A 138,571-nucleotide genomic window follows, 5' to 3' on the forward strand; every position below is an offset into this window, starting at 1 on the left:
GCCATTGGGTCGTGAACCTGCCAGCAGCGGCAAAGTCGCGTTCATATCCCAAATTGACCACAGAGGTTGTTGTTGCTGCTGCTTCTGATGCTGCTTGTGTCGTTGGCTGTTGATTTTTATGTATTGGCGCTTGGCACACTTGGCCCGCATCGATGACGCCGTCACCACGATTATACCCAACGCTTTTGGCCGGGAAACCCCGTAACCATTTAACGCGTCAGCGCCTCGCAGGCTGCCCAAAAGGCAGCTTCCAAGTCGCCGCATTTGCCCAAGTCTATGTCTCGGGCACGTCGGCCCCCAGGCTCTGTCAGCTTTAAATTAATAGCCCCGCACACACAGTCACATAGGCCGCGTTGTGTGTGCTGTGTGTATGGGTGCTTTGCAGCTTCAGCCTCCTCATCCTATGCTCTACTTGTAATGGCATCATTGACTTCTGCTTTGATAGTGCTCGGGCCGAGCCCCCTGTGCTTCGGCGCTAGTGTTTATGCATAGGTAATTACTGATGGTTAGAAAAGTCCTTTGTTAATATGTTGTTCTTGGTGTTTGTTAAATCTTTACATTTTATTTGATATTCAAATGATTTTCAATCAACAAGTCCATCTTATACTATATATAGTTATTGTTGCTGTCGCATTAAATCAATCAATCAATTAACTTTATTGACTGACTTGTTAAAAAGTTGCGCTCAATATCTAACGCACTTTGGTGCTATACAAATTTTATATATAATTGATAATATTGTTGTTCTTGCTGTTTGCCATGGCTTAAAAAATGTATACAAACAAATTTTTTATTTTTAACACATAGAATATGATTTCATTTCGTGCCTATGCCAGTTGGAGTGCAGATTAATAATTATTTTTGGTTAGTTACAAGTCTTAAACGCTTTCTAAATTGGAAGTGACTGCTAATGTTTGTTAGTTACATCTGGATAAAGCATCAAAAATGATTCAAAAAAGAAATTAACTGCGGCTAGACAGCGGCTGATTTGTTCACTGGGGGCCAAAAGTTTACTAAATTATGCGTAATTTTGCCTAAATGCTATATGAAAATTTATTATAAGGAATACTATTTGCGTGGCTGCTGTCGCATTTTTGGCCGCTTTAACATTATGGCTATAAAAAATGATGCAGTTGGAGATTCCGTTTGCATTTACAAATGCACTTTAAGAGATTCCATGCGCGTCACAATACGACGACGTAATTCTGCGTATCTGAAAAAAAAGATCGAATGAAATTGTAGAATAAATTTACCAATATATACAACAAACAATAATCTGATTGACTATTACACCTAGAACTGGGTCTACGCAATTTTTCTTTTCGGGAACTCAATTATACGATATTTGTTTTCGTGAAGGTCAAAGTAGGGCATATCAGCAAACTCAATTGGGAGCAGTATTAATGGCTAAGCTCAGACAATCTTCTACATTCTTTGAAATTAATTATACCTCTCTTTCACTTTGACGACCTCACGCGCCAATTCCTGATCATAGCGATCCAAGATAGCGCGACATTCCGGCAGCGATAGATTTAAAAATTGAGCAACTTCATTACTGAAAATAGAGAAGAAAATTGATAAAATGATAGTAGGCTTAATTATGGGTCGCTTACCTGATTTCATCAGTTTTACGTGCATCCACAAGAAATAGGCGCGCCACATCTTCGTGCGGGCCCAGCGTAATACGAGTTATTAATGGATATTCATTGTCCTTCAAGCGCTTCTGCTCGCCATTGTCACGCACGATGAAAAGGGAAAAATTCTCCGCGGCACTATCCACTTTATACTTCTCCAACACCAGATTGATGACCTCCTGAGTGGTGACCAGTGAAGAGACCCAAACTGACATTTGGGAGCCATATGGTGGAGTGAAAAACGATGTTTCCCGATTGTAAAAATGTCCATTGATTGAACAACGACGTTTCAGCTTCGTGCGCGAACTGCAAACATTCAACATAATATAAGAATAGGTGACATAAGCATAAAATTGGATTTACTAACCGTCGATTGCCACTGCGTCGTTTAATGGCAGCAGCGCCAGTGCGCGGAGCCCTTCTTAAAACAACGCCATCCTCATTTACATGCAAGCCCGCCTCATTCGTTGCAGTGTTATCTGCGCCGGCTTCTCTGCCCTCAGTGGCCGTGTACAGCTCGTCCGTTTGGGTCAGCTCGTCACCAGCCACAGCACCGCTTAACACCTAAACAAATGAGATAAGCATTATTAAAATAAATAACGATATGGCGATAATAAAAAATCTCATGTTCTACTTAAATATAAGCCTAAGTGGAACATCTCTATTAGCTGTACCCTCAGTTTTCCTTTTATTATATAATATGTAGACACATATTGCTGACTGATATAAGAGCGTTTGCAAAAGGCGTACAGCAAGATAAGCAGTTGCAAGACGCTTCTATAGCTGTAATGCAATTATTTTGCTACTCAATTGCTCAAATAAGTTGCGCCTTGAAGAATCTATACAATAAAAATTTTAATATTGAAATAAGGTTGACATGGTGGAGGTGGTTGGAGAAACACACTGTTTTCTTAGAGCTTATCTGCTCATTCCAAATTTCATAATTTTCACTTTCCCGGATCTCACATTCTGCCTTAACGTTGTTTAGTCCATTAAATAAAGTATAATATTACCGATGATGCATCGGCGCGGCTCGACTCATGTTCAATTGCACCGTCTTTGGGATAGCAATTCATTTGGATTTGTATATAACGTTGAGGCACATCGCTGCGTCGCACTGTCGCCAAACGATGTGGGCGCAGCGTTGTGTCGTCGTCGTCATCACTGTCGGAATATACAAAGCAGCTGGGACCAGACTTTGAACGATTGATGCCCTTTTCAAAGAGCTGACGACCCTGCTCATAGGGTTTATGGTGTTCCCTGCTAGGCGCTATAGAGGCAAAGGCAGAACCACTCTTCTGCAAGGCATACTGACGCTGCGATGAGCGCGGAGAATCAACGCTACTACGCAAATGCATTGTGTCATTTATAAAAGTGGGATCAATGGAGCGCAACGCGTGCTCGCAATTAAAACTCTTGCTCATAACCGAATTCTCGCCGTAGAGCTTCAACGAGTCGTGTATCCGAGAAGGGTCGATAGGCTGATTACGTTTCAGTGTGCCATCTTTGGGCTCCTGAAACGAGTTGGCACCATTCACATAGTCCTGATGAACGCTTCGCTTGAAGTCCTCGTAATCCATGGGCTTCAGCGTTGCATCATCAGATGTCTTGTAGTCCTCCAGTGTGGTGTTGCTGGTGCTTACAGTGGTTGTGTTTTGTGTATTGGTATTTGTAGTCAAAGAGCCTGTAGCAGTCATAAAGTTATCTGAGCTGCTGCTTGTCGTGGTGTTTGTGGTTGTTGTGGGCGATGAGGCAGTATTAATTTGATTGTTTTGCGTAGTTGTCGAAGATGTGCTAGAGGAGCATGTTTTACTGGGCGAACTCTCGCTGGACGATTGCGACGACGAAGACGGCAACTTGACGGGCATCGTTTCATAGACCTTGTCCTTTTCACTTTGACGTCGCTCCACTTGCAGCAAATCATCAATATCATCCCAGTCCAGTTTCTCTAGATGGTCTAACTTAGAGGGCAACGTGCTCGATACGCAGCTGGTACTGGCCGTAATAGCGTCCGTGGCGCTGCCAATTAGTGTGCTCGAGGAATCCGTGTTTGTTACGTCTCCGTCATCATTGCTGGAACTCGACTGCCCATTTACGACCTGACCACTGCCTGCTGTTGTATTGGCGGAGGCATCTTCCGGCGTTGTCGGCAGCTCCGATATTTCATTCAGACTGCATGAATCGAAGGTCATGCTTTCCGACAATGAAATATCCGTAGAAAGTGGATCAACCTCACTAGCAGTCGTCGTGGGAGGCGCCACCGAATCGCTGCCTTCGTTTTCCTTGTCGGAGCAGCTTTCCTGTTTACAAATAATTATCAATAAATAAAAATGAAGAGCATGTAATGTGTAGGAACTTACATCCTGCGCCTTGGACGTACGGCAGGAGTTGCGTTTACGCACTATAAACGTACGTTGATCATCGTCCTCCTTCAGATGAATAACGCCTTGCACGCCCCAAAACACACGCAGAGGCCCCTCCAAGACCAAACGATTGTTTACTTCCCGGCTGCGTATCTCAAGGCTTTTATTATCAAAAAATTGATTGTAAACCTGAAAGTTTTCAACATTTTAGTACAAACTTGTTTAATTAATTTTAGAAGTGGTGCATCATACCTTAAGTTTGGACTCCAAATGGTCGCGGGGCAGCGCGGGTCCATTAGCCTGAACTGCAACTGGTTTCTGCGCGCCTTTTACACCATAGCTTTTGTGTGACTCAACGCGCGTGCCATGACCAAAAAGCTGCGGTCCGAACAGCGCACCATAGCAGGGCACATGACAATAAGGCACTCCTTTATGCTATTACAATAAATGCATGCGATTAATTGCGTATAGCAGCAAATGCTTTTATGATTAAATACCTCTGCATGCTGGCCGGGATTAAGGCGCTTGCCGCACTCTTCGCAACGCAAACATTCCGGATGCCAATCATAGCCCAGCGATTGTTTACGTTCCGCTGTGTTGGATCGAAATATGTAATTTGAATGCTTATTATTTAAACAAATGGCATGCACATCACGACTGTTATAATCTGTTTATGTATGCGCGTGCGGGAGTGAGTGTTTGTGTGTGTGCGTGTGTGCATATATAAACACATGCATATGTGGGTGTTTAAATTACCAAAGTAAACGGGTTTGCCGCACTTGTGGCACTTCCACATTCCGCTGTGCTGTGCCAATTGGTCACTTGGTCGGTCGGTCGGTCGTCGGTTGGTCCAGGTCAACGTTTCCTGGTGGGGGGCGTGTTTAGCGCGTTGTGACGTCAAGAAGATTTATGCAGGTTGATATGAACAAGGAACGCAAACACGTAGAACAAGAACACAAGACAAAGGGTAAACAAACGTGAAAAGCACACAACGACGACTACAGCGACTAACGACAACGACGACGAATTTTAACAACCATTCAGCGCTTCACTTTCATAGTTTCATTCAAAAAATTAGCACCTGACTTTTAAATAATTCGCAAGTCGCTTGTGCATTGATAATAACAAAGTTTTTATAGAAAAATTATATTACACTAAAACAGCACCAGGCGAAAGAAGCAGAAGAACTAAAGGCAGTATCAGTGCTGCACAGCGTGCAATATCCAATCTACGGTTGTACAACACTGTAGATGCTTTTCGGCCAAATTTAGCACGTTATTAAGCGCAAGTAGAAAGTGAGACAACGACGTCGACGACGACGTTTTGTTGTGTGCGTCGCTTAGTGGCAAATTTTTGTTAATTACCCTATAATAGCTGCAACATTCAATTAATTACTAGCTCAGTTTATATGTGTGACAGCTGCTTGAAAAAAATGTGCGCGTGTCATTGCTACTCAGCCACCCACATTTAAGCATTGCTTTGCTCAAATCAAGGGGATCAATTTCAGCAGCAGCAGAAGCAACAGCTGAAAGAAGCCAAAAATTTCGCTGTGCGATTTGTGTAAATAGCCAACGGTGCAAATACTGCAGCAACGTGCGCGTGTGTGAGTGCCTGTGTGTGTTTAGCAATGCGCGCCACAATTGAGTTTGAGGAATGCCTGAAGGATTCGCCGAGATTCAGGTACATAATGAGCCGCCGTCCCAGCTCGGTCACATAACAAAGCCACATTTCCCCCACCCCCTAACACATAGTGCGCATTATGCGCATTCTATTTCCGCATTTGGCATTTGCTATTTGCATTTGGGCACCCTGAGAGGGGTTTGACTATATATTTTTGTAGCGTGACTGGTTCCGCTTGGATATCGTGCCATCAGCAGCTTTCGTTCGAATCGATCCCCCCACTCCCCTCCACAAACAACGGCTCTAATATAGCTGACGCTTAATCATCATTGAGAAAACTTTGCACTTCACTCCAACATCGTCAGAGTTTTGGAATTTATCATTCGTGCACAATATGATGGAACATATGAGTTCATTTATTTGTTGCTAATTATTGTGTCAATCGATTGAACGGCTTTCGGCGCTCATTGATAAGATTTCTCCCAATTGCCAGCCTATCTCAGTTAGCATTAATCTCGCCCAGAGACAAAGCTTTCGCTCGGCTGCCACAGACATTTTTTTAATTGCCAGCCCAAGCTGAGCCATTTCGATAGCTTTCACATGAACCAAAACGACTCAACAGGTTACAAACAAACAAACAAAAAGAAATTATAAATATTGCAGACTAAGGAGATTCAAAGATATGGAGAGACTTTCAAACTCTGCTCGCCATATTTCAGCAACGTGTGCAACTCTGGCTAATGGCATTAAAATCGCGTCTTTAATTAAACGCACAAACAGCACTTCAATAAAGTGGCATAAATTAACAGAGTCAACATAAACAAACAGCCAGCAGCAACTACGCCGCAGCTGTCACTGCCTGCAGGCCCGTAAACATCTCCTACCTCCTGCCTCCTAGCCCCCGCCCTGCGCCGCCCCGTTTAAGCACACAGTGGACGAAGCTAATCGTTTGCGACAGCAACTCGGTGCTTCCTCAACTCCGCTGTTTGCATCCATTAAACAATAACAAGATTTTTACAAACGTCTTCAATTTGTTCTTGGCACAGACAATTCATTTCCAAGGAGGAGGCGGACATTGAGCACTTGGAGCAGAAGCTCGAGAAGATTATCAAGCTATGCAATGTGGCAGTCGACTCGGGCAAGGAGTATGTCAAGAATCAGAGGTAAGTTGCGCACAGTTTACTCTCTATTGAAATTGCTATCAAATTATTTGTTCTCTTTTTGTTTTATTACCTCTAGCGCCTTTGCCATGTCCTTGTGGGATCTGCAACAGCATTTTCTCGACAATAAAAATGCGCACAATGCGCTGGGCAAGCTGATTCATTGCTATCAGGTGCGTCGTCTCTCGCAGCTAATTACTTGGCAAAATTTTATATTTATCTGGTGTCTTTTGTGTTTGTGTCTTTCGACAGGAAATGAATAAGTTTCACACGATATTACTAGATCAGGCCAGTCGAACGGTATTGAAAAATCTCAACGTATTTGTCAAAGATGACATCAACCAGGTCAAGGACTACAAAGGACACTTCTTGAAAGTCTCGGAAGGCTATGACAATGCGCTCATTAAGAACGCACAGGTGCGTACCGTGCAGTGTCATCGATATCATGGCTCACGCATTGAAGTATGTCCTTTTGCCCACCCATCCACAGGCGAGCAAAAATCGACCACAGGAAGTTCAGGAGGCTGCCAACATACTGTCCGCCTCCAAGTCTTGCTTTCAGCACACCGCTCTAGACTATGTGAACTACATAACGCTGGTGCAGGCGCGCAAGGTGCCTTCCATACTTTCGACGGTAAGAGCCTTATGCATCGGGGAATTTTAACTGAATTTGAAGGCTAAGTGTTTAACAGCTGATCATATATTGTATTTGCGAAGTAAAACACCTCCAAGACTTTTACCATTCCATATCGCAACAAAATAACTTGATAAGACTATTAAATTAATTAACTTCATTTCTATATAAGGCTTCAATATTGAACTCAAAATTTCATATATTTGAATCATATTCAAACTAATGGCATACATAATTGATCTGTTTTTGTTTAGTCTGAAGAAAGTTCGTCGATAACAGAAAAAATATTGAGTAGGCTGCTATTGACCTTATTTTTCTCAGAAAACAAAAACCGATTAGAATCGAAAATATGTATGTGTTTTTGACCAGGCTGACGAATCAGACATATCGATTTCATAAGCTGCAATATTATTAACCGTTCACAGATTAAAAAAGCTTAAATAGAAAATTATTCAAATTAGAGAAGTAAGGCATCGACGAGTAAGTAAAGTAGTGGAAACGCAGACTAAAGCCTTAGATTACAGAGCTTAATATATGATACTATCTACAGTTCTTATCGACATTTCGGTCAGGCGATATGGTTACTGTGAATGAAATCGCATTGTCTTTAGCGTAAATAACAAAAAATCAACAACAATTGTTGTACTTATGACGTCATATTCGCGATATGCTCTTAATGGATATGTATGTAGTTTGTTATTTGTGTTTTTTGTTTTGTTTTTGTTTTTAATATCGCTGGCTCATTGATCGGCGTTGAGTCAGTTGGCACCCGGCAGCAGTTTTAGTCGGTCGTGAAGTGCCCCCGTTGCAGGTTCGTTGAACGTCTCCAATATGGGGCCAATGTGTATTCATTTTATTCATAAATAAAAGCAATTGTTGAACGTGTTCTTTGCTGATCGCTGTATATTCTCTTTGACAGTTGCTGGACTATTATCAGGCGTGCGTGACCTACTACCATCAGGGCTTTGATTTGTGCAACGACTTTGACGAGTTCTTCAAGAATATCAGCGAGGATTTGAATGCGCTGCGCGGCGACTATCAACAGCTGGAGAAGGTCATGCAGAATCGACATATGAGCGTGAATCGGTATTGCGATTCGAACACAAACAGCGCCTCGCACAATGTCGAGGGGTATCTGTTTAAGAAGAAATCGAAGGGCTTCAAGACCTGGTGTAGACGTTGGTTCTACCTCAGCGATAACCAGCTGGTCTATAGGTGCGTGCTATATCTATATGCTTCAACCTTGCTCATTTCTTTTGATTTTTCCCATTCGTTTTGCTTGCCGGTTAAATCGTCTTCATTTGTTTGCCATTTTGTACTCGTATTCTCATTTCTCTTGTTGTGTTGTTGTTGTGATTGTGATTTGTTGTGCTGTACGCTGAAGTGATTTGGATTCGCATTCCAGAAAACGCAGCAACGAAGACTCGTTTTCGGTCATGGAGGAGGATCTGCGCATCTGCACCGTGCGGCCGGTCAACGAAGGTGACCGCCGTTTCTGCTTCGAGGTCATCTCGCCAACCAAGTGAGTATTTCCACCCAGTGTTAATTATATAAGACAATTATTCACTGTCTGCACTTCTGTACTATACGTAGGTCACACACACTCCAAGCGGACTCTGCAGACATGCTCTCGTTGTGGATCTCGGCGCTGCAGCACAGCATTGGCGCGGCTATTCAGCATGCATCAACGCATCACTCACGCCCGCAATCGACGAATGCACCCAATGCGCTGCCCGCGAAGCGACGAATGTAAGTGTAAAGTAATCTGTATATTGCAAACAGCTTTCTAATGAGTCATGCTTAGCCACTGGGAGGAGTTTCTCAAAATACCGGGCAATGCGCATTGCTGTGACTGTCGCGGCTCAAATCCCCGTTGGGCTTCGATCAACTTGGGCATAACACTATGCATCGAGTGCTCCGGTGTGCATCGCAGCCTGGGCGTGCATTATAGCAAGGTGCGCTCCCTGACACTAGACGCCTGGGAAACGGAGAATGTCAAGGTGATGATGGAATTGGGCAACGAGGTCGTCAATCGGATTTATGAGGCGCGCGTCCCCGAAGACTGTGAGTTACGGAAGCCCACGGAACAATGCGAGATTGGAGTGCGCGAAGCCTGGATCAAGGCTAAATATGTAGAGCGGCGTTTTGTGTGCGGCATGCCCAAGCCACAGGATTTAATGTCTAGCGAAACTGCCGAGGTGCTAAGCATAGAAAGCGGCGAAATAGCAGATGATGGCGTTGTAGATGGTGGAAGAAGCGTTGGTGGAGGACTTCTTGGTAAGCGGGCTACACTCTCGCTGGGCGGCACACGCAAGTGGACGGTGAAAAAGTTGCGGCGACGACGTCAGCAGAGGCCGTTGCCCAAGACACTTAGCGATGATCCGAGCATATACAACACTGCAAAAACTGGTGACGAACTGGAGGACGATGATGATGAGTCAATAAATATTCCATCAATGTCGCTGAGTATATCGCGAGATGATTTGTTAGTGATTGGCGATGACTTGGCACTGGATAGATATGAAACACCTGGCATTTTGGGCAGTGACCAGGAGAGCACTGAAGGCGAATCCGACACTGAACTGCCCGAGGAAGTACCCTTCACTCAATTGGATGCTAATCTATTGCTTTACAAAGCGGCCGTTGTGCACAATTTACCTGTGATGTGTATGGCCTTCGCTTTGGGTGCCGATAAGCACTGGAAGAATGTAGACGATCGTCAGCGTTCCTTTTTGCACCAGGCTGTGCTGTCTGGCTCTGTGATGGCATGCGAGTATCTGCTGCTGAACGGCGCTGCCATTGATGCAGTCGATGAGCTGGGCTACAGTGCACTACATATATCCACGGCCAAAGGACACATTGCTCAGGTGTATTTACTGTTGAAACACAAGGCAGCATACGATCTGGCCTCCAGTGATGGCAAGAAGGCACTGGATATTGCCGTGGAACAGAAGAATGCGGATATCGTGACGCTGTAAGCTGAAAGTCTATTAACAGCATCTAAATATCTTAATTAATTAAACTATTTTGTCTTTAGTCTGCGCCTGACTCGACTAAACGACGAGATCGGTCTGAACGACGAGTATAACGGCGAGGATGAGACGTATAAGGATGTGATGAAGGACTTTTCTAACTTTGCTGCCAGTCAGCCGCGTATGTTGCGCCAGCGCAACGATTCAAATACTCTAGAATCGCAGCGCAGCTCTCTAACCAACTCCGACTAACAGTGACAGCAGGCCAGCTTGGCCAAATTGACAAATTAGTTGTCTCAGTAGATATTCCAATGCTTAGCTGTTGTCAGCTCCTGCTATGCTAAGTTGTAAACCTGTTCATTTATGTGCTGGCATTTTCACAGACATCGCCTACTCGAAACGGATTTAATAAGCAATCTCATTTAAAGGCGCTCTCGACTATGATTCATTGCATTGCACGTGAGTTGCGTATTGGTTTGATGCTTTGTTGACGTTTAATTTATTAGCTTAGGTCTAAAGTTAGGTGCACGTGGCGTGTAATCCATATTTATATAAATGTTTATTGTTTACAAATGTTTAAATATATATGTATGCATATGCATATATATATATATATATACACATAAATATATAATATATATATATATATATATATATATATATATATATATACATATACATATATTTATTTATACAAATATAAATATACATGTATGTACATGCATTTGCGTATTGTACACTATGTTATGTGTTATATTAAACGATATTATTATTGTATTATACTAAATCGATGTAGCTAGCTATCTTATACAATATAATTATAACGTAACATAATGAAACTGTTGCAAGTGTTTCCAATTTGTATTTGTTAATAAGAATTTGCGTGTTATGTGCTAAACAATTATTTTTTGCATACCTTTCTTCCACTGTTCCAAACCAATAAAGAAAATGTGCTTGTTTAGTGCCAAAATTAAAATTGAGCACTTAAAGAATTTCGAATAAAATTACAAATTGTTTAAAATCTACAATTAAAAATACTTTAAATTATGCTACTTGAATTGACGAGATAAAAACTGAAGTAGTCAAGAGAGTGTACAAATACGATTGGATGCTTATTCAAACTCCGCTTCATTTCCATTGCCATCCGTTGCGCAATCTCCGCCGGTGTCCTTGACCTTGTGGACATTCTGGACGTGTCGCTGCACTGCGCTGCGATCGTTAAACTGACGGCCACACTCCTTGCAGGCAAACGTGACACCTGCGTGGGCGACAAGGTGACGACTCAGGCCCGACACATGACTGAAGCTGCGCTTGCACAGATGGCACTTGTGCTGGCGTTCACCTTCCAGGTGCATGCGGTTAATGTGCTGCTGCAAATTGGTCTTCTGAGCGAAGCAAGTGTCACAGTGGGGGCATTGATGACGCTTCGCGCCCGTGTGCGTGTCCATGTGACGCTTGAGTACCTCGCGTTGCGAAAACGACAAGTCGCACTCTTCGCATTTGTATGGCTTAAGACCTGTATGAATGATCATATGGCGCTTCAGCGAACTGGCGCAGGACAACTGCAGTTGGCAAACGGGGCACTTGAGCGCGCCGCCTGTTCCATTCTTCAGCGTCTTAATGTGCGTGCTCAGATGGCGCGACAGTGTCTTCTCCGTGGCAAACGAAATGGGACACAGCTGACACTGAAACGTTTTCAGAGTATCGCTGACCCGTCCAACAGTCGGCTTAGAGCTGCGTGGAGCTCGTTTTACAACAAAATCACTTTTTCTGCTTTTAGCTGATGTCAGGCCTTCACTGTTTCCCTTCTCGTTCGACTACAAGCGAAGTGATTTCGGTTAATTTCAATGATTGTTATTCCTTATGCTGGCTACTTACCAATATTATGACATTTTCGTTAAACTCATACACCTGATGATCGTCGCCTCCATCATCATCGAGATTAAATACCATTACGTCCGCCATTTCCTCAGACTTGGCGTCCGTAAACTGAATCTCTCCATTGTCCTTAACTGCAAGTGAAAACAAAAGCGAGTTACTAAAAGAGTTAATTTTACTATCAGCCCAGTGCTTACTGTTGTATGATGTGATGTTCTTGTCCTGCTGAAATTCTGTCGAGGAGCTGGGCGTCGAATTTGCCGATGAGGCGGCATTTATAATATAGATTTCGCCATTCTGACTGGTGACCACATCACCAGCGCCGACCATCTTAATATCGCGGAAACTCTCATTAGCATCTAGCGCGGTAGCCTCCATGTCCGCATCGTCCGTCGAGAGTACCTCCACTTTGGAATCGGTTTCAAGCACATATTCAGCGCTTTCAGTAACCGATACTTTGGGTTGACGCTTTTGTTGAGCTGCGGGCGATGAGATACGACCACGTTTTCGGGTTACACGCTGCTCATTGGTTGTCTGCAATGCTGGCACGGATATAGGGGTTGGCGCTGGTGCTGGGGCTGGTGCTGATTGTTCAAGGGATTCGTTCTTTGGCTTTGCCTGAACTGGCAGCTCCCCCAGTGTTTCCCAAAGACCGGCTTTCTTTTCGGTCAAGAACACCTCGAGTTCACCCAAAAGCTTGGCGAGCTGCTCCTTGCGGCTTTCCTCTTGTACCTCGTCACGCAGTTGCTGACGCACATCAATTCGCACCTCTTCGGCCAGTTGATTGCGCATTGCACTGCAGAACTCCTCACGTGCGGCATTGAGACGACTTTCAAAATCCTTTTCTATTTCCTGCTTGTACTTTTCCCGCCATTTTTGTGAGTTTTTTTCGAGCATTTCCAGCTTTTCTATGAATGCCATTGATTCTTCGAACTCAAGCTCGTCCTCGTCGGACTCGTTGTCCAATGCCTTGGCAAAGACGCGGCTCTTTTTCCCCATACTGACCAGTCGGATGTGCTTGCGCAGTTTTTTATCAGCCGCCTGACTGCGCTGGCGAAATAGAAACGACTTCTCCAACTGGTAACGACAATCGCCGCAGATCTTTTTAGGCAAGCCGTCAGTTGACTTTGCCTCCAGGGAGAGGCACGCCATCAAGCGCATCGGTATGGATAGCTGTGTGTCGTCCTCAGCAAAGATTGTGTGCGCATCCTTGAGCTCCCTTAAGCAAAGGCGACACCACTTCTCTATATCTGGATAAAATTCCTCTGCAGTCGACATTACAAATCTTCTAATTAATATTGTGCATTGCACGCAACAACAGACGCTATAGTTATAGAGCGAACAAAATGAATTGCCCAACACTGTTAGCTACATAGACAGCTGTGGCCACCCAAAAACTTAACATGTTGGAAAATGTTATCGCAGACGCGTTGGTATTTATTTTTCAAATAGTACAGTATGTTATAAGAAATAGAATAATCTTATCTAATTTAAGCTATTATTTATTGTAATGATATTTAACCCTATAGTATATTATTATATATTTTTCAATATTATTTTCTGAAGCTTCGAATAAGATTTTCATTGCATATTTCAGGCTGGTTACAAATAAATTTAGAATTTCTGACTTGAATGTCTCTCATTATTTTTAACGGATGATCCAGTGCTGTAAACGACAAATATAAGTGTTGAAAGATGTTTTTATATTTTAAACCATTACTACATTTATTTTGATTCGATTAAAAAGGTTTTTTTATAAAAATAAAATATTAAATTCTATTAAGCATGTTTCTTTGCATCAATAGATCCTCTAAGGCGGCATCGATAACAGTTTTGAACTTTTGAACCCTCAATGCCATGTATTTGGCAAATGCTATTCCTCAGTTTCTTGGGAGAGGGCTCCATATTTTGGTGGCTCTTTGGGGGGGTACTATCTATGGGCAATCTTCGTGGGGACTTAGATAAGGAAGACACACATTTGAAAGACAGAAAATTGGCAGTGCTAACATCGTCGCGCAAGTGACTGTATTGTGAATTTTCCATATTGATTTCAACCATTGGAAGAGCTATTGATGGTGTCGGAATGGGTTCCATAAAGGAAGCCGTGCTGACGGAAGACTTTTGTGGTATTTGATTTGGAACAGTGTCTGAAATAGCATTTTAATGTTATTGGAATCGATTTGAATAAAACATATAATTTTCTTTCTTACCAAGCACCTCCACAAGGCTCTCTTCACTACCGTTCAAATTAATGGAGCCTACGGTGGTCATAAGCTCGGAGTCCCTGCCAACTTGATCCGTTAGGTTGGATGCTCTTTCCAGATCAGCGGCTACTATGTCTGACATAATACCGTCCGAGCCACCTGCCTGGGCACGTGCTGTATTGTTGCGTTTGTGCACAAACCAAGTTTCAATCTCATAAAACAGTTCGTCCAACACTTTTAACTGACATTTCTTTTTGATGTCCGTGAGGATGAGGCTCTCCACTTCGTTGCGTACTTGTTGTTCAATCTCCTCTCTCACTTGCTGTTTGCACAGCGCAAGCAAATCGCTTTTATAGGTGTCTATTTCACAGCGAATTACCTGAGCTGCCTCTCTGCGCCAATGCGAGTTGCTTTCTGAGCAAGCTGTGCGCGAGCATTTAGCTACATCTTTTAACAAAAGCACGTCCTCCTTGTCGCCATCGATTAGGTCAGTCTCATAGTCAAAATTCCGGTCAAGGCGTGTCAATTGACGTAGACGGCGGTCGGCAGCATGACAACGTCTACGAAAATAATGAAACTCTTCCAAATGCAGCCGACAGACGTTGCAAATGAGTTGTGGCAGCTTGTCATTGGGATCAACTTCGAGCCCTGTGCAAGATAGAATTTTCACGGCTGCTTGGCCATTGGAGATAACGAAATTGGCATCCTTTGCAAGACACAATCGACAAACAGTCAACATTCTACTTAAGATTATTGTTATATAGATCTAGCAAAAAAAAAAACCAAGCAATATGAAAAAAAAAAAGTTGCAAAAGGAAGCCGTTTACAGTGTGACCACACATCAGCGCTGTTAAAATATGCCACTGCAAAAACCGCTTCGGTATTTGCAAAATATACCAAAAGCTGAAAGCAGTCAGCTTGCAATTAAAATACTGGAAATACAGAAGTGTTTTTATATATTCACTTTTAAATTACATGTTATATTTATTTATGTATGTAAGCAAATAATTTATGTTTAAAAAAATTGCAAGTCTTTAAATTGAAATGAAACCATTAATAATTTTGGTTGAAAATGCAAGTTTCTTTTTAAGAATTCTTATTATTAAAGAAATATATTTATATTTTATTTTAAATATTGTATAAAATTAGTAATTTAAAGTTAAATATATAAATCTAGATTGGAAATGGAAGGGAGATAAAGTTCAACAGAGTAAACTTGTTTAAATAAGCAAAGTGCAGCTTAATTAAAGTACATCTTTTCTATATGCAATTCATGAGAATCACATAGAAGGGTTCGAAACTGAATGGCCTACTTTCGGCATGTAATACTGACATACTTCGTACACGCACACATTAATATATATTTAATATATATATATATATATATATTCTATTGCCTTTCCCGGATAGTATGAATCAGAATCATAGGTAATTTTAATATGTCAGTACATGGGTCTTCAGTTTTGGTGGAGGATATTGAAATTTGCTGAAGATATACTTTGAGAATAACGGAAATATTAGAAATCCCATTCATCCCTGAACGAGTATTGCGAAATCGGTCCCACTCAAATAAAAACGCATTGACAGTTATGAAACAATTTTGTTATAATTCATTAAATATTAAGTATAAATATGCAGTTAACTATCAAGTATTATATACACAATTACAATAAGATATTCAGTCACTATAATGCTTCTATATACACAAAACGATATATATATATATATATACATAAATATATATATATATGTATATAAATATGTTTTTATATTTTCATTTCCCAAATATTTTAACTCGCTTCCGCATCTTCAATAAATATATGCATTATTATTTTTAAAAATATACAACAGTCGTGATGATCGTCGCTTTAAGAATTGGTTTGGGGCTTTCGGATCTCTGCCAAGGGATTGCCTACTTATAGCTAAATGTTCGTTTACAAAAGGTCAAAGATATTTTAAATAAATAGTATTGATCAGCATTAATCATAATTAACATTGAAATACAATCATTTTTAGGCATATAGTACATACATAACTACAAAATATATTACAATAAGTTTGACGTCTACGCCAGCATGTGGAACTGCAAATATGTTTTAAGTATATGTCTCTCTCTGTGTGTGTGTGTGGGTGTGCGTCGCCTAGTCATGACGCCAGCTCTTGGGAAGCACATAGTCCTTCACCTTGTACAAGGCATTGGCATACCAGTGCAATCCATTCTGTTGCTGCGCTGTGGCATCCTTTGGCGTTGACTTGTCCTGCGCTGTGCGCAGCTGACCCTTGGCTGGCATCCAGGACTGCAGCGTGGACAACAGTCGCATGGGCGCCAAGCCCCAGTGCGCCAGCGATTGGCTGCTGATGACGGCATAGCAGGAGGCTGCCACAGAGTTGACCACAATGGTGCCCTCGCGTGTGAGTGGCGCCACAACGCCACGGCTTTGCACGCTGCCCAGCCGGAGCACGCGCTGCGGCTGCAGTGCGCCCGTGGCATCGCGCACCAGCACATAGTCCAGCTCCTCGACACGATCCGCAAAGATAAAGTTGAGCGTTTGCCGTTCCGGCTGCCAGACGGATATCAAATGCGCTGGCGTCACGGTTAGCACGGCGCCGCCATCCGTGTGCAGCTGCACAAAGTTCTCCACCTGCTCCAGATTGCGATCCATGAAGAGTATCACCTCACTGTAGACCGGCTGGCCCTTGACATCCATGCTCAGCACACGATCACCAATGGCGAGCTCGCCCAGCGCCTTCTCTGCGCCGCTCTCCAGCAACGCTGTGCTCTCGGGCGTGAAGCAGCCATGCATATGGGAAATGGAAGGCGAGGAATCTGCAATGGCAAGCAAAGAGGCAGCGAGAATTAGTTAGATGTTGACAGGAGTGAGAAAGAGGAGGTAAAACGCGGCCAGGTAATGGCATTAGTGAGCCTAATCTAATTTGGCGTTAATAATACTTGCCCTGCCAACCGTCCAATTGCCAAAAACCCTGCAAGTCAAAAAGGTTTTCACAGTTAGGACAGGACGCTCGGGTAAGCCGTAATCGTAACCCGGGCCCAAAACAATGGCAACTGCCTTTTGCGGCTTTCAAACAAAAGCCGCCGCCAACTGCACGAAGAACGCACAAAATGCGATCTGCCAACTGATAGCCAAGCATATCAATAACATGCACAACAACAGCAGCAGCAGCAACAACTGAGGCAACAGCAGCGGCAGGCGAGGATGTTTTTGTTTCGAGTTTAACAAAATTGTGATCTTGTTTTTTTTTGCCAAAGATTAGCCCTGGGATCAGCTCAGCGAGACTGAGCTCGAGCTCGAGCCAAAGCTGCTTAGCCACAGCCACAGCCACAGCCACAGCGAACCAATTGCCAAAGGATGTTGTGCCGTGCAGGTAGAGCTGCCAGGATCTAGCTGCAACCTGTGCACAAATTCAATTACAAAACATGTTGCAACCCAACGACGATCAGCAGCAGCCGCATTAATCATCATTAATAGCTATTGGATTACGTGGCAGGAGCAATTGGGCCACCCAGCTGCTAACTGAAAATGTCGGCCATTTTGAGCAGCAGCAACAGCAGCAGCAGCAGTTAGAACTTTCTTTTCCGCATTTCGTGAGCATATTTCACACTCGAAGCGCCGCTGGCTCTCCGCTAGTTGCTTGTAAAATTCAAATTAAAAACGAAAAAAAAAATTCCAGACCCACAAAGTGACCACTAACCGTGCGCTTTATTATAATGAGTGGCCATAAAAGTGGCATTGTTGCCGCGGTTGCCGCTCAACGAAATTCCAATGAAAATGCACCTAACATTTCCATTGATATTGATGCGTTTGGTAAACAGACACACAGCAGACACACGCACACACGCACACACGCACACGCAACACTCACTTGGCAGAGACAAGAGTGTAAAAACAATAAAAAGCGGATTAAATACAAGACAGCGGTCTGTAAAGCGCTCCATAATCGATGCTCAGACGGGAGCAGCCGCCACCAACGGTAACCCTAGACAATAACAAACCAAGGGAAGTAACTGAGTAACAAGCTTAAGCAGCTAGAAAATTTGGTGTGAAACCTACAAAAAAAACAGAGAATAAATGTATGTGTGTGTGCGAGTGTGCGTGTGCGTGTGCGTGTGTGTAGGTATCCACAGCACGAGAGCCGCAGAGAACTGGCGAGAAAAATCTCAGGCAGACGACGACGGCAGCGGCGAGTGGAAAGTGAAGAACTTGAAGGGTCATAAATTAATAAACCATTAAAGTGGTTAAAATTATCGTTATTTTATCTTTGTTGTGAAGACTAAACTGATAAATTATTACAAAACAGAGGACAGCCGCACACAGTGACACACACACACGCACGCAGCGAGAGAGAGAGAGAGAGGCGAGCTGGGTTATATGGCTAGTTGTGGTGACTGATCGCTTGGACAGCATTAACATGAACATGCACACACTGAGCACAGAGCACGGAGCACAACAGGCGAACACGACAACAACACGCTTTGGGGCTTTAATGCGCGCGCGCGATCGCTCGCGACACACAACAACAACACGTCAGAAGAACAACAACAAAAAAAGAGTGAAAAAAAATTAGTGTCGACAAAAAGGTTTACAGCCATTACTCTTCGTTGCTGCCGCTGCTGCTGCTGCTGCTGTTTGGGCCACATACAAAAGACTTAGGCAACGAACTGGAACTGACAGTGGACACTGACAACGCTGTGCCAAAACTGTCATAAGCGTGTGGTTTATGTGCGTCCGCCTATCAGCAATCAATCGCTCGGTTATTTATTAATAGCTGCTAGGCCATTGCATACCAAAGTTGTCAGCGTGGTGGCGCAACACATGGCGTTGTTGTTGCCGCCATTTGACACTGCAACAGGACCACACACAAGCACACGCACACAGACACATTCACACGCTGCAGTTGCATCCTTGCACTGGCCACTTGTTTAGCATTTGTCGTTGCTGTCGGCTTATTGTTTGACCTTTTGATTCTCCTTTTCGAGGTCCACTATTGATAGCCAATGACACCGCAAGGACCTTTTTTTAAGGATGTTCGTGCGGCGGTCTCTTTCATGAGCAATTAGAATCAATGAGTCGAGCAGCGCAAGGACACTCGCCACGGCCCTTTGATCTTCTGTGGGCCGCACCAAAGTCAAAATATTGTGATGCCTGCTAACCTCGTGTGTGGCACTTTAGCCCTGCCCTGCCCTCAGCTCTTGCGTGTTCTTGTGTTTGTGTGGGAAATTCTGTAGTCATCGTGTAACTTTAGAGGCTAGTTGAGAAAATCGGAATCACATTGCAAAAATAAAGCAAAGAACTTGGCTGCTGGCCTACCCATGCCAACAGCTTCCTCTCTGCTTGCCTTTCTCCCTCACTCTTTTTTTGCGTTTGTCTCTCTCCCTCTCTCACACTCTTGCTCAGTAAGAAAACTTAATTGTTTTGGCCTTTTTGGTTGGCTAACTTCGCCTGTGCGCTGGAGCATTTTCTCTTGCCTCAGCTCTTCTGGCAGTTTCGTTATGTTTCGGGGAAAACTGGTTGCTTGCCATAATGGCAGCAAGTTATACACTCGCGCACACACACCTCTCTCCCTCACACACACACACAGTGTTGCCAACTTGTTGGCCGTTTCAGTTTTTCAATTAGGCCCGCGCGCAGGTTTTAGCTCGGCATTTAATTCATCTTGGCCTGGCCTGAGAAACGCTTTGGGTGTCGTATCATCAATTCGTTTAATTTGACAGGCGCAAACCTAAACATGTCAAAACAACAACAGCAACAACAACGAGCCAACAAGCCAACCAGCCAACAAGCCAACAACATGCGGTTAGTCGCCGTTTGTGGACCCGACTCTCAGGCTCTGACTCCTCTGGCTGCGTCTTGGACGCTTGGACGCTGGCTACGGTTTCGTGGCCGGTTTCGACAATGTAGCCGCTGCTTCCCATTTTTTTCTCATTTTTTCTCTTTTTTTTTTGGGTTTCTTTTTGTTATTGTCTGTCTTTCTTTTTGTTGTTTTCTGTTACCACACGCTCGCACTCGCAATGAACGAGGCACGGCTCTGTGGCGACTGCAGACTGACAACTGGGAAGTGGAGGAGCTGAGCAACGGGGACTGGAAACTGGGAACTGGGTAACTGCAGTTTGGCTAATTTGACTGGGCTGCAAAAATTTGCCAACGCCTGTCAGCTTAGCGATGGTTGTAAGTTGGGAAACATGTGAAATTACGCTTGTTAGTGTCACTTCTGGCTAACCGGCCAGCCCATTGCCATTGGCATTTGACATGCAACCATGTTGCGATCGGCGTATATACGGACTATGTAGATATGTGTATGCTTACCTGATTTGACAGAGCAGTAGATGTGCCTTCGACTGACATAAGACACCCAATCGAAGCCGGCCTCGACGGCCAGGCGTGCCAGCATGCCGTATTTGGATTGATCGTGATCCGAGGTGGCAATGGTGACTGCACGGCCCTCGTAGTGCAGCGACTCCTGGCCATGCTGACGATCCTCGTCCCAGCTTTCGGTGACCCGCAGGCGAACGCCAGGCCATTCGTTCATCACAGAGTAGGCCAGCATATTCAGCTTCTCTCTGCAGCGCTGGGGAGCAAACGAAATTGAAAGAAAATCAATTAAAAAATGTATAATTTTGGTCATGAGGCGGCCCTCTGCTACGGCTGCTCTAAATTAAACTCAAACAAGAAACTAAAAGACGTAAAAACAATACGCCATATTTAACACACACGCACAATGAGCCCAAAGCCCAAAGAGAGCGCATGACTGAGTGAGAGAGCGAGCGAGCGAGCGAGATAGCGAGCGCATGCGACTGGCAGAGCAACAGATGTGCGTGCGTGTGTGTGTGTGCGCTCGCGTTGGAGAGGCGTGGTATTTAGGCATTCATTTCAGGGGCTGCCCAAAAGGGCCAGCGTTCATTTTCAGTTTTCAATTTTTCTTCGATTTTTTATTTTTTTTTCTGGTGGGAGGCCAAACGAATAACTTAGGCAACGAACTTGGCTTTGGGCGCATCCTTTGAACCTGTCGAAACTCAACCTCAACAAATACATGAGTCTGACTATTTTCAGTTTTAGCTCTTGTTTGCATTTTCCTTTTCTTCCCTCTGTGTGTGTGTGTGTGTGTGTGTGTGTTTGCCTCGTTGGCAAAGGCAAAGGCAAAGGCTTAGTTCGATTATTTGCCCATGCACAGTTCAAATAATGACCCAGAGCCCTGACCCTCGTACGTATAAGTAAATATTAAAGATTAGACATTGTCTGACCTTTTCCTATTCTTTGCCTCTTTCTTTCGGTTACACTTGTCTTGTTTGCCAATGCGGTGGATACGCACGGCATCTAGCTATACACTAGACTACATCTATACATATGTGTATATATATGTAAAATATATTTTTGTATTTTAGTGTCGGTGCTTTTTGTGTGTTTCTCTCTGTTTTTCCTGCTTTTAACGCTTGCACACAAAAACGAAAAAAAAAGAAAAAAAAAAGGATTCAGCGGCAATGCAAATATTTAAATTTCATAAGACAACAACCGAATTGAGTGGCCGAAAAAAGAGAAATAAATAAATAAAAATTTAAATAAAAACAAGTAAAATGTTGTCATTGCTGTGCGCAATCGCCAGCCGCAAAATCAATTATCAACGGGCTCGGTCTTGGCCAGGCAAACGGCCAACGGCCAACGGCCTGGCCGGCTGACAGTTAGGCAGGCAGCAGCCGCAACGCAGGATGTGTATTTGGCTCTTTGTGTGCAAACATTTGGCACGCAGTTCTAGCTGGCGTAAAATCAATTTTCAAGATCCTTTTTAACAAGCCACAACATCAGCTCGCCCCAGACCGTATATTTTGGGACTTTGTTTTGATTTTGGGTGCGCCGCATTGTTTGCTGCCTATTGAGACTGCTGTTATTGTTGGTCGGTCGGTTGTTTGGTTGTTTGGCTGTTTGGCAATGCCAAGCAAATCGGTTTTTAATTTGTCACACCACAGTTTCTGACTGCTGTGGCTGTGGCGAATTGGACAGCAGCAGGACAAACCAGAAACGCATTCCAAGAAGAGTTCAATGCTATTTGCATATAAGCATTTGTGTATATATGAGAGAGAGAGAGAGACAGAGAGAGAAGGAGATTTGTATAGAGATATAGCTTTGCTTTATTAAAAGGCTTAACCAGTCGAGTGCTTAACTGCTGCTGTTGCTGCTAATGAGCACAAAAGCGTAACGCCAAACAGCAAATAAAAGCACAGCAACGGCAACAGCAGCAACTGCATAGTCTTTGTCTTAAGCATGCCAACGATGTTTACCCAACATGCTAATGCATCGGGCTCTTGTTGCTTGATTGAACCGATCCGAACCGGGCCCGATCGCTGCACAAACACGGCCCCAGTCGAAGTGCCAAGAAGAAAATGCCGACGGGTACGTTAAGTAAACATTCAAAAGTAGCGTCGTCGACGGCGGTGGCGGCATCGGCATCGGCATCGGCCCAAAAAGATGGCTAAATAATGTGTTTGTATTGTAAGTGGCATGGCTGTTAGACAACAAACTTCAGCCCAGCCTGGCAGCGCAAGTGTAAATACGCGAGTGTCAGTTGCCGTGCCATGCATCTACTTGTTAGTAGGTGTCTCTGCCTGTGTGCCCTGGCCAAAAAAAAGGCCGAAAGAAAAGCTGCTGCATTAATTAGACATTAAACAAGGTGTGAACTTTGCCAGCTACGGCCACGCCCCAAGCCTGAGCTGATTTGTTTACACTTGGCTTGCATTCGGAATACGTTTTTTTTTATTTTGGATTTTTGGGAGTTTTCAATTTTCGGTGCGTGTTTGCTTTTTCATCTCTTCTACTGGTTGCCAGCTTTCAACGCCGAAGAGCCACGTTGCGCTGATGCGTTTTTAATTGCCGCCTGGCTGCAGGTTTTATTGATTTAAATCGTCTGCCAGCTGCCAATTTGACGCGCTTAATGGCACGCATTTAGGCGGCGCGAGAAGCGCCAAGCCAAATTGCCGGCAAGCATGGCTCCACTATTAGGCTGCTCATCATCATTAGGCCAAGTGATGTGGAGCCATGTAAATGGCAATTAACTTCAAATCGAGCTTTGTTTGTTTTTGCAACAATGACTGCTGCCGTTGCAGTTGCAATTGCCGTTGCCGTTGCCGTTGCAGTTGCAGTTGCACTCGCAGTTGTTTCGGTCTCCGATTACATTGGCTAATGATTAGGAAACGACACAATTTAACGACATAATTCAAGAGCGCATCAAGTTACGAGCCACAGCCAAATCACAGCCACAGCCACAGCCGCAAAGACAGCCCCACCGCGTAGTCACCCTCGTTTTATTTCTCTTCTTCACTTATACTTTTTTTTTTGGGTATGTAAGGGGATATGGCATATCCTTTCTTGATTCGTCGATTGGCATCGAGGAAGCGAAAACTTACAACTGAGGAAGCGCAGGCGAAGGCAACCCGTACAGGATATGAGCAGGGACAACGACACCCACTCGTGCAGATACATATATGTGTCAGCAAAGGCAGCAACAGCCACTTGAGCGTGCGCCTTAGCGTAGCTCGTGTGCCAGCGCTGGCTGTGCCACTTAGGGGCAACTTAAGTTGCTTTTGTCAAATCAATCAGCGCCCAACACGGTGAGCTCGGCATGCGTGTGGCCCACTCGAGGGCAGATTTCCTCACTTAATTGGCAAAAAGAGCGCCACGGCTTCTGATTTATTCAAGTGCCAACAATGGCTGCTGGGCTGCCTGGCTGCTTGGCTGCTTGGCTGCTGAACCGCTGTCAGGATCAATGCCATGGCCAGACGTATTGACGACTATAAAAGTGTTAGTCGCGTTAAAAGCCTTTTTGTTTATTTGTGTTGCAAATCTATTCACAGCTCCGCTTTTTGTATATTTCCCTTCATTTTTTTTCATTAGAAAATTGAAATTTTTGTTTATCAGCCAGGCGGAGGCAATCGTCGCCGCCTTTGATTGTTTATGCTGTGTGCAGCGCAATTATTACAGCGCAATTTTCATTCACCCATTCTCTCACACTCTCTCCCTCGCACAGGCGCGCCATCTCGCTCAGTTTTGTTTTTTAATTAAGCGCATGACAAACTCAATCAGTATTCAAACAGCCAAATGAGACTTGGGCTACGTCTCTTGCCTGAGTCATTTATTTATTTGATTGCTCCTCTCTCTCTCTCGCTCGCTGTCTCGCTTGCTGTCCCTCTCTTGTATATACAATCTACTGCAGTGTTTGAGTTTATCAATTCGCTGAGAATTCTCACTTGGCCAGTCGCCCTGTGATTGCTCAAAGTGTCGCCTGTTTGTTATTGTTATTGTTTCAATATAAATTGATACTCATTAAAAATATGCAGCCAGTTCGACTGACAGACAGACTGACTGCCTTTGTGGCATCGGCTTATTGAGTTAATGCCAGCGCTTCTGTTGCCATACTTGTCGGAGCTCCTTCAGGCTGCTTTAGATAGCATCTTGTTTGGCTGCGTCGTGCCAGCAAAAGTTCTATACTCTTGCTAAGGGCAATATAACTTGGTCATGTGATGTGTAAGAAGACATCATCACGGCCACAATCAAATAAGATGATAAGCCTAAGCTAAAGATAATAAGATAAAAATCTAACTTAATAAAAAATATTTTTAGTTTACATTTCTATCGCTTATATAGATAGTTAATTATATTATATAAAATCTATGGCCAGGGTATTTGCTCTTCGGCAGACAAAAGCTTAAGCTGCAAACGTTTCCTTTTATTTGGCAAAAGCTTATGACTTTTATTATAAATGATGCTTAATTTAGTCTCGCGGCGCAGCAAGGGTTCGCTTAGAGGTATTTGCGGACTTCGCAGTGAGCTTCTCTAACGCAATAAATAATTATATTTACACCTATCTGTCAACGTCAATTGCTACACTAAATAGTCAACTACTAAGTTTGAGTCCGTTAGCCAGTAAGTCAGCTGGCAGAGCTGCTCGTCGCGCTGCCTAACGCTCATAAATCTGATGTCAAATAAATGTCCATAAAAAGGCGTCATTTTATTGTTATTAATTAAACGCTATTAATTTGCAGAAATCGTAAATTAAATCTGTGCCTCGCCCCACGTCTCGCTGCCACATTAAATGCCCCCACACACACGCACACACACACACACTGACACACCGAAAGTCATTTGCACAGGTAAGTCAGAGGCAGGCTGCCCGAGCCCGGCGCAACTTATATGATAAGCGCCATAATCCCTGATGTGTGATTAACTTTGATGATGAGTTATGAGCCGCACATTGGCACTGATGTGATGCCGTGTTACCCTTGGCCCCCGACTTCAAATCGAACCAAAGCTGTCCTACCCCAAGACGTAGCCAGATGACTTGCAGGAATCTGGTCCGAGGAGAACCCGCAGCATGTGAAATGTGAGTCAGTCGCGTCGCCGTAATGTGATAGCCGCGACGCGGCGCGATGGGATGCTAACCCAATCCCAATACCAATTCGAATCGCGATCGCCAGTCCATAAAACTTTTTATGCAAATAAAGCAAAAACGCGCTGCGAAGGCATTTCGGGGCAACAAATCCTTGGGGTTTGCGCTTGAGTGCGCTCGTAAAAGTATCAAATTGATTAATAATAATATAAAAGCTCGAAAAGCCAAACAAATAAACTATAAAAACAAACTTCGGCTGGCAAATGGGTATGTTTATGAGTGTGTGTGTGTGTGAGTGTGAGTGTGTGCGAGTGTGTGTGGGTTTTTCGGCAACGATTTGTCCACTTTGCTTGACTGATGTTTGTTTGATATGTTTGATTACTTTGTTGCCACGAAATATTCCCACGAATTTATGCGAAATATTTTGCTTATCGCAGCATTTGACGTGATTTGATTTGAGCCGAACGAAAATGGGGAAGCAAAATATGTTGAAAAACTAAAACTGAAACTGAAACCGAAACTCTGACATCATCTAACTGCCGGCGACCCTGTCTAGATGCGTTTGTCTCTCTAGCCTCGGCCATAATAGGATCAATTTTTGAGTCATAATGAATGTCAGTGTTCTATTAATAATGCCTTCAGCTGTGGGTTATCTTTGATTTGATGCTTAATGCTTGATGCTTCGGGCTCTGACTGGTCTGGTTGCTGTTGCTGCTGCTGCTGCTGCTGCCGCATGCATGTCAATAATCATATCAGATTACCATTGGCTTTGCCCCATTGTTGCTACAATTTATGAAATTTTAGAAGTTATGCTGCGGCTTTTTGACGCATTCTTTGTCTGGCTGCGACTGCTGCGGTTTCTGGCTGCCCCACAGGCGCTGCCTCTTACGGTTCAGGGCGCAACTTTGTCTAATCTGAAGGCAGGCCCCAAGTCGCTAGGCTCTAGTCGAGAGAGCACTGGGTGCATGTATTCCACTGAATTGTCTGCCAAGCGGGCGCAGGTGAGTAATAACAGCAACAACAACAGCGAGAACAACAGCAACAACAACAACAACAATGTCAGTCATAAGCTATTCAATTTTATGATGCGTCAGTCTCTGTTTCTGCTGCAATTACAGTTGCTTCTGCAGTTGCAGTTGCAGTCGATGTTGTTGCTGTTGCTGCTGCTGCTGCTGCTGCTGTTTTTGTATCTGCTTTATTTTTAGCACTTTACGCCAATATTCAGTAATTTGTTTATGTACACTGCCGCGACGCCCACACGATGAGCGCAGAGGGAAAACACAAAATTTTAGCTGCCTTTTTGGCGCTTTAATAGCCAAAACGAATCGCTTCACGCACAGCAGCAAGTCAACATTTTCAATTGGCAATCCCGATTCTCGGTTGCCAGTTGCCAGTTGCCAGTTGCACATAAAATGCAATTTAGTTGCGCTGCTTGGCTCAGGGGCACTGTGTCACCGTGCCACCGATGGGCAGCGACTGCAAGTGAGTCAATGTCACAACGGTAGCAAGAGGCACAACAGTTTTTGTGACAATAACTGCGAGAGTTTTTATGTTCGGCATGTCCTTGGCACATTGGTCCTTGCTGCTGCGCACGCAGGCAACCAGGCATTAGCCTTGAAGCTTCACTGTCCTTGACATGGCAATTGCTGCTGCTGTGCAAGTGTGTGAGTGTGTTAACTGTTTGTCTGTTCGTGCAACACTTCAAATTGCATTACAAATTCAAGGCTGCAGCAAATCGCTTTCCGTAGCTGCCTTGCGGCGCGTGTCACCCTGAATTGCCGTCATAAAGCTAAGCTAAATCCCCGCCAACTGGCAACTGTTCTGCAGACTGTTTTGCTTTCGTTATTATGCTTAAGATCGATATCATATTTTACACCTGCCATTAATTGATAATAATTATGATCCCTGCGTACAGCTAAAAATACCCAATGCTTCCCAGAATTAGGCAGCCCGTAAACATTTCTCTAGCGCATATATAATCAATTTTTAGTGTTAATTTATTACACTGGGTCCAACTGACTAATAGTTCTACCCAAAATAATTGCAAGTCAGCCGCCGTCTTATCGCCCCTGTGCTGGGCGTGCTACTAGTAATCACTGAGACTTACACAATTTTTTTTCGTTCACCATTTCAATTTATCTACATTTTGATTTCACTTATTTGTTTTGGGTTTTACCTGTTTTTTGATGCAGTCACTAACTAATCTTTATTGTTTTTAATGGAACTGGCTAAATTAAATCACATTTTGTGTTAGATTAAAAAATTATTTCGATATATATTTTATATTTATGTATTTTGACTACTCTTCATTTAATTTATTTTAACTGATTTTAAACCTATAGATATACATTTAGATCAAAATATATAATACGAAAAATATAAAAAAAAAGTTTGAAATTCTTTTTCATATGGAAAATTTTCTTGCTTAGATTTTAATTTTTTTTTGCAATTAATTTTTTATTGCTCAACTGCGTTGTTTTTAGAAGTTTAATCACTTTTTAGTTGCAGGAAAAAATTGATAAATGAGAATTTTTTGCAAAAAAAACGAAACGATTTGAGACAAAGAAATATATTTTTTTAAGCCATTATTTTTTAAATATTTAAACAATTATATTATAAATGAATTTCTATTTTATTATGTAAAACTTTTGAATATCTAATTATACATAAAATTTTGTATATATTTCTAGCAAATATTTATTACTCATAAATTGCCTATGAAAGCAAATTAAATGAATAAAGTTATTTAAATAGATTAAATGATGCCTTGACTAATGTAAATATATAGAGTTTATAGATTAACGAACTGAGTCATAGACACACATGCATAGTAGATATCTGAGGCAATTTCGATGCTTTGCAGCCCTGACTATATTACTGCCAATATTTAAATATTTACAAAATTAAACAACTGAAATTGAGAGAGCTTAAAACACAATTAGAAAAGTGAGCCGCATAAGCTTAACTGTCGCTGCGAAGTTATTTAAGAGACTTAAGTCATATTTTAGTTAATCACAATGCTAAATTGACTTTGCCGTAGCTGTTCACACAGCGTAGCTGCTGTCGCATTAGTTAAACACTTGTTTCGCTGTGTCACACATGGAGACACCCGCTACATTCCCCACACCTATTAGTTGTGTGTGCATGTTTTTTTACCACTTTCGCTGCGCGTCGAGATAAGATAAATTGGTTGCTGCTGTTGCTCTAACTGCTACAAGTATTGGCAATGGCTTAACACGCATTTGTGTCAAAGATATACGCCACTTTGCAAATATGTGCATACATATGTCAGCACTGGGTGCGTAAGTGTGAGCTGCACTCGGACTGGCCTTATCAGCATTGCGATAAGGGCGAATGCTCGCGTGCCGCTAACGCGGCTGGTGGACGGATTCGTCTTGGGGCTGGGGCAAGGTTTCGGTATAAACATATTGCGATTGCTCACTTGATTCCACTTCGTGTTTACGGCAAAATCGAAAGCGTTATGTAAACTTATAGGCAACAAACGCACGCACACACACACACACGCATTCACATTAGATCGAAAGGTTGTTGAACGCAATTGCTTAGGCGCGGAGCTTAGCATTTATCTTGAAAAGTCACCTCATTTCGCCGTTTATTCAGTGCACGGTATAACGAGGAGTACATATGTGAGGCTTCCTGTTTTTGCAAAAATATTGCAGTCGCTGATAAGCCGCATAATTAATACACCATAATAGCCAATGTTTCAGGCCTGCTTTTTATGGCACATACTTGGCCGCAGGCACCGGACCATAAAGAGTTAACAATGTGTAAGCACTTCGCACACAAACGTTATCAATGGCACACGATTTTGATAATTGCGATTGAGATAGCCGGCATTCACACACAACAATTAGCACGCATAAATCGCCAATTCAATTGAGAACGTTTATTTATAGCCAGAACAGGGCGTTGATAATCGGAGCTAGTTTATTTGGTTACTTACCTTGGACATTACACGATCGGCGCCGGTGCCCTCCTCGTCTCTGAATTCTATATCCCTATTGTAGTTTAGTACTAGATTCTTAAATTTCGGCGAATCGCGCTGAATGGCGCCCTCGAGCGGGCCGGAGGCGCTGTTATGATATTCAGATAAATTTGGCACAGTTTGCTTCAACACCAACGGAAAAAGATTACGTTCTCGTCGTCGTCCAAGGCCCCGGCCTGGACCGCAGCTATGCGCGTGCCTGAAGTTCAGCGCCAGCAGCAATAGCAATAACAATGCCATAAAACAGCTACCACGCGGCGTATGCGCAATGTGCCGGAGCTTTCGTGAATGTGCATCGACTGTCGTTGTTGATTTGTTGTGGTTGTTGTTATTGTTGTTGACATCAGGCGACGCCTGGCCGTCCGGGTTGGGCTCTATGCTGTGGCGTTTGGCATCCAGGGACAGGCAGGTGGCACTGGCACAGGACCAGAGCGCCGAGACTGCTTGATTATCCATACTGTGTGTTTAACTTAAGTAAATTTTTCGATAAAAAGCGTCGTTTTTATTATTTTTTCTTTACTTATTTCTTTTTTTTTGGTTATTTAGCACTGCACTTTTACACTGATTTACATGGAAAAAGAAGTTGAGTGTAGCGGCACAATTACAGTCGATCGTGCGACTGGAGCTGACAGGCAACAGCTTATTGACTTAACGGCTTAGTAAGTTAGTTAAACAGTTTTTTGGCCACTGACAAATAAACAAATCATTTTATAGCACGAATTTTGTGAATTATTTGCTTGATTGTGTGCATATATATTCAAGAATATATGTAAACAATTTGCCGATACAATTTCAAATTATATTTAAAAATTTCCAATTTTCAAGTTCAACTTCGGCGCTTGTCAAATTGAGCAATGTTTCTCTTGCAACAACGGACAACGACAACCGCTGCGCTCGCACTGTGATTGACAAATGACATATCCGAGCGCACGAAGCTGGCTGCCGAGCGAGTACCGAGTACGCCAAGTACCGAGGGTGCTTTTGCAGAACCCTAGGCAGCGCAGTCGCTGTCGCTAATGCAGTCGGCGTCTACGGCGCTGGCAATACCAAAGCATGCTCCTAAACTCACACACACTCGCACACAAAAGTGTACATGCTAGGCAGCGCAGTCTCTGTCGCCAATGCAGTCGGCGTCTACGGCGCTGGCAATACCAAAGCATGCTCCTAAACTCACACACACACTCGCACACAAAAGTGTACATGCTAGGCAGCGCGGTCGCTGTCGATGGTGCAGTCGGCGTCTACGACGCTGGCAATACCGAAGCATGCTCGAAAACTCACACTCACACTCGCACACAAAAGTATACATGCTATACGCACGCATACATACATGCCTGACGTTCACTCGTCGCTTCGTTGTGTGCGTGTGCCGCTCATTGGACCTGAGCCCAACGATCATTTGGCGTTCATTTTTATGCTGGCTCTCTGTATAGGCTGTGCGAGCGAGACAACTAGCGTGTCGCATGTGCCTCTCTCACACACACATGCGCTCAGGCCTGGTCTTATGTACTTATGCTTTGGGCAACAGATGTTGGATGACGGTTCATTATAGCCATGGCTCCTACTGACTATGTATGTGTTGCCAATTGGATGCGCCTGTGTGTATATGTGTGTGTGTTTGTACTGCTGCTGCAATTTCTCTTAACACTTGCACTATTGACTCGAAATCGACTCTTGCGGCTTGTTAACTGCCGTATGCCGCCTGCTGCCTGCCTTTTCTCATGCCTTCTGCTTCTGTGGCCGTTTTTGCTTTGCTTTGCTTTGCTTTTTTTGCGCATTGTTCACCTTTTGCCTTTCTTCATTTTTGGCTTCGCTTTATTGCTTGTAAATTAATAATGTTCCGGTTTTTTGTGTATTGTGCGCTTCAGTTTCGCTCGTCTTTGCCGTTGCCTTCCACTGCTGCTTCTTCTTGTATACAACACTTTACACACACACATATTCATATACATGTATACGTACACAACTACACTTAGTTTCATTTGCCGCTGCCGCCAACGCTGCTCACTTTGTCATTACACCATTTTGCTTCTTCTACCCTTGCCTCTGACTCAGTAGCCTCTTTCCCTCTGCAGCAGCGAGCAGGAACTTCCGTTGGCGCTGAGAAAAATGTGGAATAATCTAGTTAAAGACCTGAGACCTGTTCTTAATATAACTCCAATTCCCATCAACTTATTTTGCTCCCTCATAGCTCATCGCGGGCAAGGGAAGGGCTAATCTTATCTTAAGTCGTGCCATTCAATATTTAATATTTAAAGCCATACGAGCAGTCACATCATCGAACCGAATCGGATGTGTTTATTGACTGCGCCATGAGGAAGTGGCTTAATTGATGTACTTTTGCGTAATTTATAGATTAGATATACACATAAAGTAGCCACAGGATGTGCGGCATATTAGGGCTTATCGATATGAAGTAAATATACAAACAAATATATTTCCTGATCGCAAATTATTTGCTAAAGTGTTAAGTTCCGTTGGCGACGCACTGATATCAATTATAAACACAGTTATAAATGTTAGATAAAAGTAACGCACGATAACGCCCCGAGCTAAAAAACAATTCGCAATTTTGCAATAGAATAAAAAGTATTTTGTATTCAATTCTTCAATGCTTCAATAAAAAATTGAGACTCAAAAGCCAAGCAGATGCAAATCGGCTAACAAAGACCACAAATATATAGTCATAGCTTTAGTCGTTTTATAGAGAAACTGTGCAACTGTTTGTATCTTTAGCTGTTGCTGTCTGCTCGGCTGGCTTTGTGCCAGAATTTCTGCGCTCTGCAGAAGTTTCGAGTTGTTTTTGTTTTATTTTAGAAAAGCGTCAGCCGTCGAACACCTTGCGCTCAACTTTGCCCTTCAGTCTGTCCAATGCTTGTATGCGTCTGTGTTAATGTCTCACCCCCGCCTTGTCAACAATGTTGACAGTGGCACTTATAAAGCGCGAACACGCTTGCGCTGTTTGCCTTTCGAATTGACACTTGGTATGCGATCAGAGTGCGATTTTAACAGAGATATTACCGATGCAGAGGTTTCCTACTATATATAGTCTAGTGGAGGTTAGCTAACGTCTTTTGGACTTGGTCTCAAGCCTAGCATAGATTGCACTTGTGGCAGCAGTATGTAATATAACTGTTAAAAGTAGCCAAGACAGCTGTAATACTACACATCTATAAGAGAGTCTGGGTGTGTGTGGCAAGCGCGCATAATGCAAATGCAAAGCGTAGCATAATTTCAATAAGAAGTGAAATAAAAAGAATTCAATAGTTGGCGGCTGCGCGGCAAAGATATAAGCAAAGGCAAAACGCCATCAACAAGATACACGGAACCAAATTAAAGATGAAGAAGCTGAGCCAGCGACACAGTCAGAGGCGACGGAGGCGGAGGTAGCAACAGTGCCACTCTCCAGCCCAAAGAAGCTGAGCCAGCAGCAGCCAACAGAGGCCAGTGGAGCGTTTGTATATACATACATACACACATACACAGCTCCTCTCACTCTCTCTCTCTCTCTCTTGCTAGTGCTCTTATAGTTTGTGTGCGTGTGTGTGTAGCCCATGTGCCTGCCACATAAATTTCTGGCATGTCTGTATGCGTCGGCTCATTATGTGCGCTGGTGTGAGTCCCTCGTTGAGTCTATATATATATATATATATATATATAAATGTGTGTGTGCGTGTGTGTACTGTGGGGCGGAGCTGCTTTAGGCGCTCATTTGTGAATGAACACGCCGTGAACCAGCGTCGCAGAGGGCCAGACGAGGCAACGATCGCAGCGATCGCTGGATGCCAAAAACTTAATGAGCATGAATAAATGGCAGCAACTGAGTCTTCCGAGACGGTGTCTGAGCCAAGTAACCGAGATGAACACCGAGATGAAAACTAAGCGCAGTTAATAATGTTGATCAGTGTGGAGATCGCGTTTTTGCGATCGTTAATACATATTTACCAAAACATGTGAGAGAGACAGAGAGACAGCCAGAGAGAGGGAGAGATAAAGAGCTAGAGATTAGTTTGTAATTAGATTTTGGGTATAGATGTTATGTTAATATTAATGGATAGCTTTTAATGTAAGTTATAAATCGAAACTGACTTTTAATGTTGCTTTGTTGCAATGCTGTTTGGCGGCAAACATCCAAGCTGGTGCAGCCGAAGATGCTGCGTCTAAATTCCAATAGAAAACCGGAAATGCTTAGGCCATTCGTCGTCGTCGCTGTGCATTGTTGCGATTGGAAAGAGGCTGAGACAGCGCCAGAGCCACAGTCAGAGCATGAGCCAGAGCAAGAGGCAAAGACGCCAGCAGCCACCAGCCAGCAGCCGAGGCATGGAACGCCATTTTCTGCCGCTGCTGCTGCTGCTGTTGCTGCGTTAGCATCCAACGGCGTTGTCTGCTTTTAATTTCTTTTAATGGAAGTTGTTAACATGGCTGCTGGCTGCCTCTCCACCTCGCGTCGCTCGGCTCTCTGGCTGCACAGCTTCCCATGCCCTTAGCCATACCCATAACCGTATCCATACCAATACCCGTACCCATTCCCACCAACGCCACGGCATTGGCATACTCAGTGCGCGGCCTGGCCGCAGCTATGGCTTTTGATTTGCTCTTTTTTGTTTTCGGTGTTTCGATCATAAAACTTTGATATGAAACTTGTATTTTTGAAGCCCATTGAAAGTGCAGGGCAACATGATTATGGGAAAAAACTTGCCAGACTCCAGCAAAGGTGCCTCGGTTAATACTATACGAACATCAGCTCAGATGTTAATTTGTTAATAAACCGCTTTGTTCTCGTTTTATATATTATTATATTTAATTAACAATATATTATAAAACATATTGGAAAAAAAGATTTTCCCTCTGCGGTAGTTGACATTAAGCCATTATAAAAGAGGTATTTGCCTAACCTTTAAAACTTGTTATGCTTAATATTAATAAAAGGCAATAATGAATGCTTTTTCCTACAGCTCAGAGCTAGTTATAAAGTCACTTGTTATTATTATGCTCTATAGCTAAGAGCATTTGGCCTCATTCATAAATCTGCCTCAAATCTTAGCTCAGATCTTTTAACTCGCATTTAAATTAAAAATAATTTATTTACATAACTTATATATATATACTATATATTTTACATAACAATATTTAACGCTACTGCGTAACGATAATTTGAAATATTAAATTTATGAATTCTGTTTAATATTAATAAAATGAATAATTTTTTTTATTATGACAAATATTTATATATTTTTACAACTTTTTTTACTATTGCAATAAACAAGAATTAACATAAAAATAAAGTTTTCGCAGTATAAAAATATGTAATTTTATTACAATTATTTTTTATATTGTAAAATTTTTTAAAAAAATGTTTGAAGTACAAAAATCAATGTATAAATTATTTATATATTTATATATATATATATATATATATATATATATATATTATAATTATATATATATTTTTTTTGCTTTATTTATTTTTTAAGCAAAAAAATTCTTTAATAATAAATTTGTACCGTTTATATTTATTCTTTGCTGAAACTTAAACTGAAACTGAGTTAAGCAATGACACAAACAGATCTTTGAAACATTTTCTAATTACCCAAATGCTCACCTAAATTACAAAGAGAGCATATTGTGTTCGTTGTGTCTAAGCAAAAATTTATGGCGCTGTTTTGGATTGGCTTTTTCGCCGTTTGGGGCATATTTTTTTATATGTTTTTTGGGTGCATGCGTTATTTATTTATAACGTTTATCGGCACATAATTAATAGTTAATAGCCCGCAAACCGGTATTGCCGTGACGTCGATACTGTGCTCATAATCGAATATCTAATTCATACTAAATAATATTTATAGTGTTAATGATCAATAAAGTCAATGTGGGCGCACGTGCGTTTAAGTAGCTAAGTGAAAAAAACCCGAAAGATTTGATGCTGTGGCGACATATTGGAATTGTCCACAGGTTTACTGAAGGTAACAATAACAACAACAACAATAACAACAACAACAGCAGCAGCAGCATCGGCAACAATAACAAATACCGAATTCGTACCAGTTCCGAGAAGCGGCCACTCAATCATGCTGCGACTGCTGTTGTGACTGTTGCCGCTGTCTGTGATCGGTGACTGGTGACTGGCAACTGGTAACTGGCCGCAGCGGCAACGGCAGCGGCGTCATAGCGTGCGACAAATGCCACTAACGGTTTAAGGTCTCTAATGGATGTTGACATTTACTGCTACCAGGGAGGAGCGGACTTGTAGGCTGTTTAATTCACATAAATCTGAGTAAAATGCCATTGGGGAATTGTCTCACAGAGTTAGAAATTAGGCAAATGGCAGCGACCGCAGCTTTCCAAGGAATTTGCTACCAGTAGGTGATAACAAAGCGACCACTGAATGCCTCACTGTGGCCCCTGGTCCAAGGGCCAAGGAGTCGCTGCCAAGGGGCTGGCGATCAGACGGCAGGGGCCGTGGGCATGTAACTTACCAAAACATAAACATTTACAACAAGGGTCGCAGACACAGTCCCAGATCTCGGACATTCTCAACGTGCTGCTGTGTGTGCTGCGTGTGTGTACAAACATTTGTCAACTGCGCGCCGTTTGATCCTGGCCGGCACAGGAGAGCGAGAGAAAACAGGAACAACGAACAGAGAGAGAGGTAGAGAGAGTCAAAAAGTCGTAAGCGGCATAGTTATCATTATGCTCTGAGCCCTATTGTGCTATCAGCTGGCAGCAATCGATGCGGTTAAACAGCAGCATCGCTGAGTAAGAGCCATGGCGAGAGATCAACTGGAGCGCAGTGCAGACAGAGCATCGGCCACATGTGGCGCGTATTTGGCAAAACAGTTTGCCATGACTGACCACAAAAATGCTTCGACATTTGCTGTCTGCCGCGAAACGCCCACACAGCGCCACACAGTGCGCGCGCAAAGGTAGCTAAGCGACCATTTCCCAAATCAAAACATTTATGACAACAACAAAAAGTTGCAATATTTTTGTTCATTTTATTAGGTGTATGATTTCATTTTGATCATAGAAATTATTTTTAAAGCTTTATTATTTTTTAATATATAATATAGATATATAATATATAGACAGTTTGCTTCATTTTATACAAAGTAATTTATTTTGAAACCATTTGTGTCTTTCTGAATTATAACTCTAAAGGGACAGCATCAAGTAGAGCACATAAATAATATCAGTTTACCATATTTAACTCATTCTGCTTGGCATATATTTAGTATATTTAGTTCTAGGGCAGTTTCAAAAATGTCTGATCAAAGTGCATTTTTCTAGAAAGAAATTAAAAGTTTTACAAATTGAGAGTAATATTAAGTTAAGCTACATCATATAATTGAGCTATAGCCTATAGCTTTGGGTAACTACCAATACTATTTGCTTATATTAATTAAGCTTCTATACAAATTTACAAAGTTTGCATTGCAATGTTAACCAAGTTTTACACGATCTTTAAGTGCAAGTTCTAAAAAGCATTTTCGATGTTTCAAGATTTATTGCCCGAGGTATATTAGCACCTGCAGAACTAGCAAGTCATCAACTCACTTAGTCACTTTATTCGTTATTTATTTACACTAACTAAAATCAACATTATGCCATTTCACAACTGGCCTTAGAGTAAATAAATTAGACCTGACTCAACTAAATGAAATTAAGCAGAAATTGCACATCTCATTTGGACGTCTTCTGGGTCATATATTATTGGATATACTATTATATATATATATATATATATATATATATATATATATATATATTTATATATATATATATATGTATGTATAGAAATATCAATGATAAGATTTATGTATCTAATAGTTTGGGAATTTTTCTATTAAAGCATTTGGCGCGGCGCTGGGATTTCGCACAGCTTTAACGACTGCGACACGAGCTCTCAATTATATATTTTTGGTATAACCAGACGAAAAGTCTAGTCAAGTTTTTATTAGCTAATATTAAAGCTGTTGTAACTACGCAAATATGGTTAGATATGATAATTAAAGTTGCGTAAAGAATAAAAATAGATTTCGTCTATCTGAGTTTTCCCCAATCAATTTTGCATAAGTATAATATTATTCATAATATTATAGAATTTTGCAAATTCTCGACTGTTTTTGAAAATATTTCTTTGTCTTAAACAGCAGACGAAGGAGAGGCAGAAGAAGGAGCAGCAGACGAACAGCCAGTGCAGCCAAGTGGCAGCACTTACTTAAAATATTAAACAACGATGAGCCTCTGTTGCCCTTTCAAGCATCTCTCTCCAATTCCATATTCATCTTCAGATTCATCCACAGCTCCTCCTCCACTGCGCTCTCAAGTGGTGACGGCGACCGATGGCAAACATGCGAGTATTTAAATGTGTATCATGGCGTACAGAGCGGCGGCGGCGGTGGCCAAATGAAGCGCATGCGTTGATGGACTTGAATTATATGTGACTTAAGCTTCGCGCTGCTGCATCCAACATCGACATCGGCATCGGCATCGGCATCGACACTGGCAGCGGCAGCAGCAGCGGCATCCTCGGCAGCCAGTGCCATAAAAATTAAAAGTCATTATGGCCTGGAAAAGCATTTAAGCCGCGGTGGCATGGAGACCGTGGCACATTCCCACAGTCGCAGGCAGGTCGACATCGATGTCGACTCGAGTGTCGCTGGGCTGTCAGAAAGTGCCATGAGACGGCAGCCACATGCGTCCACTTGGAGTGGGTTAATATTTGTTTGCATTATCATTTTGAATTGACAGCAAAGTGGCGCTTCTTGCTGTTGTTGTTGTTATTATTATTGTTGTTGCTGCTTTTGTTGTTATTGCTGTTGTTGTCGACCCAACGGGCGGGCGGGCGTTCGTTCGTTCTGTCGGTCGGTCAGTCAGGTCAGGCTGACAGAGCTCAAGTTGTTTGTTGTCTGCGCACCGATTATGGAAAGTTGATGACCGACAACGCAGCAACCATCATAGCTGCCTCTGTTAGCCAGCTAGCCAGCTAGCCAGCTAGACAGCCAGCCAGCCATCTAGCACCTACACGTCCCACACCCAGACAGGAGAGTTAGAAAATTGCCATTTTTCTGAAGTTTTCAATTTCGAAATGCCATTGCGCTGTCGCTTTTGTTGTTTTAGTTATGTGCCGCTCGTGGCGCGTTAGCCACAAAAACCGCAAACGGAATGCTGGCTGGATCCAGGCAACGGAGGCGGAGGCGGGGCAGGGCGGCCACACTTCGTTAAGTTGAAGCCAAAGCCAAAGTCAACGTCAACGTCAACGCCTGTGCCAGTTAAATAGATATTTTTTAAAGTTTTGTGTTTTTTTTTGTTTTTTTTTTTCGGGTTTGTTTCGCTCTTGTCTTTCGCTTTGATCTGCGATGCTTCTGGCAGGGCCCCGAGGCGGCTGCTGCAACGTGGAGCAAATTGAAAATTGATTTCGCCTTGCCCGGGCAGAATCCAGCACCCAGCAGGCAGCAGGCAACAGGCGAAGACCAAGTAAAGACAAAGTTAGCACGCCAAGTTCGTTGCCTAAGTCTTTCGTTTCGATGACTCAAAGTGCGCGCCATGAAATTCCCACATAAATTGCGCGCATTGTCAAATTAAAAATGCCTAATGAGCTGTTGTCCACCGGCCCGGCGACCCGGCAGCCCAGCAGCCCAGCAGACAGCAATGCAAAAGAGCAGAAAAATGCATTAGAAGCAGGCAGCCCAGAGCTCAGTTCTCGGCTTATGGTCGTTTTTGTTTTTGTTGTTGTTGTTTCTTAGGTATCCCCATGACCAGTACACAAGCAGCATCCAAGCCAAGAGCGGCGGCAAAACGTATCGTGTTACAAATCACGGCGGGATGTGCGGGCGGGCGGGCGTTCGTGCGGTCTGTCGTTCGTCGGACGAGCGAAACGGCGGCGGTGACGGCCGACACAACAACAACAAAAACAAAACAAGTTTCGAGTGGAAATGCGTGTAGCGTGCAGCGTGCGAAACACGGCTGAACATGAACATGGAAGCCTGATGCTGTTGCCGAAGCTAAAGCTGATGCTGATGCTCTTGTCGCAAATGTTGGGTCTAAAAATAGTTAGCGGCGCGGATTGAGGAGCGACTGCGGCTGCGGCTGCAGCCGTTTAGCCCAACATGAAAAATGGCAACACTTTTGCGCTCATAAAAACTATTTATACGCCGAGCCGAGAAGTACGCAAACGATCATGGCCAAAATGGATCAGGCAACTAATATGCCCGAATGACTGCATGGCAAGGCGCATGCGCGTGAGATCTCTACGCAAGATCATCAGTCGACAGGCAGCAGGACCCAAACGACGTCCGCACACAGGCAGAGACAGAGGCCCAGTCCAGTTTGAGTCCGGGACCACACAAATACAGGCACGCGTTCGCTGACAGAATAAAAATTGTTGCGCTTGTGTTTAACGCGCGAACGCGGCGATATCGCAGCAACAGCAGCGGCAGCGGCAGTTGAAGCCTACCTTGTTTCCAAACTGGCTCCCTGGACCACGTCTCTGGCGCAGATAGAGAGCGAGAGAGAGAGGGCTCAGGTTAAAGTGGCAGCCAGGCACCGTTGTCAGTTGGCAGCGAATGCGTTGGCGGGGGTAACGGTGCGGCGATGCGGGGCATTGTCGGCTTGCTTAGCTATCACTGAACGATTATCGTGCATTTTAAAATTCTTACGAGTTTCTGCCGTTGTTGTTCAGCCTTTGCCTTTTTATATTGCCCTTTTCACTTGGCCTGTATGTGTGTGTGTGTTGCTATTGGTGTTGCTGTTGTTGGGCAGATTGAAATCACGCATGGGAACCACAAGCGCCTTGGCTTTTGTCTGCTCGTCGTCGTTTGCTGTGTTTCAAGTCTGCTAACAGCAGACTCCCCGCTCTTTGCACAATAAAACGCGCACAGACATCCTTTAAACACACTTTTATTAATCAGTATATCTATATATATATATACACATATGCATGTTTGCTTTGTATGTCTATATACTTATAGTGTATTTATCAATTTGTTAATTGCATAGTATACATAAATAGTACTCATATACCAACAGAAGAGCGGAGTCTTATTTGCCTGACTGTTGGCTTAAAACAATTTGTTATTTGTTACATATTTGCAAATAGTTAACTAAATTGCTACACGAACTTGTTGTTGATAATGGATATATTGTGAATACACGTACAATTCTTTGCATATTTAATCAGTTAGTTAGTTATTTAGTTCGCTTATTATACAATTGATTTGGTTTGCCTCGAAATGCAGTCGAGTCTATTGTTTGCCGTCGAAATACCTTTACATATCAACATTGATTTGTTCTCCTCAACTCTCTCTTTCTCTCTTTATATATATATGTATGTGTATATGTATTTAAGAATATTCTTTTGTTAATAACTCTGCTTAACTACAACATGTGCCTGAGTGGGCAACAGAAGAATGTAATTGCGATCGGAAATGGGTTTTAGTGTGCTCAGATAACGCCAATAAAAGAAAGAATTTATTAACTTTAACTTGAGCGATTCATGTTTATTTTCTGTAGAAACGGAAATGCCTTTTATAAAAAAAAAGAAGTTAATTAAGCATACAAATATATATGATTCGCCATACTTCACTTAGCCCGGACACGAACCATAACAATTGCCCTCAAATACTCGTTGCGCGCATGAAAAGAGTATTTTGGTTTTAGTTTCATATTGCTGAATTGTTATCAATCTTAAGTTGGGCGTGTGTTAATTTCAGTTAGTTTGTACGAGAGAGTTATGCAACTGCAACAAAAATATTTGTATAGATATTCTATAAATTTCTTATATAAATTATATAGCCTATGTAAAAAGGTTCACTTATGTAGAGCTGTCTAAATTGTATCAATAGTTCAGCATACTCGTATTGTGTAAAAATTGCTAGTAAATGGTTTGCTTCTTCAGAGTTTTATTTGTTTACAGATTTCATATATAAATAAGAAAATCATTTGCTTGTTTCCATTTGTTGCTTTGTATTGTGGGCTGTTTTACAATTATTATTGCTATTTATAAATGTTATAAATATATATATAGTTGATTTGATTTGAACATAATATGACAGTACTTTTCAGTTGCATGGTTAACTGTTAATTCCTTATCGGTGTTCAATGTTTTGTTGCTTTGTTATATTCAAATTCTCTTGGCCTCCTCTCCCACCTTCTCTTTAAATAATTTGTTAAGTGTATTAACTATGAAACAACTAGTAGCAAACATTTCAGTATTAGACTAATTCTACATAATTGCATTTTAGAATCATGACTTTTTCACTTTGTCTGTTTAAAATTAGTTTTATTTTTTCTTTTATAGAACACTAAAGCTAACTAGAAGTACATTTGATATTTTAGACACTTATTTGCTTGTTCTTTAAATTTAATTTCATAAATATTTAAACTTTTCATTTTGCTTTTGTCTGCCTGGCGAACGCTCAATGTAAACGTGTGTGTGTGTGTGTGTAAGTGTCTGTGTGTGTGTGGGTATGTTTCAATAACTGTTCTTGTTTCTAAATGGAGCTGGAGCTTTATTTATTTTGTTGTACATCAAGTTAAGTTTAGTTGGTAACAATTCATTAGCTGCTGTTGCTGGCGAGAGCTTTCATTAATGTATATTCATATATTTTTGTTCATTCATAAGTTTTTTTTTGTTTTGGTTTTGTTTTTTATATATTTCTGGATCACATATTCAAGTAGTTTCAAAATCACATAAAGATCACTCTTACAGTAGCGTATACAAAATATACATACATTTCCCATACATTGCGTATATATGTCTCAGTTAATTAGTTATTTGATTTGTATTGTTGAGTTGTCATGAAGAGGTTGAGATGTGTGAGTTGTTAATTGCTTGGATAGTAAGTACTACGATGTTTGTGCTTCTTGATAAGATTTGTGTTTATTGCTATAAATACGTTGTGCCCAAATTCAGAGTTAGAGGGTATATTTCGAATAAGCTTCAAGTTTAAGCAATCATTCGAATTTAGCACTCAACAGCTCCATTATAAAACCAATTTGTATTCATGTTTTTGTTTGTTCTTGCATATTCGATAATCTTCTTTCAATTAATTGTCTTTTCTTTTTATTTTCATATTTTCAATATTTCATATTTACGCTTTGCTTGTGTAGAGCAGTAATAAGATTCAAGCATTTAATTGCAACACACACAATAACATGCACATTTAATTATTGTTTAGTTAATTATTTTAATTTTTGGCTACTACGTACACACAAAAGCCTTTGCGCTGCTCAGCTACAAAATATATATTTTCATATGTATATATATATAACTGTATTCATCTTGATTATCTTTTGAGTGTTTATGTTTGTATTACTAACTTCAATAAATGCCTAAGTTTCTGCATGTGAAATTCATACTTAGATAGTTTTTGTTTCATGCCCTAAGTGATCAACTTGTTTTCCATTAGTTTTATACCTAATAATACGTTAGAGTTCATTATATTAAATATATATGCTCAACTTTGTCATAAGCTACAGTACATTATTTTTTGTTTTCTTTTCTTTCTTTTTTTTTCGCGAAAAATATTGTGAAGACGGGTTTAGATTAGATTCGGTTAACATTTATCATAGACTGAATTCGCTGTCTGGAGTTACATTTATTGTTAAATCTTTAGCATCACACACTTCATTTGTTGTAAATATTTTGTATTTAATATTCTTGTACAGTAAATATTGGCCATCAATATACATTTTAGACTTTGACATATTGTTCATCATTCATTTGATTTTTGACCTGCTTTTCATTGGAAGCTTTGTATTAAATTTAAAATTGAAAAAAAAAAAAAAAATTAAATAAAAATTACAAAATTAACGTACTTAAAGCACTAACAAAATCACATAGTAACCTAGTCGAGTATAAAAGTGAAATACACCGAATACAAATTATTTAAAAAATTTTAAATGTGTTTTTGTTAATTATTAACTAGAGATTAATAGGTGCAGCTTTTACTTGTTGCTGGCTAAATACCAGAAATAAAGGAGTTATTTTTCTTTCTTTCTTCTTTAGATAAGTAAATTACTAGTATAATGTTGTCTGACAAATGGTCCAGCTGATCAATGTCAGAGATAGATTTAATACTATCGTAGATGTTGCTACAATTATCATTATTTTGTGCGCCCTTGCCAAACGTGCTTTGAATTGTGTGAATTCAAAGATCTTTGATAAAAGACGCTAAAATTCGAACCTTGCCTAGAGATCTCTTAATTACGACATCTTTAATTTGTTTATATTTCTTTTGAACATATCTAAAAAAAAATTACAAATATAAGTTGTTAGACAATTGGTTTATAAAAATCACTGGTGGTTCTTCATTTGTTGTTAGTTAATCATTTGTTTCCTTTAAATTTAAGCGGCGTCAAAAAATTGTTACGTCATATATTATATGAGCGTTTACATGTATATCATATAGAAGTAAATGGTTTTATTTCCTTAATTAACTAGTCAATAGTGACTGCAAATTTAGCAATTTTCGAATACAGATATAAAAGTGGACAACATTATTCCAAATGGTTTCCGTACAAAATAAAATGTCATGGACTAAATGAAACTGTGAAATAAGTTTATATACACGTTGTATATATAATCAAGACGACCTAACAGTAAACACAGAACTAAAAGTGGTGTACAAACAAACCAAATATTACAAAAAAATATATATAAAAAATAATAATTTTAAGAAGTTTCCAGTAGCGTTATTTAGACGATTTGTAAACTTCAAATGCATAGCAACTTGCTAAACGAATTACATATTTTGTGCCTAGTAATTGCTAATATCCAAGATAATTAATTTGCATATAGATAAATATAAATTATATATAAGCATATGTGTAAGCTCTGCCTTTCCTAGTCAACTAACACTGCTTACGATTAAAGTATTTTGTTTCCATCGTCCATTGTCACTGAGACCAGACTTTATACCTACTGGACACGGAATCTATTCATTTGTAGTCCTGGAACGGTTGAAACAAATTCTATGTATGCGATGTGAGTACCGGCACCTGGCAATAGGGGCACTCGGTAACAGAGCCAGCGCATGTATTGCAAATGGACAGATGATTGCATGGCTCCAACGTAACGGTGCGATTGTTTTCCTCACATTTCATGCACTTCTTGGCATTCTCCAAGTATAATACTTTGTCTACCTCCTCCAAATCGGTGCGCAGTTTTGACTAAAATTTGTTCGTTATTGTTGTCAGAAAGCGTCGAAGTATTTGTATGTTAAGGCATATAATTTACCTGCAATTGCTTAAGCTTTTGTATGGATAGGTCGCGAAGTTCGCCAGGCAAATTAAGTTGTATCTGCACTAGATCGTGGCGATCCTTCCACTCCTGTGCATCCTGTTTGGCCTTGTCGCGATGCAGTTCGGCTATCTTAAGCTTGCACATAAGCTCATCAAGCCGTCCAGATAACTTTTGAATTTGCGCATTCTTTGTGAGTAACTCGTTGGTCATACGACCCAAATCGGTATTATTTTGAGACTGAAGTGATTGCAAACTGAACGCATTCTTTGCGGTATTCAGTGTGTTCTCAAACAGATTGTTGCCCACCGAGCTGCTGTTGATGTCATCACGTATGGTGTTCAATTCCGATATTCTAACTGATGGGCTTATAGATAAGCCATCGCCAAAGCCAGGCGATATTATGCGCGATGGAAAAAAGATGCTATTGTTATCGTTCTGCGTGGCGGCCGAAAGCGAATTGCTCAGCTTATTGGATGCGCCATACACATTAAAAAGATTGGCATGATTTGTTGGGCTATAGGTGAGCGAGCTGCTGGGAATGTTGACGGCAAAGCCACCTGAATTGAAGTCTATATTAAAAAGAGTGGATAAAGGAAATTAGCATGGAGCGGACTTGTTAACTTTGGACAATGACTCACCGTTAATAGAGTTACTTAGTGTTGTATTAGGAATGTTAATTGGCGCCGAGGAACGTGTTAATAAACTATTGTTAACCAGACTTGCCGAAAGCGAGTTCTCGCGTGGATCGTCCAATGAGCAAGCTGCTAGGAAAAATGTTTAGAAAAATATGCGTTAGTTTTGTTTCAGTTAGTTTCAATTGTATTTTAATTTTCTTTCTTTCTTTGGTTTTTTCTTATTGCGCTGTCAATTTGTCCACAACCATTGTTGAAAACAATGAAAAAATCAATGTAAAGTATATATTACTCACGATGGCTGTCCAGTGGTAGTGATATATTTAAGATTTTGCTGGAATTAGTTGTATTTTCCAAAGCATCTACCAACATTTTGTTGGTTGTATTATTACCATCAATATTTAATAACTACGAAATAGAGAATCAAACAGAGAGAAACGAAGAAACAAAATGAGAGCGGGACATATTTCTCAATGACTTGCGATTTGATGCTGTTAGCTGGGATTAGCTCATGATCGAGTGGGGTTAGATGGTATTAGCAAAATGCTGGACGCACACACATATACACAACAAAATAAACATATAGAACACACTGATTGCTGTTGCAACTTGGTAATACGTACATTATTGCTCAGCTGGAGCAGTCCTGTTGACAGCTTGCCATTAGCGACCTCATCCTGCACTTTTAAACCCGACAAGCCATTGGAAATGAGTTCGCTCAAAGCAATTTCTTGATCACGCATCTTCTGCTCGTTGACCAGATAAGCTTGAGTTGGGGAAAAATGGATTCAAGCAGCAAAGCGCATTTGATTGATGCATTGATTGCATATCATTTTAAGGATTTTACACAAATGTGATCAATGTGTGAAAGTGAGTAAAAAACAAGTAAACAATTAAAAAATATAAACCAAAATACGTATGTAGCATATGAACCTATTCTTCTAGGCTAGACTAATCTACGCGAACCGCCCGCTATGGTTGTGGAAAACAGCGTTTTAACTCTACAGAACTGTATCTATATAATATTTCAGCGAATGTCGCCACTACTTACGTTCCACATGCGCAAAAGCACAAAATACGCTGCGAGGACAGTAGCCAGCCTGTTGTACATCGTTGCATTTTGTCGACTTGTAGATTTCCGGATGAAATTGTTGTTCAGTGCGAGTGTGACAGTACTGGCAATTGTCACCGGCCTCACAGTTGCCCGGCTCGCCCCACTCCTCGCCGTGCTTGACATTGGGGCATGGAGTCGATCTGTAAAGGCAACGTATAAGTGTAATAACATGTATAGCCACACAAGCTAGCCAAACAAACCTGTATTTGTACTTCCTGGGCGAGCGACGTTTATCCTTGCTGTTGTGGTATTGGGGACAGGCATAGCCCTGGCGACATAGTCGCGGCGGACGCTTGCACGGCTCGGTTTTGTAGTTGGCTAGCACATAGTTGGTGTCTTGCCATTTGGGATCCTCGTTCATAAGATTCCGTTCCTTATCGAGTGCGTTTTGTGCATTGGTGCCGTCCAAAGTTATATCCGAATTTTGCAGTGTCTCCAGCTCTTTAATATCATATACAGGAGGCCGCTGATCCTGCATGCCGTGCGCAAAAGCGCAGTGCACACCATTTTTTACACAGTATCCACGGCTGTCTGTGTCATGGACGCACATGCATGTCTTGTAGTAGCGTAAATGATAGCGACGCTCTGTGTCACCGGCTGTGCGGTGCAGGAAGGGGCATCTGTGCAAAAAAAAAGTGGTGTGAGCAAAGTCAAGTGACGCAGAAAAGGACTCAATCGAATGCTAAAAATAGCAACGCAGCCTTTCATCCCCAACCTATAGTTAAGCAGCAATAAAACCTGGAGTGAATCAGCACCCACCAACGTACACATTCACACACAAACACAATTCAAGTCTGGGTCAGGATTGTTGTTTGTTATTGCAGAATATGGAATTGCGTATTATTTTACTATTACTGTCTCTCTCTTTGTGCACAATGTTCGTTGCTCAAAGCTTTGCGGGAAAGCTCTGCACAATAACTGTACATTTTCAAGCTGAGAGTGCTGCTTTTACAACTATGACGCTGCCGCCGGGGGAAAACCAAAATAAACTGAAGGAAAAACGCGCAAAAGCAAAACGCAATAAAAACAATGACGCACACACTTGTAGCAGCTCTAACTGTCGCTGCGCACTTGAGAGTGTGTGCGAGAGCAACAACCCTCAGTCGAGGCACTTGCCGATTAGAATTTCCGAGCTCGAGCAACTTTATCGCCTAAATCACTTTCACTTTTTCATTCTGTGGGCGGCTGTTAGCAGTGACCTCGTGTTAGGGTGTTATTAGATTACACACACTCATACGCACACACACACACATGCATAGACATATGTACAAATAGAGGTAATTTAATTTCACTTTTAACTAGTCGATGATACGTTTCTCCTCCACACTCCCGCGAAAAGTTTTTGTTTGTAAACACGAAGCCAAGAGATACACACACATTGCAAAGAAAATTGAGCACAAAGAGGAAATGAAAAAATACTACGTCGTTGATTGTTCGCGTTGGCGTCTTCACACTTTACACAGCCAGACGTCACACTTTGACCAGCATGAATACTCACTCATCGCCCTCAGGACAGATTCCAGTTGTCTCATCATATTTGGTGCAATAATTATCAGCGCTGTAGTTAAATGTGCCATCGCGTTTACGCACGGGCCGCCGACGACGCTGATTTTGAAAATGCCAATTAAAGCAAACGAAAGGGCGATGCTGATTGCATTTGTGCTGCAGGAACGATTGGCACTGCTCCACGCGGAATTCCTTCAAGTAGCTAAGGAAGCAAAGGGTTTTGGTTAGCCAAAAATATACAAATTTCACCTTGAAATATGTTTATTTACGTATAATGACTGGTTTTTTCTTGGTTTGAAGATAATAGTAGCTTGCTCGCATCGTTCGCCATCTTGAACTGAAGCACCAAATCAGTGAGACCGCATGCCAATAACCGCGTAAATGCCCATTTTACTTATCGTTGCTATCGATAAATAGCCGACGATGACTCTGCACGTGTAGTCGGAATGTATAAGACTCGTTTAATTTATTTATTAGTTTGCTACAACCACTGTGTTAGTCAGGCGGGTCCTGTTTAACGATGGCTGCGGCAAAACCCATGGACGAGACAAAGTCTAAAAAACATGACTGTCTTTCCTATCTGCAGGTAGGCATTGCCGCTTTAATTGTATTAGTTTTGTGTATTGACTGCGTTTTGTCCCCACCCACAGTCCCTAGGCGATGCACTGCCCAAGGAGGTGGCCGACGGGCTCGCCGCCCAAATCATTGAGGAGGCCAACAAATCAGAATCGTGCAGCATTAATCAGGCAGCACTTAACGTCACTTTTCGCGTCTATTATCACATCGTCCACAAATATGAGTTAACGGATGAGCATTTTGCTAAACTGTCCGAGCTTCTTTCGTATGATCAGCCTCAGGCATTTCTTATGCTGCAGGCTGTTCTGCTGACTGACCATTGGTCGCGATTGGATGCACAGCTCATTGAGGTCAAATGCACGGAGGCCATAATTTCTGCACTGCAGTATAATAACAGCAGTCTGGTGCATATATTGAAGGCTACCAATTTGCTAGTAAAGAAGTTTCCCAAGCTAGAGCTGCTGACGTTGCACTTGGAGCATTTCTACCACTGCCTGCAGCGTCAGAGCCAGATTGGCTCGCGGGAGGAAACGTTGACGCTGTTCAATCACTGCTGCAAGCAGCAGCAACGCGCCTTTGCCTATTTCCGCCTCATCGTGGAGTTCTGGCCATGGACGAATCGCAACAAATACTATTTGCTGAGCGGCATACTCAACTCCCATGGACTGCCACAGCTGCTAGCTGCAAGCGGGCACAACGAGTCAGAGTTTTTTGCAGGTTTGCGCTTGAGCCTGAGCTACAAGGGTCTGCGTGCGGCTAGTCAGTATCCAGTGAAGAGTCTAAGCAGCCAGCGTTCAGCGGCTCTGCTCGATTTAGCTGTAGAGCTGCTGGTCAATGGCAACATAGCGGAGATTCAAAACTTTCACTCGCAATGGTTTCTGCGCATACAGCAACGGGATGCGCTCTTTCAGCTGCTGCAAGGAAAGCCAGAGATTGTGGAATTCCTGGACAGCTCGGAGGCGGTACGGACATCCAGCGAGCAGCAGCGTCTAATACTCATATTCAGCATGTTTGCCAAGGAGATCTATGCGACATCCAAGCTGCATTTCTTCAAGATCAGCACAGAATTGTTGACCAATTGCAGCGTCTTCGAAATCGATGCGCAGTTGTTGATCTTTAAGTTTCTGGTTGAGAATTTGGCAAATTTTGCTGTTGAGGATTGCCTGGAGTTCTTTTACAGTTTCATGAAGCGACACCGAGGCGTGGAGAGCTCCGAGTTCCGCAACACAATGCTGGGCAAGATGCCAAATATTATTAACCACACGGCCAAGCATTTCAATAAGGTTTTAAGAGCGGATGGAGGCGCCGGCAGCGATGCACTGGCCAACGACATTAAGCGCTTCTTCCGCCAGCAACAGGAGCTGCTGGAACAAGACGTCCTCTGCGAAGTTTATCAGCCCAAAATATTCGCACTGAAAATGCTCGAAATCCTGCACAAATCACTGTACAGCACGCGTGTCACCAAGAATGCCAAAATGTGCAGCACGCAGCAGAACCAGCAACTGGGCGCCTTCCTACTGGATCATGGCATCTTTCAGCCACACTCCGTGGCACAGTTGTTGTTCAAGTCACTCAATGATCCGCAAGGCTTCGACGATGCGCTCGAGCTGACGGTTTCCCTGCTGCTCCAACTGGGCCACGTCGACAGCGCGCAGTGCCGCGAGCGTTGCCTAACGCTCAGCGTTAGCTCCGATGTGGATGAGTGTTCACTGGTCTCGCTCTACGCGCAGCTGGCAGTTCGTAGCGGCCCTGATGCACAGCTTACCAACAGCCTCTACGAGCAATGCCTACAGCAACTGACGAGTAAATTGGATGCATTTCAGCGAGATCCGCTGCAGACCACAAAAAGTGGTGGCGGGCATCTCTTTGGTCACATTTGTGTGCTGGACGAGTTGGTCGGCGGCAGAAGGGTTAGCCTGGCAGCAGATGTTGCACAGCTTTTGCCGCTACTGGAACGGATACTGAATATTGTTCTGAAGTTTCTGAATTTAGCCAATGCTAGGCGTGAGGAGACGGAAGCCTCAGCCGCTAGCTTTCAGGACATGGATGAGAGTTTGCAGCTGCTGGTCAGCGAGAGTGCCCACGTGGCCGATGAGGATGCCGAGGCATGTCGCAAATATTTGCTTATGAGCTTTTGGCTGACGTTAAAGGTGCGTGTTTCTAAAATCGTGTCATGCTTCCTAACTAATGTTATCTTTCGTTTAGGCAAGCTGCGACTTGGCCACCAGCCTGGCGTGTGCGCTGCTTCGTTCGGCTTCGGCTAGCATGCCTGACTGTGGTGCACTGCAGCGCTGCTTGGACATTAATGTAGCCGTGTTGACACGATGCCGGCACAAGGGCGCCATAGAGGCAGCGGGACTGAGCATTGGCAAGCTGACGCGCGCTATCACTAGCACTGTTGCTAGCGAGGGTCAGGCATTTCAGCTGTTGCACGATTGTCTTGAGCGCGAGCTGCTCTCCGAGTGCCGGCAGGTGAGCACAACGCGACGCGGTGCCGGTTTCTCCATTATGTTTCTGCACGTGCTCAAAAATGATGAGCCGCGCCAGCGCTCACTGCTGCATCGTGCTGTGCAGCGCATACTGGAGCGACTTAATGGCAGCCCCAGTAGCGAAGCAGCCGGCAGCAGCAACCACGATCGCTGGGAGGCATTGGCGCTGCATTATCTGTGCGTGTTGGTGCGGGACACCGAGCTGCGGCCAGCCATGTGCAAGTACTACAATGAGATTATGCTGGTGGCCATTGCGCACATCGACAACACCGAGTGGACCATTTCGAATGCTGCGCTGCAACTGTTTGGTGCGACACTTGGGAAGCTGGTGGGCCAGCGGCAGGCGACAGAGTTTGAGACCAAGTTAGCCTGGGAGCCCAGCGAAATGAACTATGAGGAGCTAGCTTGTCTGCTGCCCAAAGCCTGCGAGCACATGTTGAGCTGCTGCACTGGCGACAAGGCCACATCCTCTATTATACTATTCCTCGGCTTTCTGTCCAAGGTGGAGCATCTGTGCACCACTGGCCAGCCACAGCAGTCAACGCAGCTGCTGCAGCGCTTCCGGCGACTCAGCTGGCGTTTGTTGCGCCACAAGTGCGAGCAGGTGCGCTTACTGGCTGCCACCTGCTTTGTGCGTGCTCACGAGTTCCGTCGCGACCTTCCGGCAGTGCTTTTGGCCAGCGCCAAAAAGGCAGCACAGCTGAATGAGGACAACTTTTACGAGGCTCTGCTGTATACCGTGCATGCGGGCGTGCTCAAACTGCAGCACGAGGCGCGGCATGTCTGGACAGCGGACAGGCTGAAACACTACCAGCAGCAGCTGCTAGCAGCGCTTGGGATCGACGCACAAGTGGCTCGCTTTAAAGCGTACACATTGAATGTGCTGCTCCAGTTGCTGACACTTCTGAATGCCACAGAGCAGATTGAGATGGTACGACAGCTGCTGGACGCACGCGGCAGGCACGCTCTAAGCTAAGTATATATGCAATTCGCTTATCTCAGTATAGCATTTATCTAATCTTTAAGCTTAAGCCAAAAAGTCAATGTTAGCCTCTAATTATCGCTCGCTTTTATAACTAAATGACGCATTTACTAATTGAAAGCATTTACCAAAAACAGAAAAACCGAAAAAACGAAAGTTTTCAACTGAATCCCTCGCCAGTTTCCTGTTCCATGGCCTGCTGCTGTTTCTCCTGCGTCTCCTGCGCCATCTGCTGCAGCGTTCGGCTGAGAATGTTGCGCAGAATGTGCGGCTTGCAGTGCTCCTCCAGCCAGGGGATGACGCCACTTGTCAACTGCTTGAAATTGTCCATCGGTATGCTCTGGAATGTCTCAAACATTTCGTCCAGTATTGCCTGAAACTGTGAAAGACGAGTCAATGAGAAGTTGTCAAGGGATTCTCGAGTGCGACTATTTGGCTCGCATTTTGCTGACCACTTGAAATTTGGCCTCGTCTGTGAGGCGCGCCTCTTCGGGTCCCGGATTGGCTTGCTGATGTTGCAGCATGGTCTCGTAGCCGTTCTGTATGATACGCAGTGCCGTCACCTCCTTCTGCAAAGCAGCGCTCTCATCCTCCTGCCTGATTTTCTGCTGATTCAGATAGCCAATGTACTCGATAGACTTTTGCAGTATCAGCGCTTTGCTCAGCTTATAGCCAGACGAGTCGTTCGGCTGGCAACGCGGCACCAGCTCCTGTAGACTGTCGTAGCCCTTTTTGATCGCATCTCGACGCTTCTGCTCCGCCTGTGTATGAGCCGAGCGTCTGCGCTCTTTGTAACTCAGCGACGAATTCGAATTCGAGTTTGTGGCTCCCGTGTGTCGGGCATCGCCGCTGTCGTCGTCATCATCTGTGTGCGCGGGGAAAGAGAGATAGAGAGGTCAGGCAAATGTAATAAAACGCTGCGCACTGATAGTGGATACCAGAAATAACAACAGCAACAGAAACTCAATGCCATCCTCATTATTATCAGCTGTTCGTCACGCTCGCAACGAAAACAAACAAACAATCAATGAAGTCGACAACGATGACTATTTACCAGAATTGTGCGCTGAAGAGTTGGGTGTATGTGTGCTGCCCGCGCTGCTACAGCGGGAATAGTGTTTGCCTCCCAAATCTTGGTCTTGATCCATATTGTAGGCCTCCTCTTTGTTGATCAGGTTGTCGCTCATTATCAACTGCGTCGTCCACAAAAACAAGAGCATTCGATCTACTGTGTGGTTCAGCAGTAAGAGCTTGTTCACATTGTGGCGGACTGTCGATAGACGAAACTTTAGTATATATTTTTCGAGAACGAAAATATACTGCAAATTAATTTTGCTGCGAAATAAAAAAAATTGAAAATATTTAAACTTTGATTAAGAACAGTCTAGAAATTCATTATTTTATTCTACCAATGGATATATTGCGATATGACTCATAACTCTGATGGTCAAGTTGTATGATTATCAGCATACATGGCCTATATCTAATACGCGGCTTAGGTATTGTTTGCTTTGCAGCCCTGCTTTAACTGCACCGGTGCGATGACTTTTGCGTTTTCGTCTTGAACTTTGCCGTCGTGTCGATTTTAGTTTTTTTCTTGGCCCGTGCTGCCATTTACTATAAATTACTTCATTTAATTAGTTAAAAAGGCTAGTCGCTACACATACATACGTAATCATGGGACTGTTGCGGTCGATTCGTGTGAGAATCATGAATTTCATGATTTTCTTTCTAATTATTATTTTGTTGCCGGGTCTGCCCCCACGCACAACTTTCCCCTACAAGGATTTCAGGTAAGTGATTACCAATTAATTGAAATATATATACATACAATACATATTTTTTCTTAGCGTTGCCCCACCCAAAGAGCTAAAGGGCGCCCTAGAGTCCAACTTTCACTTGGAGGGCGCTGAGCGTCTGCTGGAGGGCCGAATCTATGGTCCAGAGTGCCTGCTCGTGCGAAACAATGAGATTTACACTGGCTTGCATGGTGGTGAGATCATCAAGCTGACATCCAACCACGTAACGCACGTAGCAAAGTTCGGGCAGCCATGTGGTAAGTACTGTGATCATGTATTAAGGATACCTGCTAAGATCTAAAATCCCTTCTAGTTGACGTGTTCGAGGAGGCCACATGTGGTCGCCCGCTGGGCATGACATTTGATACACAAGGCAATAACTTAATCGTCGCCGATGCCTACTATGGCCTGTGGCTAGTTGATCTAACCACGAACAAGAAGAAACTTTTGGTGTCGCCGGCTCAGGAGCTGCCTGGCAAGAGCATCAATCGTCGTGCAAAGACCTTCAATTCGGTTGCCGTTAGCAAGGAGGGTGAAATCTACTGGACCGATTCTTCTTCAGACTTTACCATTCAAGATCTCGTATTTGCCTCATTCGCTAATCCGTCTGGACGGTGAGTTCATTTCACTATTTTAACGAACGGCTGCCGCTCAAACCGGTTTCTGTTTGACCTAGCGGTCGCATCACCCTTCCCCTTTCTCTAACGATTTCTCTTTATAGTCTTTTCAAATACAATCGAGCTAAGAATGTGAGCGAAGTGCTGCTTGACGAGCTCTTCTTTGCCAACGGTCTGGCTTTGAGCCCGAATGAAGATTTCATTGTGGTCGCCGAGACGGGAGCTATGCGTCTGACAAAGTATTACCTGAAGGGCGCCAAGACTGGCCAGAGTGAAGTCTTTGTTGAGGGTCTGCCTGGCTTGCCTGATAATTTGACGCCCGATGCGGACGGCATTTGGGTGCCTATTGTGTCCAGTGCTGACAACGAGCATCCGCCTAGCTTCTCAATCTTCTCGCGCTTCCCCACCATACGCTTGTTCCTGGCCCGTATGCTTGCGCTCTTCGAGCTGCCCTTCCGTTACATTAACAGCGTGTACCCGAATAAGTTCTCGCAGCGTTTTGTACACTTTGTCGGGCACGGCGAGATGGCTATGCTCCTGGCACCCAAGCGCACCACTGTAGTTCGCGTGGACTGGAATGGCAATATTGTTGGCTCACTGCATGGCTTTGATAAGTCTGTTGTGGGTGTTTCACATGTACTCGAGTTCCAGGATCATTTGTATCTGGGCTCACCCTTCAATCACTATTTGGCCCGTGTCAAGTCCCCCAAGGCGGCCAAACAGCCCACCGTCAAAGTGCGCAATGTGCGCGTCGAGGGAGGTCTAGAGGCGTCTGTTGGCGCACCACCAACAACTGCCAAGCCCAAGGCACAGGCAGCACCAAAGACTACCACTAGCACAACTACCACAACGCCAAAGCCACAAACTACGACAACCAGAAAATCCACCACGACGACGACGACGACGACAACAGCCAAGCCAAAAACCACCACAGCCAAACCAGCCACAACAACAACAACAACTACGACAACAGCAACGCCCAAGACTGCAGCAAAAAAAGAGACTAGTTCAACAACAAAACCAAAAGCTAGCAGCACACCCAAACCGGAAACAACAAAGCGCACGGTGCCAAAGAAGCCAGCGCCTGTTGAGGAGCAGATTCCCGTAGACACCAAGCCGCCGCAGAAGGAGAAACTCAAGGTGATCAACAAGGAGGGCTCCCATGTGGAGCTCTAAAGGGCAATCTTTCCCTTTTATTTTCCAGCCTAAAAAAGGAAAAACAAAAAACAAAGATTATGTCGTGCGTCAGATCTTGGCCAGTTAATTATTTAGTATGAAACTAGTTAGTTCATTTATAACTAGCTGCAAGCAATAACTGAAAACAAAATGATAGCAGCTATTTATATGTCTCACAACCTGCATATAATTGAGTTTTTGCTATTGGCAATTTCAAACCCTATTTCCAGCAACGAAACATTCCCCTATTTTATAATTTGCATTCCAGTTAAAATTAACAACTTGATAGCAAAAAGAGAAGTAAAGAAAAAATTATGCTCACAAAAAATTATAAACAATGCTCGAAATTGTTAAGCAATGGAAAAAGACATTTAATCGAAAATGTATATATATATATTTATATATATATATATATATATATATATAGATATATAGATAAAATATAAAAATACTTTTCATTTTGTACTGATATTGTCATTTGTGTGTATTTTTTGCACTTATAAAGTAAAATGTTTTTTAAAAACAATACGACTTAAATGTTAAATTAAATATAAATATATGTATAAATAATGAGAGTGTGCGAGCTGGCGGATCAACTGTATGCCCTTGGCTTAGCTCGTCGGACGGCTTGGTGGCTCCTTGGGATCCGTCCAGCTCCATTCTGTATAGTGCACACAGCGTCCCAGTTCCTCGGAGTACAGCTGCGATTTGGGGCAGCGTAGAAAGCGAGCAGGCTTGCCCTGCTTATCGCACATCCAGTAGGCGGTGGGATCCCAGAAATTGCGGAACATGCGATTCACCTCGTCCAGCCCCTGGCAGCCCGGCTCGCCGTTGTGCTCATAGTATTTGTACTTCTGTATGGGTAGGTGAGCAGTAGCCATATTTAGCTATATGATGAGTCTGAAAACCAACGTGGAAAAACGGAAGTGTTACAATTTTTGCACTTGTCATGCTGAATATAATATGTTAAGTGTCTGTGATTTAAATATTTAGATGCCTGGGCGCATTAAATTTAGATACTCTTTGTGCTTACCTCTGTTGAGTGGGATTCGTATGGTTTGGTCGCTGCGCCTCCGTTGGCAACAAACAGATGTTTTCTATATAGTTTGCTGATTTCTCTCCCGCCTTGCGAGACGTTTACCGCTTCACAATTATTGCGATTCTGATTTGTCATACCGAATAATTTCTCATTTAAATACTTTTCATGTGAGCGGCAAGCGTCGAGCGGCGCGGGGCCGGTGTGTGTTAGTAATTTCTGGCTGGCAGGGGCCGAGCGTCTTGCCGAACCGACCGAGCGTTTATCTATAAAGCTAACAAGAAATAACACAAACAAAAAAAAAAAACAATTTGCTCGCATTCGCTCTTCGCACCCGCCTAAAGCATGCACGATCGGCGGATGGATTGGTCATACGTTCACTTGGACTGTGTCACGTGTTGGCTCCGTGCTCGGGGAATACGCCAAAGCAAGAGTTTTTGTAGACTGACATAATATGCATTGGAATTGGTGAAAACCAAAACTCTGATTGAGCATGCTCGACGCAGTAATACCCTGTATGCAGCAAATAGCCAAAGCTAAGTTGAAATGTATCTCAGCTGCCCAGACAAACAGAATAAGCCCAGAGGTGTGAACTAATATGCCATGATTTTACTATCTTTACTTATCTGTAAAGATTAACTGTTATAACTGCTTTACTACTTTCCTAACTTAAGTCTGAAAAAGTGATATAAAATGATTATGCAAAGTGCAAAACCGAAATGAAGTTTTTACTTTAAAATATTTTCATAGATTATTTATAAATGTAAAATTTTTGATATACTTGTTTAAAAGCTAAACTGCATTGAGTTTTTATCGTATAAAGGGTATTACGAATTTTAGCGCTTGACAACGAGCTGTGCTTCCGGCAGCGTCAGCGAGTGTCCAACCAAAGGTTACTGAAATTCAGTTCGATTTTTAGTCTTACGTAATAGGACGAACGCATGTCGGCGATTTAAGCTGAGCACGTCATCTTTATGACAAGTCAACAGCTTAATCGGACTAAGATCACGCCGTCGAGCCCCCCTTTTTTATTTTCGCCAGTAACTTTCCCCCCGACCAGCGCTGACGCATGTCAACTTAGGCTCATCAGCTGAATTATCAGTTTACGTTCATAAATGAAGTGAAATGCTCGTCTGGGCGGGCTACACGTGATCGACAAGTGGGGGTCGCAGCGCTTATGAATTAAGTCTGCCGATTGCACACACATACATATACATATATATATATATATATATAAGGTAATTATGTATGGGCCGTGCACGTGGGCAGCAGCTGCGCGCCACTAGGCGTATGTGTAATAATTGTTGACTCTTAAAAGTTTGGCATGTAAGTTCGCTGATTAGCGTATTCAGGCGCAGCCAGCGCGTGCTGTTTATTGTTTGCGTTCAACAATGTGAGAAATTTGTAGACTTAAAAAATAACTAAAGAAATTTGGAAAACAAACGGAATAAATTTTTAATTGGCTGTGCGAAGCTTGTTTACGTTTCGCGTTGTCTGGTCTTCAGCTTTATTTATATTGATAACTTTTCTAGCAACTAAAAATAAAGTTCTTGCACTTGAAATATGTTTTGAGCTTGCCTCGAAAGCAATGTCTACTATTTAACAGTTTCGTAGGCTGCTCTACCTGTCTGTTGCTATGCCAAGAGGTCTATATATAAAAATATGTTGTCGTCATGTGAAGTGATGCGGATCAAACTAGTTGGGAACACTCTGGAGTGGCTGCGAATAGATTAGCATATTCTATGCCTTCTTTAGCAACATGAACTGCAAATAGAGCAAGTTAAGTCTACAAGGGCATCTAATCTTCGGTGCGTCAAGAGTAGTTATTGCTTGACAGGCATTACGCAGACTTAGCTGCGGGATGAATGTGCCAATAATAAGAATTTATAATACTAATGAATAACATATATATATATATATACTTAATGAATGAGTTCACAAGAAATCGACACAAAAGCTGTCGCTGTCGCTGACGTTGCTAACGTGGCTAACAATATGTTGTTCACTAATGCTTTAGGGCTGCAACAAAAGCGCGACACCTGCTAGTATCCATTTGGCTGGACGGTCGCGTGTTTTCAGGTTGAGCGTCCAGACGTAGGTGTTGCCACGCGACCTGCAAGAGATTGCCTTGAGCTGTGGGCGCAATGAACGTGGCTACTCTACCTGGTCTTGTACAGCGGACACTCGTAGACGCGCTGCAGCTCCTGTTTCTCCTGCACAATGGACTTGATGTAGATGACTGGCATGGCGCAGAGCAGCTCTTTGGGATGCAGTGCCACAATCGAGTTTAGCTGGCAGTCCCAGCTGGCGCCATCCAAGTAGAGCTCGTGCACAAAGGCGCCTTCACTAGGTGGCAAGCTGAAAGCAGAAAAATGTCCATATATATCCATCCGACTGTGGTCTAGCCAGCTCGTTACGTGACGTCATCCTTTTGCTTTTTGGTCACGTCGCAGCTGATCAGCATGCGATCCAAGGGTAGATCATGCTTCCGAGCGCTCTCCTGCATGATGGCCGTGAGAAAGCTTTGCGGATTGAAGAGGCCGCCCAGCCAGATGACGCAGGGCAGCTTGAAGTCATTCAGCCAGCCGGCCAGCTCCTTGATGCGATGCAGCAGATCACCAAACCAGCCCTGCAGCCCCAGCATGCTGGGGTAGGCCAGCTGAGCCCAGGCCGTCGGCACGTGATCGTAGAAGATGGCATAGTCCAGACGTTCCATTTCCTGTGTGATGGTCAGCTCGCCCTTCAGGCCCAGCATCAGCTCGCGCAGCGATCGCTTGATTTCGTGAATGAGCGCATTCATACGCTCGCACTCCTGCAGAGCGACCACAACGAAGGGCGTCTTGCGCTCTACTCGATTGAGCAGTGCCTGCAGATTGAACTCGTCCTGTAGCTTGTCGAGAAAGTCGTCGATCATGATCTTGACCAGCTCCTCGCGCGGAGCACCACAGTGCGAACTTAGCTCCGATTCGCGCGGCTGCAGCTCGAAGATGGTGCGCAGCAGCTGCTCCGAGGCGCTGGTAAGAAACCCGATTTCAGCATTCGGATGCAGGCCATAGAGCATTGGCGACTCATCGGGCAGCATTTCGGTGATGTAGTCGTGATAGCCCTCAAATTCGAGATTCGGCGGCGCTGGAAAGCCGGGACACAGCTCAAAGTCGCCATCAATGAGATCCTGCTGCAGCAGCTCCTCCAGAAATGTCTGGCATAGCCGTCTGTCCCAATCGTCGGTTATGTGGCCGCCGTACATGATTTCGCCAAAAAGGTAGCGCAGATCCTCCCACGGTATGCGACTGCTACCCTCCAGGTAGTTGTGCAGCACGCTGGCCGAGATGGTCAGGTCGCCAATGTTGAAGGGATACACCTTGTTCCAGCCCTGCGGGCCGAACTTACGACGCTCGCCGGCCACCGCATGGAAGTAGCAGAGGGCAAACAGTATGGACTTGAACTCGGCCTCCTGGGTGCACGTTTCCAGCGTCTCTTGCGTGAAGTTATCCCACGCCTTGTGCAGGTTGGCGGCCATGCCCGCTGGCGGCTCATTCACCACCTTGAGTGAGGATTCCAAAATGCCCTGGGGTATGACATGGTATTGTGGATCCGGAGCAGGCTCGGCGCTGATAAAGAGACGGAACTGTGAATCACCCTGAGATTCTGACTGCAGCACAATACGCTCGATGAGCTTCTCTAGTGTGGGCAGCCAGTTCACCACCAGATGAATGTTCTGTAGTATAACCCATTGCTGCCCGGACGCCAGAGCCTGCTCGATAGCTTGCTCGGCCAGCAGCTCCTGTCCCTGGCCCAGCGAAATATTTACCAGAGTGCCGGCATCCGCATGGAAGCCTTGCTGTAGTCCATGGCGCTCCACGTCGCGTATGGGATCCACACCAGGTGAGAGTATAAAGAAGGCAGGTGTGGCTGCGTTTAGCTCCTTGAAGATGGCCCCAAACGTCGGCGTCTGCACCTCGGCATAGGCGCGTCCCATCGACTGCTCCACAAACTGAGCCATGGCGTAGGTCATGCGATCGGGGCGCAGAGCTCGTACAATGCACAGCTTCTGCAGTGGCGTGCGATGCTTCCATTCGCCGGGAAACTGTTCGCGCTCGGGCGTATCGCTGGCCACGAATTTGCGCCAACGCTTCGTGTAGTTCTCCATGTCCTTGTCGATGCCATAGAAGTGCTCGACGAGCGCCAGCGACTTGATGCCGCCCCAAGCGCTGCGTCCCACAAAGTCTAAAGGCGAGAGCGTGTTGGGATCGTGTGGATAGCGCAGCAGGAAGTCGGTCTCATCCTTAGCCACCTGCTCGGCGGCGATCATGATGCGCAGCGTCAGATGCGAGGTGAACGTCAGCTTGTCCGCCTCAAAGAGGCCGCGCAGCGTATAGCGATACGTCTGCAGCGTTATCGAGTCGACCAAATGGAGCACGCGCTTCTCATAGCTCTTGGATGCGGGGGCTATGGCTATGGCCTGGCGAAAGACGTTCATGAAGGACTTCAAGGAGAACTTGTATATGGGATTGATGCGATTGAGATCCGTCAGCACAAAGTACAAAATGGCTGCGCGCTTGGCTGCGGCACGATAAATGTTTCTGGTTTCATCGATTTGCAGCGTGGTCAGATGAGCCTCGCGCACCTTGGACTCGATCTCGTCCACTGTGCGCTTGGTGTTCTCCAAATTGAGAACCAGCGCGTGATCCTCGAGCACATTCTCGCCGGCGGAGGCCAGCCTGGCCAGCAGCTCGTCTTCGAGCGCCTTCAGCGAGATTTTAAACATATTTTGCTGAATCGTCACTTCGGTTTTCATTTGCTCCAGATCCGGTCGCTCGATTTTGACCACTTCCGCCAGCAGCTGCTCCTCGAGGCCGTCCGGTGTCACCGTAAAGTTAATAAGCGTCGTTTGCGCCTGCATTTCCGGCTTGTAGTGCGGATTGGCCAGCTTGGTGTGCAATATCAGGCGGAAATTCGAATTGAACTCCATTTCCCGTTCGCCAATGCGCAGATATCGACCCTTTTTTATCAGCGCGCGACTGAGCAGCGGCTCGAGCACAGTGTCCATGGACTCTTCAATTTGCTCAATGAGCACTGTGTCACCACGAGAGATAGACTTCTCCAATGCCTCCAGAAAGCCACGCTGACTCAGACGCAGCACCACCAGAGCGGCGCCAAAGCGGCTCTTTATCCACTTGATGCCTTGGCTGCGAGGCAAGCAAAGGTAACTCTTAATAATCTTGATTATCTCATAGCCCAATTGCCAAGGATACTCACAGCTGGGGATCAATCATCAGCGGCCAGCGCGTTGAGTGCTGCAGTATTGTTGCATTCTCCGTGGACATGCCGTCCATGGGCAATCCCTCATTATTCCAGGTGGCAATTTGTGCATCGTCCGACAGCAGCGCCAGTGGGTCGACGCCCTGCGTGTGCGGTATCTGCGGCTGCTCACAGACCGTACAAAATAAGCGCATTTAAGTAACTGAGCCCTTGTTGCCAACATTCAGTACTCACGTCCATTTTACAAAAGCTGGGCAGCCACAGCTTGTGCTGCAGCTCCTCGCGGTAGCGACGCGTAAAGCAGCCCACGTACGACAGGAACGAGGAAATTAACAGTATATCTCCAGGTAGAGTGCCAATCTTTGCCTGCAAGCTTTTCAATAGAAACGTTAAGAATAGATAAGGGCATGAGAGCAAGGCAGGTCGACAATTTGATACCCTGCATGAAGATAAACTTTATTCTTATAGTAGAAGCTACATGATGTAGGTGAGTCTCTTAGGATGTAGCTAAGACTGATGCTTATATATATATAGATATGTATAGATGCAGCTATATGGCACAGCGCTCGACGAAACTAAGTTCGGTTCAACTCTGTTGAAAGTTATAATCCTTTGGCTTGGAGGCAGTGATGGCTACTTATGCCCTCTCACATTTTGTGACGAAATGAAAATACCCTCGACAAGTGTATAATAAAATAGAAAAGCATCGAAGACAGAAAACGTGAGAGCTGGCGTTGGCGCTGGCTGGCTGACCTGGTAAATGGTGAACATTAATCTGTCCCTTAGCGACTTTAAAGTGTGCTTCAAGTATAAATAACAAGTGCAGCAGGAAACTGAAGGCTGCTCCGCGAGCGCTCCTTGCATTTGAATAAACGGGAAATTGCAAAAACTAATAATGCTGCAGAGCTCTTTTTCGAGGGCAGATCCATAAGTAATGCTAAAACAATGCTTGTCTGTTTCAATATAATTTCAATTTAAAGTTGAGTTAAACATATGAAATTCGCTCTAGTTTTCTTTGACGAATGGAATCTCTGTCGAAGTTGGCAAAGGTTTGAGCTGTCGGAGCTATTATTACTAAGTTGATTATGCCAAGTTTATTACTGGCCCCCGTAAACACTCGCTGCGACTTGGATGCAACTTTATCGACTTAAGAATAACAAGAGGAACAAGCACGAGCATCAGCAGCATTAGCAGCATCATCGGCATAGTCTGCATGCTGCATGTTGTTGATGTCGCTGTCTTTGTAATTGATTCGGGTAGATGTAAAAATTCTTATTAGACATTGCTGCATGGCAACCATTATTGAAATATTTAAGCTGGATCATAAATGCTGGGAGCAGGGCGGCATCATGGGGCGACATAATTGAGCTGCTCTCTGGCATTTAATACGGGCAAGTGTTACACTCAGCAGAAGATGATGGCTTTAAGGCTTAAATGATTTATGCTTTAGTTCCTGCACAAATATAAATGTTGATATGTGGGTGCTTGGTAATTGAATAACATGGCGACTATGCAATTGCAAGACTCAAATGTCTAACATGACCAACACATGGCCATAGCTACATGTCTGTATGTGTGTATGTGTGTGTATGCGTGTGTATTGTTAAATTAAAATAATTGTTTTGAAAGAAATATTCTGTTCAAAATTTGATAAAATACCTGTCAAGTGGCATAAGAGCATTCTCATTCAAATATAAAATATATTTCAAAAGCAGCTGCGCAGTGCCAGCGACAACAACAATAAGGCCAACGGCTAGAGCGTTTACACACGTAAAACTGTGTGTGACTCTGTGTGTATGTGTGTGTACTTGCATATGTATGCACTTACAATGAAGAATATTTAATGCCATAGTCAAATAGAAATTTATATGCAAGTCATAGCAGTCCTCACACTCACACACATACGCACACACACTCATACACACAGGTAGGTCAGAACCGCACAACATTTTGTTGTTTTTACTATGGCTCTTCCCTTGTTGTTGTCGTTGAGCGCAAATTATATTTTCATAAATATTTGAAAGTTCTCTGAGCAGTAAGGTTTTCAGTTTTGACATTCGGGCATGGAATACTCTGCCGCTGTTTCTTTGCCAGTCCATTGTACGCACACTCATAGCATTCACACACACACACACAGCTGAGCCAAAATACGAGCCGAGCAAACATTTTAATATTTCTCACACATATGTACAGATGCATTTATGAATGCGCCCTCTGGCGATTCAGATGCTGCCGTTGTCGAATGGCGCCGCCGATTGAATGCCCATCTTTCTCCCTCTGTCTGTGTGTCTGAAATTGTGCAGTTATTTAGATGCAAAAAGAGAGTGGCTGTGTGTAGTGGCTGCCTGTCTGTGGATGCTCCTTTGGCGTGCACGCGCACTCAATTGAATTTCATTGCAAATATTGAACTCGTAAACTAGTCAGTGCCCGTGGGCAGCTAAAGGTGTTGAGAGCACATTTTGTGCATTACTATTTACCTTCCTGAATGCTAGCCCAATCATAAATTTTCACACAAAATTAATATTCATGTTGCACTGACTTTAAGAACTATTTTATTTGTTAAACAATTCAGTTTCATTGTTCGAACTTCAAATAAATTTGTAATCAATTTATTTGTTTATTTATTGTTTCTACTGCTGCTCAAAGCTATCTTTAGCAAAATGCTTGCAAGGACAAACGAGTTAACGTGTCTTTATTTCTTCGTCTTTTCATTTGTTCGTCTCCTGGAATAAGTCATGAATATTAAGACTCCAAAGTTACGCTAGCTATGGTCATGACGTGTCGAATTTTCTTTGTAGCTTATGCAATTTCAAATAGTTTGTGGATGCTAAACAAAATTTTGTTACAGCAAAAAATTTGAAAAATCTAATTTTTGTTTTAAAGCTGTACAATTACAAGTTAGTAACAATGCTTTATTTAAGGACCCCTTTAAAAGTTGATAATTGCTTGTTATTCAGTTTGGCTCGACATTTTATTATTTTTAAACTGACAGTACAACAATTTGGCAAATTGTTGAAAATGTTATCAAAATAATACTTCTGTTCGTCAGACTCATCGTGTCCATTTTATGGCTTCCATAATGATGAAGCCAATGGTGAAGCAAGTCCACAAGCATTTGCAAATTATAAATACTAAATACTTTAAAATTTGGAATGTTTTTCTATTGTTAACAGCAGTAGTAGAAGTTGTGTGAGCGGGAGTGCTATGCTCAGTACAATTACTCCCCCGCTCCTCGCTCTCATATGGTCAATTTCCGAGTGCGCTAGCTGCACTTCAAATATGAAATGAATCATGGAATTGTCAAGAAGAATAAAGGACGTATTGCTCAACTGCGTGAAGGAAGCCTACAGGAGTTGCATTGTATTCTGCACACAGTTGGACTGCATCCGACTTTTTTTTAGAAGACACTTGGTCTTACGCCATGATAGGCATTTCGTCAAAATCATATTTATTCATCAATGTCATATCAGTTTTTATCTAATAAGGCTCATTTCAGCGTTATTAAAAATTTATTTTGTTACTTTAATGCAATTTGAACTTGTGTAGCTTTTAAGTAAACGTAACAAATAAAAAATGATTAGCAATTTTATAATAGATTATAAACTTTTCTCTGGTAAATGTTGACTTGAATACTTGCAGCTAATTTTTGTAAGCTATAAAAATTGAGATTTATATGATTCGAGGATAATTTAAAATTATTTTTGAGATTTTGTTTAATTTAATTGATTTTTGACAACAAAAATGTGCAGTTTTTATCAATATATATTATTGAATATGCCGGCCTTAAATATGATATTTCCGATTTCGTTTTGAAGCTACGTCTATGCCATAAATCTGGCATCTGGCAGCAAAGTTAAGCCAGGTATGCTTTTAAAAAGCCGAACCAGGTACTTTGTCTGCTATGCAGATTGACAGATTTTGGTCAGCAAGAGTGCTTGTTGCATAGCGTGGTCTGGTCTACTTCATGGCTGCAGCGCTTTCAATGCGTTTTGGGTTGTATCTTATTGCGAGGGGGTCAGTGTTGAAAGTGCAAAGTCGACTCTGACGCAGTTTATTTACTGTCGGCAGAATAAACGACGGGCAGTTCATTGGCTGCGACAGTGCGCAATTTGTTCAATTGGTAGCAGAGGGCGGCGACGAGTGATGGGAGTGGAGAATGGCACTTGCAGTGGGCCAAATGAGCGCAAGTAAATACAATTTACGGCCTTTTGTTGCTGTGGTGGGCCGCAAGTGTGCGAAATGCTGGCACAGTTCGTTCAACTGAGCCCTCGCGGGAGCCGGAGGGCCGGGCGAAAGCAATTAAAGCGATTGCGGACACACACAAAATGTAAATTAAATTTAATAATTGATGGCGCATAAACGAGAGACTGCCACCCATAGGTTACGCTCACCTTTGCACAGACTCGCGCCAGCGGACATTCTCATTGGCCAGACCATTGACCAGCCTATGGGCCAGATCGATGGTAAAGGACGTCTTGTCCGCCTCCCGTTGGCACTTTTGCTTTTCGGCGACGGCGTGCTCGAACTCGGCCTGGATGTCGGCCAGCTTGTCCTCCAAATTGTTAATTTTGGACTTGAGATACTGCAGTCGTTCGCGTGCCTCGAGCAGCTCCTGCTGCGCATCCTGCAGGGCCTGCTGCTTGGGCCCCACAATGAGGAAGACCTGATGATAGCGATGCAGATTGATGACCCATGCGCACAGGCCAGCAGCTGCCACGGACTTTTGCACAACTTTGTCGGGATTGAATTCGGGATCCTAAAAATACAAAATGTTGGGTATCTTTGAGCTCCACCTCCGCTGGGACATAACTCAGTTACCTTGAGGTATTCCTGCAGCGTTTCAATAATATTCGGATGTATATTGTCCTTGTTGTAGTTGAGCAAGTCGTTGAGAAACTGATCCACACGCACCATCATCAATTTGGCTGCCTTCCAGCTGCGGTCGCGCGGTATCTTGCCATGCGTGGCCAGGAGCACCATGACAGCAGCGCACACATTGATCACGCCCTTGGGCGGCGAACCAAATGACTTGAGCTCGGTCAGATTGTTTTTGTTCAGGGTATTGAGCGCGGCCTGTGCGGCGACTAGAGCTGGCTCAGCCTGTCGCAGATCCTGCTCGCAGAGCTTGGTCTTGATGGAGACATCCTCCTCGATAATGCGCACACGTTTTTCCTCCTCCGAGGCTATGAAGCGTTCTCGTTTCACTTTTTCGTTCTCGGCACTGACAATGACGATCAGCTTGTCGGCAGCCGCATTTTTGGCTGCCAGTTGGACTTCTTGTATGGCCAGTTGATGCTGAAAGAAAAGTTCTTTCTAACTCAAACGAAAAACTCAGAGAAACTGCGAGAGAACTTTTAACTTCGGTGGCCATCGAAATTAATTAAAGCTCTGGCACGCTGCCCCAATATTGACACGGTGCAACTTTATCGCACAAATTGTGGGAGGCACTTCTATAAACACATGTGCACTCCTATATAGGTAAGTTTTTTGCCGTACCGACTGGCGGTGGGACGCGCAATTGGTAACTGAAACTGACGTCTGTTCATCAATACAATCGAATTTCGTTTAATTCAATTAGTTTAAATAACATTATGCGTTCGTTTTTTGTTCGTCTGGATGAAAAGTTTTTGTGTGGCTATTGTGCGCCTATGCTACGAAATAAATACGATTGACGCGGCGCCAGTGGCAGCATTGCGTATACGCTGCGTAACCGGAAACGGCTCCTGCAATGAGCAGCGCCATCGACACTTGTCGTCACACATTGGTCTCGGCTAGCGCCACGGCTCCACCTAGGCACCACTTTACCGCGGGCAATGCACAGCAGATTTGCTGTAACAACAATTCAATTAAGCGCACTAATTGAATGACAGGCACAACGCGACGGCTCGAATATCGCAGCGACAATGAAAAAAATCTCAACTGCACGGACGTAGGTATGCATGTGTGTGTCCATGTCCACGACACGGGTAATGCCTTGACAAAAAACCGGGTCGAACGGCTTTGTCAACGAGTTTGTTTAATTATTATTCGGAAATGCTTTTAAAAAGTATTAAATTTAATAACTTAACAATTTTTTCTTAATTCAATTTTATTTATGAAAGTTTCTCCTTAAATGTGGTAAATTTCCTACTGCAGTTGTGTTAAAGTAATAAAATAATAAAGGCCAAGTGAATGTAGTATTTGGACATGATATAGCTTGGCTTACGCTAGACTGCAACAGTTCTAATTAGAAGTAATTATACTGGGTTGTCACCGGTCGATCTTGATTCAACATTATGATTTAATTGTTAGTGGCTTGAAATCGTATTAAATTTGTTAAGTTTTTAATCGCTTACCTTTAGGGTGTCCACTTGACGCGCGCATTCGGCCAGCTTGGCCATGCCGCTCTGCAGCCGGGCGATGCGCTGGGCGAACTCCCCGTTTTTGTCCACCAGCAGTTTGCGGTAGAGGAAAATATATTCAAGAAATGTTTTCGGCGTGGTGTAGTTGTAGCGCTTTTCATTCTGCAGATAAATTTTCGATATCTGATTCACGGTCCCGTGTACGTAGGCCATAAAGTAGCCGATGGGCGGTATGAGCGCCAACTGCAAATGAATGGGGGTCAGTTTGTCTTTCGGTCTATCAAGCGCTGGGTGTGCGCGTGTAAGCGTTGTGTGTAAGTGTTGTGGCACCTTTTGTTGTCATTTTGACAGTTGAAAGTTGCAAGCTGTAAATTGTAAACTGTGCAGGACAGCCACGTGCAATAATAAAGTCAGCGCATCGTACACACCTCTAGTATGTCACTGATTTCGGTGAGAAACTTTTGGGATACCGATTCCAGTGCGCTTTTGGGCCACTCGTGAAACCAGTTAATGGCAGTGCGGCTAATTATGGCCGGGAACTTTCTGGCACGTATGCGCAGTGTTTGCCCCACTGGGGAGAAACAGAGCACAATCTTGAGCAGGCGTCGCACCTTTTCCACAAAATAACGCCAGCAATTCTCTTTGGTGTCCATGGTGCCGCTTTGCTTCACCTCATTCCGTATGCCATTGACAATGGTATCCAGTTGATCATCATTAAAGAGCTCAGGTATCTCGCCGGATGCGAGCAAGTCATTGATCAGCATCAGTATTGACTCATCGGGCAGCTGAGCATCGGATATGAGGAAAACTGACGCCACATTCTTCAGCCCCACTTTCATGTACAAAGCGGCGATCTCGTCCCTCATATCGAGCAGTCCAAAGCCGCGTTTGATTTGAATTTGTGATACACTCAGCGAGGAGATGAATGCGGCCAGCCGTGCCAGAGTCTGCTTTCCAGAGCCGCCGACGCCAATCAGCAAAGCGTTGCCACGTGGGCTCTCCAAGATGCGATTGATGCTGGGCAAAGAAGAAGATAAGGACAGAGCATTAGCTGAGATTTAACAAGCCAGGTGATAAACTTTAAAAGGACATCCCCAACTTACCGACATATGTGTATCATGGCATCCTCGAACAGCACCAAATTCATATAGCCCACAATGTCATTATAGCTGGCTTGGGCCTCTAGCAGCAGTTGGTAGAGGGAGTCCCAGCTCTTGAGTGGCATGTACTTCTGGTCTACCAGCGACTGGGCAAAGTGGCTGTAGATCAGCGGCTCCGCGAACACAAAGTCCTCGTCGAAGTCTTCAAAGTCCTTTTTGAATATGTCCCGTATGGAGGACTTGAAGGATTTGATGTCATACTGATCGACCAGTCGATCGTGGTAGACTCGAAATGCCTCATGCACGTAGAGCCGCATCAGTTCGGCGGGCTTGCTACAGACTGTGCCGCTGTAGCTGCTGGCCGCACCACCCGCTGAGACCGGCGCACCCACACTGTGCATCACGCCCTGATAGATGTTGGTCAGGTCGCGCAGATTGAAGATATAGTGAAACTTAATGGCCGTGGGCAGGAAGGCATACTCGACGCGGCGATGCAGCGAGATGCCCACCTGCACCAGAAGATTGCCAATAGAACGGATCTCCTTGTTGAAGCCCTGGGCTGGCTGCTCCAGGTGGTTATTCAAGATGCTGCTATATATGTGGTGCAGCGTCTCCTCGCTGGGCTGGGCCACTGAGAATACACAAAAGTGGCGCTGCAGACGTGGGTCGATGGTGAAGGAGCCGGCAGTTGGATTCATGCAAGCCACGAACTGACAATGGCGTATGTCCTTCAGCTGGAGTCGCTGGCGATCGTACCTAAACGTGCGTCAAACAACTGTCTCATCTGTTGCATAATGCATCGGGCTTAGCCAACACTCACCACTGTCTGTAGTCCATGAACTGACGCATTATGGTGTGCGGCTGCACTGTGCCATAGGCATCTACCTCGGGCATGTTCAAGTCGTTCACGAAGTAGATGAGTCGCCGCTTGGGCCCGCTCGGTGCATAGCAGCGACCCGACTTCTTCTCCAACGGCCGATCCAGCATCTTCTGGAACATCTCGGACGAGGTGTAGAAATTAAAGTGTGTTGCCTGCACTGTGGTCAGCAATGGTGTCGAGGAGGACAGCTTCCGACGCACGCTGACGTTGCCAACGCCAACAGAATTGCCTGCAACTGCTACCGTCTGCTGCTGACTGTCGCTGACAGCTGTCACGGCAATTTCAAGCAGCTCCTGTGTGCTGGCATATTTGCTGAAGAGCTCACGGAAGATGGCACCCTTGCCGCAGCCGGAGCTGCCCACCAGCATGCAAGCCAGATTGCGGTCGATAAGCAGCTTGAGGAAGTAGCCCAGACGTGTGGTCTCTGCAGTTGAAATGAGCACGTTCTGTGTGTGTCAGAGTGTGTAAGTATGTGCGTGTGTGCATGCATGTATGTGAGTGTGTAGCCAAAAGCTTTGTTCGCATGATTAGTTCATTCCCAACTAGGTCAAGCACGCACCTGCAGCGGCTGCTCTGCATCGATTTGACACTCGAGCTGCTCCTGAGCGGCCAGCTCTGACCAGCGCTGGAACTTCAGTGTTTGCACATTAAGCTGATAGTCAAATATGGTGCCTTGACTGGGCAGCTTTACATCCTTGAACTCGCCCGTCCACCACTTGTGTAGCTCGCGATGCCAGTCGATAATTGTATCCTGATGCAACGCCGAGCCGAAGCTCCAAAGCGTTGCATACACAAAGATGGTTTCTAACGCCAGCTCGGTGGACTCATGCGAGAGCTCACCATGGTGTAGGCTGTGTGAATTGATGCCGAGATGCTTACTGCCACCACACGCAGTATCATCCTCAGCTCGGTCGCTGTCCAGCAAACACTCGAGCAGGTGGCACGTCATCTGTATCATGGCCATGTTCGTAATGGGCGTAATGCGTCGAAAGTCGCGTTGCCTCTGCATCAGGCTGGGGAAATACTTTTCGAAGAGCGTAGTCAGTATGCCTCTCTCGATCATGTTCACTCTCGTTTCCAGCCAGGACGAGACAAAGCTAAATTTGGAGACAAAGAAACTCTTGTCAAAGGCATTGAATAGTTGACCAAAGACTTACGGGGACCAGCCCAAATCCTGTGGATTGATATACAAGATGCCTGCTCTGGAGACTGTTGCAGGTGTGGCTGCCTTGAGGTGGCCCACCTCGAAGAGCAGGCGCATTTCACGTCTTAACGATATGCGCTCATTGCTAGCCAGCGTCAGGATCTTATTGTCGTCCATCAGCGTATTGAGACTTTCAATCCACATGGGATCAATGTCGCCATCGAGCACTATCCACTTGGGATTGCCTGGCGGCATATTGGCCTGCTCTCGCATTATGGACGAGAATAGACCATCTTTCCACTCACGCGTAGTGGGATTGACAATGCCGAATAGCTCATCGTTGGACAGAGCCTTGGGATTGAGCACATGGCAAACTGGCTTCAGTTTCTGTATGCGATAGGTTTCGCGCAAAGTTTGCCAAATCTTTGTTTTGCCGGTGCCTGCGTCGCCCACAATGAACACCGAGTGGCGTACATCCAGAAGCTCCTGCAGCTGCACCACCTTCATGAGGAAGCCCTCTTCGGGCTGCAGCTTAATTTCATTAACCGCACGTCGAATAGTTTTCTCGAATTCGAAGACACGCTTGCGAGGCACATCGAGCGCGGGAAAGAGGTCGCCTATCAGGCCCATAAATATGGACACGTCCTCGGTAACTATCTTGGGTATGTTGAAATCACGCAGGGCGCGCATTAACACCTGATCCTCTGGCCGGCTGTGGTCGTCGCGCTTTAATGTGCCGGCCACCACCAGAACCGATTTGATGGCACGCAGTCCCCAGTCGTAGTGATCCTGCTTGGACAGCAGCTCCTTGCACAGCGTGTACAGTGTGATAAATTTGCGTGCCAGCAGACGTGCATCCTGGAAGCCCTCGGCCATTAACATAATCTCACAAATCAAAGCAAAGTCCGGCACAATCATGGCGCATGGACGAAACAATGTTTTCAGGTTTTCCGGCAGCTCGGTGCGACCAGCGTAGCCCGGATTCATGGTGATAAAAATGCCAACCGACGGCTCCAGCGAGATGCGCTCGCCCATAAAGATAAATTGGGTTTTATGCATCTGTAAACAGCAGCAGCATCGGCCAGCAGTAGCACCCAGTAGCAGCATGGATAGAGGGAACAGGCAACGTTGTCCGCATCCAAGCACCAGGCGAAATGTAATCAATGTGCAGCATTGCAAAGAAGTGGAAGGTAAAATCAATTTGCGGACGCTTCACGTATCCCAGACATTGCGGTCGCACCCTTATCGCCTCCTGTATCGTCTTCACTTGAACGGCAACCACGGAGAGCACCTCCACGCAGATGCGATTGAACTCGTCAAAGCAGCCCCATGCGCCGGTCTGGGCCAGACCTTTGTAAATGTTGCCGCAAGATTTGTAGTCCATTTGCTCCGAACAGTTGAAGACATAAACCATTACGCCCAGCGCACGGCCCAGGTCCTTCGTTGTTTCCGTTTTGCCCGTGCCCGCCGGTCCAGCTGGCGCTCCACCCATCACCAGATGCAGCGACTGTGTATGTGTATGCAAAGGTATGTAAATTGCAAACGGCATTTATTTTCCACTAACGAGTTGTTTTATTTAAATACTGGCCAAATTGGCAAAAAATCAACACCAAATGGCAACAAATTAAAGCCGCAACTTCCCTGGGCCAGCCACATTCACTAATTGGCATTTTACTTACTTTCCTTTAACATTATATACTTTTAACTATGAATGTACTCCTGGCATTTGCATTCCACTCAACACAGTGAGTACTTTTCTTAAAGAAACTTAAGTTGAGTTGGGAGTCCATAAAGGCCTTTCCATAGACAACTCCTAGCTGAATGTCTGGAAACCTTTTTGTGAGTCAACGAACTGATTTGATTGCTTTCATAATATTTTTGCTATAAACTAACATTTGCTTTGCCAATAAAAATACATATAGAACTACTTTTAAATAAATATATAATTTAACTAAACTTGACTTTCTGAAATGACAGTCACAAATCAAGTTTAATTGACCCCGCCTTAGTGGGAGACGAATTAATTTGATTCTATTTTAGTTACTTACAAATTTATTCTTGTATTCGTCGAGCTATGAATACATTTGCTTTTTTCCTTGTGTATAGATATATAGTGGCTCCTGCGAAAGCTAATTAATTTCTGGGATTTAATACGCAACGCTTTTAGCATCGCAGACAAATGACTCACAGTCAGCTATTTTTGCCAACGACTTCTTCTATTCTGGCCTTTAGGTCTTTAGCCAAAATGAACACAAATATTAACTATTTTTTCTACGTAACTTAATATTATGAAATTTGTAATTAAAAGCATTTAGCTTAAAAGCTTTTAAAATGCATTAGGTTTTTATATTTTTAATGTTTTCTATGAATTATTGTTTACTATTCATTTTGTTACTCTTGTTAGTAAGCCGATTTGAACCTTGCATCCATTAGGAAAATTTTATTCTCTTAAATTTCTCCCTAATTTTATTTGAGTATTAATCAGAGCTTCAGATTACTTTGTTTATATAACTATAAAAATAATTTCTATAATGCTAAACAGTTTTTTAAAGTCCATTACAAATGGGAATTCAGAGTATAATGAATTTGTAAATATATATGTAACAGGCCAAAGTATAAAGCCTACATATTCCTGATCCGGACGACGATCTGAAGTGAGATTTGGCATTTGAAATATGTATTCCACGCAGCAAGAGCTTAGCTTTCTTTAGATAAATCATAGCATTTATTTGTATTATTGAACAAAATCGATAATTTAAAGTTGTTTTTAAACCTAGCTAGAAAGATGAAGGCATGTAATTTACTATGCTTTCTGAAATGCATATTTGAAATTTTTTAACTTTTGGAATTTTGGATGCCTCCTCCCTTTTTCCAAAGTGTTCAGGGTATCTGCTAGTTGGGCACTCTCACTTATTTAATGCTTGGACTGCTGCCCATTATGGAAACTTTTTAATCGCTCCAATTTGGGTAATATTTAGAGCATTTGATTCCTATGAACACAATATTCATATTAACCGATTTTTTTAGAAAAAACATTTGTGAAATAAAAATTCATTTGTTTTCAATCTTATTTGCTTTTATAGTTATAATTGAAATGTGTTAACAATGTCTATTGCATTTCCAGTTGCTCACACACTTGATTTATATTAATACTTAATTGAGTTAAATTTTCGTAGTAGCTGCTTTTTGATTTTATTAATTGTTATAATATTTTTAACACAAATTGTCTAATATTTCACATTAATTAATCGAATCTACAAGCTGAACTTTTTGTAATCAACTCTTGTGGTTATAGCTCCCATTGCACTAATATTATATGTATAATATATATATATACACCATATAAATATAAAATTATTGCAGCAAATAATTTAACTTCATGCCAATATTTACTCAAAGCTGTTTTTCTGAGAAAATCAAAGTTATTCTAGGAATCCTCACAATCGCCTGACTTCTCAATTACCAATTACAACAAAAGTAGCAAAAAGCTTAAAAAAACTACAAGTAAGCTTGTATTACATAATTCATAAACGTAATTAATAATTTGAAACTTTGGGCAGCCTTAAAAATTTCTTAAATTTTCATTCTTAAATTTCAAATTGCAAACAATTTGCAGACAAATATTTACATATTTCCTAGAGTTTTGACTACGAATTGAGTTTCAAAATGAAGCGCATGACTTAAATTGCATTGCCTTAAAATATACTAGTGGAAATGCACTTTGTTCAGCTAGCAACAATTTTGTGTAGCTTTAAGGTAATGAGCTTATAAAACATAAGCGACAATGATTATTCTGCTGTATGCTACTATATGCAACATATGTATATTGATAGCTTATCAAATTTATAGAGCTGCCCATGCACGAGATAGGATAGGTGGATCAAGACTGATCGCAATCCCAATACAATATATAAATCTTTTGCAATTGCAGCTGCGCTCAAAGGACTGCATATCCAATAATACAAATTCTGGAATTAATTGCCGCTTTCTAAGGAAGACTCCTCCAAGCTGCCATTCCATAAACATAATTTTCATAAAGCACAAAAAGTAATTGGGGCAACATCAACTTGTTGTTTGGTATCAGCTTCAACGCGCATTTGGAGTATTTAATATGTATGGCTTGTAATTTTTACGGTCGAACGAACACTGAATTATAATTGCAAATATAAATTGTTTTTATAACACCTTCGATCATGTTTCAGGCATGTGGAAAATCAACTTTTAGAATTGAATCCCAATTATTGCAAATAAATTTAATGAAAAGCGACAATTATTTGTTATTTATAGAGCTGCTGTTGTCTCACCTGTGTCAGTGTGATATAGCATCGATCCGTTAGTGGTGTAATTACCAGTCTCGATGTGTTTCCCAGGTACTCATAGGCATATCGGAATTCGGCATCGCAAATATTGGCAAAACAGTCCTCGTCGGCGCCGCTGGTGCTGATTGTGGTTGCTGAAGAGCTGCCCGACTGCTCGTCATCCCAGCGATGGCGCAGTTGGCTCTGCCACTGAAAAGCCAGCGAGTTGTCTACTCTGGCGGCAATGATCTTGCCAATGACATCGCGCGAGTGGACGTCAATGGTGCAGATGGTCATTATTTTCTGTCGATCGCCAGCAGAGAGCTCGCCCAACAGCAAATTGATTAAGGCATTCAGCTGTGCTATCTGCCGCTTGTGCAGCTCCTTCATGGCGCCCTCATAGCCCTCCTCCATGCTGGCAAATGAGCGATTCACGTCCGCCGTCCAGTTGATCTGGCTGCAGCAGAGCGCCACCTGTGCTGGCCAATCGTAGAGCCACTGGTCACGCGACTTCTCACAAAACGCGGCCAGCGCACGCCGAAAGAGCTCGTGAAGGGTGCTGCGCATCTGTTGGATGACAGCGTTCAGCCACAGCTCAACTCGGCCACAGCAGTCAATGTAAGCCGATTGCTCCCGCTGCTCGTGGATCACAAAGGCGACATATTCGTCGTTCTCCTTGGAGTGCATGCCCACGGCATGGGTGGTATTCGTTTCGTACTGCAGACGCAGTATGGAGTCGAACAGCTTGATGAGATGCCTATCAATGACCTGTGGATTATTGCCATTGGACAGAATGTCCAGCAGATCGGCGGATGATATGAAGTAAAAGCGAGGAAAGGCCAAGCGCTTTGTCTCTAAATAGTCATTCAGTGCCTTCTCGCAAGCAGACAGACGCTTCTGCAGCTCCAGCAGCTGTAGCAGTACATCCTCATGCTGCAGCACCACCTCCATTACAACGCGCACGCTTGTAACTCGTGCCAACAGATTGGTGAAGTCCTCATCGATGCGCTCAAAGTTTGCCGCATCCAAGGGCAGCTGGGAGCGAATATCCGTGGATCCTATGAAAATACACTCGAGATAGATCCATTTGCGCTGCACCTCAAACCAGTTCACAATGAGGTTATCAATGCCGCTCAGCACGCGCTGCCAGTGGCTCAGTTTGTCAAGCAAATATTGAATATGCTTCGAAGTCGAAATATTTTGCAATTGCATTTGATTGTCGTCGAGCGTTTCAATTAGCTCCTCTGAAACCTTGAGCAGTTGGACAGTTGGTCGTGACTGATGCGTTTCCAATTCAAATTCCAAATGCGTCCATGTGGCTTTAATATCGTCCAATACCTTGGTGACAGTCATCTCTTTGATAGCACGATCCACAGTGTTCTTAATGTCCTCCTCATGCTGTTGCAGCTGAAGGCTTAGCAGCTGTGCCAAAGTTGTTGATGCATTGCACTTGTATGAAAGCTGTAGGGATTGCATTGACAATTATCATTTTCACATGTTTCTCTGTATCTGTCTCTGTCACTGTTTCAGCTGCCATGGATACAATTAGGCTGTCTGTCAATTAACATACTGACTCTTGCTTCTATATTAGTCTCATCAATATTGTTGAGTAATTGTACTGCTGGCCCCAAAGATGTATGATATTGACTTTCAGAATAATTGGAGCTGCTGCTGCTCCGAATAATTTCTGCTTTTGTGGAGCTCGACTAGTTGATGCCCTGAACAGCTCACGTCTTAGACATTCCAGTTCTTAATCAAATTCAGTCTAACGAATTCAATAACCTGCTTTAGAATAAATAAATTTGCTTCATATGCAGACAAACTCCTAACTGAGCAGCTTGAGATTCACTCAGCTCACTGAAACCTTAAGGCGCTCAGTAGTCAAGAAGCGTTGTTAATGCATGCATAGAGCTACGCATATTGCATTAATAAGCACATATTATCCAGGATTTGTAAGTGCAACAAGTTACTTGAGCTTATTGCAATGACATAACGCAACTCTATTCCATGCGTTTATTTCACTATTTTGACAATATTAATTAAATATTCTTGGAATTTACAGAGGCTCACTTACTAATTCATCCATTTCATATAGTCCAGTTAGCTGTAATAGACATCAAGTTCGTTAAATTTGAGCTAATATAAATTTATAGTAATAAATTTAATGTGAATTATAAAATATGTCTCGCTTAATGTAGGAAGAACTGAATGCTTAGGAAAATAAATGCATTTTAAATGTTTCGCCTGTTAATTATAAATTTAGCCAAAATCAATTATTTATTGCAAAAATGGAAAAATAATAAAATTTGTAATCATATATTTATATTTATTTCTAATCATTTCATTTTTTCAGGTATTTAATGTGCCGCAGCTGCTGCTCGAAAATAATTTTTCATTGATATTCAAACGTAATTTAATTGAATTAAAATTTTTTTTTTCGCAAAAATAGTCAATTTCAAAAATATTTATTTAGTGTATTTAGTTCACAAAATAAATTGTCGAAACAAAAATGGATTCTACAAATATTTTGATAATTTTGCAGTGAATATAATTTGTTCAAGGTAAAAAAAAAATAAAAGTCGTGAAATAGTTCAATAAGTTTTTTAAATGTGTATTTTAAGTTATATAAGAAAAAAGGTCGATTTTAAAAAAAAATATAAATTTATTCAATTAGTAGAATTATAAAAGTGTTAAGCATATCCATGTCAAAGTTCCTTTCTTCATGCGAAACATTGATTTATTTTACACAAATTAAAGCTCAGCAGCCATTTGACAATCTCTCATAGACTGACTGCATCCATATGCGTGTGGCGGCTTGGTGCATTACGCCAACTGTAAGCGGCGTCCAAACATCTCCTGCAGGTAATGTGATTGCCAAATACACACACAGGAAATTTTAGCCGGATACAATTGGCCGGGCGCAATGTAAAATGTTGCTTTGTGGATCAATCAGTTGGCATTGCAATGAGAAGCTTTGACAGGATGGGCAGGATGGCGGATGCGGGTATGGAAACGGACGGCTGTTGGTGGCGCTGCTCTTATTGACTTTAAGCATTAGCAGCGCTGATTTCTCGCTCGGCTTACCTGGGACAGTTGCATCAACTCTAGCCAATGGCGTTCGGTAATTGCTGGATTTTGGAGCTCGGTCACGGCTCGCAGCGAGGCAACCAGTTCACGCAAAACGCCCACAATATAAACATAGGGGGCCCAGTCTCTGATGCACTTATCAAGTGTGCGCAAATCGCGCGTGAACTTCTTGCACTCATGCTCCATGTCGTCCGTATCGATGTGCAGCCAAGGTGTTGCATGCCAGTCAACAATGCAGGATTCGATGACGCGCACAAAGTCCCACAATTGCTGCGGGCGGCACAGAATTTGTCACACATAAAAGCGGCCAAACACGGTTGACATCCTGCTTACCTTTACACGTCTAAGCTCCGCCCTGCAGTGCTCTAATGTGTTTGTGTCGGGTTCGGCTATATCCAGCAGCCGGGCCCAGCGCGCGTAGCGCCGCTGTTGTCTGCCAAATCGATGAAGACGCACGTACACCTGGTCGCAGGCATCGTAAATTTGTGGACATGGCACACAAAAGAACTGGAGGAAGTGGGGAGTGTGAGGCAGCGCTAATGCTGGGGAAACCAAAGTTGATGCTGACTGGAGAGTTACGCTTACCGGCATGCGCTGGAACTGTTTCGCATAATGCTGCACGTGGCACGTATGCAGCCCAATGAGCGCCGTTACGCGTTGCTGTTGATAGTAGCGCGTGTCCTGGAGAGCCTCGTGCTTGGCCTGAGCTTGTTGCTTCAGTTGCTGCCACAGCAGCGGCAGCTGTTCAATGTTGCGCACCAGCTGCGCCTCGAACTCCACATTGTAGGTCCTTAAAAGCGCAACGATGTCCTTAAGCGGCTTAAAGACATTGTCCGCATACGGCTCCCGCTGTCGTATCTCTGCCATGACAGACAGCACGCGCAACAGCGCCTTAAAGTCTTGCCGACCAATGTGCAGCTGCAGGGTCTCATGGCTGAGCGCAATGAAACCGTTTAGCTCCTGTTCAAACAAATTAACTTTTTGATAGCGTATTTTTTGGGGCATTATTTCGCTGAGCTCACCTGAAGCGTTTTCTGCACATAGCGCAGTAGCCACTGCTTGTGCAGATGCGACCACTTGCAGGCCAGATTGAGCAAGCCGTGTTTGAGCGGCTTCAGATCCAGAGCCAGCCAGCCGTTCAGGCAGTGCCCATCCTCGCATTGGTCAATCGTATCGTGCAGCTCGTTGTAGCGCTCGATCTGCAGATGAGATTCAGCAAAGATGTTCGGGGCGTTGACAACTTCATTTGCCTGGACTAAACCGAAATTTATTCAAGCTAATTTAGCGCATATGTGTGTGCGTGGCCGAAAGCCCAATTCGTGTGCCATTTACTCGTATATTCAGACTACGTCCAGGCGTAGCGTTTATTAAGCGCACCAGCTGCGCCTGAAGCGACTCGCAATTGCCGCTCATAAATAAAATGCCGGTCAGTGATTTCAGCTGCCCTTAGCTTGTTAGGGTAATACGCTTCCCATGTCTACCTTATGCATACGGCCAAACGTCTCTTAACTGCATTTGTATGCAAATTTAGACTCTAGCCAAACTATCGACTGTATCTACTAAAGCTCTAATGGAGTATATTGTCTTTTATAAGTATTTAATATGTTTTAAAAATATATTTCTGCGACATTTTGAGAATTTATAATTAAAATTATTAAATGTCAATAAATATAAATAAATAAATAAATATTATTAAATATTTTTCTTATGCGAAAAGAAATTGTAATGCCTTTGCTCTCTTCTTTTTTTTTTTTAAATAAAAATAAGATATTATTTAATTATGTATTAAATATTAAATAGTTTTCTTATGCGAAAAGAAATTGTAATGCCTTTGCTCTATTCTTTTTTTTTTAAATAAAAATAAGATATTATTTAATTATATATTAAAAAATTCAATTTTTTGGTAGAAAATTCAATACGAATTTTTCGTAATTTTAGAAACACAAGTTTCATAAATAATTTGTTTATTTATATTAATTTTTTTGTTATGCAGTTATGGCAAATTTTTTATTTCTCAAATTTTTAAATTGTTTATTTTTCAATATATATATATTCATTATATATATAAGAATATTTATTTATTTATTGTTTTCAATATTTTATTATTAGTATTTTATTTTTTTTCTATATTAAAAATGTTTTTTGATTTGGTTTTTGGACTTCATAAAAATAGGAAATGCATCGAACATATTCGTGCCAAGGAGACTGAATATTTATTCCTTTAAGCAAAAATGAATAGTTAGTTTTTTGGTATATATGAAAACAAAGCATAATCGAGATTCGTTGTGAAAGGGAAATCATATATATTTTGGTAAATTTCTGGCATTTTATTGTGGCACTCAATTTACAGCCTCACGCTGTATGTACATGTGCATTTCGGCCATGATTTGTTGTTCTGCTCTGCCTTTTTTGTTAGCTGTTGGCTGCGTGTGTGTGTGCTACGGCGTCTTTATGTTATTTATTGCATACTTTCTGGGGCGTTTGATAATTGTTTAAAGAAAATATTACGCATACGCAAGCGATTTGCCTGCTCGCACAGTATTCACAGAACTGAATCGTTCTGCTATTCGGCATAAGTCACAGGCGCCATGTGGTTAAGCATGTTAGGCTCTATCCAGATTTGGGCAAGGCCAGCTAGATGGCTCGATGGCCGATTCGGCCACACATTTGACCCTAAATGGTCAACATTTATCAAGCGTTATTGGTCTCAGGGGTTACACAACGTAAATTGTGTGGTTGCCAATTGAGTGACCCGGCGAGCCACTCGGTCACTTGTGCTTCCATCTGTCTGCCAGCCCTCTAGCTGGTCGGCGGCTCAACTGTTAGGCTGTCTGTGTGCGTGGGCACATCAGTGTGGCCGGCTTGGCAAGCTGCTGCCTCGTGCTTTGGGCTTTCACATTTAGGTTTTTTCGTAGTCTTTTTTTTTCTGTCCGTCTTACCTCCTTTTTGAAAGTCTCCATGATGGCATAGCCGCTGCCGCTGATGTGGGTCGTTTGTTCGCGCGCCGTCTGCATGCAGGATGCCAGTACGTCGCCGCTCTGCTGTGTCCAAAGGAACGCATAGGCGTGGAATTTGGCAGCATAATTCAACGCCGTCTGCACCGTTTGACTCAAGGCATCGCGTATGCTGGCGCAAAGCATTTCCAAGTCATCGACTGCAGCTGCGAATGTAGTTGGTGGCATAAGCAAATGCAAAGAATGCAACACGCCTAGCATGGCGTGGCGTGGCGCGAAAGGCGCCACCCACTGCAATGCGACGGCTGGTGCATAGCAAACTTGCTGCATGAACTTACCCTCGGTCCTAGCAGCGTCATCGTCGTCGTCAGACAGCGAATTGTCAGACACAATTCTTGGCATGGAGTCGCATGTCTGTTTTATATCCAGCAACAGCTGCTCGACAATTTGTTGAAAATTATTTTCCACACTTGCATCAAAGGCAGGCGAAAAACGTATTTCCGTTTCCGTCAGCTCCAATTTCACTTCGAAAAGCGGTGCATCGTTTGTTGCTGTTGTTCCGATTGCTATTGCTGCGGCTGAGGTTGTTTCGCTTGCTGTTGTTGTTGTTGGTATTATTCTCGCTGTCGCTTGTGGCGCTGTGATTTGTTGTAGCACCAACCTAGCCATGCTTGGCAAGGCGATACTTGAAGTCGGGGGCGCTGTTGTAGTTGCCTTAGCTGCACTAGTTGTTGTCGTTGTTGCAGTTCCTGTCATTTCCTTGTGCAAATACTCTAAACTGAATTACACGGCGTATGAGTATTGCGAAAATTAAATTTAGTGCTGAGTTTGTTTTGTGCTTATTTCGTTTGCGTTTTCTGAGGACGCTGCTGCTGCTGCTACCGCTGCCGCTGAGGACTCTGCTTGCAATCACGAAGTGCCGTTAAGTGAAACATGCAATTGACGCATGAATGCGCTGCCAGCAGCAAAAATGTAGTTGCTCTTATTGTTGGTGTAATCGTTGTTATTTATATATATATATATATATATATATATATATATATATATATATATATATATATGTGTTTGCTGCGGTCGGTGCTGGTGAAGGTGTCTGCCAGTCTTGCGGTTGGCTGTGCGGGTGAGTTATAAATTCGTGTTCATTTACTTGATTAGTTTTGATGAGACATGAAAGGCGCTGGCAGCATGCCAGTATGTAATGAATATATTTGTTGCTCGCTCGGTGGGTGGTTGGCAGGCTGGCTGGCTGGCTGGCCGGCTTATATGATTGCATGACTGGGCGTGACAATAGTTAAGTGAGTTGCTTTATTTATCACGTTGCTTTTTAAAACAGGTGCTGCCTGAAAAGTCTGATGAAAGCGATAGTTTTATAATGATGAGTATTAGCTGATGTTGGCATGTAACCAATCTGTTGTCAAGGGTGTGTGAGAGTTGTGATGTATGTCTAGCTTAACTAAAGAACAGTTTACATAGCAAGCAAGAGAAGCTCTTCACACAGCATTAGATATCAGCTATGCGAAGATTTTACAATTTATTTTACTCTTTTTTTTATTTGCTGATTTATTTTTAATTAAATACAGCTAAAGCTGAGCCAAAATTAATAGTATAAAGCGGAAAAGATTTTCATTGCTTGAGTAATCAATTTATATATTTTATATATATGATTGAGGCTTCCATTAGGATGCTTACAAGTCTACTAAACCAATAATCTCTAAATTAAATACTGTGTTAACTTGGATACAATATTTTGAGTAAAAATAGAAATAATTCATATACATAGTAAACATAATACATAGTATGGGTGCTGTGAAAGAATTTCGCCTAAACAACTTTCGAGCTCCCACCTGATCCTCATGGCCTGCCTTACTTCACGGCAAATCAACTCATCAACGGTGGCTAAATATTTGTTGAACTGTCGACGTTGTTCATCCGGAAATTCGTGCACAAACTGTCAACAGCAGAGTATACAATAGTAACAATAATAATATTGTTGACACAACAGGGAGGGCTCACCTCGTGGACGCTGAGGTCTCGGGCATATAAGTGAAGCTGTTGCCTTTCGTAGTTAAACAACAAACAAAAGTTGGCAATCAGCAAGCGATTTAGCAGCATCTTCGTCTCATCACATTGAAGCAGGCGCAGACGCACTCGCTCCTGCTGATGCCGCAGATCCAGTAGATTGCGTCCGTAGAGACTACGTTGATGCAGTGGCTCGCAGCTCCAGCGGCGCATGCTGGCCAGTATGGCGTCCAGATTGCCGTGAGACTGATGCAGACGGGCATGCAGATCGCGTGATTTCTCAAAGATGCTCTCGATAAGTGGCTCGTCTACGAGAGCAGCTCTTAAAAATTTGCTTTTCGGAACATAATCCACTTACCATAGTTACGCCAAGTTAGCTGAGCACTGGCAGTGACCACTTGCTCATCGATGGTGGCTAGTTCAGCGGCAATTAGCTGCAGCTCAGCTGCGGCACATTGGCCTGCCCGGATGCCATTGTAGAACTCATCAATCTTGATGAGCCGTATACGACGCTGCCAGTAGGCGTCGCGCTGCTCGTAAAGCAAGAGCAGCGCCCCTGGCATTGGAAATAGTTTGCTTGACAGGCTGCCAGAAGCCTGAAGCGCGAGTAAGTATTTGGTTTCCTTGAGCAGCGTGAACAGGGCCCGAGCGAAGTTCAGCTGCAGCTGCTGACCTGCTGCCGACTGAAGCAGCACGTACTCATTGAGCCCCTCAGCAATTATCCTGTCTATGTCCTCTTGCCAACCATGCCAGATCTTTTGCTGCAGATTGCACAACTTTGTGGTCAGAATATTGCGACGCGAGACCAAGGCATCCCATTGGAAAGGTAGCGTCACGAGCTCCGATTTCAATATGAGTCTGGCAAAGGATATTGTTTATTATAAAATATATAAATATATATGAAATTGAGATATTCATATCTAAATGCAGTCCATGCAACAAAGCATGAAAACATTGATGGGCCTCACCATTGGCCAAGTTATGTTAGTTTAAGGAGAATGCATAACTCGAACTGCCTCGATTAGAGTAATAGCAGCATAACGCATATGAAAGTCTATCATATTTAACTCAAGGAAATTTGAAATTGTTATTAATATTTTGTTAGAGATTTACGTTTAGAGTTTCATGTTTACATTGCTCTTATACAAAATCAAGATGATTTGAATGTAAGCTAAATAATTTCTTTGAAATTAACTCAAGCTCGGAATTACTGAGTTGAAATGTAAATTCCTAAATATTTGGTTTCAAATCAAAACTTCAACTACATCTGCTTACAATGTCTGAATGAGTTCGATGAGATCTTTTGCGCCGAGCTCATCGCAGCGATGTAAGTGCTGCTCGAGCCACATGATGGCGCCAGCTATGGGAGGAAAATTGCCAGCGACGGGCACCGCTTTGAGGCCGTGAAACTGATAGTTGAAAAGCACGTCAGCCACACTCTGCTCCAGCTGCAGCAGCTCAGCGTTGTAGATGCTCAACATGTGTGGCAGCAGGTGTATCAGCTCTGATTGAACGGCTCGCCGCTGAAGCAGGCAGCCAAACATCAGTGTCAGCTTGAGCAGGTGCATCCAGCTGCTGCACTGTTCGAAGGCCTGCAGCAGTACTGTGGCTAGCTTCTGCTCCAGTTGCTGCATGCGCTGGAAGAAAAGCCGCTGCTCGCGCTTGAAGCATTTCCATTTGTGGGCAACTGGCGCTGCAAGGTCAATGTCCACATTGGTCCATTGTTCGAAGAGCAGTTTGAATTCGTTGTAGATCTGCGGAAAGAATTAAATACATACACGAAGATAGTCGTAGCTGGAAATTTACCTCTCTGATGCGGTCCGTTAGCAACTTGCCGCGCAGTCCACCAATTTCGAGCTTTTCGAGCTGCTGAAACTGCACAGCCGCCTCAAAGACGTGACGCAGCTCTGATAGTTGTAATAGGAAGCCATCAAGTGTTTGGCCAAACACTTGCTCGTTAGAGAAGCGCCATAACTGATGCTGGTCGTCCGGCGGTGGGGAAGTGGCTGCTGCTGCTGCTGCTGCCGTTGAAGAGCTGGGCAAAGCTGGCAACAGCACTTGGCTGCTGGCATAGCGCTCCTTGTATTCGAGCATGCGTTGCCTGAGCAGCCATATATGGTCAAGAGTGTTGTTGAGCTGATGTGTTTGGCACTTACTTGAAAAACTCCAGTACCTCGCCCGTTTTCATGATCCGTTGCAGGCCCTCGTCGGCGTCGCCTTGAAAGAGCAGCGGAAACTCCAAGTCCTCGGCGGCGCGATGCACCAGCAAATTGCATATACAGCTGAGCAGCACGCTCATCCTTTGGGTGCTTCGATAGAAGCGGGCATTGCTCCACAGCAGGTGCAGCACATGGACCAGTGGCGCAATCAGCTCTTGCGCATTGCTGAACTGCACCGAGTTGAAGGCGGCAGTGTGACGCAGAAAGGGCTGCAGCCAGAGTGAGACATCCTGGGCCTCCAGCCAGGCGGTCACCAGCTGGCGAAATGCCTTTGCATATGGCTCATAGTAGACAGACTCGATGCGTTCCAGAATGTGCGCCAGGGCCTTGTGCATTGGCTCACGCAGCTGCTCGTAAATGTTCTGTAAATTGAGCTTGCGGTTCGCCCAGAACGTAATCTCTTGAGCTGGTAGTGTAACTACATACAAATGCTTAGTGGGTGTGGTGGTGCAAGTGGTTAGCCCCATGGACTCGGAGCGCTCCATTACAATGTCGTGCATCTGCGTCGTCCAATTGATGAACATCTCCTCCAATGGATTACGAAATTTCGAGTCCAAGGCTGGGCCCAGATTGCTAGATTGCCATGCAACGATAATTAAAATTTGTTGCCCTTTAAAGATTCTCAAATCCAATTTCAATTCAAGTTTCGCAACAGTTGAACGCAACTTTTTCAATGAAATGGGCAAAAGAAAAATAATTATTGACCCAATTTTCAGGCATTTGCACTTGGCCATGCAACGATTTGCCAGCATGTTTACTCTCTCTCTCTCTCTCTCTCTCCCTCTCTCTCTCTTGCTCTTGCTTTTACTGTTTTGCGCATTTTCCCCATTTCATTTAGTTGCTTCAGTTTTTGCTCTGCTGTCTAAAATATTGCATATAAAATTGACCCAAATTTATTTGATTTAATGCCTGATTTCCATGATGGGATTTTCTGTTTTTCGTCAATACCCATAATAGAAAGGGTAAAACGTATATAACGTAACTGTGCTGTTGTATGTAACAGACGAACAGCGGCAGCTCTGTGGCTTTATAGACAGCTGAGCTTATTTTGGAATAAATATTTTTGCACCTGAGTTAATTTAGAAATATATTTGGCCAAAGTGTTTGTAATTTGTTTGTTTAAGGCTTTGAAAAATATTATAGTTTATTAGTTAATTTTATTATATTCTGTTACAAGAACATTCATCCGTTTGTAGCCTAAATTTTCCAATTTTTTTTATTGAAAAAGCTTTCATAGTTGAACAAATGAAAATTCTTCTCTTATACATTTTTTTTTGTTACCCCGTAAAAGTATCTAGTCTCTTCATCAGTGTCAGGCAGCTCGTTTTACATAAAATTTTTTCTATTTTGAGAGCTATTATCTGACCAAATTTAATACTCAAATTTAATTTCTATGTCTACCAAATTACAGAATATTTTTTGCTAAAACGAAGATGAATATCATTTACAACTCAGCTTGACGTTCATGATTTTCTAAAATGTATTTAAATTGAATTAACAAAGAACAAGCTTATCACCACGCTTTATATGGCATATATAGCAAATGTCTATTAAATGTAAATTTTCAATACAAATATACAAAGCTCGAATCTGTACAAGAGCATTTTTTTAGGTGTGGAAGAGGTGTGAAAGGCATTATTAAATTAATAGACATGCTTTTTTAGAAGGAAACATTTTGAAATTCCTTCTCTTCATTTAAATATTTTAAGTCTAATTCGAATTAATGCAAATTCTATAATTTTTTCTTTAAAAATTTGCTCAGCTTGGATTTGTGAACAGGGTATTTGTTCATCGAATACCCTTGGCTAAACGACTCTGACTTTATTTGTGCAGCAATTCGTGTCTCACTTTGATGGGTTGCTATTTGATGCTGATTAATTTAAATGGTTTTCCAGTTAGGAATTCTTTCTCGATATTGGCTTTGAGAGAGCTTCGGTAAATTCATTTGCAATTAGTCGTATTGGGTTTTAATTAAAGCAAAGGATGCAGCAAAAGCAATCAAAATCAAGATTCTGTTGCTTTGAGATGCTTAAATGTTGGCCAAATTGAAAATTTGTTGCCAACTTGAGACATTTAACAAGTTATTGAAAATATATAATAAATTTACGCAAAATCATGCGATAAAGTTGTTTGCCAGGCCAGTTCGATTTATATGATTACTTCGCTGGCCCTGCCCCAGTCTCAACTCAAGATAAACAAGCACTCGTAGCCAGCAGCGATGACGCAGCAGCTGATGCGGGTAAAGGACGAAATACACAGCCCTTGAGACAATGGCCATTGAGTGTGACCAAAGTTGGGCCACGGTTTCTACTTACCCCCGGTTCACGTGGCCAGACACTTTCTCGACGACTGTTGGCGCAACTAATAACGATAAAATTGTGCGATTGTTGGTTTTGCCCTTAATCTGTGGGGGATAACAATAAAGTATAAATAGCGCTTATAGACACATGAAAACTTTGCCCAATTAAGCCAAATACATTGGGACAATGGCAGGCGCTTTCCTGATGGCGGCCCTGTGCGCCTCGCTGCACTCAATTAGATTAATATGGCGAGATAAAAGACTTGGGACCCACCTCGGTCAGTGTGTTGCGCACTTCCTTGACGCGCGCCTGCAGATCCTTGCGCACGGGCGACGGCCAAACGCCCTGAGCCCGCTCGAGCAGCGGCTGCAGCACCTCGTCGAAAAGCAGCGACATTGTCTCTATTTTGCTGTGCACCGGAAAGTCACCATAGAGCACGGAGCTCTGGAAATTGTCAGCTGTCAGCGGTACACCCACATTGTGGCGTATGAAGTAGGCGCACTTGCCGCGTGGCACTCCATCCAGTGTGGTGAAGCTGGACGAGGCGGGCGGCAATGGCACCACCAATGCCCCAGCAGCTGTTGCCGCCGCCACCACAGCGGCCGTGGCAGTGGATTCATTTGTTGCACTAGTCCGGGCGCCGCTGCTCTGCAGCGTATAAGTCAGATAGAGATCGCTGATGCAGCCCCGGGGCACAAGTTCGCCGCCGGGGCTGAGCGTCATGACCAAAACTCGCGTCCGTCCGTGCAGCCAGTCCATGACAATGTGCTGCATTATCGGCCAGCTCTATTTAGTGTGCATTGTGTGAAACTAAAGAAAACTCACCCGCAACTCATCCTGCAGCATCATTTTTGCCCATTTATCCGGCTTTAGACGCATTGTGGTCGTGGTGTAGGTGGCCACGCGCTCCAAGCGTGCATCGCTGTAGTCGCGATGAGCGCTCGACTGGCTGCCAACAGGCGTGAGCTCCTCATCACTGCTAGCGAGAGTCGCAGCATCGGATGCACATGCGGCCATAGACCGGATGAGCGCAGCTAAAATGCAGTATACAAAAATGCGACCGCAGAGCGAAACGAATCAATTGATGGCGCAAATCAACAGCTCGGCGCGACGATTGCCGTTGAAATGATTCTGACCCGCAGGCACTCGCATGACCTCTAATGCCTGGCCCGATTGGTCTGCACCACTTGGTGCGGCTGGGCGCTCGTGCGCACCACATGCCGCGCCACATATCGATCAAACTTCAAATTCAAATTAAGAAAAATACTTTAAAGTGTGTGCTTTGTTTTAATGCACGGCCCTGCGAGCGGCGCCAGATTCTAATGCAATGGGCAAAGTTTAATACCAGGCCATCGGTTGGCACCGCCCAACGCTCAGCCGTGCTTTAATTGCTCACCTGAGTTTGCGAACTAAGCGAAATGTAATTTCCGTTCGGTAGCTGGTATATGTATATGTGCTAGCTATGCGCCCATAACTCAACATCAAAATTAACATCAAAGTTCACATCAAAATCAGGGCAACGTTGCGATTGACAAGCTGCCAGGTGGTTCGCGTTGGGTCCAAGCTGTGAGTTCATAAATCTATTTGGTCGTACGTCTGTGGCAGTGGCATTATATGCAAATTGTGAGCTGGCAATGAAAATTCTGCTGGCCAAGTGCTATTCGTCGAGTCATCGGGGCGTATGCGTAATATTTGATGTTTAAATGGTAATGCTTCAAATGCCAGCAATGGACATTCTATACAAAGCCAGGCACACACACAGCCATACACACACACACACACACACACAGACATTTGGCACATTAAGTGCTGCATTATTGCTGTTGTCAGCATCAAACAGTACAACAACACGCGGCAAGGCAATGCGATGCAAGTGCATTTAATGTTGCTCGTACACAAAGTCAAATTCACGCTAGCTGATTCACGCCCACTCACCGCCCTGCGCTGCTATGCCTTTTGCTGGCGCTACTGAGCCTTCCGCTTGGCCACGCTCCAAAGCCAAGCGCACGGAATGAGTGACTGAGTGACTGACTGACATGTGTCAAGTAACAGCAGCAGCAGCAGCAACAGCAGCAGTAGCAAGCAACATCAGCAATAACAGCAGCAGCAGCAGTGAGTGCTGCCAGCATGCTTAAAATGCTACGCAATTACCGCAAGTACACAAAGAAAAAAAAGTTATACTTTGCTGCTTAGTGCTCAGCTAAACGATGCCCTGCAATGCATCTAGTCGCTCTGCTGCCACAGCTCTTGACTGTTAAATATTGAAATGATAGCGTAGTTAAGTTTTGAAGCAGTTTTCGAGTCTCTGAGCGTAGTAAGAAAATACTTCAAGTTGTCTCCATTTGATTTTGGAATGAACAGCTTGTTATATAACAAAAGCGACAGTAGACGGACTAGAGTAAGAGACTTGTTGTCTATCTTCAGTCTGCAATTCAGTTAAGGAATTCATTTGGCATTATCCTGAGAGTGAAGTATTTTATTTATGCAAATCAAGCCTTAAAGACTTATAAAAAATTTAGATATTGTAATGTTGAAAAAATTATTTTAATTTCGAATTTAGACCATCTCTTAATAAACTCTAGTTCACGACATAATTCCAGCAAGAATTCCTTACAGAGTTTGCCAAACGCCAGCTAAGTCATTTATATGTTCGCTTATAGGGTATAAATAGGTTGTGTATAATGATGATGGTCCTGTTTGCTATACACACACACACACACACACACACTCGCATAACTTTGATGCTCAAACTCCACTTTTAAATATCAGCGTCACATCAAAAACAAGCGCATGGCAACCCGTTGGTTGGGTTGGTTGCTTGTATGAAACCCTCGGGATAAATGCATTGCCCTCATTTTTAGTGGCAGGCACAACTGCTGCGGTCTGTGGGGCACAGAAAGTTACTGCTAATGAATTTGCTGACTAAATACAGTTGGGTTGGAGGTAAATTAAATTCATTTCACTCCACTGATTGTGTCAATATGAGAACATACTTATCTGTATATGCACACGTATGTGTATTTCTCTTTATGAATTTGAACATTGAAACGGATTATGTTACGCAAGTGAATGGGCAGCTTTTCATTCGTTGATGTCGCTGACAAAGGCCAGCGAATGCGTCCATTTAATGTCTGACTGAGAGTGGTTCCGCGCAAAAATATGAGATCCAGGGGAAACCCTAAAAGAAAAGCTGTCCAGACAGCAAGAGGTAAGCGGGCAATAAAAGCCACAAGTCCCAAGTAAAATAAAAGCCAAATTGATTTTAAAAGCAGTTTTTTGATGGTTCAGCCTCACTTCAAATTAAATCGCTGAAAAAAAAATGCTCGTTGGAGTGCGGCCGGCGCTGAGCCATGAAAATGAAACTGTAAAATGCTTTTACTATATTTTCTTTTAGCGTCGCTGTCGCATTGGTTATATATTTTTAATGTTCTGTTAAAATGGAAAAGTTTTTAAAACGGCAGAGTAAATATATATCTTACATAAGTATTCTTATCTTAGAGCATATTCCCCGATTATATGTTTGGCAATTCATAGAGGCTACCAAATGGCGACTGCATGATTTATGTATATCTTTGTTACTTAAGTGTAGAGCATTCTGAAGACGAGCATTGCCAACTGGATTTTTGTTACTAGCTACATTTTTTGAATTTATGCCAAGCCAATTCACGCCATGCCGCGAAATCCAATGGCACAGTCGACCTCCGTGCTCCTGCGCCTTAACCCCAGACTCCACGCAACCGCTGGCTGCCTTGCTGTTCTAGCTGCTGATGAGTTTCATTATGTGCGAACAAATCATCACATGCCAACGGCAGCGCCAGCGCCAGCTGAACGAAGCGATGATGCAGGACCGCGACGCTGCCAGCCAGACTGCACGGCGTCGGGCTCGTTTAAAAGCCATTTCGTGCATTTGTTAAGGATGCTCGACATTCTACATGTGTGTGTGTGCGTGTGTATGTGTGTGTGTGTCTGTGAGGAGAAATTCAACACTATTTCATTCGAACAAAAGCCATTTGGACAAGATTATGAGAGCCCAGGGAATATCTATTCAAAGCGACCACAGTGCGTATTAGCAATGCGACAGAGCACTCAATAAAACGAAATGAAAGTTGTTCTGGCCATGTCGTATACAAGATACGCTTCTAAGACACTGCAATAAGCTAAATTCAATTATAGGTCCATTAGGTAAAGTCCCCTTTTTGGCATTTAAACAGTAGACACTCGCTATTTGAAGCTCGAAATTATTTTAAAATTAATCAATATAATCTGTGCTTTGTTTGGTGGGCCTTTAAGGAGTTTGTGGCATAGTCGGAGTTCCCAAAGTAAAGGACGTGAGAGAAGATAAACCGTGGAAAACGTCAACAAATCGATCAGTGGTCAGTTTTCCATTAAGAAAGCGTTTGAAAAGCGTCGTCATCACCAGTGTAAACAACAATGGAAATCGAACGAGCTGTTCTTAGTGCTGCTGCTAACCAAAATAATGAAACAAAACCAAGCAGCAGTCAAAAAGAGAGTGAGGAAAACGGAAAAGGTATTTGGTATTTTTTCTGTTGGCCGTTGTGTATGGGGCGTGAGGACAATAGCAACAAAAACAACAACAAGAACAAAAACAACAAATGAAACAAATGATTGACAAACGGACAGGCGGCCTTACTATTCAGATTCACTGCCGACGATTGACCAGGAGCACACAATGTCCTCTAGGCCCCGGCTACGATTACTCAGCGGAAGGATGTCAGATCGAGTGGATGAGGAGATTGAAGAGGAGTGCTGACAGCAAACTCCACAAGAATGCAGCACGATGAAAAAAAAAACCAGCATAAAACGAGCCATGCCAAAAGGAACTAAATTTGCATAAGCGTCTGGCAGAAATGAAAACAATAAAATCAATTTTTTGAGCGGACATCCGGCAGTGATTAGGCAGCCGCCCAGCATGTGAGCACTGGTTACACTTAACAATTTTATAGATCAATCAAGAGTCATTTACAATCTGTGAAGATGTTCATAGCCTTTTAATCAAGGTCAAGTAAGCTGTAGAAGTAGACATCAGTCAGATAACTGTAGCTTGACAATAGCTGTTAATGTTGGTAACCAGAATATAAAATACCGAAATCAAATTTTTATTTAAAATATATATTCTACATCCCCAGCTTTTATTATTATTATTGTGCTTGTCTGACATTTCAGTGTTTTAGGCTCGTAATTTAAAATCACAGTAAGCTCGAGCGAAATTAATTGTTAGCTTGTTGTAGCTGCCATTCGGAGGCAACAACTAGATTTACCACCTCGATCATTGCAGCAGATAGAGAGAGAGAGAGAGAGAGAGTGAGAGGTGACCCCTTAATTAAAACGCCTGCTCATTAATTGCGCACGTGACGTTGGCCGCTCATTAACTGGGCTCACGTTGAGCGGGGCATAGTTTGGTATTAGGCAGCGGCTGGGCAAAGTTTTTGGCGGCCAATAAAAAAAAAAACTGGGAATGAGGGTCAGCGCAACATTATGTAAGGCAAATCCTTTTGGCAATTAGATACTTGCAACCAATAAGACCAAAGTGGCACAAGCGTGGCACAAGCGTAGCACAAGCGTAGCCGGCGTTGGCGACACCCACAAATAGCAGTAGCGCCAGTATCGTCGTGGTCGACATCGCATTTCGTAGTGCAAATATCCCATTACTCGGATGAAACTTTTAATTAAAAAGTTGCCAATGACAAACGGAAAGGGCGCAGAGGGGGCGGGGCGTCTGCGGCGAGCTGAAACTTTGGTATGCCCTGAGAAATGCTCTACTACCATATCGCAGTCTTAATATTTTGTTGGGGGCCAGTGGAGCGAGTTGTCTCAGTCTGGCACGCACGTAATTGAGACAAACTTTGAGACAGTAAAACACTCGTGCAATGCCTCAGGATGGTACTGATGCTGCTGCTGCTGCTGCTGCTGGATGCCAATGAGAAAATTACGACATTTAAACCCGGAGGTTAAATGCACGTGAAATATTAAGTTTAGTTGCATGAGAGCACACTAAATCTTCTGCTTGTGAGCCATTTGTTTGTCGCCGTCCCTCGCCCACACACTCTGCGCTGAGCGGCTAATTATGGCTTGGCAGTGGCCAGATGGAGCTGCCAACTAAGCTCTTCCTGCAACAGCATTGTGGCACGCAAAGCTTCAGCTGGAGGGCAGTGTCTTGCACAACATCTTGAGCGTGATAAATTTGCGTGCCAACAGGCAAAGGGCCTCTCCATCTGTCGCTCTTAACACTGACCACAACATTAATCGGCCAAGGGTCAGGTCTAAGCGCATTTCTGACTCTGTTTAGCAGTCCAAATGGCTTCAAGTTGGCTGCAGAGCTTTAAGTCAAGATCTCCTTTAGCCCAAAGTCAACCCACACAATCTATTCAACCATAGTCAGCTCTATTAAACATTGTTTCAGAGAAATGCAGCGATTGAAATCGCAACGACAAACGTGCTTCGTGGGCCTGGGGCAGTGGAAGTAGATGGCGGGCGGCGTGCGGCCTATTATGCTGCCAATGGCAACGGTAAACGTTGCGATTTTGCAAAATAATCAGAAAATGCTCTCAACGTTTTGCGCCAAATGAAAATGTACCAAAAGTGCAGCGCACATCAGCTGCGAGCCCAGCGAGTGGGGCTGGGCCTGGCATATTATGCGTAGCACGGCCGAGCGAAGCAGAGTGCGTGGGTCTGGCCAAGCAGCTCAAGCGCGACGATTGAAACGTTCCGGCAGCGGAAATGCTGTGGTTGCCATGTTGCTGCTTTGTTGCGTTATCTAATTACAAAGGAATTGTGCGGCAGTGTCACACAGTTTTTGGTCTGCCACCATTGTTGGGGCTCGGTTCCACAATATCAGCAAAAATATTATTTTGTTCAGAGTTCAGACGTACCCTCAATGCTCTTAGTCTGCACACGCTTCAAGAGGACTTTAAAATTGACTTTTTAAATTTGTATATCTAGAAATAGATATTTAAATTAAGAATACTTAATTGACGGAATTCACTTCAGTAATTTGCCTTTTTATGTCGATATCTTCAATTTTTTATATTAAACATCTAAAGAGCTCTAAATGCTGTTTATTTTAATTAGGATTAGGGTTCAAGTAGATTAAATATTTGTGTCAATAAGAGATTTATGAGTGTGGCAAATGTAGTAAATTTACTAGTAAACTTACGTAAATGGTAGAAATTAAACAAATTTGTCAAATAATTGTTTGGTTTATATAGAGAATTTAGCCTGATTTCATTTTATATTTTAGGTTTGCCAGACTATTAAATATTATTTATTTATCATTTTAATATAATGAATATTTAAATATCTGAATTATTAGCAAGTTCTGGAGTTCGTTGTGTAATTACATAATTTTCTAAAATGACAGTCATTCTGTGTCAATTGCACACGCTGCTATGAAATGTAAAAGTTTGTTTTTCCTGTTGCGTTGCTCGTAAATTCCCATGCGGACATATATACAGAAACTGTGTGGCTATCCGGACGTATATGTAAGTGCGTTGTATATGAATGTGTTTACCTATAAGCTTGTTGCCCAGGAGAGGGCCTGACCCGCAGATATTTACACATAGCCAGGCACATATGCGCTAAATACACTTGTGTCTAATAAGTTTTAACCAAATGTCCAGCGAGGCAAAATGCACACACACACACGCACACCCCCACAAAGTACATATGAATGACCGGCGGCTGGATAAACAAATGAAGGGTCGTCCACTAGAGGCCACAGCTGCGGATACGGCATATTTGTGGGTGTATGGCGTAAAATTGTCAAACTTATGATTGCTGGAATGGGAAAGTCAGTTGGCCTAGTTGTATGGTCTGTGCGTTTTTTGTCGAAGCAGGTCTCCGGTCTCTCGATGGACGTTTGCCAACCACTCGAATTTAAATTGACAAAATATTTGGCTGGTCGTTAGCTTCAAAATCAAAGTCACTTGTTTGTCCTTCTGGGTAAAAATACAAAATAGAATAAAAATATCATTTAATAACCCACAGCCGCTTTGCCTAGCCAACATACATAGCTTTAATTCCTCTAATGCCTGACTAACAGATATCCTAGGTGTTCCAAAGTATTAAAATACCTTCGGTGTTTGCTTTCCATTTAAAATTATTTAGTTTTCCAGCAATATTTTGAGGCAATGGCTGAAAAGAGTATACATAGAATTCATCTGTGAATACTTTCGCAGCGCCTATTATTGAAAATGACATGATCTCAACTCTCTTAGGATTGGCCATTCCTAACGCTTCCTAACCTTTTTAGATATTTTCAGTGCTCTTAGGGTAGCCAAATATTCACAACTGTTAAGCAAAACACAACCTTTAAGCAAATTTCCTGTTGCTAGGAAAATAAAAAAGAAATTTGTGAAATGTCCTTTGCATCCAGGTAAAAATAATTTGCATGTAATTTTATACAAATACATAATCAAATATCATTTTACATTAAAGAGTTTGCATCTGACTTTTTTAGTTTCTATTTCAAATCTAACCCAGATACCTATACATTTGATGTCTTTTGTATAGAACATTGGCACTGTTATTGAGAAAAACCAGGCTTACAATCATGTACGATTCCATGAAATACTATTTATACTTCATTTTCTTTCGAAGATAAAGTCAGAATTCTGATCTGGATATTTTATTTTGTGATTTAAAAATCAGATGAATTTTATTTGTTTTCAACTAAGCTAGAGACGGGAATTTTGCTGGCAATAAGGTTGGTGTGGTATATATGTCCTGCAAACAGGAAACGAATTGATGCTGCTGTGCAGTTTTATTTCTATGCGAAAGTAAAAAGCGAATTCTAAAATAATATATCAAAAGATTATTTATCTTTCGACAAACTCGGAATTTAGATCTGGATATTTTATTTTAGTGAACTTGAAACAAGGTTGCTAATTTAATCTCAGATAAACATTTATCTGTCGTACGCTTATTCAATATGACCGACGAGACAAGTATTGTTTAAATTTGTGTAAAACAAATAAGACGAAATTATTTTGCTTAAAATCTGAAGTATACGGTTTCTATTAATATTTATTTTTTCAAAGATCTATTACATTTGGTTCACGGTTAATTTTGGTACAGCTCAAGAGTATATGATATGTGTCTGGCCTTGTAGTAGGTCAACTTATTTCTGCAATTTACTATACACCGAAAGACTTGGTGGGCATATTGCGTTTAAGTAGGCTCCAGTTAATGCTGGTGGGCGATGCTGTGCTGCGCTGCTTCTTTGTTTTATGTGCCTTTGTAGCCAGTTTTGAGCGCATCGAACGTAAGTTTTGGTACTGGCTAGCACTGCGGACTACCTTGTTTAATTGCTTGCTCAATTTCGCTGACTTTGTCGGTTTAGACTTGTACTTGCTCTTGAGAACCATCTTGCCGTGGCCTGTACGACTCTTTGTACTCGCGGCGGTCTTGGCTTTTGACTTTGTTAGGGTCTTGCCCGATTTCGATGATTTGATCGATTTTTTGGACTTCTGCGATTTGACTGGCTTCAGAGATTTTCTGGATTTCTGTGCAACAAGATGAGCCCCACCTTCGGAACGTGCCGATTTCTCATCTTTCGAGGGGGGCTTCTTCACCGTGTATTTGGGCGTTGGTGGCACTTGGGTGGAAAAGACGCGTGCAGCCTGCACAATCGAATCAAAATTCCCAAAGACTTGCATTATGTTCCGGTTCACATACTGCAGGTACTTGAGGGACGATTGGCACAAGCTGCACTTCGGATTCTTATCGCAATTGTTGCGTATCAGGCTTTCCAAGTAAAGAAAGTTTTTGGCCATATTTTCACAATGCGGACACTTATTCATGACGTTGCGGTCGTAGTTGTTTTCCTTCAGATTCGTAACGTGATCTTTATAGGCTGGTTTGTTTTCTAAATTGATTTTCGAGTTCTGTGGCACTATGTACGAATTTTCGGGTCTCTTTTTACCCAAGCCGAACATTTTTCTTAGTACAGAAATTTGGTTACCCTTAACAGATATAAAATAAAAATGTGTTTATGAACTGATTTGATCGGGAAGTACCTTTTCACAGCCTACCTGAGCCATTTTCGATCCAACTCCTTCAATGTCAGCTGTCTAAGTGTCTAAATTTAATTTTTTTAAATACAAATTACATCGAATGCTGACAACGACTTCATCGCCGGCTTCATTGATGATTTTTTCTATTCCATTTCTTCAGAAAACAGAAAAAGATTCGGCACCTGCAGAAGAATCGCACGTGAATAATTTGTTTATAAGAATCTGGCACTGCAACTATTATCTTGACACATAGATATTTGAATCAATGATTCCGTTAGCTCATTAAGCCCCACAAACAGTAACTTTTTGTACGACTAAAGCGAGTGGATATTCGTTTTCTCAGAAATGTGATAATTCTGCTTATTTAAGTACCCAACCATGAAACATTATCATTATATAAAGTGCACGATAATTCTGATGAATATAACACCTGTTTTGATACAAATTTCAATAATTTGCATTGTTTTGGTTGGGTAGGGTCTCTTGGAGATAAATGTAATAATAAGTAACTATTACCTTTTAAACTAATTATTAAATAAAGTAGTGTTACAACGTTAAAGGTATCAACCTCTCAAATACCTTTTAAAGCAGAGTTTTTATAATTTATATTTAATATTTAATTTAATTTAATATAAGATATGGATATGGCTATTGAAGCATCTATTCTTTGTGCTCAGAAAGATGTTTTATATGTTTAGCATAATTTTTGTATTATAGACATTATAGCAAAGAAGGTTCTTTGCTCTCGAACTGTTTAATAAGAATATTATACATGTATTCCTCATTTATTCCTAATTTTGTCAGAGCAAAAAGAAGCTTCGATTTTTAAGAAAACATGGCACTTGGCCAGAATAATAAAAAAAATATTGAAGACATAGTGATGAGAGGTTAGCAGATGTTATATTTCGTACAAATATATGCTTTCTTTTAGTTTTTCTGCCCTTCTAATTTTTTTGGTAACAAGTTTCTTTGATGCAAATGAGTCTTAATACAGTCAGCAAAAAGGAAATGTCCTCATTTAATTTCAAAGGCATACTGCAAAAATATATAAATAAATTTGCTGCCCTGAGTTAAGGTCGGCAGGGCCAGAGGATTTGGCTCTGGGTCTGGCTTGTTTAATTTCAATTTCCTTGGGCACAATTAGCGGTAATCAGCTTGCAGTTTCAGGGTCTGCGTTTGATGTAGTCGACATTTTCATTCTGATTTTCATTCTCGGAACAATTTTGTACCTGCAAATGTCTGTATTTATTATATATATATATATATATATATATATATATATATCAAATTTGGGTCAGTTGGTTGCGACGTGTGCAGTAATTTATTTAATTTTAAGATAAAATCAGGCGCATTTAGTAAATTTGGTTATTTTCTTTGGTCCACAAAAGCATACGCTGTCCTTGAGATGGCCAAAATGTTGACCTTGCGCAATGATTGCCAAAATTATGTTAATGGGAGGCACAATTATTTGCGACTGTGTCGCAAAGCGGCAATTAAAAGCGTTTTATTAAAACGCTTGTATTATATAGCAATTGGCTTTGTTGCTTTGCCTTTGGCTCAGTAAGTCGGCCCCAATGCAATAGAAATATTCACGTCAACGACCCCATCAGCGTCTATGTTATTCCCAGGGCAAGCTGAACTTAAGCGAGAAAATCATGACGCATCATTGGTGATGCATGTATAGTCATATTGAGTGTTTATCTCAGTAGGGTTTTGTAAGTCATTTCAGACTTATTTCTTTAAATAAAGAAATAAAATATATCTGGCAAACTATTTTCTAATTGGTAAAATGGAGAAGCTCGACTAAAATATAATGAAGTTTCAATTGAGTCATGTCGCTTAAAATTCGCAGCAACTTTCTTGCGCGCTATAAATCGTAATTTAATAAACAAGATTTATCATCATTTATCGAATTTTGTGAACAAACTTTTGGCAAAAAAATGATATGCTTTCAACTTTTGGATGGAATGTTTAACAACTGGCTTAAAATGGAATTTAATGTATAGTTATTTAAAATAAAATAAAATTTATGGCCAACTCTTTGTTGACACATCGAACTCAAAAGTTATTTCAAGTTAGTGGCCAAAAAGAAAAAAATTGATTGGCATTTGTTTGTTTTCACATTTTCTGTAACCTTGATGCACTGGTTAGTGCTTCCCTTTTGAGTTCTATATGCACAACAGCAATAAAACAAGGACTTATAGCACGCTTGCATCCATAGGCGCCACCCAACCACAATTCAAGGCGTGACACATACACACACACGCACACGTGTTCGATTTGAAAATATCTTAGAAAAGTCAAGGAGAAGTGCAAAGTGACGATAAACAGAGCAGTTCTCCGGATCCACACATAAAAGCATGCTTCTATGGCCATAAACTTGATTGTCCATAAATGTATGGGGCGTATACGTAATGTCAGGCATTGCATTAAAGCAATGCAGTGAGCAGCTTGTCGTGTGTGTGTACGTGTGGGCGTCTGTTTGCCAGTGTCGTAAATTGCCAGCGTAATGAATTTATTAAAAGTTCGTTTTGTTAACATGAACAACGGCCCAGGCTGCCAGGCTGCCAGACAGAGGTTTATTCACTCAGCTGTTGTCTTGGGCTTGCAGCTAAGGCTTGGCTTGGCTTGGCTTACTTGCATGTTGGCCAAGTTTATCCAAATAGACTTCAATTATTTGTGCCTAGCATGCGACAACTAAAATGTGAGTGTTAATGGATTTGTGCCAAGTTCTCGTCGTTAGCCACGACGCTCACTGATTTATTCGTGGTCTAAATTAGGGCGTCTGCCACATTGTTGCTGCCTCGGCCAATGCGTTTGACTTTGGCAAATGCCACACGTTGGCACAGTTATGCCAAGCCGTTTTTTAACGACGCTTTGACCCACAAAGGTTGCCGCCCAACCAGACCCTCTTTGCCGTAACAACTTCCTGCGACGTCGACGTCAGCAGCGCCAGCAGCACCAATACCCAACAGCTGCACTAACCATACAAACACATCTGCGAGTGTGCGGACTCTCTGACTCAGTCAGATTTGCATGTTGTTGTTATTGTCGTTGGCGTTGACGCTGGCGTTGGCACTGGTTTTCGAAGTCGACGTCGACGTCGCAGTCCCATCCCATTCCGGTTTAGTGTATTTATTTTGTTTGCTCTTCGTGCCTTACGTGTTTATGGTCTGCAAACGGGCGCTGGTAGACGAAAGTGAAACTTGCTTCGCCGCTGGCTCCACTTCCATTTCACTATCGAGTGGGCGGCACGGAGTTTAACCTGTTCGGCATTTCAATATCAACAGCCGCATGCATAATTTCTTCGGCCGAGCCTATGTAAATTTGCTCGGAAGTGTTTTGCTGTGTGTGTTTTGTTCCAGTTTTCGACGCGTTGGCTCCGCTTTAGTTAGGCTCGGCTGAAAGCAGGTCAACTTCATTTTTCGCGCTGACCGGACCGAGTCGTAACAGCTACACAGCTGCTACAATGGCAACATCAGCTGCCAGTTGCCAGTTGCTAGTTGCCTGCCCCTTGATATGCGAGTGCCGCAAATACAAATTAGCACAGCACAAACAACGATGGCAACAACAAGCGACGAGCAACAACTCGGCCATAAGTTCTTTTGCAACGATGCCAAGCCCTTGGGCTAAGAATCTCACACACACACACACAGACATAAACACCTATTTGCATTGGCTTTTGACTGGTTTGGATTCGTGTTTTTTTTTTTGGTTTTTACTGCCTTTGATTTTTTATTGTTATTATTTTGTAGTTGACGTCGCTGCCAACGTCGCGTCGCGCCGCGTCGTAAGCGTCAGACCGCTATCGCCATTGCCTTCTGCTGCATAAAGTTCAAACAGAAAATGTTTTGTGGTCAGTTTCGATTTGAAGTTGGCAGGCTACGCGACGTCGTGATGCCTCACAGAACCTGAGCGCTGTGTGTGGTTGCAGCCATTCAGCCGTTGGCAAACAATTGCAACTTTAGTCCAATTCAGTTATTGGTAATCGCTTGTGGCTCAGCTGCGCTGCAGGTAACAACATTTCCAGTGGACAAGTCAGCATCAGTTCCACTAAGCCATGCTCTCGACTCAAACCAATTGACACGCATTTGCAGCTGCAACAACTAATTGCTTGAAACACTTGAGGCAACTCGGCCACGATTAGAGCTTGCTGTGACTACGTGAAACTTGTAAGTTGAAGCATTGAAATATTTTTCTCTTAAAGTAGTCATTGAAAAAAAGGGAAAAGAAAAGCCGTCTAACTCTGCTAAGAGCACGTGAGTGCAAAGCTATCAGCACGCACTCGAAATGTACTTTACATGTGGAGCGCAGCATAATGATAGATGGTCATAACATTGTGGCCCATATATGCGAACGTGGCTAAAGGTAATAAATCATCAAGTACATTTTGCATACTTAATTCGTTCATATATAATTGGATAGCAAGTGTTCAAATTATTTTGGGAAATTGATTAAAAAGAAAATTATAAAACCCTGCAGACAACAAGTGATGAATAGACCTTAGAATAACAAAGTTGATAAATGGAAATTAGAATTAGTGGCAAATTTCGAAAAGCATACTTGTTAGAGTTAATGGGACAGCTGAATACTTAAGTGACATTAATATAAATTTATTAGTTGACCTTTATTTTCATATTGATGCATTGTGCTCGGGCATTATTTAACTTTTTCAGATTCCTTTGTAAACTTGAAAGCGACAAGCAAACAGGCTTTAATATCAGGTGAGTTTATTTTTGGTGTCTTGGCTCAAGACTGATGCAGGCTATGGCTGCTATAATATAACTATAATTAATAATATAAGTATTATGAATGAGAGAACGCTGAAACATCGCAAGCTATTGAGAATCATCTATTTGCATTTGCCATGCAGCCTATGGCAGGAGTTAGTATTACTATTGATTTATCTATTTGGAGTAAGACTTGAAAGTATACAATTTTACTTTATGCTGATTTGCCAGACGGTCAGCGAGCAGAAAATATAAGCTATATATTATAGAGACATCCCTATAATATATACATTATTTTTAATGCCCGATTGTATTTATGTTAGAGATTTATTTGATTCATGTTAAATGACAGTAAAATATTAAAAGAAGTATGAAATATATCAGAGCCTTAAAAGGTCGAACCAATGACAACTTCATGTGGTAAGTTTGATTTGAAAACCAAAAGTGAGACTATTAGAGAGACGGTGAAAGACGGAGAAAGAGTTCAGTTAGCATATAAAAAGAGAAGATTAAGACTGACTGTGTTCCGAGCGCGATTAAATAATTTAAACTAGTCTGAAGTTACTACTGGGCTTGTACTAGAATCATCACCATGCACGACATATATTTCAAATTTCAAGTTTTTAGTTTCAAATGGACAAAGAACGATTATAACAATAAGAACATAGAATAACAAACTGTAATAAGCATTCCAAGATGATCTTAAAATGTGCTTTGGAGTGAAGGAGCTGTCCGTGATAAATTTTTATAACAGAAAGCAGACGGCTAAAGCGCTTTCAAATTCTAAATAGAACTTAGCGAATTAAAGAACTCTTATTCATGATTCGTAAATCAAGTTGACTTATGTGACTACCGCAAGTTCGATCGAGTAGAAGATACTAAAGCATATATATATATATATAAGAGTATATTAGCATAGTCCTGAGTTGAGTTTCTTAGTAATGAATCATACTTCACTCAATTATACTAATCTTGTAATTAGATTTGAGTGCGCTTGGTAAGGGTATTTTATATAAATTATGTTACGCAATGAATTCTTCCGTTTTTTTTATTAATATTAAAAATCGCTTTTTTACCTTTAACTAAAAGGCAGGATTTTGTTGAACGAAAGTATCTTGCGAGACAGCCTTAAACTTTCTCAACTTGCTTGATAAAGTATGAAATACCTACATAACTGGCCAGAGGCCGAAAGACTTCGGAAAGCGCTTTACGAATTTTATGCTAATAAAATTTATTGCGCACAAAACTTTTACTTACATATACTTATGCAGCATACTTATTGTGGATGCTGCAATTTTTTACTGCCTTTTTTCCCTGCTCTGTGTGCGAAGAGCTGTTCACAATGAAAAGCAAACGGTAAGCAATTTCATATTTTGCTCTCGCTGCTGCTGCCCCAATAAGTAGGCAATAGTATTTGCAATTTCACAGGCTTGTGTGTTTAAGGTAACTGCGTGTGTGTGTGTACGTTAATGTAATTAAACTCGTTTGGGTAAGCGCATATGGGCCGCATAAAATCTAAAACAATATTATTATCTTTCGGTGCATAGGCGTCTGTGTTGGTGACACTTTTTCGCCAAAGCTAGCTGCGCGTTTTAGCTAAAAGCCTTTCAATGCTCTTAACTATTTTTGATGGCGTTACGCACTATAAACCTGATACACATTGAGTGGCAGCTTTAGCCAAGTGGTTGTGAGTGTGTGAAATGAAGGCCTCTCTGGCACCCAATTTGTTAGTGCTCCTTAAAGTTAATGACACAAAGCCATACGCAGAGCCGTAGAGCCATAGAGTCGTAGTCTGCGGCTGTCTTTGGCGCAGCTCTTTCGAGAAATTTAATCAAATTAATATTAATCTGCAGTGGCTGCGCGTTTGGCGGTTGCCACTGGCGACAGCGCTAATTAATTATGCAGTCCGTCGATGACATGGGTGGCGGTAAAACTTAAAAGGGGCGTAAAACTTAAAAGGGGCAAATGTCCGCATCTCCGTGCCGCTTAGGTCAACTGCTTCGATTGTGCCATTAAGCAGTGTCAGTAATTAAGTGAAATCAACACTTGGCATGCAATTGACTTGGGAACTGCAATCAGCACCTTATCTATGTGGGTGCAAACACATACACGCATACACATACAGACACATATATATCTGAGTAAAGTATAACTATTTGTGTGTATGTGTGTCTGTGTGTGTGTGGGGTCGGGTAAAGGATAATTAATCTTTAAGCTGCGCTGCGCTCTGCGCTTTTGTGCGTTGCATTTTGGTCGCTGAGCTGTTTCAATTAAGTTGAATCATCTTAATGGTTGACAGAGGCGGTGGGAACGGGTTGGAAGGGGAGCTTATAGCACTGCGAATGGAATGGCATCAAATTAATATTTCGGCAACAGCTGACAGCTGGCTGCGTTTGTCCCAATTACAGCTGAAGTAGGTTAATCAAGGTCTAATATGGATGCGAAACTTGCAGGCTGATGTGCATGAAGTAATAAGATGTATGCATTAAGTTGCTGCAACTGGCGTGCCACAAACTTTGGCATGCGTCAGGTTGTGGCATCAAATTAGCACAGGCCCAGAAATTGCTCTAGAATTAGCAACTAGTTGAACCATTTATGGGGCATATCAAACGATCTGATGGCTTGAAAAGTAGCTGATGGCAAGTAACACAAGGGAAGATAGTGTGTGAGGGAAAGAGAGAGTGGAGTAGAAGACAGACAGCTGACTGCAAATGTTCTGTTGGCGCAACAAAGTGGAGAGGCATGCACCTGTCAGGTTGCTTTTAAGCACCGCTGCCCCATGGCGCACTATCATCACCCTGTTTATGAGCCAGCAACGGACAAGTTGACGGGGCAAACGGTCGCAGTGGCATGAAGCGAACCTGAGTGGCAAACAAACAAACAAACAAACGCAACACATCAAGAATTTACCTTATTCCCAGACTCATGTTCAGCCTATGGCAGGGCTTTGGCAACGTGGCTATGCGGGTAGCTTGTGGCCCGTAAATGGAGCAACTGCATAGCCGTGGCCACAGCATACTGCAACAAGTACGAGTGCCTACTTCAAACAACTGCCAAGCTCAGTCGCATAAATGTATAAGCCATTGCACGCATATGTGACATAGTCCAACCACCCAATAGGGATAGGCGGGCGGGCGGTCACATTCAACGTACAACCTCCAACATCCAACATCCAACATAGCATACACATGACTCCTCAGCTTTGACGGCAGTCACTCCTCTAAAAGCCATTTTAATTAAAAGAACTGCGAGCTGCTGTACAGCTCTCTGCCACGCCCAACTAAATTTTGGCTCGCTTCTGTTTCGATTCGTATGGCAATGCAGCTGCTGCCAAAGTTGCCCCAGCGGCCCACAATGTGTGCAGTTTATTTCTGGAGCACTTAACCGACTGGACGCCTTAGCCAGGCTTAGTAGAAATGTTGCTGTTGCTGCTTTAGTTGCTGCTGCTGCTGCTGCTGTTGCTCTTGACATGCCGCAGCTAGAAACTTTTCGGCATTCTGTGGGAGCAAAATGTCGGCCCAGCTAACACATCCTGACACAAGTCAAGGAATTTATGAGCTGTAACGGCTACAAATGTTCGCCAGTGTGCGTGTGTGTGTGTGGGAGTAGCTTTTGGTTTAATTGAAATTTAAACGCTTAGTTCCAGTGTCAGCTGTTAAGACCTTTTCTCTTGGCATGTTAAGCACTCTATGAACTTGACAGCTTGCGATTTTCCACTTCTTTCAAGCAATGCAAATTGCAAGCTGCGAGTACTCAAGCACAAGTATGTGTATACGTATCCTGGCCATCATTACGCCCAACGAAAACCAATAAAAATCACAATGTTTAACCCAATTAAGCAGCCGAACAAAGTTGGCTTCATTCTCGACAACGTTGATGTGTGCTGTCAGGCACGCAAAGGGCCAGCAAAATGCCAAGTAACCGAAACGCCTGACTGTGTGGGTGTGAGTGAGGGCTGTGGCTTAGGTATATGCCTGCGTGTGTGTGTGTGCGACTAGCCACTAGGCTCAGTGGCTACCTCATCGCCATGACAACTTGGGTGGCCAATACAATAACACGGAGCATGCACCGAACGCACACCCCCGTATACACACACGCACACACACTCACACTCACATAGCTGCAATGGCAGCCAGTTGTGCGATAGATTCCAACAGTGCTTGGCTAGCCCGACGCCAGCGTCAACGCCAACGACATGTGCAAAAATACTAAAATCATCACAATTTCTTCTACTTTTATTTTATTAACAAATTTTGTGGCAATGTGAACAAAATGCCCGTACAAAGTGCGTTGGTCAGTGCTAAAAAATAGAGTCTGCCGTTGTGGCCAAGAGACGTTGAAAGTGTGTAGCAAAACTCGCCCAACAGCACAAGTTCAAACGAACCGCAGCAGAAAAAAATAAACAGAAGAGAGAAAATGCCTGTACCCATAAAAATACGAGAAACTCTTTTTGACGCGAAAATGTCAACAATTTGTGTTATAAATGCAGTCAAAGGTAAACAGTGGATGGCCAGGACGACGCTGGCGCTGTGCTGTGGAATCCGAGCTGTGGAATCCTTTTGGGCAGGCACGGCGTGCCTTTGAGAGCGCCAGTTCTAGATGCATTAAATTTTCATTAGTTGCAGCATAATTAGCCGGGCGCATGCCGTGGCCAAAGTCAGAGTCAGAGTCAAAGTCAAAGGCTGGCCGCAAAATGGGATTTCACGAGCTGTTGCCAATGCTGGAGCGGAGACAAACGATGCAAACAAATAACAAACAAACTGGACGGACAAAACAGTTTACTTACTCGTACACCTGGGTGTGTGTGTTTGCCACATGCCCCCTTAGGGTTTCGCACTCGTTGCAAAAGTGGCTTTTTGAGTGGTTTTTCAATGAAGTGTTAAGTGGGGAAAATGCCTGGCTGCTCAGTCGCCCTCTGTCTGTGTGTATGTGTGTATGCCCCAACCACTTCAGCAGTTGCCCCTTAGTGTGTGTGTGTGAGTGTGAGTGTATTTAGTTGTCGCTGCCTATTTGTCTCTTTCCGACCCCTCAGCAAATAGGTCTGCGGTCTGTGCACACCTTTTGCTAGCGCTTGCTTTACTCTTGGCTATTGGTGTGTGTGTGTGTGTGTGTTTGTTGTTCCTGGTGTTCTTCGTCTCCATATTGCTGCCATTGTTTGATGGTGGTTATAAAGCTGACAGCTGTCAGTTGGCAGTAAATTTGCTAAAATGTTTATTTGCCAAGCGGATGAGTTTGCGTTTAACTGCATGCACAGTCCTCAACACACAAGCACAAGCTTAAACAGATCCACACACACACACACGGGCATAGACACACACTTGAATAGTTTGGTCGCTTGCCACACAATCAGTGACATGTGTAATACATTCACACACAAGCACACATGGAGAAAATGTGTACAGAAAGTCAACTCCTGGGGCACAATTTAGTTTGCCAACGTGGGCTACATTTAATCACTTATAAACAGTCGCAGCCGCAGTGGCAGTCACAGCAGCAGCCGCAGCAGCAACAACAATAATTATAATAAGGCCAGCATTGCGTGCATGACAAATGTTTTGGTACTTAATAATAGAATAATTATGGCCACACCATAAAACGGCTTAACGATTATGACACACATACACACAGCTTAGAAATAGAGAGAAATACATAGATAGAGAGAGAGAGAGAGAGAGAGAGAGAGAGAGAGAGAGAGTTATAGATTTAATTTAATTTAGCAAACGCAACTTATGTGTATTATGCATACGGCTTTTAGCCAAGTTGCCCCAATTAAAACAGCAAACACACATTTTCGCAGTGGCAAATCTTTAATCATAATAGCCAAAATGGCATCATTTAAAACACAAAGTCTTCTTGCATGCAAAGCCATGAAATGAACTGCAAGTTGGCAAGCAAAAAATATTCATTACAAATAGCTGTGGTATATGAATATAGAATATTCTTGAATATTCTGGCAGTCATATTTCTATTGCATTTTTAAATATAAATAATCAAGTAGCTAAAGTCGAATCCCAGTCTGCACTACGAGCGCTGCAATGAAGGCAGCAGAGCTAAGCTAAAGAATTCTTAATGCCAGATCTTCTATAAGCAACCGCCTGCAGATTGTAAGCACAGCTTAAAGCTCATCTGTAACTAGTTAGAGAGCTGCTCAGTGTGAGTAATATACATTAGGATGATCTGGTATCAGCTTAAGCAAACAGCTTAGCTTTGCTGCCTGCAAAGATCTCATCATTTTTGAATAGCAAACAGTCCAGCTTAAAACTTCACTCAACTGGAAACTCTCGAGTTCTACTATTTAATGAGATTTTGTTGAAAATCGTAATGCCAGCTAATGAGGCTTCAGCTGTTTGCTGTCTCAAGCTAAGCCGTGAAATTGCTTTCACTATTTGTAGGATACAATTTTTATGGCTTCACGCTGCGGCGCAAGCCTGCATATTTTTCTTATTAATTTATTAAAAACGAACGCGTGTCGAACATGCCGATGCCAACGATGCTCAGCACCTCGTAAACGTTGCCAAAATCATCATCCAGTGGCAACGCTGCTGCAGTGTTTGCTGTCATCGTTGCCTACAAATGAAATGTAAATCTTCTGCGGCCCGCGCCCAAAGCGGCCGCAAAGCAACAAACGAACCAGCTGCAGCCCAGACTGACTCAGGCGATGGCGGAGGCGTTGGCGGAGGCAGATGGCAGATGGCAGCAGCAACATCGATAAAAGCCGCAGTCGCGCGATTTACGTGCTCTCAAATTTAATGTGATGCGTGGCAATCGCCATTCCATTGCCACAATGCGATGCCATCAACGCGGCTATCTGCATGCGCGCTCTCGTATTTATTTAATTCCATTTCGGTTTTCAATCAACCGATAGGTTTGCGCAGTTTTCGTCATTTATCGCTTTATAAAAGGCAAAAAGTAGCAGCTGCCGCTACAGTCGCTGTCGCTGTCGCTGTTGGCTTTGCCTTTCCTTCTGCTTTTGCTGTTGCCATCATCATGAGAATCATTATCATCATTGGCATTATCTTGTGCTAAGAACCTTTTTCATGCTGCTTTCCGCATTGTCATAATTTATACATGATTGCCAAAAATAAACAAAATTCTCGAAATTTTCTACTCTGGTTAGTCATTATTTCGAAAACTATTTGCCACGCGATTTAACAACGAATTCCACTTTGATAACAGGCCAGAAACACGCGTTCATGTGTGTGTGTGCGTCTGTGTCTGTGTGTGTGTAAGAAGTAAGAGGGAAATTTAAATCAAATGTAAGCGCATTGAATTTTTCATAGCACACTTTTGTGCGCTTTGGCGCTGAGTTGATCAAGGGCTAGCGGATTGGTTGGGTGGATGCTGGCGTTGTCTATTTGACAGTTACCAAAGCGTCGTCTAATTCCCCAGTCAGCCAGGCAAGTTTCATATGTGAGCGTGCGCGTGTGTGTGTGTGAGTGCTTTGATAAAAACTGAAATTAATTATTGAAAGGGCTGCTGATGTGCGCCGCGCTGCGTCGCGTCCCACCGCGTCGATTCGCGCTCGTTTCACCGCATGTCGCAGGCTGTTGAAAATTTAAAAGGCGTTCGAGCGAAAGCAGTTGGCACATTAGAGCACACACCCACACACTCACACACATATATTCACATAACGGCGGCAACTTCCGTTTACGCTTGAAAGCTCAAAACGTATTTACTTTGTGTGAGCAAAACTGTCACCATTAACCGCAAACGGCAACTGTGAACAGTGCCCGCATGCGGCAAGGACTTCCGAGCAAACAAATTAGCGTTTAATTATACATAGGCAGCTAATACAAAAAGTACTGTAAGACAGCGAACAGAAATTATAAGTAAAACTGTGTGAATTCCATTAACCTTTGAATATGCCACAAACCGTATTGGCAAATTCAAAGGTAAAAAACGCCACAAGCAGAAAACAGCTGCAACAGCTGGTCAACTAGCTCGAGTACAATGCAACCTCATCCGCAAACGGAAAGCGCCAAATGCGTGGCGCCACCGGCCAAGCCGCCGCGTTTAAAGGCCAACAATGTCAATACGCATGTAAAGAAGCAACTGCAGTTTCAAAGTCCGTTGCCAGGTCGGTCACGTGCACCGCCAGCCAGCGATGCTGTGGCGACAATGACAATGAAGACGACGCGACGAAAACAAGAGCGAAAAACAGCAGCCAAGTCGAAGAGCATGAACACCACTCCAGACAGCAGCGTGCGGGATGCGAATGCGGAGGCGGATGCCGCAATAAGAAATCGTCTCGTCGAGGGCTGCACCACTCTAATGTATGCGTGTCTGCAGGGCGACATTGTGCAAGTGCTCGCCCAGATGCGCGCCAAGGTAGGTGCAACAACATCAGCTCCAGCTAACCCACAATTCTTGCAGCCAGTGCCAAAAGTTTCAGCGCTTAGCAACATGTGGTAGAGCACAGAGAGTAATGGACCAACTTGGCTTGACTTCGACTATGCACTGACACTCCCAACAATAGTAACAAAAACATTACAAATCCAACATAAATAAGCCAGACATGGACGACTCTCCTGGGCTACCGAAGGGCAAATACTCTAACACACATTTCAACCACGGCCAGCTAAGGTTGTGAGAAGCAAGCTATAGCCAATCGGCTGCTAAAGCTGATAAATAGAAACTGTCTTCTCCCATTAGGTGCACACATCATAAGCTAATGAGAGTGCCCGCTGTAGTAAGCTGGCAAAAAGATAGAGTAAAAGTTAAGGAAAATCCAACATCATGATGTTGCCGCATGTTGGGCATTGTCTCAGGACAAAAGCCCAAATCAGGCGAAGGCGTAACAAGATTTTAATCTTTTTGTTGTCACGATGAGCTGGCGCTAAAGTTAAAGCCAGCATGGCAATACCCTTTTGCCTCGCTGGCTAAAGGTGTTTGGCAGCATGACAAGACTTTAAAATTTCCGTTGCAGCCATTTGGTCTCATTGTTCTCAGTTCAGAGCCTAATTGCTTCATAAACATTTCTACAACAAGCCGAACATAACAAAAGGCCCCAACTCCGGCCGAGCATGCCCCAGCAGAGCCCAGCCTAGCCCAACCCAGTCGAGTCCAGCCCAGTCCAGGGTCGAATTAAAATGCTGTAAATGGCAGGACATTTGAAATTGACAAAATAATCCCGAGGCTTAGTTATGGCTGCGCAATTTGGCAGCCGTGTTGCCTCCGCTTGGAAATGCTGAATGGTAAATGGTGAATGGGCGCATGGTTCGTTTGTCATGCGCCTAAATATGCCAATTTCCCCATTTAATTGAAATTTGAAAAGTTTTTTAATTGAACGCAGATAAATTTCCAAGGCTCTCTAATGACCGTCACCAAGAGCGTCTACCCGTCCCACCCTCCACCCTCCATCCTCCACAGTGTCGTGTCGCTAGTTTTGCAATTATTATTGGGCAACGCTTTGGCAATGCTGACAGAATGCCTTCATTTCCGGGCAGCTGAAGACGTTTGCCATCGGCCTCGTAATTGATATCGACACTGAATTTGATATGAATCGTTCTTTGCCTATTTCAGTTGCGTGGCTCGAGTCGCAGTCTGACGTCAGTTCACTCACTTATGTAATTGTTAAATGACGCCTAGCCTCGGTATGCCGAACAACTCAACTGGTTTATTAGCCTGTGAAATATAGCAAATGCTGGCAATTATGACTTTTTTGCTGGCGTCGACAGCGGCGGAGTTCGCATTTTATATGCGTCATAAACAACAAAGTCGCATTTCGCCTGATTTCTAATTGCAAAGGAGAAAACAATAAAATTGTTTTCAAAGTTCAATGGGGCAAGCAGCCGAATGAATAATTGGATTTGTTCCAATTTGGCTACTTCTGTTAGGTATTTACAAATTTATTCTAACTTTTCCTTTTGTCCAATATTTATCATCTTAGAAAAAATGTTAAGTATTTATTTTTGGAATTATGAATAAATTTCTATGACCATACGTATGCAGAAGAGACGTGTACTTAGAGAACAATAAGTCTATTAAAGCTACGTTTTGATGCTTTATTAGCTTCGAAAGCAAATTAATTTTATTTTACTCAAAAACCTTTTTATTATTTAATTAGGTCTTGTGTCACTCAGATTATTCTTTTATTCTTTCTGATTGGGTTGGCAAAACGAATTTTGAACTGATTTTTAATTAGGTGCTGACTACAGCAACGAGCATCAAAAAACTGCTTTGTTTTTTTCTTTTATAAAAATGTTTTCCTATGAAATATATAAAAATTAAAAACAGAACAAAAAGTTGATGTTGCAAGAGTAAAATAAACATTACTATATGTAAATGCAATAGAATAAAAAAATGAAAATGAGGCAAGTTCGTCAGCCACTGAACATAATTTTAATTTGGATTTACTACTTTGTTGTATTTATAATATTCATATATTTGCCTGACTACGAGATGCATTAAGGCCAGCTTTAAGCGGGAATTTATAAACATTTAAAATTACTTTTAAGTGTGTATTTTTAAATATTTGGCAACAGTAAACTGACTCCTTCAAATACAATTTATATATTATAGATACTGTCGAATTGTGATCAGATAGCGAATATAAGTTAAAGTTATGAGTTGATATATGGCAAAATATATTTGAAATTTTTAGTCTCTATAAAGTAATAAATACGTTTTAAAAAACTAGTTTCAGCAATATTATTTTTATTATTAACAAATAAATAACACAAAAACATGAAATATTACATATTTTCATATATATATATATAAATATATATCATATCACATCATATATCATATATATATATAGATAAATATATATATATATATATAAATATATATATATATATATATATATATATGTAGAGCTGCTTCTGATAAATCCTTAGTAGGCATTTCAGTTTCCATTTTACTTTCATTTATTTAATCGTGCTCTGACATTTAATCAGTCTCAATCTTTTTTTTATATGCCTCCTGAACTTCTTGTCTCGCTCACCATCTCTCTGCTAGTCTCACGTTTGGTTCCCCTTACAACTCCAATTGTAGAAGCGACTATTTCGCAGTCAAACTTCGTTCGCAGTGGAAGATGACCACTTGAAGTTGTCGTTTGGTCGTCTGTTTCATGCTTTATGCCATTATTCTCTCATAAGCTTATGACGTTTACAGTGAATATAAATATATCACTGACATATATACTCATATAGTTGTGTTCCAAGAAAAGTTTAAAATACTTAAAGCATATCATAAATATATGTTAATATCATCCATTATTTCGTATTATTTGCATAGCTGAGACTCCATTTAGGTTACATATATATGCATGTCGTTATGTTGGATGATAGGCTTATTACAAGTATTAATGCCTGGCTGTTAATCTCGTGCCTGCAAGGCAAGCTTCAATTATGACCTCACTCGATAAGGTCGCGTAACCCATTAAAACTTTTCGACTCTGTCGATAGACCGTGCTGCTCGCTGGGTTCTTTTTTAAAGCGACTTCTTGTTCTCATTGTGCTCTTGTTTGTTGAATAATTTAAGCGGTTCGTGTTTATTTTTGTCGTGTTGCGCTGCGTCTGTTTACGACTTTTGTGTGAATTTTAATTAAGATTATGTCTAATTCTTGAATTGGATGACTGTCTGTCAGCCCTAATAAATGAATGACAGTCTTTAATTTGTCAAGTCACTCGCCTCCGTGTCACTTGCTTCAGTGCTCAGCTGCCAAGGAGTAAGAGCGTTGTTCAACAGGCAGATGGCAACACTTTCGAAATTATATCGAAATTCTTTTCATATATGGATTACTTATACTGAAGAATGGCTTGTAAGCTCCTTCTGCTCAATCGCTTGAGCCCTCTGAATTGGCTAGCGGGGCTTATTAATATTGCTGTCCAACATGGCGTATGGGTAATAAAATCTATTGTCTACTTCGATATAAGGCTTATACTTGGCTTAGTATCTGTAAGTGTATATGCTGCAGTCTTGGAGCCCATCGCTGCCGTCCTCTCAGCTGCTCGAGAGCACTCCGCAACATTCATAGGCTTTGTTTACTTGTCTGCCATTGTTTTGCTTAAACTTTTCATTGATGTTGGTTTTTTCAACCCCCCGCCCAGTACTACCCCGGCTAACGGCTAACGGCTGTTGTCTTCGTTGTCGTTTTTATTGTGTTCCGTTGCTTTTGTTGTTGGTGGTGTTGTTGTAGTTGCTGAAGTTGCTGCTGTTGTTGCTGCTTTTACCAATTAAGTCTTAATTTCTTAGAAAATAAAACTTTTTGGCTTCGGGCATTGTTTGGCACGCCGCTAGCATTTTCTCTTACCTTCGCCCCGAACGGTTCAACTGTGCCACCTCTGCGTCCTGGTCAGGAAATTTGCTGTACCTCTTGGCGTTGCCTTAAAGTTTAAGCCACAATTTTGTGCAAAAATGTTTGAAACTGCAACTTTTCATCTAGGTTTTGTCCATTATTGGTAGAAAACTGGTTAGCAGTGCCCAAAGAGGCAGATGTCTGGGGCTCGTAAGATAGCTGCAGGTGTAAATTATTTATTTTCATTTCAGATTTGCAGCGGCTGTTCAACCACTGTGCCACTCGATCCCCTTTCAGCTAGCTGGCGCTCGACCGCGTTTACAAGCTCTAAGCAAAACTTTTTGTTTAAAAAGTCAGCTGCAGAAGTTGATTTTTGCTGCCAGAGAAACGTTGTTAAAGCAGCCAACAGTCAACTTTTGTTTGCTGCAAATAATGTTAACAGTGCTAGTCAGTATACTCCACACACATACAGCTGGGTATGCTTAGCTTTTCTCCATACTGTGTAATGCCGAGTGGGAGGAAACGACCTGCGGCCCTTGCCTTGCCAGGCTGTCCTGTGGCCTCTGATGTTCTTGCTCCTGATACTTTTACTTTGATAATCATTTTTATACTGTTTGTCTAACAGCTGTAGCTGCTAAGACTGTTAATACTTTAAGTATACCTTAGACGGCCGACTTAGTGACTCGTGTTGCAAGTGATTTGCTCTCAGTGCCCCCATCGTATGACGATTACAGGGTATTCGGAGCTGGCACCTGTTCAAGCTCACAGCACTTTGTGTGTTGCGCTGAGTTCCCAGGGCGTGGGTGGCTGTAGCTGTAGCTGCCTGCCATCCCGAGAGATGCCGTTGAAAATTGATTTTGTATTTATATTTCAGCGCACTTGTTTAGTGCTCGTGTTATGTTTAATATTTAATAGCCGAAGCTACAAGTGCAAATGTTGTTTAACTTTCGACTGTAGTTTAGAAAAATATGAAACTGCCAAAGTGTTTTGGAATTTAATTGCATTTTTATGTTGGCCAAGTACATGAAAATACAATTGCTGTTCAACTTCGGTTTCATAACACGCTCTGACTCTCGCCGATATGCTTAAAATTTTAATTATGTTCAATTGTGTTTCAACATTTCAGCGTTCCATTAGCGTCGATTGCCTGACCTTGTGCCAGTTATCGGCCATTTGCCATTTTTTTAATTACACTCCTCCCAGCCCATCTTCAGCTTTAGCTCGGTGCACTTTGTTTCTGGCTTTCATTTTGTTTTTGTTGGCGCTCCATCAATGCGCAAATTATTATTAATTTGAAGGCGCTCTGTCTGCACCTTGCCTGTGTGTACCGTCCCAGCCCTCTCTCCCTCTCTCTCTCTCGGTCGCTCTCTTTCATTCTGTCGGCCCGTCCGGTTGTGTTGGCCTTCGCTTGGTAATTTTAATTGCAATTTTTGCCTTTCGCTATCTTTTTCTATCTCTCTCTCTCTCTCTCTCTCTTTCTCTCTTTCTGTCTTTTTCTGTTTTACTCCCTCTCATTTGACCAATCTTTTTGGCCACGTTTGTAACATTTTGTTGAAATTTCATTAAAAACGACGTCGAAAAGTTTGTATTTACCCAGCTTCCGTTGGCATTTTTCGAGACGAATCAGCGCTCATCTGCAACTGCATTCGCTTTTGGCTCCCATTTATTCATTGAATTGGATTGTGGAGCTACGTTTGCTCAATGAGTCGTTCGTTTGATTTGCCAGCGACTCGCACAGTCAAATTATTTTACAATATCTATATAGTTTTAGTCGCAGTCACTTGAATTCTTAAGTAATCGTTTGCTGCGCTCCTTTGCTTGCCAAAGGTAATTCCAAATTCGGTTGATATTGACTGACAACGTGGCCCAAATACCGTTGGCAACGCGGTGGGTAGGCAGGCGGGCAGCACCCAGTCCCCTTGTACAAGTGAAATGTTTTGTGTTCGACTTAATTGCAAGCTATTTGAGCATTTCTTGTAATTACCGACAGACCGCGCCCAGCGAAAGGCTTGCGAGATGTGAAATGACTTCATAAGCGGCCCGCTCGCTGGGCTAGGCTTTAATTGAAAATAGATTAGGCGGCATTCGCCTGCTGCTGCTGGCATTTAAATTTGGCCAGCTGGCCAACAAATTCACCTCAATTCAAAATTTATAGCCACGTTTTGACAGTTTTGCATGTCGGACTGTAATTAATTACCTTCACTTTATGGCGGCTAACAAATGTCCAAATAAAAGTCAGCGCCAATGAGTTTAATGAATGGCGTTGCGAGTCCGATTGTGTGGGCAAGTGTGACGTTTTGCGTCATCATATGAAAAGCCAAAAAAAGAGGAAAAAAAACACAGCCAAGCTAAAGTTGGCCGAAATGAGCGTCGGCTAATTGTGCAAAAAGCGCCACAAACTTTGCCCCAAAGCCAAATTTTATACGTATCTGATGACCATATGCGGTGGTGGCCTATTCGGATGTTGGCTCGACTGGCCAATTAATTAGAAACTAGCAGAAACAGCTGACCAGATCATGATGGGCAGCAGCAACCAAAGGATAACTGTCGCAATGACTGGCAAAGTTTGAAATGGCAAATTAATTACTGAAATCGTAGAAATTTGTCTTGCTTGGGTCGGCCAGCTGCCCCTATCTGCTGCCCCCTGCCCACTGTCCTCTACCCGATTTTGTTGTCACTGTTGTTTGGCTTTGGAAATGACTTCCGAAGCAGTCGCCCAATTGCCAACTGCCAGTTGCCAAGTTGCAGCCGAAGTTAAAGTTGTTGTTATTCTGGAAACTGCCGCAACTGAAGCCGGGCTGAATGCAACTCCCTTTCTCTCTCTCTATCTCTATTTCTATCCCTCTCTCTCTCTCTCTGTCTGTCTGGCACATCTAGGATTTCCGCATATGAATTTGCCTCCTGCACCGTTTGTGATCAAGGATATGCTCGGCAGGCTAATCACATGTGAGCGAACTGAAACTTTCGCCACAGTCCAACAATATTTGCTCAAAGTGCATAATGACATGAAAAGTTGACACAAATGAGCAGTGCTTGTTACTAATTTTAATGTGCCCGGCATACAGCTTACCAAAGTAAGGGCCAGCTGGCCAAGCCCTTGCTCCTGTCCCTCCGCCTGTTGCTCAGAAAGTTTTTGTTGCGGAAATTACTTCGGAAGCTGGAGCTAGGACAGGGGATGCATCATTTTTAATTGAGCTCAGCTAGTGCAAAGTTTGTAAAATATTTTGTAAACTTAATTTGATTTAGAGAAAACTTGAGCCATGACTTACAACTTGGCCAATGAATTATGCAGACGACAGTTCGCATGCTAAATCCGAATCGGCCAAACTCTCGGCTACAGCCAGCGTCAGCTGTGGCCATTCTAAAGTATTCATAAGACTTGTTTTATGCTCTCTGTATACATAGGTTATAGCAAAAAGGGGGTCTCAACTTGCAGCATGTGCTAAAGTATACGCATATTAGATTTTCTTGAGATTTCCGCTCGCTCACATCCAGCTTTAACTTAGCTTACATAATAAAGTTCTTGAATGTTAAGAAACAAGTTGATGAATATTATTATTATGAGAAATTTATAAATTTATTATAAGCTCGAGAAATTTATTAACTAAAATACGTAGTTAGTCTGCAGAAAATGAGATAAGTCAACTCTTTTATTCACCTCCTTTTGTAATCTTTCAAACAAGAGACATTTGCCTTGTCTCTTAAAACAGAATCCGAGATTAAACGAGAGAGTTTCCTTCACTCTTGATTGGTAATTTAAAAGCAATTAAAGCATCGAAGTCAACAAAATTTTGCTGCTCATATTTAGCAAACAGTTTAGCCACCTGGAGATTGAACGTAGGAGGCCGAGAGGCGGTCGAAAAAGTTTGTAGATCAAAATGAAAGTTTGCCGTTCTTGTTAATCCGCTGCATGGCATTAAAACTATGCAAAAGTTGAACTACAGTGAACGACGCTACACACAGTGCGGCATAATAATAATAATCCGTGCGGCAAGCGTTAAGTCGACGGCTCGGAGATGCTGCCGGCAAAGTAGCTGTAAATAATTGCCAAAACTACTTAAGAATGCTGTGCAGCGAAACGTTTCCCGCTGTCGTGCTGCTCAGAGCGGCGGCAGGGAGCAGTTGGCAGCGGCACTAAGACAGCCACAACAAAGGCAGCTATTCAAGCAACGTTAACTGCAATGCATGCAAGCCATTGTTGTTGCAGCTAACAATGTGGCACTAATTAGAAGTATAAAAGGTGCTACAACAACAGTTTAAGAGCTGTCTCTAGCAAACACCCACACACAGCTCTGCCCTAACAACAAATCCCCTTCCCTTTCGCCTTCGCCCTTGCCTTCGCCTTAGCAATCTCTGCTTTTGTCTGCTAAGCATGTAAATTATAGTTACTGCTGCTGTTGGCCAAAGTCTGGCTGCTTGAGACGAGTCCACGTCCACATGCCTTCAGTGTTGCTTAGCATCAAGACAGCAAAAGGACACGTGTGTGTGTGTGTACTTAGTTTCAGTTGTACCTACCTGCGCATTTTGTTGCTTGCATTAATTAAAACTCAGCCCGTAAGTAGCTGGTTGGCTGGCTGAATTGTTAGCTGCTTGGCTGGGCCTGGCCTGGTTGTATGTGATTAACATATGAATTACGCATTGTGCGCATAAATTTGCCATTGAGTGAGCCCCGCTGTGGCTGCTGCTGGTCACTTGACATCTCAAGCAGGCCACACGGCCCAAAATGGCGACCTTAAGGCGCTTGCAAAGTGCTTCCGGCATGTCTACGTCTGCGTCTGCGGCTGCGGCTGCGGCTGTGGCTCGGATTTGTTTTGGTTTGTTTTCGCATTTCCTACAGGAAAATACGATGTGGTCTTCCTGAGCTGAACTCAGCCGAACTGAACTGAACTGTACTGAACTGGCCGGCAACGTTAGTGAGTCTCTGGCCCTGTCCTGGCCTTTTAATGTCCCATTCTGTTGTCGCGTCACACATAATTATGGCGGATGTGCTGCCCAACGAAGCGTTAAGTCGAATTCTCGGTTCATGTTCACTTGGATACAGGCTCATGTTACTGCCTAGGCTAGGCGGAGGCGCCCGCATGCCATTTGTGCCCATACCATTCGTGGTATTCAGACCATGTATGGTATTTTATTTTTTATGCATTATCATGTCACTGTGCGGCCCTGTGTGCCCCCGGTTCGTGGCATTGGCTTTACTGCTGCGGCTGCTGTGTCTTCTTTCATTATTATTTATGCTTTATTTATATGTATGTCTATGTGTACGCACTTCCTGCGTGTAAACAATAAAATGTATGGGTACACCATGTCGTATACGTATGCGTCACAGCCAAATATAAATTCAAAGGCCTACGCCTCCGGTGGCCCGTTTGCTACTCCTTCTGAACACTCCTTTCCATTGTTATGCTAATGGATTACGATATATGAATAATAAGAGTCGTCCAGCTTTAAGCCAGCCCACCTCAACGCCACTGTCAGTGCTTGCGTTAGGCGCAAATCAGAGCCTCCACAATTTACAATGAGAACTTCTCAGTAAACGCTCAGAATCATTTGACGATCTTGGATTTCACAATGAAGAGTTATAAAATGTGTAAAATTTGCTGGCTGCCATTGTCCAACTGCTCCTTTGTTACTTCTGATTGGAGCATAATTTTATTGCCGTTGCGACTTATCTTTAAGTTGAGTTGAGTTAACCTTTTCGTTTCTTCTTTATATAATTGAGTTGAAAATACTTCAAAATCTTAATATTTGTGGCATATTCACTCTTTGTATGCTCATAATTGGTATCGAATAAAGTTGACTGGTAATCAAAAATAATACGACAAATCGCAGATTTATTTTTTCTATTATTGCTGCTTTTGTGGGTTTTTCTTTTATGCGGCCAGAGCGTGTTTTATTTGTTTTTAAAACTATTAAAATAGCATAAACAACAACAGCGAGAAGGCTGGACTGACCAGGCTCGTCTATGAATGGCCAACTGGCAATGTCGAAGTTTTATCTTAGCTCCGTGCAGTGGGGTAAACTGGGAGGTGGATGAGACCAGATGCTGCGGCTGGTGCTGCTTCTGCCTCTGCATTGTTGTTGGACGTATTTGATTATCGCATTTCATTTTGTGTTGGGCAAACGTAGAAAGTTAAATGCAAATTCGCTTGACACCAACAGCAGCAGCAGCAGCAGTTGTGGTGGGATTGGGGCAGTGGCAGCGCCAACAATCACACCAACCATCATCGTAATAATAACAAAGGCAAAACAGCAAAACGAGAACTTTATTTGATGCTGCGTTAAGCCAAACCACTCCTTCTCCTCCTTCTGCCCCACTACCGTCTTCCCCTTCCGTACGACCCAGCTGTGACCCTTGGCTGCTTCTTTGTACCGCATCGCTCGCTCGTTGTCAAAGTTTTTAGGTATCATTTCAGTTTATTTGAATTATTCATAATCCGGATGGCAGCGGAGGTTCGCTATAAGAAACATTGAAGAAGCGCCCGATATGGGCAAAGCACACAGTAAAAGGGACACCAAGATAACGGAAGTAGCATCAAATAAACCTCATTGTAAATACTTTTTGTGCCAATTGCAATGTAAATTTACGATTTTAAAAAGAAGACGAAAAAAAAAACAGCAACAAAAGAACCAAAAACATCGTCAAAACAATTTCGATTCAATCAACAAAAATATTATCGATCAGCAACAAGCCACAGCTTGCACCAGATGGGACTGAGATATTTACTTGACTTAACATAATTTGCTCCATTTCGGATTCTTTAAAGCATATGAGAGCTTAAACGAATTTAGATGCGCTAAGAATTGGCATAAGCAGCAGGCCCTTATCCTGACACAGCTCACACACATTTCCAATTGGAATATGGCAAAACAAGTTTATTAATATATAATCTATATTTATATATATGTTTTTGCACTCGTTCATAAAGTGAGAAGTATCTACAATCTGGCTCAAAATTTTAATTTATAAAGCTCGTTCTACTGGAGTAGTTCCAGGAAGTTGTCTAGTTGTGTGGCAAATTAAAAAAGAAAACAATAGTTTCCGCAGTTTTAACGCTGTCTGACTCTGGTGATAGGGCTACCAATGGTGTGGTCTGTCTGAAAAACTTAAATTCTGTAAGAGATTTAGTTGTTTTTTTAAGCCCATCTAGGAGTAGATTGCGCCTTACTTAAGCAGTTTATTTGGTTTTTTTCTGATTTGTCTATGACTCAAATTTCATATATACTGACTGTTGACAGGAATTGTATATTCGCTCATTTGAACTAAATTAAATTCGTCTTTATGATAAACAGCTGTTTTTAAAGAAAAGTAATATGAAAATTAAATTTTGTATACAAAATATTCTATATAAATAAAAAAAATATATAAATATAAATAAATTCATATATTCATATTTATATTTATAAATTTATTTATTTATTTTTACTTAATTTTCTTTTCATTTATATTTACTAAGCATTCAAATATTTATCTAAATTTTACACATTTCAAACTGAAAGATTTTTGATCATTTGTAATTTCTTTGGGCAATTTGTTTTAATACCTAACCAAAGTAATGTAAAATAATGTTTATATAGCACACTTTCCCACGCTGAAATCAATTGAGGCGGCAATCTAAAACCAATATTCTAATGCCGTAGTTAGATTCATAACTTCCACGTGACTTCAGACTTCTTGTTTCGTTGTCTTTGCCTGGCATTGGCAACACGCAAGTTTCAAATGGCTTTAGTTAGCCTGACCCGGTTTTGCTTGTCTTTGCGTCCGGGTTGTTATCTTAGTTCTTCGGCTGCTATCGAACTATTCTATAGTCGACTCGGTTAAATATGCAATAAATTGAACTACAACGACGCGTCGCTGGCATTTGCTGCCCAAAATTGCTGCGAAGGGTCCTCTGTCGCGCCGACAGGCACGCGATGTCTTGCGCCTGATAAAAATAGCGAGCGGGACGTGCCCAAAATGTTATTGCAGAAATTGAATGTTGGTTAGAAAAGCAACACATTCAATCATTCTGTCTGACTGCCAAGATAAACACAAGCCAAATCGAGCATTGTAAATCCAAACTTTTTGACTATGTGGAAATTAGCGCAAGCTATTGCCTTTCGGCGAAAGAAGTTTCAGCAGCAAAACGAGTATTTCATACACTTTATGATCAGAGTTTTGCGTCAAATAGAATATTTGATACAGATTACAATTATTTAATTAAATTTATTTGTATGAAAAAAGATGATTATAGTAATCTGTCTTAATTTCAATTTTTTATGTTATAATAAAAAATCATTACAATTTTAAATATAATTAAGCTTTTTTTATTCCTCTCTTACAAACCAAAGGCAATTTTAGTTAATATTATGCATTAGACATCTGAGTGTAGTTGAAGAACAGAGTTGATTTTATTCTGATTTATTAGAGCTGAATTAACACGAGTTTCATTTAAGGTTCGTTAAGTAACTGACTCTTTGAACTCGTAGCTCGTGGTCAAATATTAATTTAAAAGTTTTCAGCTTTAAGCAAAGCTCTAAGGTATTAAGTCATTTAATTTAATGTTAATTAATGAAATAATAGAAAAATGTTTTGCATTTGAAAAGTTGATATAATTTGATGATATATTATAATTTATTGTATTTTTATAATTTACTAAACTAAATAAAATGATTTACTTATATGAAATAGAGTACAGAGATTGCGTTTATGCCTGGATCCTCTATGTGGGCTCACGTGTAAATTGGCGCTGAGCCGCTGATTTAGCAATATTTTCACTTGAGGAGTTTTTGGGTTTGCGTGTGGCTGCCTTTACTGCTGCTGCTGCTGCTGTTGCTGTTAAAGTTGCCGTCGTCGCAATGCGAACTTTGAGTCGGTGGCGAATAAAGTTTTCGCACAGCTCTCGAAGGCGGCGACAGTATTTTTTGTGCACTTGACATGTTTTGACACGCGGAAAAGGCGACGTGCTGCTTGGCAGGATTCGTTAAAATGTTCGCCAGTCCATTGGAGTTCGATGTCGTGCTGCGCGCCAAAATGGCCAATGTGAATTTGGTAATTGCACTTGGCGGCACTCAGGGGTCATCGAATTACACCTTGTTGCAAATGCAGGTGGCGCGTTGTGCGCGTTGTGCGCGTTGTGGGCGTCACGTGGTGGAAATACCACGTTGCCAGGCGCAACCGTGGCGGCACTTGCACTTTCCACGCGACGCCAGGCTTGCAACTGCAAAGCGGTCTTTGCCTTTGTTTATTATTGTTGCCGTTGGTTGTGGCCATTGTTGCTTTAGTTACTAACAAGCAGCGACCGCATACAGGTCGCAAATGAAAAAGTAATTTTTAATTATTGATAGCGTCGCACAATTTGCACGTGATTAACGCGAAAATATGTTCAATTATCAATTGTAAAATCGTGCGCATCAGCTTGGCAATTCATTGCAAAATAAAATATTTAATTACACTCGCCCAGTGACAAAAACAGCTGCAAAAACAACAGCAGCTACGGCTGCAGCCACTGCATGTGCACATTTAAATAAATATTAACATAAATAAATTACAAAAAAATAACACAAAAAGAACTGAAGGCAAAAGCAAGCAAAACATTTGAAGGCAATTATAGTTTTGAGCTCCTGCTTAAACACCGAATTGGTAACAAACTGTGAAATACCCTTAGCCAAATGGTCAGGGCTTAGATAAAGAATAGCTGATAAAGTGGGCAGAAGCCAAGGGCAAACAAGCCAGTCTTATTGAAATGCTGAAAAGCTAAGGACACTCGATACACTTCGTATCAGCTTAAACATAACTTTCCTTACTGAAAAAATTGTCTCTATAAACACGGCAGGTATTTAAGCGTTCGTTCTATTGTTGGTCTAGTCTGTTGGGATCTGCTTGTGCAACAATTGTTAAGTTTTTTTATTCAGTTGTATACGGCGAGAGATACTCTGCCTGTGGTATACATTTGCGTGACGTGCAAATGACATTTTAATTAGTTTATTAATCGCTTTGCTGTGGCAGTTGCCGCGGATGCTGCAACGTGTGTATTGGGGCGCTGCTTTAAGCCATAATTAATTTTATTTTTTTTTGTTTTTTTTTTTTTTTAAACTGCCTTTGAATGTAACGATAAATAATTGAAAAATTGAATCGAGTATGAATGAACGAATGAATGAATGAATTATGCATTCATAACACAAGTGAACACAAGTAAATAACTGGAATGCTTGCTTTTCTTGCAGCCCCAACTGCTGCGGCAACGTGACCGTAGCAACCGCAACGCGCTGCATTATTGTGCCGCGCAGGATCTGGAGCAGACGAGCGACCTCGTGGCGGCCGCAAGCATTGCGATTGCAGCTCCAGAGCTGCTGGAGTCGGCCGATGAGGATGGCTTCACGCCGCTTCACTTGGCTGTTATTCAGGGCAACTTGGCGATGGTCAATTTGCTACTAGCGAACAAAGCCGATGTGAATGCGGTGGACAATGAAGGCCACTCGGTGGTGCACTGGGCAACGGGTAAGATTCCATCCTCTCTAGCCGCCCAACGCAGCTATTTGCTCTCCGTTATATACTAGCATAACAAACTGACTTTGCTTTTGCAGTGTGCGGCGAAATTGAGGCTCTGCGGGCAGTTCTGGCAGCAGGAGCCAGCGTGGCCAAGCCCGATGTTAATGGCGGCACGCCCCTGCACTATGCGGCCCAAATGTGCGGCGCCAGCTACGACAACAAGCTGCAGTCCAATTCCAGCAAGTTGGCCCTTGAGATTCTTGGCATACTCCTGGCACATCCGCAGGCCAGCGTCGATGTTCAGGACAAGGACGGGCGGCAGCCGCTGCTGTGGGCCGCCTCGGCGGGCTCGGCAAAGGCAGTCATAGCTCTGGTTAAGGCAGGCGCACGCGTGGAAAGTGCCGATAAGTGGGTTGAGTAGCCTGAATACTGAATTGCTTCGACCTGTTGTTGAGGGCAACTGACATTATTTGTTTTGCTTGCAGGGATGGCCTGACTGCGCTGCACTGTGCCGGCTCCCGTGGCCATACCGAGTGCATCGACACGCTAATCAGCCTGTGCGGCGCGCCCACAGATCTCATAGACTCCAACGGCTGCACGGCGTTGCATTATGCTGTGACGCTTGGCCATGCGGATGCCACGGCACGGCTGCTGGACCTGGAAGCGGATCCCAATCGCCAGGATCGCAAGGGACGCACGCCAGCCCACTGCGGCTGCTCTAAAGGCCAGTTCGAAACATTGAAGCTGCTGAAGGAACGCGGCGCCAATCTCTGGCTGCGCAATGCCAAAGGCGACTTGCCGCTGCACGAGGCGGCTGCTTCTGGACGCCGAGAGCTGCTCGAGTGGCTGCTGTCGCAGCGACCCAAGCAGGTGAACACCACCAGCAACGACGGACGCAGTCTGCTGCACACAGCAGCTGCCAACGACTATACGGACATGTGCAAGCTGCTCCTCGACTATGGAGGCGATGTGAATGCGCTCTATCGCAATTCCCGTGGCATTGTGCTGACTCCGCTGGACTGTGCGCTGCAGCGGGGCCATCGCTCCACGGCCAAGTTTCTACAATCGCACGGCGGTCAGCCCTCCAACAAGCTGCGGCTGGCTGCCCGCCGAGGCAATCCTTTTCATGATGGCAATGCAGCGGACCTTGTGCGCCCTCTGAAGTATATGGAAAAGGAGGAGTTGCACGACTTGCGTAGCTCCAAAAAGTACGTGGTCTATCTGAAGCGCACTGATTCCGATGGCGGCGCTGACAGAGCCGGTGGTGGAGCGACGCACGATGAGGAAGACGAAGAGTGCAGTTGCACGGAGCAGTCGTACCGTAAAGAGCAGCGTCTGGAGCACATCTGCCGACGCCACAAGCGCCGCCAGCTGCGTAGGCGCACCAACAGCTGCGGCGAGAGTCAGCATGAGAAGTGCAGCGACATCTGCCGATCCAAGAGCAACATTGAGATTAGACGGCGCAAGTCAAGGGAGCGCTATGCCAGCACCAGCGATGGCGACCACGATGAGGATGACGAGGATTCCTGCGAGAATTGCTGCTACCACAAGCGGCAAAAGCAGCGTGTGGTGCAACGCAAGCGTTCGACGCCTTCGCACAGACTCAAGGAGCTGCCTGGCAGCGAGGACGAGGGCAACGGAACGCCAAAGAAGATTGAGCACAAAGTGCCCCTTTCGCTGGAGCAGGTGGACAGCGCAAATCAATCGCCATCTGAAGCAGCAGACGAGAACCAGATGCAGCCAGCCACACCAACGGCTGCTAAGGAGGGCACGTTCATCAAATCACCTCCACAGAGCGCCAAAAGCGAGAGGGCAGCAGCTGGCGAGCCGGAGAGCTTGAAAGTGGCAGAAAGTCATGCCATGGAGCTGACGGATGAGGAGCCGGAAACGGTCAAGTCGGTGACTACCCAAGTCGATGTGCACCACGATGCAGAGTTGCAAGTGTCGAAGTCGCTTGATGAGCTGCCAGCAGAGTCAGCGCCTGCAGCTGCTAATGCAGGCGATGCAAAGCAACAGCTGAGCGAGGAGGATACCAAACTGGTGTCCACCGAGGTTGAGCAGATGATCAAAATAGCTGCAACGGCGCTGAGCAGCGAGTCAAAGAGCTCCACTGAAGAAGCGTCAGTGAAGGAAGCCGAGGAGACAGTGGGGTCATCGAATGATAGGCCAGCGGACAATAATAGTTCAAGTCACGATGCGGAGACAACAGAAACAGTTCCTTTAAAGCCTTCCGAAACACCCACTGCCAGCACCCCAGTGCCTTCAGTTGCTGTTGAGCCAATTGCTAAGCCACCGGCAGCCGAGCAGCCACAGTCGGATATAGCTGAGCCACCCTCAAAGACCGCAGTAGAGGCTGGCAAAAAATTGGAACAAATAGCGGCCGAGCCGAAAAGTGAGACAAAGGCGTCTCCGCCCCCCACGTCTGCCCAAGCACAGGCTGAGCTCGAAAATCCCCAGCCCAAGCCCCCAGTCACGCAGCCTCCACGTCCGCAGAGCCAGCAGCAGCAGCAGCAACACGAAGAACAGCAGCCACAACGGGAACAGGAATCTCGACGCTCCTTTACGCTGCTACCCTCCGATTCAGCTGATGATGAGCCTGCGGGAGCTGTCGCGCCTGCCTCAGACGAGCCCGTACGCAAGTCGAGTTTTCAAGTGCTTAAGAGCGATGAGTCCATCGGCGATTTGGAGGAGACGCCACGTCCGCAGGATGTTAACTACAGCGGCAGCAATCAAGTCTTTCAGGTGGTGCACGACGGCACCGCCAGCTCCAAGCTGCCCAGTGCATCAGAACTGGACAAGGCCGACTATGAGTACGAGGAATTTGATGATGGCGCAGATGAGGACGATGCCGACGGTATTGATCCGGAGCATGACAGTGCTCTGCGCCGGTTTTTAAGCAGTGGTCGCCATGGAGTTGGCGGCGAAATGGGCGTCACCAGTGACGCCACAGCAGCCGCTGAGGTCTATGATGGGCTGGCAAACGGGCGCAAGCGTCGGCTGAAAAAACGCGTACGCAGCGGTGCCAAGACGCGCAGCAACTGGAAGCATTCGCAGGAGTCTCGGGAAAGTAATGTCGCGCTGGCTACCGCCAGCAAGGATCAGGACTCTGGCTTCGAGCCAAGTCCACGGGCGGAGCGCACAAAGATACCAACGCCGCGCACTGCCCACACGGCCATGCCACGGCGTCCCATCTATGCCACACTGGATGGACGCTCCTGCAGCAGTCGCCTGGAGAATCGCAAGCCCGGGGACAAGGGCGCCTGTGAAATGGGCGCCGTAACACGTTCCATCCAGCGCAACATTCGCAGGTGAGTGCCCGGTACCGATTTCGAGTAACTGATTCGTCACAATTTAAATGGCCAGTGGCCAAGATTCATTCACTTAAATTAATCACCAGGCAGTTGTTGGCCGCCGCCAGAGGGCCGTCTTTTTGGCCGTAGATTTATTTACTTGATGCCTGATTTTAATCAACTTGAATGTCCCGCTGCTGAGACTGGCGGAGCATGCAGGCTCTGTGGCTCTCGGGCACTCAGGCTCGCGGATTCGCATTATATCACGCACGCTGCCCTGGGCGGCCGCAGTCGCCGTCCATTTAATGTAATCAAAGTGGCGGCCGCTTCACTCAACGTAGCAGACTCAGTCGGGGCGCCTTAAAGTTAATTTAGTTGGGCACTTAATAGCCTTGGAAACGTTTCTCATTTTTTAACGTAGCTGCCGCTGCCATTGTTGTCCAGGCCAACAAATAAATTGCCCAGCTTCCGGTTGCCATAAAAAGCGCGCTTTAAAGTTATCATAATGCGGTTAAAGGCAATAAACGCGGTATTAATGTCCATTCGCCATGTACACGGGTATTAACGATGACCCCACGACCACAATAGATTAAACAGTAATTGTAACAAGTGCTGCTCATTATCACGCCGTCCTGCATGGCCATGTATGCATGTATGTGTACGGCTCTGTATGTGTGTGTGAAAAAAACCTTTCATTGTGGTGTGTAGCAATTCGCTCTTATTGTTTGACAAGTGTTTTTCATGTATTTTATAATTAAATCTATTTGCTTTGATTACATTTCTCGATCACTTTAAAAATTAAATTATCGATAATTGCAATTGATATTAATGCGACTACAATTGAAGTCGCTGCGCACAGATATTACACAAAATATATATACTCCGTTCACTGCAATAGAGAAATATATTTAGCTGTTGGTTGTTAGTGGTTAGGAATGCTCTAGGCGAGTTGCCAAACAATCGAGCGACTGGAGCTTATACTATATAATAATATACTATGTAATATATAATAACAGTAACAAGAGGACTCGGCTGTTCAAGCTGGAAGTGCAACTCTCTGTCTCTGTCTAAGAGTTGATATATGATTATATACATTTACTAGAGCCAGTCCCGCTTGTTAGCTATGAACTGCAGCTGATTCAGATTTATTTTGATCAAATTTCCATTTTCTGTTTGCTCACAAGTTGCTTTTGATAGAGTATAAAGCATTTCGTAACCTTAGTTACTGTTGATTTATTTAAATTTATACGAACGGCTGGAAATCTCGGTTGCCCCAGGCTCTTGTCATTAGCTGAAATGCTCATTTCCGGCAAAGAGTTGCGCATTTTAATTAGGTGGCGACGCTAACAAGCCAACCGACCCACCGCTGAGGCGTAGGCGGACAACGCCCACCTGCGGCGAGCGCTTTGTTTATGCAAAATATGAAAATAGAACTGGCCCTGCAGTCGGCTGGCAAAGACGGCGCTTTCATTTACAAGACGCTAATGTTAATTGTAAGTGGAATTAACGCAGATTAGCGGGCGAATTTTTAAGGCGCAAACAGGCACAAACACAGCAAGGCAGAGCAAGCTCGGAATTTCGCTCAACTGCTGCCGTTGGCGACCTTGTTCTGGAAATCCTAATGGCGAAAGGATTAAAATGTCGATGCGTACTTGGCTACATGTAATTAACTTGAAACCTGTGGCTTTCCCACGACGGTATTTCTGTTTCAGTTTACGCAATTCTATTTTGTTTTGTGTTTCGGGCGAAATGTCAATTGTAAAAGCAATTGTGATTTTGCCATTTGCATGGGGCACAGGAACCGAATCGAGAAGCTTAATTGAATTAAAGTAATCACTCTCTTATTAATTTCCATAATCTGCTGCCGTTGCCTATGAATAAATTTCTCGGCGCTCGGCGCAAGTGTAGAAGAAAACGCATTTCATAAATATATAATATTTTCCACTTGACTTATGAAAATATTTACGCGGTTCGCTTGTACGGTTTGCATAAGCCGAACTGAAAGTAACTTTTCCGTTTGCGCACGGCGAAGGGCTAGGGGAAGCCCAATGCAAATATTACGCGGCGTATACGCAATGTTCGCCAAGTCAAACAAGAGTCGTCTTGCTTACCACGAATAACGAAATTTTTAACAAGTCGGCAGTGTGAGTCAATTAATTCTTGTAAAATACATAAAAATCCAACGAAATCCACTCGGGGAGCGACGCTGGCAGCGGCAAATCCAAAGCACCCAGTAGAATACGCTCGGCTAGCTGCAGGTTTGGCTCGGACTGGCGGACAGTTTTGCTAGCAGCGATGCTAACGCCATGAAAAGTGTGTAAATAGAGAATTTTATTTATGTCAGTCGCGTGTTTGTTGTTATTTTTGCTTTTGCTTTTGATTTTATTTTTTATTTTTATTTTCATTTTCTGCTGCTTTTTGTGTACTGCGAACTTTATTTTTTTCGTTTTGGCTCCGGAGAGATTAAAATTTTATCTGACGCATAAATTAAACAAATAACTTGCCAGCAGTGCGTACATATATCGGTGTGAGTGTGTGTGTGTATGTGTGCATGTTTTGCCGCTCAGCCTGCGAGCGTGTTACAACAGCACAGGTGAGATTTGGGATTTATAATGTGCGCTCACGTAATTGACATTGTTAAATATTTGGATTACGTTTTGCCAACACTTGGTCGAACTTTCGCCTCTACTTCATTTTTATATGTGTTTATAAACATTTTATATTTACTTTTGCCCTGACTCTTTGTTTGTCCTTGCGAATAATACGTTAGAGTTTAGCAGATTTAATTATTTTCGTTTAAAAAAAGTTATTAAATTCATTTTTGAACTGGCAATTGAACTGAAATTTATAGTAAACATTTTAACATATTTTTATTAAAGTGTTCAGTCTGTAGATTGGTTTTAATATTTGGACTGAATTCATTTACATTTTGTGATTTTCAGCCATTTTCAATTAGTAACGAAACCAAAGAGTTTCAGTTGCCGAGCGTCGACTGTGCCACACTTTGAGGCAGTGTTGGGCAGTTCTCCTTCCCATGAAGTTGCCTCTCTGGGGATGTGCGTAGCACTTCAAACTTTTGAGCACAAGCCTAAAAAACTTAGGCTCCAATGAAAAATGAGGCGAGAAAGTTTGCCGTTTTGCCTCTTTCAAAAACCAAATCCGCAGACGAAAGAGCTTTCGCAGAGCTCTGTGCCGCTTATTTGGGAAGCTGCCCCATAGACTCGGGCATGAATGGATTTTCACCAATTTAGTGGCAAAAAGTGTGTTTGCCTTGGTCAAATACACTATGCGTCAAGCTGCGCATATGTCAGCTCGCAAATGGCAAGTGAAGATTTGCACTTCTGTTTGCTTTTGCTTTGTTTTCCTTTTCATTCTGTTTTTCTTTTCTGCATACCAAATTGCCGGTGGGTACAAATTTGTTGTTGTTACTGCTGCCAGTGCAGTTCGTGGAGCGCTTAATTTCTTTGGATTTCGTTGTCACTGCCGTTGTCAACAGTCGCCAGCATCCCATGCTGCGCTCTCTAGCTCGTGCCAGGTCCCCGTGGGCCGTGTTTTCACTCCATCCACTTTTTGCTTGTCACATTTGTGTCACAAACAGGATGCCGTTGGCGGTGGGGTGGCTGAATGCAGAAGGCGGGAGGGCGGCGTGGGCGTGACAGTGAGTCGGTCACTAAAAAATGTAGCACACAAAAGCGACGCGCACAAGAAAATGCAATGAAAGTTGTGCTAAGCGAACGTAAAACGGAAACGGAAATCAGCAGCAGCAGCAACAGCGGCAGCAGCAGCAACACTGAAACCAACGGCAAAAAAAACACAAAAATATGCCAAGGACACTGAAGCGCAAACTATGTGCACTGGAAAAAAAGCAGCGAGCGTTAGCCAACTTAGGAGTGTGAGGTACAAATAGTTTAGCAAAGGAAACTCGGGCAAGGAATCGAGGCACAGCTGAGTGAAGCCAAAGCGAGGCGTAAAATTGAAAAGCGCTGCGGCAAACAAGCAGCATTGAGGCTGCACTCCACTTGCAGACGAAGATGAAGATGGCTGCGGCGGCTAAATAAATGCCAGAAGAATGACCAAGTAGCTGTGGCCTGTTGTGGCCGGCAATGGAGCAGATCAGGCGCTGGCCGAGCGCAGATTTCATCATTGCCGCTCGCAGCGGCTTTTCGTGCTACTTGAAGTGGCAATTTGTTACGCAGTTTTTGCTTGCCAATGACCACTTTGGCTTAGAGCGGGCAGAAGCAGCACTCATACCTGCCCAATCGTTTGGCCCGAGGATTTTCAGCCCGTCAACGTTTTTGTTGCGCCGTCGAAATTGTTTCGCATAATTTTGTAGTGCAGCCAAGTGGCGAGCAGTGTCAAGCGGCAACTGCATAAATTGCCAGCCAATTCGTGCCGGCCCTAACAGCCCAGCCGGCGTGGCCCGTGCGACTCAATGCATAAACAAGCTTAGTACGCTGCTCAACGTTGCGCTGTGCTGAGTGCACTCGACAAATTTGCTCAGTTTTTGGGCAAATGCATTTGCCCGGGGTCGCTGCCAAAAGCCTCAACGCCGCGGCGGTTGATTTGCAAAGTTTCAAGTGCCCCCACAGGCGGAGGGTGGCGAGTTCTTGAAGCACAGCTAGGCAGCCAGGCCGTCAGGCAGCCTGCCAAGGCACAACGGCTTCATTATTCGAAAATTTGCTTAGTTTTAATAAAATTTGTCAATAATTTTTTATGCCACGACTTCGGCTTCGGCTGGCTTTAATTCCGACTCGTTTCGCTCCCTTTTATGTGTGCCCTCTCAATTATTAATAGAATTTTTTTCTGCTTACGCACTTTAGTATTTCTGAAATTTTAATAACACGATGCCTTTTATTGCGTTCGCGGATTGTGCGCATTGTGTTTGCGCCGTCCTGCTGGGGGGTTCGGGGGCCATTTTGGGGCCGGCACCTATGTCAGGCGCAGGCAAAGGCACAGCAGGCGCGGCCTTTGTTTGGCTAGCGAAATATCAAAATGACAATTTACGTACATTTGCAAACATTTATTTTATGCGCTACGCTACGCTGACAAAGTCTGTGATGAGGCTCAGATGGGCAGCGGGGCGCAGGCGATGGGAATGTGGACAATGCTGCGCTTTTCTGGGTCTAGTTGCCATCGCGTCTCATGCACAACCATATTTTAATGCCTTTGTACTTCTGTTTGCAGATACTACATGGAGCGCAAGATCTTTCAGCATCTGCTGGAGCTCAAGTCGCTGCAAATACGTTCAAACAAGCTCAACGAGGCGGTGCTAGTGAAGCGTGCCGTTGACGACTATCACAAATCGTGCGTGCTGCTGGGCGGCGAAACTGGGACAAGGCTCAGGCGTTACAATTTCAGCGAGTATACGTTCAAGAATTTTGAGTTATTTCTCTACGAGACGCTGAAGGGACTGCAAAAGCCGGGCACCAACAACTTCCAGAACATCAATGAGGTCTACGAGGAGGTAAGTGGCTCAGCACATATAGATATGTATGTATTTGTATACTCAAACGATTCGTTCACTTGCAGGCAGAGCGTCGCCTGAGCCCCGACTACAATGCTTACGAAAAGGCGCTGCACTGCACCACCAAGACGCATCGCTGCCTTCATGCGGCCCACGCCTATACGGGCATACCCTGCGCCGCCTACAGTAAGTCCATGTTGAGAGCCAAGCGCAGAGGGCTTAGGTCCCTAAGCATTTCTTAAAAAGCGTGAAAAATGACACCAGCCAAGCAGGCTCTCTGGCAGGCGGACAGTCGGACTGTCAGCCGGGCTTCCGGTCAGGCGAATCACTTGGCCACGAGCTGTTACAGTTTTGCTGCCTTTTGAGTGGGTCAAGCGGATGGCCAACACTCAAATGGCAACCTAAGAATGGGCACCGCTCGTGGGCGTCAAACGCGCCTGGCTACAAAATAAATCCTAATTACGAGCAGTTTATTCATTTGGCCGAGCAGCCAAGCGCCAAGCGCCAGGCGCCGGGCAAATTAAAAATCTTCCTTTTGCTTTGCCCCTTTTCGCTATCCGCGTTCCGCCTTTTCAACTTTTTTCGTAATAACTTCTATGCGACGTGAACACGGACGCCCACGCTGACTTGGGCTAAAGGATGCGTCCGGCTTATGCCAAATTAAAAACGCATTCATTGCGCAGCTGCCTCGAGTACTCTGTACTCTGTTTATGTGTATACACTTATTTTAGCGCCCAGTAAGCGCCTGAGAGCCGGTCAACACCAATTCCGCGTAATCCGCACAAATGGGATTCGAGCGACGGGGTCGGGCGAGCTTATGTAACATCTTCATGGCAATTGACATTCCGAATTCTAGTTGAAATGTTTGCGCGTTTGGCTTCATTTTCTTATTACGCTTTTTGCGTTGAATGCAATTTCGCAGAGTGTCCTTGCTGCTGTCACCTGACACATATCTGCCCCGGGCACCGAGCTGTAAAGGCCGGAATGGAATGCAGCCAGCTGTCCAGTTGACGCTGGCAGCTGCAATTCATTTCGAAAGCGCTCATAAAAATGGCATCCACTTAATTAGGCTGATCGCAGCAGATCATTAATCTAACGCTTCACTCGACTAACTCTCTCTCTCTCTCTCTCTCCCTCTGTCTGTTTGCCTTCCGTTTTTGCGTTATCTGCCAGTTCCAATGATGAATCACCACACGATGCCCAAGTTTGGCTTTGGACAGTACAAAAAGGCCGGCAGCGTTAGCAGTTTTTATTTGCCAAAAATTCTGACCAGTGGACGCGCCTCCAGCGGTCGAGTTGGAGCTGGCATGGATGTTGGCGTCGGCGTCGATGTCGGCTTTGGCGGCAGCGGCAAATGCAGCCACAAAGTTGCTCTGGAGCTGTCACACGGAAAGAGCAAACAACTAATTTCACTGCCAGCGAATAAGTTGGACAGCAATAAACGCTACTATGTGACGTTCACAGTTAAGGATTCTCCCGGGCAGTTTGCTACTAGCGAGGCGCATAAACCGAACCACCACCAACAACAACAGCAACAGCAGCAACAGCAGCAAAAACAACAGCAATCAAGCTGCGCTGCCAGCGACCCGAATGCCATGTAGCATGCGGCGTATACGTAATGTGACACAGCCTCAGCCGCGGGCGTTGGCATCTGTGGTCTGACGCTATATTACCCATATGCAGTGTGAGCTCCGCCGCTACAGCAGCAAGCAACACGCATCAAACATCAGAATCAGCATCAGCATCAGCAACAGCATCAGCGGCGCTGCGCCAAATGCATTAAAACAATGCGACATTTCTGCTGCTCGCTTTTTATTCATTTTTTTTTGTTTTTTTTTTTTATCTGATTTTTTTTTTGTTTTTGTTTTTTGTTTTGTGACCGCCCGTTGTCCAACTGTTTTTGTATGTTGGCTTTTTGTTTGTGCCTTTTGTTGCTGTTGTTGCGCTTGCTGCCTTTGGTTTTGTTTGTGTCCTCCGCTCGCTTCCTGAGTTGTTTTTGCTGCTTTGCTGCACTTTAAGATGGCCAACTGCTGATAATGGATGATGGCGCTGCGCTGTGCTGTGCTGTGCGCTATGCGCTCTGCTGCGACTGTCAGTTGACGTTGTCACGCCAGCAGCGTCCGCGGCAACAGCAGCTTGAATTACTTATACAGTCAGCCCCCAAACGCCCCCTTTGCACTGCCATCGCCCCTCCTGCTTTTCAGTTTTGTTCTGTTTTGTTTGCTGTACGGCTGTTGTTGCGCTTTTATTTCAGTTTTTCATTATCATCGTATTTTTTTTAGCCGTTGCTGTTGCCGTTGCTATTGCTATTGCTGTGTACGCTGCTAATGCCACAGATAAGCGTTGTTATTAACGCTCGGCTTACCAGCACAACAGCAACAGCAGCAGCAGCAGCAGCGAACATGAGGAGTCTACACACAGCCGTGGCTCGCCTCGCTTGCTGCTCCGCCCGTTGCTTAAAAGCAACAGCAGCGATGAATGAATAAATGTAAAATATGTACCGTGCATTTCTTTGGCATTCCAACATTTTTTACTTTACTTCGAATTTTATTTACTTGTCTGCTTGCGCGTCCCATTCAAGCTGTTTGCCTTCGTATACACTTTCCATACGCTAAAGTAGAGTAGAGCTGATTGCACAGTTAAGGACAGCGCTGAAAGCTTCAGTAGAATTAGATATAGATAGGATCAGCACTTCCAATGACTTCAAGTGTCGCTCTATTAAAATCTGATAATACAGACATCAACAGCTTTATTCGCTGGGTGCAGGTATTTTCACGTCGTTCACTTGACTCCTGCAATTGCTGTGTCTGCATCCACTTTGCATTGGGTGCATTGTAAATGGATAATAATTGCTTTCAGCGTAAAAAGTTCAGATTTGCAAATTGTGTTAGGCAACAAACGCTACACCAAAGAGGGCAAAAAAAAATGAATACATTCGCTTGTCAGGAAAATAAATAAACAAATATATATAATAAAAAGCTGATGGCCTTGTCCTTTTAAAGAGTTTACATTTAGATTTAAGGCAGCTGTTGCAAATAAAAGTTGAAAATGTCTAAATTGAAGCATGTTTTTTTATTGCACACACACACATGGGTACACACATACATACACACACTCCCACACATTCACAAAGTGCGCAAGAGGCGCACAACACAATAAGCGACCGCCAAAACAATTTTGCCTGTCATGTCCTTGGCATAGATTTGCGGAGCAACTCGTCGCTTGAGCTGATTGCTCCCTTAGCAAGCAAGCACCTGGCAGAACATGACAGCCCCGCTTCATCCACTGACTGACTGGCAGCCCTTCAGAAAACAAAAAACACAAAAAGGAAACGAAAGTCTTTTATAGGATGTTTGGCATAACTGCAGGCGCTGCAAGCCTCGACAGCGTTTGTGGCCCGACAAATTTAAGCTGCGCCTGGCTCATGGTGCCTACCTGGCAATACACTCGTAGTCTCGGCAGGAGCAGACATTGATGTGGAGCTGATTGGAATTGTGATTGTTGTGGCTGTCATGTATGCTGAGCGCTGTGCGGTGTGAGCGGACACTGAAGTCGGTTACAACTCTTTTAAAGGTTTTGCCAACAAGAGAACTCAATTATTGCAGCACTGCAATGGAAATGGCATGTTCGACCAGTCCCCAGCGGCAGATGTTCGCCCGACTAAGTGAGTGCTAAGCCGGCAGCAACTGCCGCCTAGCCGCCATTTAGCC

General features: G+C 43.2%; 13 protein-coding genes across 15 annotated transcripts; 4 read left to right on the plus strand and 9 right to left on the minus strand.

Annotated features, from left to right (window-relative positions):
- Positions 1-627: 627 nt before the first annotated feature.
- Positions 628-5,185, minus strand: LOC111599562 (serine-rich adhesin for platelets). Its single transcript, XM_023315230.2, has 9 exons — positions 4,754-5,185; positions 4,495-4,589; positions 4,250-4,432; positions 3,995-4,186; positions 2,648-3,934; positions 2,002-2,198; positions 1,614-1,940; positions 1,451-1,555; positions 628-1,213 (listed from the first exon to the last, which is right to left on the minus strand). Exons 1-9 carry the CDS (start codon positions 4,791-4,793, stop codon positions 1,153-1,155), a joined length of 2,487 nt encoding a protein of 828 aa, XP_023170998.2. The 5' UTR covers positions 4,794-5,185; the 3' UTR covers positions 628-1,152.
- A 77-nt stretch (positions 5,186-5,262) lies between these two features.
- Positions 5,263-10,841, plus strand: LOC111599559 (arf-GAP with coiled-coil, ANK repeat and PH domain-containing protein 2). 2 transcript variants are annotated; one of them, XM_023315227.2, is made up of 10 exons: positions 5,263-5,677; positions 6,664-6,780; positions 6,857-6,950; positions 7,030-7,194; positions 7,268-7,411; positions 8,331-8,626; positions 8,796-8,933; positions 9,005-9,160; positions 9,216-10,385; positions 10,449-10,841. In XM_023315227.2, the coding sequence occupies exons 1-10, from the start codon at positions 5,625-5,627 to the stop codon at positions 10,633-10,635; spliced, it is 2,520 nt and encodes an 839-aa protein (XP_023170995.2). In that variant the 5' UTR covers positions 5,263-5,624; the 3' UTR covers positions 10,636-10,841. The 2 variants fall into 2 exon arrangements, with proteins under 2 accessions (XP_023170995.2, XP_023170996.2); XM_023315228.2 differs by having other exon boundaries at positions 5,264-5,677; positions 8,817-8,933.
- A 392-nt stretch (positions 10,842-11,233) lies between these two features.
- Positions 11,234-13,617, minus strand: LOC111599573 (zinc finger and BTB domain-containing protein 17). The gene is made up of 3 exons (XM_023315244.2): positions 12,459-13,617; positions 12,262-12,395; positions 11,234-12,200 (listed from the first exon to the last, which is right to left on the minus strand). Exons 1-3 carry the CDS (start codon positions 13,537-13,539, stop codon positions 11,496-11,498), a joined length of 1,920 nt encoding a protein of 639 aa, XP_023171012.2. The 5' UTR covers positions 13,540-13,617; the 3' UTR covers positions 11,234-11,495.
- A 372-nt stretch (positions 13,618-13,989) lies between these two features.
- On the minus strand, positions 13,990-15,250 carry LOC111599593. The gene is made up of 2 exons (XM_023315276.2): positions 14,472-15,250; positions 13,990-14,408 (listed from the first exon to the last, which is right to left on the minus strand). Exons 1-2 carry the CDS (start codon positions 15,202-15,204, stop codon positions 14,041-14,043), a joined length of 1,101 nt encoding a protein of 366 aa, XP_023171044.2. The 5' UTR covers positions 15,205-15,250; the 3' UTR covers positions 13,990-14,040.
- Positions 15,251-16,289: 1,039 nt separating this feature from the next.
- LOC111599589 (protein hedgehog) lies at positions 16,290-30,622 on the minus strand. The gene is made up of 3 exons (XM_023315266.2): positions 29,821-30,622; positions 20,789-21,050; positions 16,290-17,292 (listed from the first exon to the last, which is right to left on the minus strand). The coding sequence occupies exons 1-3, from the start codon at positions 30,316-30,318 to the stop codon at positions 16,607-16,609; spliced, it is 1,446 nt and encodes a 481-aa protein (XP_023171034.1). The 5' UTR covers positions 30,319-30,622; the 3' UTR covers positions 16,290-16,606.
- A 13,911-nt stretch (positions 30,623-44,533) lies between these two features.
- Positions 44,534-48,718, minus strand: LOC111599616 (RING finger protein unkempt). 2 transcript variants are annotated; one of them, XM_023315307.2, is made up of 9 exons: positions 48,625-48,718; positions 48,348-48,557; positions 47,050-47,469; positions 46,787-46,989; positions 46,359-46,501; positions 46,032-46,143; positions 45,742-45,864; positions 45,098-45,672; positions 44,534-45,030 (listed from the first exon to the last, which is right to left on the minus strand). In XM_023315307.2, the coding sequence occupies exons 1-9, from the start codon at positions 48,684-48,686 to the stop codon at positions 44,833-44,835; spliced, it is 2,046 nt and encodes a 681-aa protein (XP_023171075.2). In that variant the 5' UTR covers positions 48,687-48,718; the 3' UTR covers positions 44,534-44,832. The 2 variants fall into 2 exon arrangements, with proteins under 2 accessions (XP_023171075.2, XP_023171076.2); XM_023315308.2 differs by lacking the exons at positions 46,032-46,143; positions 46,359-46,501 and having other exon boundaries at positions 44,535-45,030.
- Positions 48,719-48,760: 42 nt separating this feature from the next.
- On the plus strand, positions 48,761-52,415 carry LOC111599615. The gene is made up of 3 exons (XM_023315306.2): positions 48,761-48,941; positions 49,006-51,081; positions 51,137-52,415. The coding sequence occupies exons 1-3, from the start codon at positions 48,876-48,878 to the stop codon at positions 52,394-52,396; spliced, it is 3,402 nt and encodes a 1,133-aa protein (XP_023171074.2). The 5' UTR covers positions 48,761-48,875; the 3' UTR covers positions 52,397-52,415.
- A 22-nt stretch (positions 52,416-52,437) lies between these two features.
- Positions 52,438-53,734, minus strand: LOC111599618 (max-like protein X). Its single transcript, XM_023315310.2, has 3 exons — positions 53,457-53,734; positions 52,855-53,267; positions 52,438-52,781 (listed from the first exon to the last, which is right to left on the minus strand). Exons 1-3 carry the CDS (start codon positions 53,620-53,622, stop codon positions 52,563-52,565), a joined length of 798 nt encoding a protein of 265 aa, XP_023171078.1. The 5' UTR covers positions 53,623-53,734; the 3' UTR covers positions 52,438-52,562.
- Positions 53,735-53,930: 196 nt separating this feature from the next.
- LOC111599617 (adipocyte plasma membrane-associated protein) lies at positions 53,931-56,349 on the plus strand. The gene is made up of 4 exons (XM_023315309.2): positions 53,931-54,195; positions 54,253-54,458; positions 54,515-54,815; positions 54,923-56,349. The coding sequence occupies exons 1-4, from the start codon at positions 54,080-54,082 to the stop codon at positions 55,992-55,994; spliced, it is 1,695 nt and encodes a 564-aa protein (XP_023171077.2). The 5' UTR covers positions 53,931-54,079; the 3' UTR covers positions 55,995-56,349.
- Positions 56,350-56,543: 194 nt separating this feature from the next.
- Positions 56,544-57,182, minus strand: LOC111599600. Its single transcript, XM_023315286.2, has 2 exons — positions 57,028-57,182; positions 56,544-56,894 (listed from the first exon to the last, which is right to left on the minus strand). The coding sequence occupies exon 2, from the start codon at positions 56,873-56,875 to the stop codon at positions 56,606-56,608; it is 270 nt and encodes an 89-aa protein (XP_023171054.1). The 5' UTR covers positions 56,876-56,894; positions 57,028-57,182; the 3' UTR covers positions 56,544-56,605.
- A 1,795-nt stretch (positions 57,183-58,977) lies between these two features.
- Positions 58,978-89,719, minus strand: LOC111599581 (dynein beta chain, ciliary). Its single transcript, XM_030224968.1, has 30 exons — positions 89,460-89,719; positions 88,908-89,402; positions 88,650-88,738; positions 86,272-86,907; positions 85,922-86,216; positions 85,391-85,869; positions 84,474-84,973; positions 84,110-84,423; positions 83,941-84,044; positions 82,435-82,874; positions 82,082-82,302; positions 80,165-80,341; positions 79,728-80,102; positions 79,476-79,649; positions 79,140-79,412; positions 76,062-77,516; positions 72,998-73,264; positions 71,771-72,816; positions 71,173-71,710; positions 70,554-71,059; positions 69,737-70,489; positions 69,062-69,650; positions 68,628-68,876; positions 67,111-67,587; positions 66,684-67,048; positions 62,527-62,665; positions 62,290-62,456; positions 59,448-62,219; positions 59,194-59,388; positions 58,978-59,143 (listed from the first exon to the last, which is right to left on the minus strand). Exons 1-30 carry the CDS (start codon positions 89,649-89,651, stop codon positions 59,044-59,046), a joined length of 14,382 nt encoding a protein of 4,793 aa, XP_030080828.1. The 5' UTR covers positions 89,652-89,719; the 3' UTR covers positions 58,978-59,043.
- A 7,939-nt stretch (positions 89,720-97,658) lies between these two features.
- On the minus strand, positions 97,659-98,777 carry LOC111599545. Its single transcript, XM_023315204.2, has 2 exons — positions 98,684-98,777; positions 97,659-98,614 (listed from the first exon to the last, which is right to left on the minus strand). The coding sequence occupies exons 1-2, from the start codon at positions 98,690-98,692 to the stop codon at positions 97,787-97,789; spliced, it is 837 nt and encodes a 278-aa protein (XP_023170972.2). The 5' UTR covers positions 98,693-98,777; the 3' UTR covers positions 97,659-97,786.
- Positions 98,778-124,604: 25,827 nt separating this feature from the next.
- On the plus strand, positions 124,605-136,604 carry LOC111599544 (ankycorbin). The gene is made up of 7 exons (XM_023315203.2): positions 124,605-124,667; positions 125,843-126,116; positions 126,203-126,515; positions 126,593-129,415; positions 134,582-134,861; positions 134,927-135,047; positions 136,035-136,604. Exons 1-7 carry the CDS (start codon positions 124,605-124,607, stop codon positions 136,460-136,462), a joined length of 4,302 nt encoding a protein of 1,433 aa, XP_023170971.2. The 3' UTR covers positions 136,463-136,604.
- The last annotated feature ends 1,967 nt before the right edge of the window (positions 136,605-138,571 follow it).

The sequence above is a fragment of the Drosophila hydei genome, unplaced genomic scaffold (assembly GCF_003285905.1).
Source record: "Drosophila hydei strain 15085-1641.00,03,60 unplaced genomic scaffold, DhydRS2 tig00008121-arrow-pilon, whole genome shotgun sequence".
In the NCBI taxonomy this organism is placed as follows: Eukaryota; Metazoa; Arthropoda; class Insecta; order Diptera; family Drosophilidae; genus Drosophila; species Drosophila hydei.

Coding starts and splice junctions, on each gene's coding strand:
- LOC111599562 (XM_023315230.2), bottom strand. CDS start 4,793: ATGTGGAAGTGCCACAAGTGCGGCAAACCCGTTTACTTTG. Junction 4,433..4,494: donor ATCCCGGCCAGCATGCAGAG/GTATTTAATCAT, acceptor TTATTGTAATAG/CATAAAGGAGTGCCTTATTG. Junction 1,556..1,613: donor CGTAAAACTGATGAAATCAG/GTAAGCGACCCA, acceptor CTCTATTTTCAG/TAATGAAGTTGCTCAATTTT.
- LOC111599559 (XM_023315227.2), top strand. CDS start 5,625: ATGCGCGCCACAATTGAGTTTGAGGAATGCCTGAAGGATTCGCCGAGA. Junction 6,781..6,856: donor GAGTATGTCAAGAATCAGAG/GTAAGTTGCGCA, acceptor TATTACCTCTAG/CGCCTTTGCCATGTCCTTGT. Junction 7,195..7,267: donor CGCTCATTAAGAACGCACAG/GTGCGTACCGTG, acceptor ACCCATCCACAG/GCGAGCAAAAATCGACCACA.
- LOC111599573 (XM_023315244.2), bottom strand. CDS start 13,539: ATGTCGACTGCAGAGGAATTTTATCCAGATATAGAGAAGTGGTGTCGC. Junction 12,396..12,458: donor GAACATCACATCATACAACA/GTAAGCACTGGG, acceptor TTTCACTTGCAG/TTAAGGACAATGGAGAGATT. Junction 12,201..12,261: donor ACGAAAATGTCATAATATTG/GTAAGTAGCCAG, acceptor CTTCGCTTGTAG/TCGAACGAGAAGGGAAACAG.
- LOC111599593 (XM_023315276.2), bottom strand. CDS start 15,204: ATGTTGACTGTTTGTCGATTGTGTCTTGCAAAGGATGCCAATTTCGTT. Junction 14,409..14,471: donor GAGCCTTGTGGAGGTGCTTG/GTAAGAAAGAAA, acceptor ATGCTATTTCAG/ACACTGTTCCAAATCAAATA.
- LOC111599589 (XM_023315266.2), bottom strand. CDS start 30,318: ATGGATAATCAAGCAGTCTCGGCGCTCTGGTCCTGTGCCAGTGCCACC. Junction 21,051..29,820: donor CCGATCGTGTAATGTCCAAG/GTAAGTAACCAA, acceptor TTTGCTCCCCAG/CGCTGCAGAGAGAAGCTGAA. Junction 17,293..20,788: donor CTACTGCTCTGTCAAATCAG/GTAAGCATACAC, acceptor TTGCCATTGCAG/ATTCCTCGCCTTCCATTTCC.
- LOC111599616 (XM_023315307.2), bottom strand. CDS start 48,686: ATGGCGAACGATGCGAGCAAGCTACTATTATCTTCAAACCAAGAAAAA. Junction 45,865..46,031: donor ACTACCACTGGACAGCCATC/GTGAGTAATATA, acceptor TTTTCCTAGCAG/CTTGCTCATTGGACGATCCA. Junction 45,673..45,741: donor ACTAAGTAACTCTATTAACG/GTGAGTCATTGT, acceptor TTTTTAATATAG/ACTTCAATTCAGGTGGCTTT.
- LOC111599615 (XM_023315306.2), top strand. CDS start 48,876: ATGGCTGCGGCAAAACCCATGGACGAGACAAAGTCTAAAAAACATGAC. Junction 48,942..49,005: donor ACTGTCTTTCCTATCTGCAG/GTAGGCATTGCC, acceptor CCCCACCCACAG/TCCCTAGGCGATGCACTGCC. Junction 51,082..51,136: donor GCTTTTGGCTGACGTTAAAG/GTGCGTGTTTCT, acceptor TCTTTCGTTTAG/GCAAGCTGCGACTTGGCCAC.
- LOC111599618 (XM_023315310.2), bottom strand. CDS start 53,622: ATGCTCTTGTTTTTGTGGACGACGCAGTTGATAATGAGCGACAACCTG. Junction 53,268..53,456: donor CTCTTCAGCGCACAATTCTG/GTAAATAGTCAT, acceptor CCGCGCACACAG/ATGATGACGACGACAGCGGC. Junction 52,782..52,854: donor ACGAGGCCAAATTTCAAGTG/GTCAGCAAAATG, acceptor CGTCTTTCACAG/TTTCAGGCAATACTGGACGA.
- LOC111599617 (XM_023315309.2), top strand. CDS start 54,080: ATGGGACTGTTGCGGTCGATTCGTGTGAGAATCATGAATTTCATGATT. Junction 54,459..54,514: donor AAAGTTCGGGCAGCCATGTG/GTAAGTACTGTG, acceptor AATCCCTTCTAG/TTGACGTGTTCGAGGAGGCC. Junction 54,816..54,922: donor TTCGCTAATCCGTCTGGACG/GTGAGTTCATTT, acceptor TTCTCTTTATAG/TCTTTTCAAATACAATCGAG.
- LOC111599600 (XM_023315286.2), bottom strand. CDS start 56,875: ATGGCTACTGCTCACCTACCCATACAGAAGTACAAATACTATGAGCAC.
- LOC111599581 (XM_030224968.1), bottom strand. CDS start 89,651: ATGGCCGCATGTGCATCCGATGCTGCGACTCTCGCTAGCAGTGATGAG. Junction 79,413..79,475: donor CGGAGCTTAGACGTGTAAAG/GTAAGCAGGATG, acceptor TGCCGCCCGCAG/CAATTGTGGGACTTTGTGCG. Junction 71,711..71,770: donor CAGGATTTGGGCTGGTCCCC/GTAAGTCTTTGG, acceptor CTCCAAATTTAG/CTTTGTCTCGTCCTGGCTGG.
- LOC111599544 (XM_023315203.2), top strand. CDS start 124,605: ATGTTCGCCAGTCCATTGGAGTTCGATGTCGTGCTGCGCGCCAAAATG. Junction 126,516..126,592: donor CGCGTGGAAAGTGCCGATAA/GTGGGTTGAGTA, acceptor TTTTGCTTGCAG/GGATGGCCTGACTGCGCTGC. Junction 134,862..134,926: donor TCAATGAGGTCTACGAGGAG/GTAAGTGGCTCA, acceptor GTTCACTTGCAG/GCAGAGCGTCGCCTGAGCCC.